We start from the raw sequence: 125,000 nt of genomic DNA, 5'->3' as shown, positions 1-125,000 counted from the left end.
TAGTGTTTAACGGAGATGGAGTTTCAGTTTGGGAAGATGGAAAAAGTTCTGGAGGTGATGTTGGATGGTGGCAATGGGTGACCAACAATAAGAAGGTACTTAATGCCACTGAACTGTACACTTAAAAACGGCAATTGTATGTTATGTATATTTTACCGCAGTAAGAAAAAATAGAAACAAAAAAATAAATTCAGGACCCCAAAGAGTTTTTGTCCATGCAGGTTGCATCTATAGATATTTACCACATTAGAGATAAAAAGTGAGAAACTTAGATTTATTAATTCATATAATAATAAACCATTACATATTAACACAAGGATTTTTATGAAAAGTAACCACATTTTCCAAATCAAAATTTAGGGGGCATTGTTTTTATCATTCTGCGAATCGCTTTAACGTCAGGCTTAACAGAAGGTGACTGGAGTCACACGTACTTCTGAATTCAGGTTTTTGACATCAAATGTCATGGAGCCTTCTAGAAAACTCCACCGTACACTCATGAGAGAAGGAGAGTGAAAAAGACACCTAAGATCTCAGTGTTATTATGAAAATAGTTTTGACCCTGTGGACCCCACCCCCACAGTGAGCTCACCCTGAAAGACCTGTGGGACCATACTAGGTAGGTAGTATTCTTATCCTCATTTTATAGGTGAAAGGACTGAGGACAGAGAGGTTGAGTAACTCGCCTAAAGTCACACAGGAAGTAGGTGGTGGAGACAGACAGCTGGCTGCAGATTCCATCCTCTTACAATACATCATTTTGGGGTAAAGTGGGAGCAAGCACAATTGAAGTTCGTGGTAGGACAGTCATCTGGGAAAGGAGGGGCACCTCATCCTCTGAGAGGGGAGGAGGAGAAAGAAACCGAGGCAGTGCTTCTGAAATCTGGCGGCACCAGGGACTCAAACAGATATCTGTACATCCATGTTCATAATGGCATGATTCACAAAAGCCAAAAGGTAGAAGGGACCCAGTTTTCCATCCACGGGTGAACAGATAGACAAAACGTGGTCTATCCATACAACGGAATACTATTCAGCCTTACGACGGAAGGAACTTCTGTCACATGCTACAACGTGGATGAACCTTGAAGACTAATTATGCTAAGTGAAATAGCCAGACGCGAAAGGTCAAATATTGTATGATTTCACTTACATGAAATACTTAAAGTAGTCAAACTCAGAGACACAGAAAGTAGAATGGTGGGTGCCAGGGGAGGGTGAGGGGGGAATGGGGAGTTACTGTTTAACAGGGCTGGTGTTTCAGTTCGGGAAGAGGAAAAAGTTCTGGAGACAGATAGTGGTGATGGTTGCACAACAGTGTGAATGTCCATTGAACTGTACACATAACAAATGACAAATTTTATGCCTATTTTACCATAGTAAACAATACACAACCAAGAAGGAATGAGCCTCCACTCACTGGTGACACGGTCTCCAAAGGAACGGGCGTCGGGGACGAGGCAGCTGGCTCACCAGGCCAGCCCTGCTGCCGCGCACGCAGCTGTTCTTGGACAGCCCGGACTCTTGACGGCTGGCTCCTCAGTACGGGCAGCTACGAGCCCTCGGCCACACAGTGGGCCTGGCGTCTGATTACAGGGCCCTCTCCTCAGCCTTCTACTGCCACCACATTCCACCACTCATTGTTCTCACCTTCAGAATTCTCAGTTGCTAGGTCCTGATCGCCATGACAGCGACCACTCTTTTGTTGAGCCTGGCACTGTCTTTGGTCTCTTTTCTACATCACGTATCCTTTTTGTCTCTCGGCTTTTCTTTGGGGGGGAGGGGTATGTTTACTAACGGACCTTCAGAGTCCACTTTCAAGATCTGACCGATTCAGATCTGTCTCCTAGTCACTTTCTCTCTTGTCACTCAGAAATGGTGTCTAACCCATTTCACTTCAGGAGGTAACGACATTTTTAAAAAAGCAATGGCAATGTATACATGTAGGTGTTACCAGAAGTGGCACCCAAGTAGGCAAGATCTATTCGTGACAGACCACTGACAACTATCACATTCGGAAAGATACCCTTAATTTGTGGATATGACCCACAAGTAGAAGGACGTCCTTGTAGTTCAGCATTAGATTACAGTCTCGTTGAATGTGGTACACATGAGTAAGATAGTCTGGAACATGGAAGATAATTCATAACTTGCAAGAAATTGGCCTGCTAAGATTGGGGATAGCTTCAAATGGGCCTTCCGTTAAGAAATGAGACTGCCAAAAAGGCACATGTCAGCTAGCCAGCACTTAGGACTAAGTTTTACACAGAAATCAAAACCGCTGGAATCTTTTGCTTACAGTGTTTCTATGAGAAGGAATTTATCTCAAGCAAATGAGTCGAGATATATCAAAGATGTACGTGAAAAACTCTCCCAATGAATTTTATAACTGAGGTTACAATTGGGACAAATAGGAAAAATCCTAAAAATTCCACTTAGAGAGTACGCTGAGTAAACCATTTTATATCCTTATAACGGAATATTACACAGAAATTCAACATTATGTTGAAGAATTAAGGAAAAAGTGCCCAATATTGCTAAAAAGCTGATTTCAAAAATATGTAATTAGTATAATCCCACTTCTTTAAAAAAAAAAGGAAAAAGGGAGAGAGAGAGGGAAGGAAGAAAGAAGGAAAGGAGGGACAGAGGGAAGATGATGTGTGAATATATCGCCTCACACAGTAATGTACCTCTGAAGCCTCAGCATCCTCACCTGTACAGGAAGGACAATGACTATTCCAGGGATGAGAGGGGAAAGTGCATGTTAAGGGCCAAACAGACTTTCATTTCTCCTGAGTAAACCCTAGAGGTGCTGCCAGGGGCAGCTGGCATGCTGCAGGGTGGAGACGGCCATAGGGAAGGCAGGGCCGCAAGGACGGGAGTAACAGATGGGGGTAGAGTGTGGGTGTGCCAGGAGACCTATGATCTAATGCTGGCTCTGTCACGACCGGTAGGCGGCTCTTCATAATGAGTCTAAGATGCAAATATGTGCTTGGCACACAAACGTCGGTTAAATATATAGTTTGCTGAGGATACACACACATATACCTGCACACGTGTGTATTTAAGTGTGTTTTTGCATATTTCCTACTATGCCCAAACTTATTTGGGTAAAAATTTATACAAAATCAAATTTAAAGACCGTGGTCTTATATGGAGAGATAGACACAGGGTCTTCTGTTCCATCTCAGGGGACAGGAGCCCCTTATAGCTGACACTCAGAGTCCTACATTGTCACCAGCAGTTGCCATCCTTGGAACTGTGTCTCTCAAGATACACTGGCATATTTATTTATTTATTTTTGGTGAGGAAGATCAGCCCTGAGCTAACATCCATGCTAATCCTCCTCTTTTTGCTGAGGAAGACCAGCTCTGAGCTAACATCTATTGCCAATCCTCCTCCTTTTTTGTTCCCCCCCAAAGCCCCAGTAGATAGTTGTATGTCATAGTTGCACGTCCTTCTAGTTGCTGTATGTGGGACGCGGCCTCAGCATGGCCAGAGAAGTGGTGCGTCGTGCGCACTCGGGATCCTAACCCGGGCCGCCAGCAGCGGAGCGCACACACTTAACCGCTAAGCCATGGGGCCAGCCCTACACTGGCATTTTGATAGGTAATTTTTTTTTTTTTTTGGTGAGGAAGATTGGCTCTGAGCTAAAATCTGTACCATGCTTCCTCTATTTTGTATGTGGCTCGCCACCACAGCATGGCTGACGAGTGGTGTAGGTCCACACCTGGGTTCAGAACGCCACAAACCCAGGCCACTGAAGCAGGCACACCAGACTTTACCACTATGTCATGAGGCTGACCCCAGCATTAAGTTTTTAAACACAGGGTGGAGGTAATCCAAGCTCAGATCTGTTTGGGCACCCTGAGTGAAAAGTTAACAGGGTTCTTGATTGCAGGCTTCATTGGAAACGGTACTATGCTGGGAGAATCCGGATGAGAGGAACACATAGCAGGGCTTCCAGCTCACTGGATAGCGCGAAAGGAAAAGCGTTGTCCTCCCAGCCTTTCTCTGGAGCAGGCTATTCTGAGTGCCTCCTGGCATTTAGACCCCAGGGGCTGCTCCTGGTTGGTACCTTTGAGAACCAGCACCCTTCATCAGCTCCCGCCCTGGCGTGAGTTCTCCCTCCTCTCTCGTCTCAGGGTCGAGAGTAATGACACTAGGCAGGCTTAAGAAGAAACCTGTATTTCCCCTTAGGGGTTTCCCCCAATGCCCTCTCCCTGTGACACCCCCAACACTCCATCTCCAGACACCGGCACAGCAGAGCCTGAAGGGAGAAGGTGAGCGGGTACAGGTGGAGAAACAAAACCGAGACCGGAACACTGAGGGAGTTAAAGCAATCGCCGTGTTTCTTTCCCACAAGCAGTTAGCCGTGACCCCGAGCCCTCCGTGCGTGATGCCAGCAGCAAGGATTCCACCACGTGGCTGCACCCGCCTGGCACCTGGTGGGTGCTCAATACACGAAGCCTGGGAGGAAAGAAAGGGAAGAGACTCACGCCGCTCAGTGATCTGGACCGCGCCCCGCCGCTTTCTTTATTCACTCGTCTAATCATCCCGCATAAATTAGTCGCCCACTTGTACCAGGTGGTACAAATCAGCACGGCACCCACCCTTGAGGGCTTAAGGTTTAGTGGACAAGGGTCTTATGGAAGCTCAAACTCCATAAAGGTTACAGGCACTGGCGTTCAAAACACTTGCAAGCATGATCCATGTTCTGCAATGCTGGGTCACATTATATCAGATCCTTCTGTTGATGATAAAATATTGGAACTCCACTTTAAAGCTCCTCTCGAGATACCCGACGAAAGCACTAGAGTTGACAACATATGAGAAAAGGGTCTTTGAATGAGACGAAAAGAAAACCTTCTCTAAAACAAACAAACAAAAAAAAATGAACTTGTCATTCTGAAATAATTTCAGACTTAGAAAAAGTTACAAATAGCACAAATATGTCCACATATTCTTCACCAGACTTAGCAGATGGAAACAACTTACATAACCACAGTACAAGGACCAGAATCAACAGATTAACACCGACACGATACTATGATCTTACAGACCTTATTCAAATTTCACCAATCCTCCAACTAATGTCCATTTTCTGCCCCAGGGTTCAATCCAAGCTCACACGTTGCAGTCTGTGGTCAGGTTGCCTTGGTTTCCTCTGACTTTGAACTGCTCCTCTGGTTTATCTTTCATCACTTTCGCATCTTTTAAGAGAACTGTTGTTTTTTTTGGTAAGGAATCTCCCTCACTTTGGGAGGTTGTGTTCTTAGAGCACCCTACGTGTAACATCCATACGTTTCACTCCCGGTGCGGTCAACTGTACAGGGAACACCCCTCGACATGGCCCTTGTTCGGTTGGATAACGCTATTTGGTAGGAGCTCATAAAGCTTAAGCCTCAGGGTCTCTTACGGGACGGGCTTCCAAGGTCCTAGGGGAGGATCCAGCAATGTGCTCCCACAGTCCTATGCTTTAGGGAAATCTGCCAGAGAAAGCTATTTTCACTGCCTTCAGTGACGTCTACCATCCCTTCCTCTCTGCCTCCCTTTCCATCTCACTCCCTGTCTCAGGCGGCACTGGAACGACCCCGGGCATTTAGGAGATTGGCTGAGAGGTAGCAGAGTGGGGATAACACAGCTTGGGTTTAGTGGGCTGTGTTTATGTGGGTCGCTGTGACTCAAGACACAGCAGATACAAGAATAAACACACCGTGCACTGGTTTTCTTTTAATGGGAAACGCAAAAAACGCACACTCAGAATGCCTGTGCTTGTGCGGTACAGATGTGTGGCAGTACAGCAAAGAGGGCTGAAAATGCCGCAAATGTCTGATGGGTCCCCATGTCCTAGACTGTGTCTCAAGTGCACCCAACAGAGCTTGTCCTGAAGAAATCTGATGGGCCCGCACTGAAGCACACACAAAAGTGGCACCAATGCAGTTCATCAGCCTGAGCACTCAAGTGCTTGGGGACAAAACCCTGCACATTGTCATCACTGGGTAACAGAAGGCGGCACAAGGATCGGTGGGTCAGACAATCGCATAGCCCAACATCCCAGCAGCAGCATGCAACCGCACTTGAATTGCCCTTGTGTATTAGTTTCCTGATCATTTCAGAACTCAAATAAGACAAGCTGAAGTAGCCTGGTAGAAGCCAAAAATAAAAATAAAATGTGTGTGGTATTTGTCCACTTTTTAAAATCTGTAACTTGTGTGAATTTTTCCCATTCTAAATATTCTCTAATTTTGAATAATTTTTATTAAAAAGAATCCCTCCCTCTCAACTGTCTAACCTTCAGGTCCCACAAACCATCTGCTCCAGAACAGAAGCATTTCTAATCCTACCAACCAAAAGAAATTACTGTCTCTTGGGTGGTTTCAACAGATTCGTTCTGAGGCAAGGAAGGCATTTCCTCCAGGTCCAGACTAGAATGATGGAGAGAGAACTCATGGCGATCACTCACACAGCACTGTTCTGAACCAGGCGTGAACCACGTTCTAAGCACAGGAACACATATTAGCTCACTTGATCTCACTTCAGCTCTTCTCCCATTACAAAAGAGGAAACTGAGGCTTGGGGAGGCTCAGTTGCTTGCTCACAGCCATATGACTAGCAAATAACACGTGGCTTGGCTTCAGGGTCCAGGACGCCTTAGCACTACTCCGTATTAGTAGACACCGGTTTGGGGGATGGAGTCCATCAACAGCCCCAATTTTTCACACGTCCCCGTGTCCACACCCTGCCACGTGACTTTATGGCTCCTTCTACTGAAGGGGTAGAGCACACCCTACATCCTTTGACTTGGAGTTTGGCCATGGGATTCCCTTTGGCAATGGGAGGTTAGCAGGTATGACACGACCAGAGATGTGAAAAGCACCTTTGTGATTAGGCTTGTTCTCTTGTGCATCTGCCACTGACATGCCCAGGCCAGACTGCTGGTCCAGGAGGAAGATGAGAGGCACATGGAGCACAGCCTGCTGATGGACAAATTCATAAGCCAAAGAAATACTTCTCACGGTACCCTGCTGAGATCTTATAGTGGTTTGTTACACAGCATTACTGTGGTAACAGCTAACTGATACACCCTGTGTCCCCGACTTTTTCCTGACTGCAAACTGATTGGCCTTAACTGGAGTGGCAAAATAGTTACACACATACATCCATATCATCAAGCCCACAATTCATCAATGGTTTAAGAATCTGACATATGGTGATAATACCTGATTTAAAAAAAAAAGATGTCATGTAGGTAAATCAAAGACGTGCTCCATTCACTCAAAGACACTATTTATTTTGTTACAGTCGAGAAGGATGATCTGTTGAGAGGTAAGTGGTCAGCGTTGAGCATGACATCTGTATACATTTCCCATGGTGGACTGCAGGATAAAAGCAACAGGCAATACCCCTGACTGAAATCTCGCTATACAGAGCATTCCACAGCTGAGCAATGACAGAGGGGGAGGAATCAGCCACCACCTGGATGCCAAGGGCAAAACATTAGCACCAGATTGTTTTTATCTGCAATAATATAACTATATACAAAGTTATGTACATCGACTCACTGGAATCTTTGGGTCCTCGCTAACCAGACATTTAAGAGGCAAACAGGGGAATGGACAGGACAGTGGTGATTATATGTGCTTTGCTAAAAGGACACTCGAGCACTACAGATTGCTATGGATAAGAGAAAGTCCTTGAAAGACATCAAAAGGCTGGGTACAGACACACAAATTCTATTATTCACATTTTACGTACATATCATCAAAATGATCACAATACTGTATTTGAGGGGAAAAAAAAATCACAGATAAAAAGCATCGTCTAAATTAAAAACAAAGTACACTGAAATTACTGGGGTTGTCTCCCCAAGGGAGAAAGATGGAGGTCCGTCGACAGCCAGCTCTATCTTTTCTGACGCGACCAGTCCTCAAAGCAGGTGACTAGACCAGGTGGAAAGGAGGCAGACACTTCATTGGCAGAACAGGGATTTTTCAAGTCAGAAATAGCTTAATTTCATAGCAATAAAACCTTTGGAAAAGGCATTTATCTTTTTGGCGTGGGTGGGCTGCCAAAAAGAGCGTGTATTGCCTGCATCACTGAAGCCGGCTGGTCTGGACTCCCTCATGGAGGGCACTGCCATCAACACAGTGGCTCAGGAGTCCAGCTCACTCCTCTGGCTCACACAGTGCGGACACCTGTCCTTTAAGACATTTGTGTGTGCGTGTGTGTTCTGGTAAGGCGGCGGTCACGGCTGACAAAGGGACATCCCCCACCCATTGGAAAACTTCTTATATGGGAATAAGAGGGAATGAAGATTACAACGATCCCTAGATCAAACAAATGTCTGAATATTACCTTGATGTGAAGTGATCGGAGGGGTTCTCGTGCACTAACCATGCATTTAATCAGATGAGCATTTGTGAGGAAAGACACCAGCTCTACAACGATTAGATAAAAATAAGTCAGTTATAACCCAGCAGCTGGCAGTTGAATCTCTTTTCATGTGCTTATTTGCCATGCATATATCCTCTTTGGTGAAGTGTCTATTTAAATCTTTTGCCCTTGTTTTAATTGGGCTGTTCACTTTCTTACTGTTGAGTTTTGAGAGTTCTTTGTACATTCTGGATACAAATCCTTTTCACATATATGATTTGCAATTATTTTCTCCCAGTCTGTGACTTGTCCACTGGAAATTGACAGCATGACAATGTTTTTTTAGTAAATAGACTCTCTTTAGAATCTTGCAATTTCAACCAGTAAAAAGAGCACAGAAATGCTGTGGCACAAAAAGACCAAGTTTAGGAGTTACACAGTCCACAGGACCTCTGAAAAACCAGAACAAGGGTTCTTACAGTAAATGGAACGTGGCCCTCATGGCATGGTAACAGACAAAGAGGCAAAAAGAGAAAAGCAGCCAATTATCATTAATGACCATACACACACAAAACACACGTTATGGGGAAAAAGTAATTTAAGAAATATCTTATTGGTCTCATGAAACAAATATCTAGCAAGCACATTACTACTGGACACACTTTTACCCAAGTAATTTCACTTTGCAGGAAAACATCTGACCTGTAATATCAGGTAAGGAGTACTAAAGCTATCTGTTTGCCTTCTGTGTGAGTGTTTTAAAGCATGCACACTATTTCTTTAAGTGGCAATTTTAGAATGAGTGAACCCAACACGTGGGTTCTTCATTTCACAGTTGGTTTTTAACCATTTGGAAACTATTCACCTTTCCAAAATGTTAATAAATTATCGTCATCATCATCATGATTTTTACTACGTCAGAGAACATCATTATATGATAGAGACAACAAATGCTCAACACTGTTGGATGAACAGGAACAAAACATGGCAGCCCGTGCCTTGGCTGAATCACAAGAGAAGACGTGAGCCAGGGTTTCCCCCTCATGCACCTAAAAGACTCACTTGGTTGCTTCCTGAGTGGTTGGTTCAAGCACGTGAAGACAGGAGGAAGGGCAGACCTACCACTGAAAATGACCACTCGCATGCACTACGGGAGCGGAGTTCACAGTCTATACTGTGGAAACTCGCCATTCACCAGAGCCGCGTGCCACGTGTGGTTACCGGTAAAGGAAAACGGCTAACGGTGAGCCACTCTGCTCGGCATTCAAAAGGGAAACTAAAAAATTAAATAAATCATCCCAAACACATGGAAGTTATTGCTTTTCTACCAGCCATTTCACTATCGAAGGATTCTCTCTATGGGACATAAATACAGGCTGGGGTTTTTGCTTGCATCCTCAGGAACGGAGCTCAAAGGCCCGGTTTCTGTCCTCCGCCAGGGAGGGCCCTCTTATTTGCCTCTTTCGGGCTGAAGGCTGTCAAACAAGCACTTCAGCTGCTCTTCACCCAGGTGTATTTTATCTTCCAGCTCCCGCTGCTCAATGATGAGGGCTGACTTCATCTTCACAAAATGCTCATAGTCTGCGAGGCTCTCCTCGCTGAGATAGCTGGCCAGAATGTCGAACACGATGCGCTCCCGGCGGTCCAGGTTCTCTTTGAGTTCCTTGGCGTCTTCATGCTGTTGGATGAGGACCCGTTGCTTCTCAAGCAACGATTGCTGTGGGGAGAGAGAAACAAGCCTGTTGAACATTGGCCTTAAGTGACACATTAGAGCAGATGGACTTAGTAGATATATACAGGACATTCCATCCAAAGACCACAGAATACACATTCTTTTGAAATGCACATGGAACCTTCTCCAAGATAGATCACATATTAGGCCACAAATCAAGTCTCAATAAATTTAGGAAGACTGAAATAATACCAAGCATCTTTTCTGACCACAATGGTATGAAACTAGAAATCAACTATAGGAAGAAAATCGGAAAAGCCACAAATATGTGGAGATTAAACAAAATGCTATTGAACAATGATTGGGTCAACAAAGAACTCAAAGAAGTCAAAAAAAAAAAAAAAAAAACAGACCTGCAGACGAATGAAAAGGAAAATACAACATGCCAAAATTTATGAGATACAGCAAAAGTGGTTCTAAGTTTATAGCAATACAGGCCTACCTCAACAAACAAGAAAAATCTCAAATAAACAATCTAATAGTACACCAAAAGGAACTGGAAAAAGAAGAACAAACAAAGCCCCAAATCAGTAGAAGGAAGGAAATAATAAAAATCAGAGCAGAAATAAATGAAATAGAGACTAAAAGGAAAACAAAAGAAAAAAATCAATGAAACTAATAGCTGGTTCTTTGAAAAGATAAACAAAATAGACAAACCTTTAGCTAGACTCACCAAGAAAAAAAGAGAGAAGGCTCAAATAATAAAATCAGACATGAAAGAGGAGAAATTATAATGGACACCGCAGAAATACAAAAGATTATAAGGGAACACTATGAAAAGCTATACACCAACAAATTGGATAATCTAGAAGAAATGAATAAATTCTTAGAATCATACAACCTTCCAAAACTGAATCAAGAAGAAATAGAAAATTTGAATAGACCAATCACCAGTAAGGAGATCAAAACAGTAATCAAAAACCTCTCAAAAAATAAGAGTCCAGGACCACATGGCTTCCTTGGTGAATTCTACCAAACATTCAAAGAAGACTTAATACCTATCCTTCTCAAACTCTTCCAAAAAACTGAAGAGGAGGGGAAGCTTCCTAACTCATTCTACAAAGCCAACATTACCCTGATACTAAAACCAGACAAGGACAACACAAAAAAAGAAAATTACAGGCCAATATCACTGATGAACATCAATGCAAAAATCCTCAATAAGATACTAGCAAATCGAATTCAACAATACATTAAAAAGATCATACACCATGATCAAGTGGGATTTATTACAGGGATGCAGGGATGGTTCAACATCCACAAATCAATCAACATGATACACCACATTAACAAAATGAAGAATAAAAATCATTATGATCATCTCAACAAAAGTAGAGAAAGCATTTGACAAGATACAGCATCCATTTATGATAAAAACTCTGAATAAAATGGGTATAGAAGGAAACATAATAAAGGCCATATATGACAAACCCACAGCTAATATCATTCTCAATGGAGAAAAACTGGAAGCTATCCCTCTAACAACAGGAACCAGACCAGGATGCCCATTTTCTCTACTTCTATTTAACATAGTATTGGCCCGAGCCAATAGTATTGCTCTAGCCAGAGCAATCAGGCAAGAAAAAGAAATAAAAGGGATCCAAACTGGAAAGGAAGAAGTGAAACTGTCATTATTTGCAGCTGACATGATTTTATATATAGAAAACCCTAAAGAATCCACCAAAAAACTTTTAGAAATAATAAATGAATACAGTCAACTTGCAGGATACAAAATCAACATACAAAAATCAGTTGCATTTCTATACACTAACAACGAAGTAGCAGAAAGAGAAATTAAGAATACAATCCCATTTACAATTGCCACAAAAAAACAAAATACCTAGGAAAACTATAAAACATTGTTGAAAGAAACTGAAGAAGACACAAAGAAATGGAAAGATATTCCATGCTCTTGGATTGGAAGAATTAACAGCGTTAAAATGTCCATACTTCCTGAAGCAATCTACAGATTCAACGCAATCCCTATCAAAGTTCCAACGACATTCTTCACAGAAATAGAACAAAGAATCCTAAAATTTATAGGGAACAACAAAAGACCCTGAATAGCAAAGCAATCCTGAAAAAAAAGAACAAAGTTGGAGGTATCAAACTCCCTGATTTCAAAATATACTACAAAGCTATAGTAATCAAAACAGCACGGTACTGGCACAAAAGCAGACACACAGATCAAGAGAACAGAATCAAAAGCCCAGAAATAAACCCACACATCTATGGACAGCTAATTTTCGACAAGGGAGCCAAGAACATACAATGAAGAAAGGAAAATCTCTTCAATAAATGGTGCTGGGAAAACTGGACAGCCACATGCAAAGGAATGAAAGTAGACCATTATCTTACACCATAGGCAAAAATTAACTCAAAGTGGATTAAAGACTTGAATGGAAGACCTGAAACCACGAAACTTCTAGAAGAAAACATAGGCAGTACGCTCTTTGACATCAGTCTTAGCAGCATATTTTTAAGTATCATGTTTGACTGGGAGGGGAAACAATAGAAAAAATAAACAAATGGGACTACATCAAACCAAAAAGCTTCTGCACAGCAAAGGAAACCATCAACAAAACGAAAAGACAACCTAACAATTGGGAGAAGATATCTACAAACCATATATTTGATAAGGGATTAATATCCAAAATATATAAAGAACTCATGCATCTCAACAACAAAAATAACTAACAACCCAATAAAAAAACGGGCAAAAGATCTGAACAGACATTTCTCCAAAAAAGATATATAGATGGCCAGCAGACACATGAAAAGATGTTCAACATCACTAATTATCAGGAAAATGCAAATCAAAGCTACAACAAGATATCACCTCACACACATCAGAATGGCTATAATTAACAAGACAGGAAATAACAAGTGTTGGAGAGGATGTGGAGAGAAGGGAACTCTCATACACTGCTGGTGGGAGTGCCAACTGGTGCAGCCACTATGGAAAACAGTATGGAGATTCCTCAAAAAAAATTAAGAATAGAACTACCATAGGATCCAGCTATTCCACTGCTGGATATTTATCCAAAGAACATGAAAATGTGAATGTGTTAAGATATATGCACCCTATGTTCACTGCAGCATTATTCAGAATAGCCAAAACTTGAAAGCAACCTAGGTGTGCCCATCAAGGGACAAATGGATAAAGAAGCTGTGGTATATATACACAATAGAATACTACTCAGCCATAAGAAACGATGAAATCCAGCCATTTGTGATAACATGGATGGACACTGAGGGTATTATGCTAAGCAAAATAAGTCAGAGGGAGAAAGTCAAATACCATATGATCTCACTCATAAATAGAAGATAAAAACAACAACAAATAAACACACAGAGACAGAGATTGGATTGGTGGTTACCAGAGGGGAAGCGGGGAGGAAAGAGGGCGAAAGGGGTGATTAGGCACATGTGTGTGGTAATGGATTATAATTAGTCTTTGGGTGGTGAACATGATCTAGTCTACACAGAAATAGAAATACAATGATGTACACCTGAAATTTATATAATGTTATACACCAATGTTACTGCAATAAAAATAAATAAATTAAAAAAAAGAGAAACAAGCCCATTGAGGACCAGGGCTAAACCAGGGGCTCTGGCCAATGCCTTGAAAACACCGGCCACTCCAGGAGCTGGTGCAATGGAGACCCTGATGCCACCAAAGTTAGGGACCAGAGATCTGATGAGATCCGCGCAGAAATACCTGGGACGTGCGCAGAACGCACCCTGTGGGTGCAGCAGGCTCCAGCCCCAGCCCTCCCGTAAGCACCTCTCCCACCTCCAATCCCTCCCACCAGCCTTGAATGGCTAACAGAAATAGCCAGGATGAGAAGAGTAATCAAGAATAACCAAGGGACTAAACACTACAGAACTCTGAGATGCTCAAAAGGTGCAAAGGACTTAGGGATTCTACGGGTGTTAAAGGCCTTTCTGTGTCAATATTGTGGCAAAGTGGGCAAAAGGAATAGATTCTGAAGAGATTCCAGGGCAGGATTTCTAAAGCGTTCTGGCAGAAGGAGAAGCAGCCTGTGAGTGGACTTGTAGAAGAGGACGAGAGGGAGCGGGGGAGGGAGGAGAGACACAGGGCTGTGGGGTAGGTTCCCTCGCTCCTTACAAGGGTCTTGCTCTGGGGGACACAGACAACCCTATTCCCAAAACGCAGCACTCACAGTCACTCTCTCTGTCTGCAGATCATGCACCTACTTTGCCTACAATCTCCAAGTTTAATGAGAACTAAGGAGGGAAGAGAGGAATGCATTCAATGTCTCCAAATGTCAGCGGGGGAATGCCAGGGGCTCCTTTCCTCGGTGTGTTTCTGATTTCTACAGGAGCGCCTGAAGGGCCACTCAGTTATTCCACCACAGACGCTTAGCAACGGCCACATGTGAGCGTCCACGATGCAGCAGCACTTTGCAAAGGGCCAACACACAGAAACAGCTCAGTCAAGATAAGCTGTTGCTGTGATTAAACACTGGCTGAAAACAGAAACTGTTCCTGGCGTGCGGCTTCCAGGAAGTGCCCCTGACCGCACAACCTTTCCAGGTAACCCGCCCACTTCTGTGGGACACCTTGATCTTTGTGCTTGTGCAACAAAGATAGAGCGTGCTTTCCTGGAAAAAGGGAAGGCCAAGCCAATTCATTCCAACCAAAAGGGAAACAGACATTAACTGATTCTGGAAATGCAGCTCAGGCTAATAAAATCAGCCAGGCTCACTGGTGACTGGAAGCTGCAGAGATTGGTGGGGAGGACTTCACATCTCCATCTGCTCACGTGTTTACTTTCTACCTGGAAAGACGGAGGAAGCCTTCTAAAACGTGACTCCACATCTTTTTAACACGTTAGCACGTCTGTCTGAAAACCTTAGCCTCCCCAGCCTCAGCTGCCTGACACAGAGATGCTCATCCCACGCCAGCTACACTGGAGAGGCCCCCTGCGCTGCAGCTGCCCATGGCAATGAAACACTCCCTTTGAGTCCAGGAAAGTGAAGCCTCATCAACTAGGCACAGCCAAGGGGACTAACAGTCCATCCACGCCTCATCTCCAAAACGGACCTGGGGATGTAGTGAGGGCTACGGAGCCTGGTACCCAGGAGGACCACGTGCATCGTCCCTAGGGTTGTGGTTCCTTCTATCTCCCCAAAATGCTAAATAAGCCTTTGCCATTTCCACGCACAGGGAGGGAAAGATGGATGAAACGTGAGCCAAGTTGCAAAGACAATACTATTTTTTCATTTAAATCAATACCTGAGAATTTAATGTTTCACTTATGTACAAATAAGTCTCTCTTTCCTGTTCATATTATTTTCCTAAGTTCTTTCAGATAAATTTGGCAAAGACAGCAAAAACAGCAAAATGGAATATAAACATAACCCAAGGAGACCAGGGTCCAAAGACGCCGTTACTTTTTAAACCCTTACATAGTATGTTCAATGACAGTTACTAACGACTTGGCTCAGCGCAGAAGAGCAACAGTCTCAAAGCTACACTCTGTAAAATCTTTCTATGTAACCTGAAACCACTCTTACCTGGAGTAAGGGGGAGGGCTGCCTTTTCTGCTCCCCTTTTATACAGGTTACAATGTCTTAATAATAAAGATGATCATTTTGAAGGCCTATTATGTGCAAAGAACCAACCTGGACATTTTACTGATATTTGACTTAATGAAGTAAAGCCAATAAGGTAGATATTATTTTCCATGTGAAAAAACTGAAAAATAGACCCACTAAGAAATGTCCCAAGGTGCACACCTCAGGAAAGGGCGAAAAGCTAGACACGTCCTTTGACTCTCTCTAGACTGCCAGCTGCACTCTTGTTAAAGAAAAGCAGCAATTATAATAAATACCATTATAGTGATGGTGTTCACAGCTTGTCAGGGAGTGGGTGCTCCACGTAAGCACTTACGCATGGTTAAGAAAAGTTAAAAGGACTGTTTTCTAGGAAGAGACAACTATTAGTCATGATCAATGGGAATACATGAAACGATGTGAAAAAGAATCCCCAGTTCTCCCCGAGCATCACGGCTGTCAGCTCGCTGCTTCTTTGCAGGACTTTTTCCTCCATGACAAGGAAAGGGAGGGAGGCAGCCCTCAACATTTCGAAAGCATCTTGCACTGCGAGGCGGACAGGCCGCTGTAGGAACCATGTGAGGCTTCACGGCATTAACTTACGACACCCCAAGGAAAACCACCCCCCACCCCCACCATGTCCAGGTCAGACGAGTTTGTACCTACCCGATCACCAGGAGAAGTGCTGTCGTCCAAATTATTGAGGGCGTTTTCCACCCGGGCCAGGCGGCCTGACAGTGACAGCAGAAGGTTCACCACTTTGTCCAGGTCCCCGATGAACATCCGGAACTTGTCGAACTCGTTGGGTTTGCAGACTTGCTTGGCGATGGCCTCCACCTCGTCCCCAAGCGCGCTGTTGGCCTGGATGTCCTCCAGCAGGCTCTCCCGGGCTTCCCGGAGCACCTGCAGCTTGCGACTGATGCTCTCGATGAGCTCCTGCTGTGGGGGCACAGGGCAACACACAATCACTCATTAGCATCACCCTGAACCTGGCAGCATGAGCTGCAGCAGTGCCGCATGGTCCCAACAGGTGATCTGTGTGGCATTCAGCTGAACTGGGTGAGAGCTTATTTTGTACCATCAAATAATAGAGGACTTACGAGACCAGGGGAAGGATAATGACTCCTGGTTAAATCATTGGCATTTAATTGAGAAATAAAATAAACCTATTCTGATCGCGTCACCTTTCTGTCAGTCAGATAGAACAGGACCGGGCCCTCAGGGCTCTCACACTGAACCTCATTTCCACCTGTGTCTTTGCGAGGATTGTCAGGGCCTAGGTGACAGTCTGCACTTCATACTTTGGAAGTTCCCAATCTAAAGACTTACATGGACAGAAGTTATTGAGTCTTCCGTCCAGTACTGAATTCCATGATTAACAAGTGTCCTCTACAAAGAATTAGCAATTAAAAATTAAGACAAAGGGGCTGGCCCGGGGGCATAGTGTTAAGTTTGTGCGCTACGCTTCAGCGGCCCAGGGTTTGCAAGTTTGGATCCTGGGCATGGATCTATGCACCACTTACCAGGCCATGCTGTGGCAGGCACCCTATATAAAGTAGAGGAAGATGGGCATGGATGTTAGCTCAGTGCCAATCTTCCTCAGCAAAAAAAAAAAGAAGAAGAATAAAAAAAATTTAGACAAATAAAGAGATGTCAAGGAACTTAAAACAGTCTTTTAGAATAACTTCCTGATTTTAACTTGACCAAAATACAAATAAATTACTCATTTCTTTCATGTGGTAAAATATACATAACACAAAATTTACCATTTTACCCATTTTTAAGTGTACTGTTCTGGGGCACTAAGGATATTCATTCACATCATTGTGCAACCATCACCACCATCTCCAGAACTTTTCCATCTTCCCAAGCTGAAACTCTGACCATTAAACACTAACTCTCCATTCTCCTCTCCCGCCAGCTCTTGATTTATTTATTTTTTTTTATTTATTTTTTTTATTTATTTTTTTAAATTTTTTGTTTATTGCAGTAACATTGGTTTATAACATTGTAAAAATTTCAGGTGTACATCATTGTACTTCTATTTCTGCATAGATTACATCATGTTCACCACCAAAATACTAATTACAACCCATCACCACACACATGTACCGAATTATCCCTTTCACCCTCCTCCCTCCCCCCTTCCCCTCTGGTAACCACCAATCCAATCTCTGTAAATAAGTCTTAAAGAGCAAAAATTAAAAACGAAATATATAAGACCTTTAAATCGGCCACCATTCTGAAGTGAGGTGGCACCATATGGTCTGATCTGAGTAGCAGACAAAGCACATCACCCGCTTCCTTTACCATCACATTTGAGAAAAATTATAAGAACGGCTCAAAAGGAGTACCACAGGTGAGCCGTGCCCTGGAAAAACCATCTTATGATCGCGGACCTCTCTCTGCCCTTAAATGCAGCCACAGCAGATTCAATGGGTCGTTTGCCCCCACATGGGGAATGATGAAGAGCCAATGGTTAGGAGAAAAGTCACACACACACACATTGTCCTCTTGAGGACTCTCGCCACCACCAGCCCCACACGAGATCCGCTCGGCTCACCCAGTCTCGCATCCGTCAACACGGCAGTTACCGAGGGCTGTGATGCCACCACGCCACTGGGCTAGCGCACGGGCAGGGGCTGAAACTGAAGAAGTGCTCAGGTGCACAGACCAAAATGAAGATGAAAATAATTTGAATATTCAAGTCCAAGTAGGATTTTTAAAGCTCACTCTGTAATAACAGCACTGTTTTCTGCACAGTGGACCTACGGAAAGCAGCCGTGCCGTCAGCCCTTCTCCACCCCTTCTGGGGGCAGTTTACAAACTCGGACCCCAGAGAGAGTCTGCAGAGCTTGGCGGAGAGAAGGAAAATGCCTGGAAGGAGCAAAGTCGCATTAGGCTCTCCAGGACCCGTCCACAGCTCAATAGGGGAACTGCAGCCCCTACCTCTAGGACTGACACGAAGATGAATTACCTCCCCGTATGGAAAGTGCTTAAAAAAATTAAGACAAATAAAGAAATGTCAAGGAACTTAAAACAGTCTTTTAGAATAACCTCCTGATTTCAACTTGACCAAAATATAAATAAATTACTCATTTTTTTAATGTGGTAAAATATACATAACGCAAAATTTACTCATGCTTGGCACTCAGTAAGCGCCCTGTCCATAGCGGTTAGCAGCAATACCGGAAGTCAGGGATGAGAAGCCGCCCTGATTTCACAAACTACAGTCAGGTAGAAACCACCCCGATCCCAGTGGCTATGCAAGGGGAAAAGTCAAACACTGCAGCAAAGACATGGGGAACCACTGGTGCAGGACCCTCTGTGTCCTATTACCCGGCCACGTGTGATCTCTGTCTCGGGATGATGCTTTTAAAGAGAACCTCCATCTACCATTTATGTGTTGAAAAAAAAAAGTCTACAAATTTGAAAGGCATAAGCTCTAATGGGGGCATTGCCTCCTCTAGGTTCCATCCGCCTCAGGTTTATCAGCAGGTCTGGATATCCGGCAGATTAAAATGGTAAGCAGTCTTAAAGGCCTGCCATCCTCACTGCTGATTAATCAGCACGGTTTTCCTCCTAAGAAAGACCACGAGGAATTTCCAAATTGCTTTTGGCTTTTCCGGGTCAGGTGTTAGTTGCTCAGAATGTCAAGACATTCTCTTCCCTTAGTAATTTGACTGTATGCATCTAGATTTCTTTGCTGTTTTCTCTCAGAGTGTGAGTGTGTATATGTGTGTGTGCATTCACGCATGTGGATCTGTGTGTCTGTTTACCTACCTATCTGGAGAGACTGTCTAAATCAACTTCGAATCCCACAGCTGAGAATGTGGCCATTTTAGATATTCATTACTTGAGGGAAAAGCACAAAAGAGATTACAGAGAAGGAGAACTTTCCAAATTCTCGCCTGTTGCCAATCCTGGCAAGTAATTTAGATGACTGCGGATGGCTGAGGACCCCTAGCCAGTGTGATTGGTAATTTTTCAGTTTCATTCTTCTCCAACAATTATCACAATGAAGATTTCATGCCAATGCACAAAGACGTGCCTTCAAAAACCTACACTATCAGCTGGCCTAACTTGAAACTGGGCGCTCTGGAAGGAATCCAAATTCCTTTATATGTCTTGCATAAATTTGTATTAGAAACACTTTCCCCTTCATCCTGAAAGGGCCACTATACGAAGTGCAGACGTTGGCTTTCAAAGATTTTGAGAAGAGATCTGGCCCAGGGCTGCACACAAATCAGTGGCCATCACCACCAGCCAGGGTGCTGAAGGCTTCACCACATTAGACCAAGCGGCCCACGAGCCCGTCTGCTTCTGTTCTGCAGCACGTGGCCTTCCAGGAGGCCCTGGATAAGAGAATGCGGCGGCAGAGGCCGGCTCCAAGTCTCCCAGCACATGCACAGCTGCATCTCACTTCTCTGTTCGGGTGGGCCCTGGGTCACCACAGACACGCACCTTTTGTCCCATTCTAGAGGGCAAACGAGGTCTTTTCTCTCTGGGCCTTGCACCTTGCTCTGGGTTCCAGGAAAAATCCACAGCCCTCACCGATTCCAGACTTCAACCAATCAGCCATCTTTGGTTCTCCTGAAAAATCCCACACCTCAGCCAGTGCGGCTTCTGACCAGTCTACTTGAGCTGCTCCAGGTACAGAAACGTATTTTGCCTTCCTAGTGTAATGCTTCCTACCGGCCCCCAGAACTCCCTAACCGCATCCCAGCCTGGGGGCTTCTGTTCTCCGTCTTCTCCTAAGACAGGAGGTCACCTGATTCGGCACTCGGCTCTATGACCACCCAGTGATGCTGTCATCATGACAGCCGTGGTCCCTCTGAGAATGTCTGGGGCACGTGGGATTAGGGGTCTTGCTGTTTTACCATTAAGTGGCCAATCAAGTGCACGTGCACAGCGCTCCCTTCCTCCTCCCCCCTGTGCACACTTTGCCTAACTGGGTGACACTGTAAATTTGTGGGTGTTGGAAAGAAGGGAGAAAAGAGAATGCACCAGTTGCCTGTGTGTCAAATCAAGCAGAAAAGCAGGATTACCGAGTCACTAACACCACAGAGAGCTGTGATTTATAGCATTTGCTGCTTAGGGTGAAATTCCCCAACATATGCTTATTGAACTAAAGATGTCAGTGGGGAGCCGGCCCAGTGGCGTAGTGGTTAAGTTCGCATGCTCCGCTTCAGCGGCCCGGGGTTCGCAGGTTCAGATCCTGGGCACGGAATGACGCACCGCTTGTCAAGCCACGCTGTGGTGGCGTCCCATATAAAGGAGAGGAAAATGGGCACGGGTGTTAGCCCAGGGCCAATCTTCCTTAGCAAAAAAAGAAAAAATAAGTCAGTTGGCTTAAGAATTTAATCGAACTGAGGGTGAGTAGGCAGGGTAGGCTGTCAGGAGGCAAGCTCACGGTGACTCCTCTCAATCCCAAAGCAGCCATTTATGGTGAGGTGGCATCCCAGCCTCTTGTGCCTCCCAAAGCAAATGGAGAAAGCGTGGCACAGAAGAAGGCACGCAGCACCAAGGCGCTGCTTCCCAGATTCATCATATCACGAGAAACAAAGGCGGACTGTAAGGAACGGAGTTCTCTACATCTGGGGGGTGGGCTGAATGACAAGTGTCTAAACTGTACATTTTTTTAATTTTATGAGAGTAACTGAAAACATTTTTGATTGTTGATTTTCATTTTTTTGCTGAGGAAGATTCGCCCTGAGCTAACATCTGTTGCCAATCTTCCTCTACTTTGTATGTGGGATGTTGCCACAGCATGGCCGCTGATGAGTGGTTTAGGTCCGTGCCCAGGATCCAAAGCCAGGCCGCCAAAGCGGAGCACACTGAACTCAACCAGTACACCATGGGGCCAGCCCCATTATTATAATTTTTCAAAAAATGGAAAATGCAACCAGAATAAAGCAAATGGTACCCTAAGCCAGATACAGGGCCTCTAAGAGTCCCACGACAAAAACTGATTTTTCATTTCCTTTTTTAATTCCTTGAACCAAAAAGCTATCATTTCCTAAATTGAAAGTCATTTTCCTTTATGCATGGGTCACAATATTTCTTCTGGAACCCATCTGTCTATCATATTTGAAGTCATACAGTAACATTTTAAAATCACTAACGATACAAGCAGACTTTCAACATAATCCTTTGCAAAGGTCTTATCAAGAAAAAAAAAAAAAATCAGTAGTTTTTGTGAAAGCCCTTTCCAAAGTGCTGAGCACATGGAAACATTCATAAAATGCTGGTTCCCTCCTTTTCTTTTCCTGGTACTGACTATTGAGGTAAGCTGAAGGCCCCCAGAATAAACAGCACAGGCTATCCTCTGAAACTCTTTGGCAATTCCTTTATCTCTATGCTAAGTCCTTCCTGTAAAAAAATAGGTAATCACCTAGATGTCACAGCTCTGGCCTGCTGACATGCCATGAAGATTTAAAGCTAATATGGTAGTAATGACATTGGCACAGAAAACAATAATTCTGTCCTTACCATGACTTCATGGAGACCCACTCTTTAGTCCCTGACCTCATTCTGACCTTGTCACCAATCCTCCCTTCCTGTCCACACAGCTCCAGCCAATGATCTCTGCTGCTTCTCCAACATACCAGGAGGCTCCCACCCCAGGACCTTTGTATTGCTGGCCCCCCTCCCTGGCATGCCCCGACTTCCACAGGATTTGCCGCTCACATTGCTCCAGGTCTCTGTTCAATCATCACCTCATCAGAGCCCTCTCTATAATCACACTCCTTTGTCTCTCTCTAATGCTTCACCCTGTTTTAATTTTCTTACCACCTGACGTATTACATTAAGGAGTGACAAACTTTTTCGGCAAAGGGCCAGATGGTAAATATTTTAGACTTTACAGGCCATATGACTACTATTTCAACTACTCAATTCGGCTGCTCTAGTGCAAAAGCCACCAGAGACCATATGTAAATGAATGAATGTGGCTGTGTTTCAATAAAACTTTATTTACAAAAGCAGCTGGTGGGCCAGGTTTGGCCCACAGGTCGTAGTTTGCCGACCTGTCTTGTGTGTTTATTTGTGTATGCATTGGCTGTCCATCTCTCCTGTGAAAACAGAAGCTCCCTCAAGGAAGGAAGGGCTTTAGTCTGCTTTGTCTACTGCCACAGCCTCAAGTGCCCGGGCGAGTTCTTGGAGCTGAACAAATGATTCTCTTTGATTGACAAAGCACTTTCCGATTCACTACTGATTTATGATCATCTGATTAGTCTGCTTTGTCTACTGCCATAGCCTCAAGTGCCCGGGCGAGTTCTTGGAGCTGAACAAATGATTCTCTTTGATTGACAAAGCACTTTCCAATTCACTACTGGATTTACGATCATCTGATTACAAATATTTGAACTTGATATTCAAAGAGGACATGTGACTTGCTGACGGTCATGCACTTAAGTCCCCTGGATTTTAGTTGGGACAGAAGGGACACATCAGTTGACGTTAAAATGAAAGAGATGGTGCCCATTTAACTAGTTTGACACTGGATCTCATTACAAAAGGATGGCACAGAGACCCTGGTGGAAAGGCCCAATTTTAGAATAGAAGACTTAACCACAAAGGGCTGACTACCATTGCCCCAAATGTCACCGTTCTGCATAAAGCTGAAGACGAACGCCCACAGACATGTGGCACAGGGCCCACCCTGGGGGTGGGGACGTGCGCTGCCCTGTCCGCTGACGAGCACGCTCTCATTTGGTATTCGGCTTTCCTACCTTCTTCACCGACAGGTCGTGGTCCAAGTCACTCCCTGAAGACTCTTCGGACTCCTGCTGGTCCTGCAGATCTTTCATCTTAATCAGCAGCTCCGCCTTGGGGGCCGACGTGCTATAGTAGGCGGAATTAGTGGCCAGGGTCACGGCTGCAGGCACGCTGGGCTCCTCCTTCCTGGGTAAAAACGTCAGAACTTCCATTAGCTGTGATCGTACGCACAGACGTGCCCACGGCCCCGCAACCTGGGTTGTGACAAGCAAACGCTGGTGCTAATGGAAGGGCACCAGCCAGGGAGATGAGACAGCAAGAGGGGGAAAAAGAAGGTGACGAGGTTAGGAAAAAACCTTGCCAAGTGGATACTCATCAAGTCTGTGAAACACAGGTTTTTTTGTTTTTGTTTTTTTCTGCTGAGCAAGATTTGCCCTGAGCTAACATCCATTGCCAGTCTTCTTCTTTAGCCCTGAGCTAACATCTGTGCCCATCTTCCTCTATTTTGTACGTGGGAGGCCTCCACAGCATGGCTGATGAGTGGAGTAGGTCCTCGCCTGGGATCCAAATCTGCGGACCGGGGCCACCAACACGGAGGGTGTGGAACTTTAAGTACTCAGCCATGGGGCTGGCCCCTGAAACGTAGTCTTTAAAAAGGAGAAAAACTCAAATAAGCAGGGATGTCTAAAAACGTCGGCCTGGGAGGGAAGAGTGCAGACAGAGGTCCTCATTGGGAGCCTGAGGTCTATGAGGACGCCGGGTGTGCCACTATCTGTAAGAGACCATGCACCTTGCTCCTTTCTACCAAGAGCCATGTTTGCCCCCTCTTGCTTAATCTGTCTCTCCCCATTTCTCCCCCTCTGCTGCACTGCATTGGCACTCCAGCCTACTGTCAATAAATGATGCTTATGGAGATGATGTACATCAACAACAGGAGAGACGTAACCCATACACCTTTGCGGGCAGATGAATGAATGAGAAAGGCTGAAAAGTGCTATTTACAAAACCAACCAAAACCAATTCAGTCACTCAGATATCTATATCTCCTCTTTAATAAACACATATATTCAGTAGTCTGAGCCTTCACTCCTCTTACAATAGGTTTCTCCACCTCAGCACTAGGGACGCTTGGGGCTGGACCATTCTCTGTGGTGGGGCTGTCCTGTGCGTTGTAGCATGTTGAGCAGTATCCCTGGTCTCCACCCACTAGATGCCAGAAGCACCTCTCCCAGTTGTGACAACCAAAACCGTATCCGGATATTGCCAACCGTACCCTGGGTGGAGACAACGCCCGGCTTGGAACTGCTATCTTACGAGAAAGGAGCCTGGCGGGCATCACCATAAACCACACTGGCCTCAAGCCAGGAAAGTGCAAGAGCTACAGTATTTTCCTATCTTTGCCAGAACCTGAAGTTATCATCTCCAGGAACAGGGCCTTTAATGCCTTAGCTTCTCTAACGGGAGGGTCACAAAAAAGCCAAAAAGTGCTAAGCATCAGGCAGTCCTCATGAAAATCTGTCCCCCAAAAGCAATCAAGAAAATAAACAGATATGTCCCCTCGCCCCTTTAAGCAGAACTACACACGGCCAAAGGGCGGAACAGAGGGCAGCATCTACTCACTTCTCCTCTGTGGTTCTAGGAGAGGGGATTTTGGGGAGCAGCTTCCTCCGCTGCTGAGCTTCTTCCAAGAGGTGCTCGTCTTTGGGGAAGATCCCCTCCATCAGGTCCATGGCGGTTTTGATCTTCATACCGGGGTCCAGGATATCAGCCAGGGACTTATCCTTCCCCACGATCTCCCGGGCCAGCTCCTCTGACTTCAGGTCTTCGGCCGTCTTCTCTTTGGCCTTCACGTAGCTGAGCCCAGGAGGGGAGGCCTGGCCATCCTTGGCAGGGGGCGCTGGGGTGCTGGGGGGCTGGGGCTCGGCCGGCCGGCCCCCGCGCTGGGCCTCGGGCTCGGCGCCCTGGCGGCTGTACACGCAGAAGCGTGAGTAGCACTGCTCGGATGTGTTGAGCGTCTTGATCTGGTCTCTCTCCAGCCCGCTGGGCAGCGCGGGCAGCTCGGCGACGTGGGCCAGGCCCTGGCGGCTCTCCTTCTCCGGCTGGCTTTCTGAGTGCACAATCTTGATGGGTACCATCTTCACCGTGGTGTTGTTGTCAATGACGCGCTCGATCCTGCCAAGAGAAGAGCCATCTGCTGAAAACACAAAGTGTGCCCGGCGAAGACTCCTACCCAGGATCAGAAATCGGCTGGTCCCCTCACCACCCCTTATAGACAGGGAACCCTGAGACTCGAGGACCTGTGGCTGCCCCCCTGTAAGGAGCCTCCATGACTGCACGTCCCAGGATGGGGAGAGGATCCTGGTCGAGGAGTTCTCCACCACCCCTAACTTGGTGTCCTGACCCTCGGCATCCAAGAGCCTTTCCATTTTCAAATAGTCACCCACACGCCTGCAGTAGCCGGAGGGCATATCCCTGGGCTTCCTGACAGACAGGAGGATGGTTTAACACCCATTTGTTTTTACGTCAACAACAGTGCAAACCTTAACAAGCCCTGCTCAGTTAAATTTTCTTTTGTGGGGGAAACTTGCAATGGATAGGCGTCTTTCACAGAAACATCATCAGTGCCTTAGGTGAGTGTCTCAAAGCAGGGTCAGCGCACAGGCACGGCTGCCTGCGTGGCTCTGAGGGCCGGGAAGGACTTCTCTACAGAGTGGCTATGCGCACGTGTGTGGAGATGGACTGTAATCAGCCTTTGGGTGGTGAACATGATGTAATCTATGCAGAAATAGAAATACAATGATGTACACCTGAAATTTATATAATGTTATAAACCAATGTTACCACAATAAAAAAACGAAAAAGAAAGTATGGTAGCTATGCACCAAAAAAAAAAAAAAAGAGTGGCTATGTTGTGAGTGGACGCTGAGCACCACCCGTCCCCTGGCCCCAGTCTGATGCTTCCTCAGATGCCTGTGCACACTGGGTGTCACCCTCCACCTGCCTCCACTGCCCAACACTTCACGCCACCCTTCCCACGGCTTTCCATACCAGTGAGATAATAAGGATCCAGCAGTAAGCACACCACACACTGCTTGTGGATTATTTTAAGTGACTCACTAAGGACACACTTCTTTCTTGTTTAAACAAAAAGTTTCTCCGTGGAAGGAGATGGAGAAGCACCTCGAACTCCCACAGGGAAGGGAAAGAAACTGGTAAAAGCAGCCTGGTCAACACGATGGGGCTTCGTCCAGGACAACCAGAAAGCCAGCTGATGCCCTCAGCCTCGCCTCGCTGACCACACCCAGGGCACCCTGCAGATGAGGGCCACGGGGACAAAAACCTGTTTCAAGTATTTTTAAAGGACATATTGGAGAAAGAGAACTGTCAGGTAGTGCCCAGGAGCGAAGGAAAAAACAAGCCAAAATCACACAACCAAAACTCCAGACTTGTTCTTAACTCAGCGAGCCAAACATCACTTCTACCAGGTGACCCTAATGGTCCTAATGCTCTAAATTAAATGTCGTTTCTCATTCTTTAACTGGTGGCTGGGAACGCAGCATGGTTCTTTCCCTGTTCCTAAGGGTGTGGTGTGTGGGCTAAAATGAAATAATTTTGTATTTTCTTCTCTCCTCCAGTAGAAACCATAAGAGCAGATGCATTTTATCTAGGTGTTCATGTACAGTCCCCATAACGCCTTGTTCACGACTAAACAAAAAAAGTCTAACTATGGAAAAATACTGTTTAGATATGCTAAACTTCAGAAGGAAAATTCTGACATCTTATCCAAGCAAGAACAAACAAACAAGAACTCCTCTTCATTCCTTTCATTCCATGCTTAGAAACCCACTGATCACCTTTTACTGACTTTTAAGTCAGCCGGTATGTGTATCTCCCCCATTCACGGAGAAACTTGATGTCCAGTGAAGGAAGATGTATTAGAAAAAAAGAACACAAATCCTCCATAGGTTGACATATACTTTCCAATGAAGCATCTCTTCCCTGGGCATTTCTAAGCACAAATGGTCTCTCCTCTTGAAAACTGTCCAGACTTCTGCATTAAAGACGTCTGATGAACTTTTACTTCAAAATGAGGACAAAACACAGTGCGTTAGACCTTACCGCAACCAGATCTCCCCAATTCCTAATCGAAAGGCAGGACCAGGAGGGCCACAGAAGGAGGGGTATGCCAGGCCCCGGTCCACCTCTCCAGGACAGTGACGAGCTTCTCTCCGAGTGCCAGCTCCCTCCAGGTGAGTCACCCGCTACTCACAGGGGCCCAGCCCCCAACATCAAACAGTCCACCCAGCTCTGCTCACACACCCACTCCCAAGGGAGCCCTTCAGCCTGCACGCCATTCTGGGCCTGAGAAACTACACGACCCACCCAGGAGATTCTCAAACGGGTGCTCAAGTTGACGGTAATAATACGGTCAAAATGACCCCAAAGCAGCCCTTCTGGCTCTCTACTCGCACACACTCCCAAACAGAAATGGGCCTTTTAGGAAAACTCGCTGAGAACACTTCTGAGAGCAATCAAATCTCTAATTTACATTGACAGTGACCAAAGATGCTGCTGCCCATCATCTCCACTTTGTAGTTAAAAAAGAAAAAGAAAAAAAGAAAAAAACCTTGGAGATTTTTAAAAGATTTAAAAGTAAGCTTCCTAGTTTTGGTTTTTGTTTTCTGTTTTTTTTTTTTTTTTTTTGTGAGGAAGATTGGCCCTGGGCTAACATCTGTGCCCATCTTCCTCCACTTTATATGGGACGCCACCACAGCAAGGAAGATTGGCCCTGGGCTAACATCTGTGCCCATCTTCCTCCACTTTATATGGGACGCCACCACAGCAAGGAAGATTGGCCCTGGGCTAACATCTGTGCCCATTTTCCTCCATTTTATAAGGGACGCCACCACAGCAAGGAAGATTGGCCCTGGGCTAACATCTGTGCCCATCTTCCTCCACTTTATATGGGACGCCACCACAGCAAGGAAGATTGGCCCTGGGCTAACATCTGTGCCCATTTTCCTCCACTTTATATGGGACGCCACCACAGCAAGGAAGATTGGCCCTGGGCTAACATCTGTGCCCATTTTCCTCCACTTTATAAGGGACGCCACCACAGCAAGGAAGATTGGCCCTGGGCTAACATCTGTGCCCATTTTCCTCCACTTTATATGGGACGCCACCACAGCAAGGAAGATTGGCCCTGGGCTAACATCTGTGCCCATTTTCCTCCACTTTATATGGGGCACCACCACAGCAAGGAAGATTGGCCCTGGGCTAACATCTGTGCCCATTTTCCTCCACTTTATAAGGGACGCCACCACAGCAAGGAAGATTGGCCCTGGGCTAACATCTGTGCCCATTTTCCTCCACTTTATATGGGACGCCACCACAGCAAGGAAGATTGGCCCTGGGCTAACATCTGTGCCCATTTTCCTCCACTTTATATGGGGCACCACCACAGCAAGGAAGATTGGCCCTGGGCTAACATCTGTGCGAGCTAACATCTGTGCTTATCTTCCTCCACTCTATATGGGACGCCACCACAGCATGGCCTGACAAGCAGTGCCTCAGTGCGTGCCCGGGATCCGAACCCGGGCCGCCAGCAACGGAGCGCATGCACTTAACTGCTACGCCACAGAGCCTGCCCCTAAGCTTCCTAGTTTTAGGACAAGAGTTGATGCATTTTTTTCCCCCTGAGGAAGAGTCACCCTGAGCTAACATCTGTTGCCAATCTTCCTCTTTTTGTATGTGAGCTGCCACCACAGCATGACCACTAACAAGTGGTGTAGGTCCGCACCTGGGGAACTGAACCCGGGCTGCTGAAGAGGAGTGCACCGCACTTAACCACTAGGCCACCAGGGCGGGCCCGATGCATTTTTATTTGGAATGAATGACTATTCTGAAACTCCCTGCAGGGTAGGGATGTTGATTTTCTTTCTCTCTGCATCCCTGCTGTGGGCCCGAAGCCTGGCACACAGGAGCTGCTCGGGCACTGCCTGCTGAAGCTGGGAATGCGACGTACGTGCACACAGGCAGCTGCCCTGCACCCCGGCTAGTTCTCCAGCAGGCGGGGGGGGCGCATGCACGCCCGTAATCAATAGAGGTAACTGGAAGGAGGAAAAGACGAGACATGGAGGGAGATGAGGTGGGCAGCCAATGCTCAAGAAATCAGTCACCAGATGTCAGGCCAAGAGGAGTGTCTCTGAGCTGTGCCCAAATGACAGGTAGCTTAGGAGGCCCTGTCCCGGGCGTGCTTCACTTGCTGACCTGTTTGTGGTTGATCGTGGGTACAGAGCTCCTGCTGAGCACCAGCCTCTCGTTCATCTTGTGTGTCATTGGGATTCCACACTCTCATACCAGGCCTGACCAATAACACACGCCTTGGGGGAAGGTGACATTTAATTCAGCACATTATGAGCAACTTCCTTGGTAGCAACTTTCATGGATAGCTCAGCCACCATCTGCCCTACTGTGCTCCAGAGAAGGACAGACAGGACACGTACCAAGAGGGCTCTGGACACTGACTGGAATTCAGGCCCCCTATGAGGGCTTATACAGCAGGGACATGGTTCAAAGACAATCTTTTTCATCCCAAATGAACACTAAATGGGGATGCCCGAAGACCCCCTCTTAGTATCTTCAATAAGTATTGTCACTGCTTGTTGAAATCCCTCTCAAACTCAGAGAAAAGACGGAGTGAGAAAAATCAACACCCCAGGCAAGAAAAAATGAAAAATACTACCCACCTCCTGGAGCCAACACGGGTCATGAGTGCAACCATGTGGCCTGTTTCTCCACGGAGCCCACCGCGCTCAGACTAGCTCCCAAGAACTGAGGGGGCTTTGCTGGCTAGCTTGCGACAATATCACACATTTGACCCACCACACAGACCACCTTATTGCTTCTCCTCGCTTTCAGAACTTAACAATGTTACCACTTGAAAGGCTATTTAAGTGATCTCTGCATTTTGAATGACACCTAGCACAGTTTTGGCCCACAGATGATGCTGTGGTTGCAATGCCACATTTGGAGATACAGGACAGTATCGTAATGTCTTCTCTCTGCTGAGTTATTTTGAAGCTAAAAGAAAAATAGTCTGAGACTCTAGAGCAGGAATATCCAACAGAACTTTCTGAGATGATGACATTACAGTCATTACCTTTGCTGTCCAGTGTAGTAGCAACCAGCCACGCGTGATGCAACTGAGGAATGGATTTTATTTCATTTTCATTAACTTACATTCATACAGCCACAAGTGACTGTTGGCTATGGTATGAGACAGTATTGACATTCAGGGCTAGATAATTCCTTGCTGCAGGGCCGTCCTGTACACTGTAGGATGTTGAGCAGCATCCCTGGCCTCTACCTACTGGAAGCCAAGAGCAGGGACAACTATTCCCTTTGGCTGTGACACCCACAATGTCTCCAGACAATGCCAAATGTCCCCTGGGGGCCAAAATCGTCCTCCGCCAGGTTGAGAACCACTGCTCTGTGGAATGAGATGAAAATTTTCCACTTCTTCCATTTCTCAGTTCCTCAAAGGCACTCAGAGAGGAGTGTAAGGAAAGCTAAATGGTCAGTGCTCTTGGCTGGTCAGTCCCTGCCTGACGACATTTATCAATGTCTCGATGGGCGCGAAAGACAATTCCACACCTAAAATTGTGAGAATAGCACCATGAGATGTGATCGATTTTCCTTCTGCTTTAATAAACGGTGTATATCAGCTTAGCTTTTTCACATAAAAAGTTCTAGAGAAAAACGGAGTGTGGAAATACCAGATATTATGAAAAACACCAATCTTGCTTGAAGGGCTCATGCTTAGGTTAAACCTGATTCTGATTACAAAGAGCAGGTGCGTAGGGAAAACACAGCCCTAGTGCGCAGATGCCAGTGGGTAAGGCAGATATAAATGTGCTGGGCTTGGCTGAGGGGATGGGGGATAGCCTACCACCTCCTTCACATCCCCCTCCTTCCCTGTGGGACAGGACAGCGCCCCCCAAGTTAAAAATCCACCTGTCCATTGGAGCTGTGGGTTCCCCCCCATGCAGTTAGTCCCCAGGACCAACTTAAAACCCACCTTCTGGAGCGGAAGCAAGGTGCCAGTCATACACCACCCAGGAAAGATGCACCGAAAACCTCGCGCCGTCGGAAGGGGGCTTGCGAAAAGGGAGAAGGCATAAGGCCCACTGTAGCGCCCGGGGACAGTACCTTGTGGAGTTCTCATCCTGGATGAGCAGCGGAGGCTTGTCCGTCAGCTTCTGGGGGGCGAACTGAGGAGAAGGAGAGCGAGAGGTCTCCATTGCGGACGTCTGCACGGGCCGGAACTTGGAAGGGAGCAGGGCTTCCCGCTTCAGACAGGCTGTGTGCTCATCTACATCCTGCCTGTCCTGCTCAGCGCCGTCTGCAGGCTGGGCACCGCTCAGCCTCTCCGCCAAGGCACAGGGGCTCTGGGAGAGGGACAGGCGGGCCACACACACCTCCAGGGCCACGGGGGACGAGAGGGGGAGGGGCCGGCTGGGGTGAGTAGCTGCAGGTGCACCCAGGTGGGCGGCTGCAGGTGCGCCCGCAGGGGCCAGGCCCCTGAGCGGCCTGGGCTCGCGCCTGGGCGGCGGTGGCCTCTGCGGGGCCGGCCTCTTGGCGAGCAGCGCGGCGTTCACGGGCCGCAGCTCCTGGCCCTGAGCGTGCGCGGCCGCAGGGGCGCTCTGCGCTGGCGGGGCTGCGGGCGCGGTGTCCTCTGAGTATCTGTAATCGCGAGGTAGGGTCCCCGCTCGGCTGCGGCCCTCCCGGGGCGCCTCTGCAGCTTCCCAGGCGTGAGATGGCTCAGAGACCTGGGACGGGGTCCCTGGGTCCCGCTGCGCTCCTGGACTGTCTTCCCGACACTGGGCATCTGCTTGTCTACGGGAGGAACAAATGAAAATAAGCAAACGACTCCAATTAACAACTTCTTAAACGGGACCAGACCCAGATCTTGAAAATCTTCTTAAACTGTTTGAAGAAATTAAATCCATATACATTTTCCCATACCTGTCCCCAGCACAACTCCTAATGCAAGGTATCGAATTGGAACACATACCAGACAACATTCGGCTACAGACTTGCAGGTCACACGATAGGACGTGAGGTATTAAAAACATAGGCATGTGTATTAGATGCACACACACACACACAGGTACACACAAGGCGCATTTCGGGGCAAAAAACCAAAATTTACACAAACATTTTAAAAGCAATGTGAAAATTCTCATAGCCAGCTATATTCAGAAATATTTACTTCACATCGCAACAGTATTTTTATATGGCTTATTTCGGGAAATTGACACACACCAACGGACAGAACTTTCTAAGATGGGCCACACATCAATTTATTACTAAAACCTTTGAAATCAGTAGTGTATTAGTAAAAATGAGAAAAAGAGAGACTGCTGCTTTGAGAGGCTGCAATGATTCTGCTCTTTCTCTACTCGTACCCATTTCCATCTCTCCACAATACATACAGATGTGTTTCTGTGCATATGCACACCCACGGACATGACCACAGAACACCCGTGCGTGCTTCACGTGCATGTTTATCTGCGCCGCAGCTGCAGTACATGAGCCCACAACTCTCAAACTTGCAGCAAATCAGCTAGCCATGCCTTTGCTGACACACTGCTTCTTCCGACCTGACAGAGTAATCAAACAAGCCTCTGATGGACTCTTCCATCCAAGAGAAGAGCTGTTTTCTGTTGAGAAGACAACCTCTGAGTTGCTAAAGGAGACTCTAACAAGGACAGCAAATGGAGCATCAGTGGGGAGAGCGCACGTGCGGATAAGAGATGTAACCTAGGAACTAACAAGCCGGATAGAAGACCTTCCCCCAGACACACAGCGCCCCCTTGGGGCCCAAGAGGTGCTCTGCCTGCCTCCTCGGACGTGATACCTGGCCCGGGCGTTACAGATGTTCCAACCCCATCAAGGCCACTGCACTGTGAGTCAAGAGCCCTGTGCATGTCCCGATTGCTATGTCCTCAAGAGAAAGGTCCCTCCATGTTCAATGCATGCTCTAGAGTAGAATCCAGGCCAGCCTACACTACAGAGAGCACAGAGACAGTCAGACCCCACCCCAAAGCCAGAAGCTGGAAAGTCTTAGCATCTGGAAGAGGACAGAGCGCTCAAGTCCCACAGGACCCTGAAAGAGGGCAGGTTTGTTCTCTGCTTCCAGGAGGCCCAAGACACAGCCTAAGCTTAGAAAACAAGCTGTAAGAAAACAGCCAAGCATAGGAGCTTAAGAGTATTAACCTAGCTTAAGAAAGTTAGATTTTTAAAAAATGTGCATTAGGTACACACTAAGAGAAACCACAGGTTATCAAAATAACCTGAACGTAGCAACGGAGGGTTTAGAGAACAACGCACAGTCAAGCAGCTGTTGGGTTACAAAATTCAGAATGGCACTGAAACACTGTCAAATTAACAGCACATTCTGAGCGGTGTAACTCACGGCTCAGCTGTCCTGTCACTCACTAACACACGTGGCCTGCTGTGGAAGAGGGAGCGCCCTCGTGTCTCCCTTCCATTTAAGCCACTGTGCCTCTCAAGACAGTAAAACCTAACTCGTGACAATTCACGAATGGCTCCCCAATATTTCATTTCAAAGAGCTGAGGTACACTTGAATTTTTTTTTTCTCCTGCTAAAACTCTTGAAACCTAGCATCCATAGACTGACACAAAAGCATCTGGTATCTGTTACTTAATAAATATCCACCACCTCAGAACGGGAGGATTAAATTAGCTACAATTTATTGTGAAAATCTAAGTGCCTTTGGCCACCTGGATTCACATTTAATATGTTAATTAAAGGGGCCAGCCAGGTGGCGTAGCGAAGTGCACACGCTCCGCTTCAGTGGCCCAGGGTTCGTGGGTTCGGATCCCGGGCACGCACTGATACACCGCTTGTCAAGCCATGCTGTGGCGGCGTCGCATATAAAGTAGAGGAAGATGGGCACGCATGTTAGCCCGGGGCCAATCTTACTCAGCAAAAAGAGGATTGGCATCCGAGGTTAGCTCAGGGCTAATCTTCCTCACCAAAAAACCCCACAAAATATGTTAATTAAAAAGAAGCTTTGGTCCCAGCGGTGTAGTGGTTAAGTTCGCGTGTTCTGCTTTGGTGGCCCGGGGTTCATGGGTTGGGATCTCAGGTGAGGACATACACACTGGTCATCAAGCCATGCTCTGGTGGCGTCCTACATACAAAAATAGAGGAAGACTGGCACAGGTGTTAGCTCAGGGCCAATCTTCCTCACCAAAAAAACAAAAAAAAAAAGAAGGAGCTTTATCTGCGAAGTGCCTTAGACATGATGTACACTGAGATCTGCCCAGAAATGGAGGAGACTCACCTGTGGGAGAAAAAGCCCCACTGAGAAGTAAAGAAGGACTCAAAGCAGAAGACCTGGCATACAGGGCCGGCTCCTGGCTTCTCCCTCAGGCAGAAGGCACCACGGGCTCCAGCCTGTCTTCCCCATGGGCATCCTTTGCAGGATTTGAGGGCACTCTGTTCTCTAGGGGAGCATGTCCACTGCATGGTCACTTCTCATTCTAGAAGTGCAGTTCCCATGCTCCCTCCCAACATTTAAGTTTAGTTAGATTTACAATAGCACAGCAATTTCCGGACCAAGTCTGTTCCCCACCTCCTATTTTTCCTTGACTCCCCCGCAAACTTGCAAAGTCAAAGCCATAAAACCACTAATTGGTGTTTATTATCTCAGTTGATAAAAATTCAGGAAATCAGAGACACACACACAAAAAAGGCCAAAAACAGGAATTTGGGGTTCTGCTAGGGTCATATTCCAATCTGTGTTTCTAATAGGTTCCAAGTGACTACTTTGGAGAGAAAGCGGATAATGTGCTGATGTGTGTCTGTATCATGTATGTTGCTTGTGTCTGTGTTGCAGATGTATGGAGATGTGTATCTTGTGTGTCTCTGTGTATATATATGTATATCCTTTTGTGTGTTTTTAAGGATAAAGTCAATGCTGATAGCAAGATCCAGAGACAGAAAGCGAAACAAAATAAGATGACTTAAGGAGTCTGCCAGTGAAAGCAACTCAGTGTCTCCCTGCACAGGCTCCCGGGGTATACACTGGAGCAGTGAGGCAAGCCACACAAAGGAAAATTACAAAGGCAGCTGCATTCCAGAATCCCGGCAATTGATATGCAGGTGAGGTTGTTGGTTCTCATGCAGAACATGCTAATGACACATCACGAAGGAGCCAGCTGCTGAGCAGCCCCAACAGGAGGCTTTACGCAGGCAAGGCTCCCGGGGAGCGGCAACCCCCTCGGAGTTGGAGCCCAGCGCCATGCTGTTCTCATTCCACTGGACAGGTCTGCAACAGGACTGCAAAGCAAAACAAAACTCATCTCAAGAGGAATAACCTGGAGGAAAGGTTACATTAAATGTGCTCAGTAGCACAAACACCCTACAATAGGACAGAAACCACGGTTAGGCAAAAAAAATTATAGATAGATAGATAGGTCTATCTCTATATGTCAAATGCTCTTGAAATCCCATCGACATTGCTATTATTCAAATCTACATTTTTGATCTTGGTATGGAGACAGACAGCCCCATGTCTAAATGTGGCTTCCCTATCTGAGAGGTTGCGGTTTTAGTTCCGGACTCCATCTGTTGGTAACGAGTCCAATGACGTCACTGGATGCATTTCTCTGGGTCTCAGTTTTCTGCTCCCTGCCTCCACAACATTTTCACAGTCGGTTCCTTATCACACAGGCCCCCAGCTCCGCCAGCCCTGCTGTCTCCCCACCTCCAGGTCACCCCTAGCATAGGACTTGTCACCCTCTCTAATGACTACTGTTCACCAGTCTCTACTCTCATCACTGGGCTGTAAGCCTCTCTATGAAGGGCAGGGAGCTGGGCTCTCTTCTTCAGGGTCTTGCAGGCAAATATTTATTTACATGCACCGTGTCACGCCTTCTCCTGAACGCCCATTAGACATATAAATGCATTTGTTGTTTTTGGTCACAGTGAAGAATGGTAAGGAGGGAAGCTGCATGTCTCTTTTTGTTTGTTTTTTGGTTTTTTTTGGTGAGGAAGATTAGCCCTGAGCTATCATCTGTTGCCAATCCTCCTGTTTTCGCTGAGGAAGATCGGCCCTGGGCTAACAGCCGTGCCCATCCTCCTCTACTTTATATGGGACGGTGCCACAGCATGGCTTGACAAGTGGTGTGTCAGTGTGGGCCCAGCATCCAAACCTGTGCACCCCGGGCTGCTGGGGAGCCGAAGCGGAGCACGTGAACGTAACGACTATGCCACCGGGCCGGCCCCGGCATGTCTTTTTTTGAGATGCGGGCAGTTAGGTTCTCAGAGAAATAACCCTGCCTCTGAACATTCCCAACATAACTAAACATTTCTGAACTCCTCTGTGATCACTCATTCACTGCTGCTTTGTAAATGGGGTTAGCCATCATCTTCACCGAGGGAGAGTGGAAAACTGCCGACTCTGTTGCATGACTTAAGTAACACACACTACAGGGTCCTCTTTTCCTAACGACTTAAGGGGTCAACTGTTAGAAAGGGACGCACAGCCAGTTCTGACTTGTGTCCACGTTTGTTGCTCAAGGCTGTTACTCCTAACGCACTCTGGTGCCTGAGGCCGTTGTGAAGTCCAGGCCCACATGTGATTTGGGGTTTCATTAGGCACACAGTTCTCATCTCGGCATCACGCACTAGCTCTGTGACGCAGGGCACATGACTGTGCCTCATGCAGCTGCATGTCCTCACCTGTCTGGGCAGACCACAGGCCACACCACGTGGGGTCACTGTGCGAGGCAGAGGCAGATGAAGCCCTTGGTGTGGTATGTCTCTGCGGGGTTTCCGACCAGCTGGGCGCTGTGCTGAGCACCTAACAGGAGAGGGCTGGACTGCAGTGGGGCAGACCCGAATGCAGGTCTCTGTGACACCAACCCCCCACAACACCTCACAGTACACCTGAGGGGGGGCTGGCCCAGGTCTCTGAGTGGGGAAGGGCACCCCAGCAGCAGGCCAACCCAGGGCATTTGTGGGTACAAAGGGCACCCCCAGAACTCTATGCAACAGAACTCTCTTTTTTTTTTTTGGCAATGAAGATTAGCCCTGAGCTAACATCCGTTGCCGATCCTCCTCTTTTTTGCTGACGAAGATTGGCCCTGGGCTAACATCCATGAGCATCTTCCTCTACTTTATATGGGGCACCACCACAGCATGGCTTGACAAGCAGTGCGTCGGTGCATGCCCAGGATCCAAACCTTCGAACTCCACGCTGCCAAAGCGGAGCGTGTGCACTTAAGCGCTACGCCACCGGGTGGGCCCCCAGAACTATCTCATTTTAACAACAAAGAGAGAGGGAGACATAACAAGCTTCCAGTGCATAACAACACGAGGGTATTTCCTCCTTTCATTTAAATATTACGCAAAACACTAACTTAACGCCATATACAAAACCAGTTACTGCCAAGATCAGCAATGGAGAGGGTGGCTGGTGTATCTGAGGTGGTCCCAGAATCACACTTGAGAGCACATGTTGCCAAGCCAGGATCCAGGGCCTCAGTTGTTTGCAGAGAACAAGATTATCTCCTGGAACAATTAGGGCAGGAACCAGAGGTGCTGGCTTCCCAACAGAGCCAGGCTTCTATGAATGACTCTCCAGTTCAACATTCACAGCTTGAGGTCAGTATTTAGAAAGCACACTTCCGTTGCTTGCAGGTGTGAATAACAGCGATTGTGTGAAGTGTAGAATTGTTTATTAGTAATCACAGACAGTCTATCTGCCCTTCGGCTTGGCAGGATGCACTGGACACCACCGGCCAGGTTGTCTGATGCTGGAGAACAGCCCAAGCCTTAGGACAGGGGCCAGGCGACTGGGGAGAACATAGGACACCCACACCACCCCAAGTGCAAGTCTCCTGAACAAGCTTCTGGTGTCTCCACTGATCTTCCCACCCCCTAGGAATTCCCAACAGACACATGTCACCTTGGCGAAGCACAGGCAGAAGGCTCTTCTGTATGCACAGACACCCCACAGAGGCACCCCAAAAGGAATGGTGGGCAAGGCATGGGAGCCCAAGAGAGGCAATCTACCAATCAAACGACCAATTCATTAATGAATGGACAGAAACACATTAGAGACATTTCAAACAGCATGAACGCTCAGGAATAATGGCACCGACCACTCTTCTGCTTGGAAACACCAGTCTGCCATGGGCCTCCCCGGATGGTGAGCCCCTGTAGGATAGAGGTTGTCTGACTGCCCTATCCCTGTTTCCAGGCACGCAAACAATATTTACCAAATGAACAGACAGATACGCTGGTGATGATGGAGAGAGCTGTGCCCACAAGTTCTGCTCCAATTTTCTGTCTTGTAGAACCACTTCCAGGAGGACAGGAGCCCTGAATCACCCTTAACTTAGTCATTTCTTTACTGCAACGTCTCCACTAAAGCTTTTCTCTCTACGCCAGCCCCAAACAGGCTCTCTCTTCCGTGATTCTAATGCCAAGTGGGGAATGCAATTTACTTTAGAAAATCATATGAATGTTATTTCTTCAATGTCTTAATAGATGCATAAAAAGGTTTGCTGCTTCCTTCGGGTTTTATTTTTGCTTGCAGGAACTTGGAGGGTAACAGAAATGAAGTCAAATTAGAGAGACCGATAAGGCATTTGTGGATAAGTGGGGAGAAGAGATTAAAAGAGAGATTCCATTCACAGATGATCCAAAACCAAATGGATAGGCACAGATTTGAGGGGCTAGTGTCCACTAACAGAAAACACCTAGATCTGGAGATTATACTCTGTGAGAGCCCCTCAAGTATCCAACTCTATGTTTTCAGAACATGTGTTTCGAGAACCTATTCCAGGCCTCTCATTTCTGTTGCTGGAGACCCTCATTCTTGGTCCCAAGAGGTGACACTTGGAAGTTTTTTTTGACAAAATCAGGCAGATCTCCTCTGCCAATCAAAGCTCCAGGCCAGTTTCCATTCCAAAACTATTTTTCAGAAGTATAAAATCAGAGGCACAGACAAATGGAATAAAAATGATATTTTCACGTGATCTGTTAGCAAAGTTTTCTTCTGACATTTTCTCTTACTTGCTTTCCTAAAAACATATATTACACACAAAGTTCAAAGTGGGGGCAAGCCTGATACTGATCCGGAATTATTTAGAGCTTGCCAAACCGATCGGATCAAGATTTCAGGGGAAGCGGGGTTGTCCTATGATGTTGCTCGGTGGCTCGTCATAGATGGCAATCCGAGTGCGCCCTGCAAGTTTGACTACGTGACCTGGAAAGGCATGATATGTCTTCTGAAGCCACAGGACAGAAGAGTGTCCTCGGGCACACCACAAGTGACCCCACAGTCCCAGTGGAGGTCTGCCATCTCTTCAGAGGGGCATTCGGATCCCTTGGCTCAGCTGTACCTGGAGCCAGCAAGGCCTGCTCTCCCAGCACAGGTCAACCAGTATCTGACCAGGAAATATCTGAAGCAGGATACAAAGTGCACACCATAGACAAGGGAGAACAGTAAAAAGAAGTTTTCTCTGTCTTCTGACCCCTGACAGTTCCTTCTGCATTGGAAACTACTATTACCAGTTTGAAGGCCATCTAGAGAGGCAAAGGGATACATTTTAAAAGTATCCCAAGCCCGGAGAACAGAGAAAAATGTAACAAGTTATCAGAGGCTTTTCTACCCTCTCAGGCTTGAGGTTACTCTTTCCATATCTATTTCTGATGTTTATAAAAAGAAACATACTATTGCAGATACACAAGTCCTGTTTATACTCTGTCCTTACCTCCTCACCTCCCTCCCGCCCAGAATAACTCCTACCCTGACGAATGAAGACGAGGCAACGTTTTTATTTTTATTTTTTGGTTTTAAAGCTCTTTAAGCAAGACAATTTCTACCGAACGTATGAGAGAGAATATACGGCCAACCCCCAAGCATCCATCACTTAGAGCCAACCATTTGGTATCACGGCCAATCTCATTTCCTCAATGGCACACCTCCACTTCGCCTCAAGGGTATTCTGAAGGAATATCGGGGATGATTTTAAGACACGCAAATCGAAGCTCTCCTCAAACTTACTCCTTCAGAGAACCAGGCCTGGACAGGGGTTGGGACCAGTGAGAAATGCATGCCTGCAAATCGGTATCTTAGAGAAAGCCTTCCAGGCCATCTGGATGTCAAGGCAGCGGTGGGAATCTCTGTTTTATGGGATCTCCCCTCCCAAATTCCTGATCTCCCACTTTTCTACCCACTTGATTTAGATATTGAAAGCTACTCCTGAAGTTTTTTTTTTTTTTAAAGATTTTATTTTATTTATTTTTCCCCCCAAAGCCCCAGTAGATAGTTGTGTGTCATAGTTCCACATCCTTCTAGTTGCTGTATGTGGGACGCGGCCTCAGCATGGCCGGAGAAGCAGCGCGTCGGTGGGAGCCCGGGATCCGAACCCGGGTCGCCAGCAGTGGAGCGCGCACACTCAACCACCAAGCCACGGGGCCGGCCCACTCCTGAAGTTTTAATCCTTGGCTTGGCATGTCCCTCCCAAACTAGATCATCATCGTCTAAAAAAGTGGTGAGATTGAGTAACCACCTGGTACCAGTCCTGGAGGGACGATCCACACTCCTCCACCCAGAAAGGCTTCTCAAACCCTGGGTCCCAGGGATTTGGCCCCTGGGCTGTAGTTTGCTGACCCCTGTACTAGAAGGCAAGACAAATATTAATTAAAAAATGCAAAGATATGTAATTGCTAATTTTCATAAGCACTATGAAGGATATGAAGAGAATTATAATGGATAGAGACAGGAGAGACTTTATTTACATGGGGAAGGGTCTGATGAGTCTTTAAAGCTACGATTTTATAATTCTTCTGGCCCCTTTGTAGCTGCCAGTGGGAGCAAGGGTCTCGTGACCCTCCACGTGTGAACCAGCGTGGAGCTCCACAAACTGTCACCTGAAGTTGTTACAGTTAGAAGGAAAAATCAGATCTGAATCACTGTGATAAGTATTTAATTACGGCAGACATTTCCTTTACTTCAATAACAGTTTGAGGAGTATCTACATTGTGTAATATTTATTAAGTATGATGTATTGTTGATACAACCTTAAAAGCTACACATGTTAGGGCCCAGGTACGAAGCAATCTATGAATTTGGGTTCACCTTAATTCTTGTCCCTACATCCACATGCTCTTCTTCTGAGCCACTTCAGTTCTTAAAAAATGTGTGTCTGGGCCGGCCTGGTGGCTTAGCGGTTAAGTGCGCGTGCTCCACTACTGGCGGCCGGGGTTCGGATCCCGGGTGCGCACCGACGCACTGCTTCTCTGGCCATGCTGAGGCCGCGTCCCACATATAGCAACTAGAAGGATGTGCAACTATGACGTACAACTATCTACTGGGGCTTTGGGGAAGGGAAAAAAAAAAAGGAGGAGGATTGGCAATAGATGTTAGCTCAGAGCCAGTCTTCCTCAGCAAAAAAAAGAGAAGGATTAGCATGGATGTTAGCTCAGGGCTGATCTCCTTCACACACACACACACACAAAAAAAAAGTATGTTTGAATTCCTAGAAGTCTAGCTACAGATCGAGGTTTTCCCGTTACAGAACATTTTCACCTCTACTCTTCCCCATACCCCACCACAATTTTATCAAGTTACAATCTACATACCATAAAATGCACTGATTTGAGGTGTACTGTTGGACGAGTTTGGGTAAATGTACAGAGTTGTGCATTCACCACCACAATCAAGTCTAAAAACGATTCCCCTGCCCCAGAAAGTTCCCTCTTGCTCCATGGCAGTCACTACGGCCCTGCTTGAAACCATTGTAAACTACTCAGTGTTCTCGTCTGCAAGGAGGGCCAGCTTTATGCAGCAGATGTAAAGGATTAAAATTCTTTAAAACTACAAATCAAACCATACTGAAATTATAGTGGTGAAACACCCTACTTCGGCAAATTAGAGGGTGAATCTATTTACAACTCTTGGAAGTTAAAACTTCCTGACAGCAAAGCCATCTTGCAATAACTTTGCCAGAGTGGTAAACACAGTTTTCTGTGTGATGGACGACCCATGATGGGCATTTCCAATCTTCCTCTCTCCTCCACTTACTGAATCGTACAGGCATGCACACATTTTAGTCATAATTAGCATGGAAAGTAAATATGCTTAATCCTTTCCCCCCGAAACTTCCAGCCCCACCTGCCCTCCCACCACCATATCAAGGCCAGACTGCACACTGTGATCTTCCAGGCTCCCTCCCATCGTCCCCATACCCCCTGCAACTCCTTGGTGCCCCTGTTCCTACACCATTCGTTTTGGCTAAAGGCCCTTCCCTGTCGTACACGCCTTGCAGTTCCCCTGTCTCCACACTGAGTCCCACTCTTTAGAATCCACCCCACGAACACCATTCCCATCCTTCAAGACCCAAATGAAGTACAACCTTTTCCATGAAGCGCTTCCCGGACCCGCTGACAAAAATAAGCCTTTCTTCTTCTGAATCCTCTCACAAGGATTTAACGTCTCCCTGTTTGTCCCCAAAATGTGCTCAATTCATCTGTGTTCTTTTCGTTTAACATTGCTCCTCCTGGCTAGGCCGACAGCACCCACTTCTGTCTTGTCTACCCCTGTGTTCCAGGGCCAAACACAGTGCCTGGTGCAAAGCAGGTTTCAGCAAGGGCTCAGTGAGGTAACAGGAAAGAGGAAGGGAGGAGGGATGGCGGGAGGGAGGAGAGAATAGGAAGGCAAGGCCGGCAAGCTGATTCTCTTGGGTCTGCTCACTACTCTGCATCACAGCCATTTACACTTATGTTCTGGACCCCATGTCTGTGTCCCCCCAGAATTCATACATTAAATTCTTACCCCCCAGGGATGGTGTTAGGTGGTGGGACCTTTGGGGCTGACTGGGCATGAGGGTGCAGCCCTCCTGAGTGGGATTAGTACCCTTAGAAGAAGAGACACCAGCGAGCTCCCTCTCTCTCTCTGCTCTCCACCACAGGAGGACACAGCAAGACGACGGCCGTCTGCAAACCCGGAAACGGGTCTCACCAGGAACTGTATCGGCTGGCACCTTGATCCTGGACTACCAGACTTCAGAACTGAGAGAAATAAGTGTCTGTTGTTTAAGCACCTAGTCTATGGTAATTTGTTATATTATTTTCCCTAATAATAGAGTTTAAGTTCCTTCAAGGGAGGTTCTCTCTGTACCCAACTCGACTTCACAGGCTTCATGGCACCTAATTACATGAACACAGATTGTTAACCAGTAAGATATTAGACTGATGTAACCTAAAGACTTGTCCACTGAGAACATAGTTCTTCTGACCTAGTGGTAATTAAAACACAGGGGCGGGGCCGGCCCGGTGGCACAGCGGTTGAGTTCACGCATTCCGCTGCGGCGGCCCAGGGTTTGCCAGTTCAGATCCTGGGTGCGGACCTACTCACCACTCATCAAGCCATGCTGAGGCGGTGTCCCACATAGAAGAACTAGAAGCACCTACAACCAGGATATACAACTATGTACTGGGGCTTTGGGGAGAAGAAAAAAAAGAAAAAAGAAAAACACATAGGGGCAAATAAACAAAAACGCACACCCTTCGAAGTCCAGTGTGCTGGAGTGGAGAGCCCTGGGAGATGACCATACTACCACCTCATCTCAAATGAGAGGTGGACAGCCCATCTCTACTCCTGACTCCCATTGCCAAGATTGCTGCAGAAACAGATCCAACTGGCAGATTCTATTAGGTTTACTTGCCCATTAAGGGCACTTTGAAGTAACAATTTTTCCATAAAATGACGACCACAATAAAAATATTAACTGGTTACCAGGAAGCCCTTTACTCTTGCAAATCTGTTTACAGCTATAGTTACATAGCCTCTATTTATTTTATTTCAACATATTTATATCCGGAATGATCAAATGGTGTGAGGTGGCTTACCAAAGAAAAACACAAAACAGGAGCATTAAAATGAACATACAAACATCCCAACGAGAGAAAATATATACAAAAAGTAGAGGGGCGCCAGAGAGGAAAAGCGCCCAAATGAGCAGACCCCAGAATGTACGCAGTTACGACAGCTGTGCCTCCAACGTGACCCTGGGATTCCTGTCAACCAGAGCAAAGAGGGAGGTACGGTGTGTTGGGGTTATTGGAAATTTGGGCACTGCTCCATTCTTCAGCAGAGACAACTCTATTAGCAACCTCCATTTGCAGAGTGCAAGCACGGCACGCCCACCTTGCCCACGAGGACATTGACGCCCATGAGCCTAAGTGACTTGCCCGCTAACCTGAGTGAGCATTGAGATGTTCATCTTCTGTTTCCTGCTTTCTCTTTGCAACATCACATGAGACGTCCAACTGAATCCCTGGTTTCTTCTCTTCTCTAGCCGTTTTTTCTTTCTTGCATCACACTGGAGAGTATTTCAGACGGCGGTCTACACCTCACAGGGAATTCACGCCCACAAAGCCCCGGGTGGTCATGCTTTCTGCAGCACAAATGCTAAAGAGAGCACACAACTGCCAGGGGCCAGGAGAACACGGAATGGACTAAACAAAGCCACCAGGTGCAAGGGCAATGACGTGACAATTAAACACACTTGTATGTTAAAAAAAATCTAACTGTAAACAACCATAAATGTTTAAAAAACACATAACACACTTCAGGGATCTGTTTGCAACCTAAATAACAATAATCAAGAAAGAAAGGCCCCACAGGAAAATGAACACAAGATGTGAACGGTAACGCACAAGAGAAAAAATACAAAAGGCTAGACAACATACAAAAAAGTTCAACTTTGTTAGTCACTGAGGAAATGCAAGTTAAAAACAAAAACTTTTTTGGGGGGCTGGCCCCATGGCATAGTGGTTAAGTTTGGCACACTCTACCTCAGTGGCCCGGGGTCACGGGTTCGGATCCCGGGCATGGACCTACACCACTCATCAGGCATGCTATGGCGGTGACCCAAATACAAAATAGAGGATGACTGGCACAGATGTTAGCTCAGGGCTAATCTTCCTCAAGCAAAAGAAGAGGAAGATGGGCAACAGATATTAACTTAGGGTGAATCTTCCTCAGCAAAAAAAAAAAAAAAGAAAGAAACTTTTTTTGCTCATCAAATCATAGAGTTTTTTACACTTGTGTAAGTTTAATATTTTCCATGATAAAAACTTGAAAAGCCCTCTGCTTTAGATTCTTTGGCAGGAATAGTCACCTGTGAAATATCACTAAAACCTTTTAATAGGGAACACAGATATATCTCTGTGTCTTAATCTTTACCACTTACAATAAAATACTAGAACATTTTCTTTTAAGATAACTTTTTATGCAAAAAGGAAACTTACACCAAATAAAACCTAACTTATCTTTCTATGCTTTTAATAAAAGAAACTTTTGTTCTCAGAAAAAAAATTTTTTAAAAAATCATAAGAGTTTTTTAAATCTCTAATATGGACAAAGTTTTGGGAGAAGCAGGACTGTCCTAGGCTGTTGGTGGTAGGGTATAAATAGTATACACTTTATGGAGAGCAACGTGGCGGTATTTCCCAAAAGCCTGCCTAGCAATTCCATGTCTAGAATTTTATCCTAAGGAAATTAGCCTGGAAGGGCACAAATATTTCACTACAAGATGTCTGCTGTGGTTTTACTTATAACTGTGAAGGACTGGAAACAACCCTGAAAACCCATAGTATCTTTACTGGGCAGTCATATCTTAGAATGCCATGCAACATACAAGGAAAAAAAATTTAAAAAGCAGTTTACGCACAATATACATAGTGATCACACGTAAAAATTAAGACTTGCACTGAAAAAAGACTTCGAAGTGGGTACACTTCAATGGTCTACAGCGGTGTTTCTAGATGGTGAGGTGGAGCGTGATTTTTAATGTTTTCATTCTGCTTTCCAGAACTTCCATATATTTTTATATAAAAATGTTTTAATCAGTAAAACAGATTTTTAAAAAAAGAAAATGTGATTAAAAACTGCATACCACAGCCCAGGAAGCTGTATCCCCAGATTAGTGTAAATCCTGGCTCTCAAAAACGTATGTCAAGCTTACGAAATAAGGAGCCGTTTTTAACTTGGGGCAACCCTGTGGTAAAAGAAATTAAAATATAGTTAGAATAGAATACCATCTCCATAAATTAAGAGGAAATCATTTGCTTCAGCTCTCTTCCTTTGATCACAATTGCATGTGACCCAAATTCTGAAAATGCCACATCTCGGATTGTCTGATTATCGTTACTCAGCTGGACCATATTTGGAAAAGAATTATTTACATAATAGGCTTCAGATTTTTATTGTACGTGAAAATTTATATACTTTATTACTATACAAAATGTCTATAATATACATATGTATATATATGTGTATGTATATATACATAAACACAAATATATATATATATGCATGCATGTGTGTATAAATGTTAAATATCTTCCTAGAATTTTAGTTATTCCACCTTTAATGGCCTCCAAGTACGTTTAAGGGCCCACTGGCTAGACTTTTTAACAAAGTCATTAAATAACAGATTTCATGCCAGTTCTACCCGAGAGAACGCCATTTGTTAGCAGCTGACTTTCTGAGGCTTTCCCACAGAACACCTAAATCGGTTGAACCGTCAAGGGCACTGCTCAACAGAGCCCTGCAGGCAGAGCACTGAGTCTGCTGACAAGAGCTCATTTTATTTGTAAATGGATCTCAAGGATATTACACATGTGCGTCTCATATATATCCATATGTCTTTACTCATATGAACGTTGATGGCAAATGAGTAAAAGAACACAACCCAAGGGGCTGGACGTGTGATTTTTAAGGGGAATTTAAGTCCCTGGCTTCTCGTCCTGAGAATCAAAAACTATTATAGCTGCAAGGGAGCTTAAAAATCATTTAATCCAAACTCCTTAATTTTATGGACGAAGAAACAGAGGGTCATATCCACGCAGGCCTGGGACCCGTGTCTCCAGTCTCTCAGCCTGGTTAGGCGTTCCTTGTACCACACCCCCCCTGGAAGGTTGCCCTGGAATTCCTTCTTACTGCACTGTGGGTGCACTATATGTGGGATGAGAACGTTAGTAAGAGAACAGGTTTGGCATCTTGTACCAGGTCTACATTCAGGCTGTGCTTCTCTGTAGGAACTTTCAACATCAGAGGTGGTATGAGTTAGCAGGAACTCACCAGATTAAAAACCAGCCATACTGCATGCAAGCGTTCCCCATTAACTAGCTGTGTGAAGCCAGTCACTTAAGCCTCAGTTTGCTTAACTGTAAAATGAACACGGTATCCATGTTACGAGGCCCAAGATAGATATGAGAAAAGGCTTTGTGACCTTTAAGGAATTAACACAAAGGATTGTGCAAATACTTTTTAAAGGTGAAAAACTAAATAACTCTAGGATCTTTTCAGACACCCAAGGGAGTCTACAAGTCTCCCAAGAATGACTTGACTATCTAACCTGCTGTAGGGAAAGCCAGCTAGAAAACACAAGTGTCCAGTGACCAGGGAAAGATGGGTTAATCTGGTGGACACAAAACACCAGTTCTTGTTTAAACTGCTTCCCCACCTTGATCTTCTTCAATGTTCATGCATGTAAGAGGTAAAGAATTAAAGGTAGTCAGAGTAAAGCAAATGCTTTCTAAAGACCACACAAAATATTAGCTTCCAAATCCAAAGGCAGACTCTGGGGGAGTGGCCAGTCCATGCAAAACAAGCAGTAGTTAGTGTACATTTACAAGGGTCAGCTGTCACTCCAGCCAGGCAGGAGAAGCCTTGTGCAACCGGTACAGTCAACACCAACATGTATGGTTATTTCTAGTACTCTTTTCCAAAAATTGTGTGTGTTTTGTTCATGCATCTATGAATGAGGATACCCCTGCAAATATTTTTCCTTGGGGGGGGGAGACGAGAGAGAGAAAGTGTAAAATGTTTTCTCCACTATGCATGACAAAAGCAAGCACAGAGATGTCCCTCTTTCTACCATCCATGGAATATTTTCTGCAACATAATCATAAAAAATATTTATAGAATATGCCCTCAAACATTCTGCTTTGCAAGGAAAAGAAATATGTCAGCCATTCATCAAATATGTACCAAATCGCCGGTCATTTTACATGACATGTTAAAATATTTTTCATTCATTCATTCTATAAGTCTTCAGACAAATGTATAAAGCAGCTGGCTGTTTAATTATAAATGCTGCCAGGTAGATTTCTGAAAACCTTTCTTCAAACTCCTTTTCCTTTTTGCCTTTTACCTAGCATGACCATTAAACATGCATTTCAAAATGATTCCTACCCATATGAGTCGGTAAATGCAGACCCAAACTGCACGTGTGCACTCGCGTGTGTACACATATATATATGCAGCAATTTCCCTGTGAAAACGGCACCCTCCCTCCACACACGCAAAAGCATCCTTCGGTAAAGCAAAGGCATTTAAGTCATTTAGATATAGGCAAAATTAATAATAATCTGTTCATCACAATATAAAAGGCAAAAAAAAAAAAAGAAACCTCACAGCACATATACAGTAAAATCTGTAAAGAAATGGCATGCCTCTAAATTGTCACAATCACATCAGAGAGAGCAAAATCCAAGAACTGGACAATGTTCAGAACCACACTGATTCCATTTTCCCCACTTACATTCTTTCATCGCAATTAGCAGGCTCTGTGTGCATTTACCCACGGAGCATTTTTTCATGACTAAACATGCACACCTGATTTCACGGCTTTTTTTTTTTCATTTTGATGTGGCCGACTCACCATTTCCTTTCAATATCCACATTCAATGCCTCAGTCGTGCAAATGCTTATTTCTTACTGCTGTGAAACAAGGAAAGGCACAGCAAGGAGGACGGGTCTTCATGCAATGCTGGCATCCTTGAGCCAGCCTCCTCGGGCAACCCTTCCGCAGGAAGGCAGGTCTGCAGATCTCCCACGAAGCAACGCTCCACATACCAAAGCCTGCCAGTCACACCAGGGCTGCGGCTTGCAGCCCAGAACACAGGAGTGAGAGGCACTGCCTTCTAGTTCCAATGCGCTTAGAGCCAGCTGCGAGCACCAAAGCTGCCAAAACGGCATGTAGCTACAAGCACACGCGCGGCCACGGCGCGCATGCCCGCACACATAGGTGCATGCATGCAGGGCTCGAGCCCGAGTCTGCACCCCGATTTGCATTATTTGTCATCTTCAGGCAGAACAATAAATAAAGAGAATGTCTGCAGATCTCCCCAGATCTCCCCCACTGCACTGTGAGCTGACAACCTGCTCCTAACAACAGGAGAACAAAAGAGGCATTCGCAACTACAAACCCCAGCAAACAGTAAAGGCGTCGGGAAACCAGTCCCGACCTGGTGAGATGCCCTAAAGAAATGAATGCAAGAGTCTCTTACTGGGCTCTCGGCTTGCTGCCCTCGGCGTGGTAGATGCTGCGACCCCGGCGGCGTGCTTCCTTCAGGGGCCCGCAACCCCGCTCTGCCGCAGCCCGTGTGTCTCACTGCCTACATGCTCACAACAGCTGGTCCGTCTGTGCCTGCTGCCTCGTGATGGACAAGTTCATGCAGGACCAGTCAACTCAAACCTCCGTGACTCAAGGCTCCCTTGTATTCCATGTTACTTCACTGACAACTCCTGACCTCAGGGGGAACCTTCCCCTAAAGGCTTGCCCTTTTAAACCCCAAAAGGCTTGCATGTCTTCCTTTGTATAATTTAAAGGGGGGAAATATAGAAAAGCCTACTGCACAAATTTTACACAGCTTTACCTATGTAACTATGCTAGATAATCATATAACGTGTGTGGTAAATGGTTCAACTCCACAATCATAATAAAATCAGCGGAACAATGAAGTTAAAACAAACAAACAAACCACATTCAAATCCTATTTTACATCTATCTGTATTCTTGGGTTTATTACACACTCATCAGGAATGTAATCCACCAAACAACTCACGAAGTGTTTCCGGAAGTTTTACACTGTACAAGGCAATCAGCGAAGGAGACAAAGGGGTTGCAGGCTGACCCTGACTTACCCAATTGTCACTTCACAATGATCTGTATTTAAAGTCCCTGTGCCCCACCTCCACTCCTAACAGCCCCATGCAGCCCCCAGGAAGTGCCCCTAACAGCTCCTTCCCATAGGGAAAGCCTCGACCCTCCCCAGCCCTGCACTTACCCTTCAGGATGGATTTTCTCTTTCAACCTGCTTCTATGAACCTCTTCTAAACCCACAGCAATTATTTCCTACTCTTGCTCATTTAACCAAACAACACACACTACTTTGCAGTATCTCCCATAGTACTGTTATCTTGGTAAGAGTGACTTTCATTTTTTTTTTTCACACCTACTTGATCTTAAGCACTGTGCTGATGCATTAATGTTACGTCCATAAAGCATTTAAATAAGTCTGCAAGGAAGGTTGGTGGGGATATCCCATCATCCAGGAATGTGAAGTTATTACTAAGCTGAGGTGGCCTGACCTAATCACACTGAGAAGGAGAATGAGGATTGGAACCTGTGTCTTTGACCCCAAAGTCCACATTCTTTCTCCTACTTTTCATCCCCACGTGTTATTTTACCAAGTACACGATCCCATCACTAAGAGAGGGCGCCATCCACCCCAGCCATCTCCATACCCTTGACGCTCAGTGTGCAGTGCAAGGCCATCCACATACTACGTATCCAGTAAGGACCTGGCGGCTGACGAGATATTTCACCACACTTACTGCTCAAAACGTGTGTTCCTAATATTTACAAGTTGAGTAACTCAAAAACGCATTATAAGAATAAAACTTTAAACACTTCATTTTAGAATGGTTTTAGATTTACAGAAAAATTGTGACAATAGGAAAGAGTTCCCATATACCCTACATCCACTTGCCCCTCTGGTGAGCATCTTACATCACTATGGTACATTTGTCCCAATAAATGAACCAATCTTGACACATTAATAGTAACTAAGTCCACACTTTATTCAGATTTCCTTTTCCCTTAACGTCTCTTTTCTGTCCCAGGACCCCACCCAGGGTACCACATTGCATTTATTTGTCACATCTCCTTAGGTTCGTTTCTCCTGCTTAAGTGACAACTTCTCAGACTTTCCTTGTTTTTGATGCCCTTGACAGTTTTGAGGAGTACTGTTCAGGCATTCTGTAGAATGTCCCTCAATTGGGATCTGTCTGATGTTTTTGTCACAATTAGACTGGGATTATGAATTTTGGGGGAGACCACGGAGGTGAAGTACAATTCTCATATGATATCAGGGATCATGTTGTCAACATGACTTATCTCCGTTGATCACCTGGTGGGTTAGTGTACGTCAGTTTCTCCAGCAGCACATCACTCTTTCTCTCCACCTTTTCAACCTGCCCTCTTTGGAAGGAAGTTACCATACACAGTCCATATTTAAGGAACGAGGAGTTCTGCTCCACCCCCTTGAGGGCAGAGGATCCACACAGAATATCTGGAATTTTTCTGCACAGGAGATTTGTCTCTTCTCCCCCACTTATTAATTTACCCAATCATTTATGTATATAAGTACAAGCTTAAGAATATATATTTTATTATGGGTTATAATCCAATAATACTTTATTTTGTTGCTTAAACTGTTGTAGCTTTGGTCATAGGAAGCTCTTTAAGCTGGCCCCTGTGTCCCTTTGACATATCCTCATTGCTGTTTGGCTTGTTTGTCTGTTTTGTTAGTACTTCCTTACTTTTTGGCACTACAAGATGCTCCAGGCTCATTCTGTATATTCCCTGCCCCAGCCCTAGACTCAGCCATTCCTCCAAGGAGCCCTGGTTCCTTTTATTAGAGACAGGCATTGAAAATCAAGATCTGGGTGCTGGTTGTGCTTGACGAATCCATTTTTAAAGGAGACTCTCAATGAATTATTTCTAAAGAGAAAGCACTTTTATAATATTAAGGTTTATAAGTGGGTTTTCATATGTCCATGTTTCCTAGAATGAGGCATAATTATCAGGGTGTATACAACGCTCAAATCTTTTCATAGCTTGTGCTGTGTTAATACTATTAAGACTTTGCATGGTAAATATTTGTAATAAATTGCATACAAATCTGCCTTTAATTGACACAGAACATTTTTGCCCTTGAAAAAGTCCACAAATAAGAAGGAACAGAACAAAATAAGCACCCTAGCACACTTACATTCCAAAAGAACTCTTCTTCCTAGCCTCTCGGGCAGTCTTGGTGAAGCTTTGAACCCTTCCTGAGTCATTTCACCTGTCTTGAGCCTCGTGCCTGGCCCCTGAGGTCCGAGGACGCCTTCCCTACCACCACAAAGGAGCCAGTGCTTATACTATCCTGTGCTCTCCTATATTCTCACGCTGTGAACGAGGTGTGGCCACCCCTACTTGGGTGGACAATGCAAACTCCCAAAGTTAAACAATCAAACAAGAGGCAAGTAATATGAAACGGCAAAAGAAATAGATATCGTGCTGCAGGAGAATCATAAAAAAAAGCCCCTCTGAAAACATGCAGACCACCATTCACATCCCCCATTCCCAGTCCAGGAAGCACACCCTTGAAGACCATCCCTTGACCAAATCCAAGGGCTGGCAAAGCTCTCCTGTGAGGTTTCACTGGAGCACAGCCACACCACACCTTTATCTTCTGTCTACGGCTGCTTCCACGCTACAAGAGAGTCGAGTCATCACAACAGGAACAATGTGCCCCAAAGCCAAAAATATTTACCATCTGATGCTTTACAAAGTTTGTTGACCTCTGAGCTGGAGCCACATACCTCAGGCTTGAGTAATGCAGAGACTCATTTCAAATTAAAAAAACAAAACAAAACAAACCGTTTTTTTCTTATGGATTCCCAGTGTTGACTGAGATTTTTTAAAACTGAGATAAAGTTAACATATCATAAAATTCACCCTTTAAAAATGTACAATTCGGTAGTTTTTAGCATATTCATAGAGTTGTGTAACCATCACTAATATCTAATTCCAGACAGAACATTTCCATCACCCCAAAAAAGAAACTCCATATCCATTAGCGGTCATTCCCATTCTCTCCATCCCTTAATTCCCAGCAACCATTAATCTACCTCTCCTCTCTATGGATTTGCCTATTCTGAGGTCACATACATATGGAATCATGTGTGGCTTAGGTTATTTCTTATTATACTGTTAAATATATCTAAATATAAAATATTTTATTTTCCTCATTTTTATAGCTTTTAGGCTATAAAGTACAAAACAAATTTGCAAGGTATATGAGAGCAAAACTATAAAGCCGATGTTAGTTTAATGCGATGGATGACGTGGCTTTGCTGAGAATGAACTGTTACTCTCGTGGTTCCAGGCACCTCAATGCCACTTCTTCTGGGGTCAGCTACCAGTTTCCTAGATGCCGTGACATGACTCATCACATGTCTTTTGACTGATGGGACACAGAGCTCTGTCGGCACAGCACCCTAATGTCTTGTCCCTCGTCTATAGAGGGAGAGCTTGGTTTCCATGTGAACCTGGACTTATTCTTTCCTCCCAACCAGGGACAATTACCTAATTAACACTGACAATGAGACACTGCCACACACACAAGGTGTGGTCATGCACATCACCCATAATATCCTGATATAAATTTTAACATCAGCATGGAAATGAACACACAAAAAATTAAACTCGCAAGGACAATATGTGTTCCCAAGGATTTGCTCCAAGTGCTATGTTTGAAAAAACCTAAAGTAGATCTCCTTTTCAGCTACCACTCTCTGTCACTATCCAGGCTTCTGTCTTCCTCCTTCACAGGTCTTTCCTCTGAATTCTGGTGGTGGTGAGTTCTGTGGCGGGTGTGGGAGGCAAGAGGGCTACTTGGGGGGGTCTTGGGGGATACAGACACAAAACATGCTCCTGGGTCTGACGCACTCCTCCAGGATTCCCGGGGTGTGTGTAGGTTTAACATGCACGTGGAAATATTTTAACGCATTTTAGACTGCTTAAGAGAAAGAGGACTTGTAGACTGTTCTCCTTTTTTATTTCAAATGTACGGACCTTCAGAAAAATTATGAGTTAAATTTATTTCTGAGACTAGCTGCAGGAATCTAACAGCCACTTAACACATTGAGTCTGTGGGAAATGAATTTTGACAGCTAAGTATCCATCTCACCTCTAACTGATGGCAACAGTGTATCAGGAAGACAGTCTAAGTGTGTATAGAGTATCATTTCTTGTCTAAGCGTATAGAGTGTATCAAGTTAAACATTAAAAATAAACCCATTTCAGGAGTGACTGCTTAATTGGGTACAAGGTTTCCTTTTGGGGTGATGAAAACTTTCTGGAACTAGATAGTGGTGATGGCTGCATAACATTGTGAATGAACTACAAATCCCTGAATTTACACGTTTGAATGGTAAATTTTACATCATGTGGATCTTCCCACAATTTAAAAATAAATAAATAAAATCTTTGCAACCCCATCTCAAAAAAACGCAAGTAATTTAAAGTAATTTAAAAATTAAAGCAGGTAATTTACAGTAACCTCAGAGAAAAATAACAGCCAATGTGGCCCTATGTACAGGCCCCTACAAAGCCTGAGTCCCAAGGGAAGGAGGTACACCTGAGAACCAGACAAAATGTCCAGTCCTCGCAGTCATCTTGTGAGGGAGCTTACCCTCAGTGGGCCTGAGATTCCCCAATGGTCTTCTTCAGACAAAATGACTTCAGAATTCTAACATAAAAATGCCAACATAGATAGAAAGGAACAAAGGAAAATTTGGTGCAATTAAGCTGCCTTGCCCATGCCCAAAACAAAGAGACAGCCTGCAGTTGACACCTGCTTTCCAAAGTTCCTGAAAACAAATGATGCTGAAGAAGGCTTGGGGGTAGGCAGGTGTAGGCAAGAATGCGTCGACTCAGCCAGGACCCTCACGGGTCATCAGCAATGACCTTGCTCTGTGAAGCAAGTTTTCATTCTATCACGGTTTTATAACATCCACTTTTGCCATGACGCTTAGTCACGTTACCACCTGCAAGAACACTACGGTGCCCTCTCACACACTGTACCTTCTGCAGGGAGGGAAATTGAATGCAGATGTTCACAGTTCATGGACCAGATGTGCTTATATTTCTAACACAGGTTGATCACACAAGTTTGATAAAGACATCTGACTTCACCCATTAGTAGTAGGAAAGCCAAGTAAATAGGGATTAAGGAGCGTGATGCAGTAGGTCCCATTAGAAGAAACAGGAGTCGGAGACCTGATGCTTGACAATTCGGTTCTTGAGTCAAGATGAAAACACCATAGCTGGACAGTGAACCAGAAGAGCCGACAAGAATGAAAAGGCAGCAAAGATTATCTCCAAAGTAGTCAGAGAAGGCTTTGTCCATGCCTTTGCCAATTTGAATAGCATTAATCTAAGGAGTATTTAAATCTGTATGGCTGTACGAGTGGGTACTGCCCAGGCCATCTCAGCCCTAAAACATGGTAAATTGACCTAAAACATGGCACAGAGGAAGGTAGCACGGCTGGAAGAACCGAGACGAGATAAAGGGTGTCGATGTGTTCAGATGGATTTCGGAGAAAGGCAAAAACACTGAAAAGCACCTTTACGTGCAAATCAAACCAAGGTCAACCGATAAGGGCAGGAGCTTTGAAGAGAGCAGTCAACTGAGAAGAAAAGAGACAGCAGGATAAAAGAGCAGAGGGTCACTATATCAGGACAAGCTGCGGAAGTCCCTCCACCCACGCAGAGAGCGCCGGGGTCTCCTGGCTTGTTGCCTGGCTAACAAGGGAGCCCTTGTGCAGTCACTGGGGGCGGGTGCTGGGGATGAAGGGGCAGTTTCTGCACGGCTGTGGATTCTTCTGGGAAAGCACCGGAAGTCACATGACTGCAGCAACTCCGTCTACACCTGTCAGAATCCAATCAGAAGGTAGAAGCTGCCTCCAGACATGCTGTGTATAGAAGACTCTACTTCCCTACCCGGTCCAGAACTCAGATGTCTGGGTGCAATCTTCGTCCATGTTTCCTCCCTCTTCCCTTCAGCATGTCATGTAGTTGATACCTCCCGCCCTTCTTCAGCTCGTTTTCTCCCTCCACGTCCGTGCTGTGCAGACCTGCCTCCCTGGTCTCGCTTTCTCCTCTCTTCCCCCAAACCCTGCAACTCTCAAACTATTGCCTTAAAATGCATCCTTCCAAATAATGTGAAGTCACAAGACCAAACCAGCAAGTAAACAAATCTGCAGTCGACTGTCCTGACTCTGCCTTTCCTAAGTCCACATGGGTATAAATACGAGGAGAAAATATATGTAGTTACAAGCAAAGACGTAAAAACAAACCACCAGACGCTGGACACAAGTGTTTTTCCTACGGCTGCTGCTTCTCATTTCTGGGATGGCAGAAGTACGTTTGCAAGCACTCCATGCACAAAGCTGACTGCTCTGTCCAGGGCACTGCCCTGGAAACCTTCCAAGCTGGAGTTTCATCTTGTTATCCCAGCTAGGGCTTCATAATTACCCAGTGGAGCAGTTTAGAATGGAAAGCTTCGATTGCCCCTTAGCTAATTGAAGGCCAGGAAAAGTAAACATCTTCCCTAAAGCAACAAATGAGGGGCATAGCTCAGATGGCAAATCTCTCTTACTCACTCTGAAATCTACTCGTAAGCAGCTTGTGTAGTACATGAAAAACAGTCTTTGCATTAACCTCTGTACACCAAGCCACCTCTCAGGGAAAACACACAGGAAGGTGACCGTCAGGTGGATTTAGTTTGTTTATGAATTCAACATTAAAGCATATTTTCTCTCAAGAGCTTGATTTCATACGGATTCCATTTTGTGGCTGTTATTGGGATTTAGGATACATTCTCATTCTCCCTCTCCTCTCTCATCTGTCCCAACAAAAGACAAGCTTGCAGGTCAGTGCCAGCCCGTTGGCAGCAGCTCCTAGAGGGGCGGGCGGAAATGCCTGAAAGAAAGTGGAGAACAGGGAACCTGCCAGTGCCCACAGCCATCCAGCTCCGCCCCAGGTCCCCTTTCAGCTTCAGTCTCCGGAGCCTCCCAGAACACAATCCTCATTGAAGACGCTCAGATTCAAGGAGCAATAGTCAAACGTGGTAAAACTTAGCTTTCTTACAAGGTTTAAAATACGATACCGGAAAACAAGTCCATGCTACCAAATTTATTTTGAGATGTTTATGTCTTGATTCTAAATGCTATGCCAGCACAGAAAGACAAGTAAAGCCCATTTTACTTAGTGTCGTGCACACTAAAATCTTACATAAAATTTCAGCATACAGAATGTGCCAACATGGAAATATTACCATGATCAAGAAGGACTGACTCAAGGAATGTTAGGCTGGTACCCACCCATTCATCTACCGATCTACCCTTCCATCCACCCATTCATCCACACACTCATGCATCCATCCACATAACCATCTATTTATCCACCCACCAACCCACCCATCCACCCATCTCTCCATTCATCCACCTGATGACTGGTGCATCCATCAGCCACTATGCTTACACAAGGTCCCCTTCCTAAGCTGAGCAGGACCACTCAGCTGCCATTTGCTAGGCAGGTGGCCCGAGGAAGGCTGGTGGCATCCCAAGGATGGCCTTAAAAGCATCAAGGCCCTGAGGGAGAAATGAGCTTGGCTTGTTCAAAGGACAGAAAGGCGGCAACGAGTCCTGAGCCTGGGGATGGAAAGAGAAAGTGACAAAGGCCACCTTGGAGAAAAGAGGGCATACAGGGCCTTGCAGGCCACAGTAAGGAGTTGGCATTTTATTCCAAGTGCAAATAGAAGCCACTGAGTGCTTAGGGGAAGGGGACAACTGTAATCTGATTTACATTCCAAGACCAGCTCATTAGCTGCTAGGAGAAGAAAGGACTGTGGGGGTCAGCCACAGAAGCACAGAGAGCAGTGAGGAGGCACCGCCATGGTCCAGGCTGGAGATGATAAAGCTTGGGTGGAGATGGGGAGAAGAACAGTGAGCTGGGAGGGTCTGGAAGCACAGCTTATCAGATACAGGTGGGCTGCACAGCAGGGTGGGCATGGGAGGGGCTTACGCTTCTGCAGCAAAGTGAACAAACGGAGGGGCTGTGGCTCAGATCAGAGCCCAGACAGAACAGTGCTGCAGGAGCACAGGAGTTCTATCTCCACTCTCTTTAGTCAGAGGCGCTATCCACCAGCCATCCAGGACAGCTCCATGAGAACCGGTGATGGGCGGCAAACACATCTGCCACGAGAGCACCAGAATCACCCCCATCCCCGCACCATCCCAGTCTGCAGAGAATGTCTCTGTTCACAGTGCGGGCGTCTGCTCAGGTCAACTCTTCAAAGTGGTATTATTACCGAGCCAGAAGGGGTGCCAACTGTAAGGTTTCAGTTACACGCCACCAGAGACCCCTCCAAAGAGGTTTCGCCAAATTCCCCACTTCACCAGCTGCACACTAGAATGACAGCTGCCTTCTTCCTATTCTATTCTATTCTATTCTATTCTATTCTAATTTTATTTTATTTTTGTGAGGAAGATCAGCCCTGAGCTAACATCCATGCTAATCCTCCTCTTTTTGCTGAGGAAGACCGGCCCTGAGCTAATATCTATTGCCAATCCTCCTCCTTTTTTTTCCATCAAAGCCCCAGTAGATAGTTGTATGTCATAGTTGCACATCCTTCTAGTTGCTATATGTGGGACGCGGCCTCAGCATGGCCAGAGAAGCGGTGCATCGGTGCATGCCCGGGATCCGAACCCGGGCCGCCAGTAGCGGAGCACGTGCACTTAATTGCTAAGCCACGGGGCCGGCCCCTTCCTTTTATTTTAAATGCTTGCTCATCAGCTCGACAATGGAATGGCTCTTCCCAAAGACAGCTGACGTAGCAGACAAAATTGGCTAGTAAAAGGTATAAGAGAGAAGCAGAGACATTTCTCCCAGGGTTATGGACTAATTGTACCCTCTCCCCCAATCCATATGTTGAAGTTCTAATCTCCAGGACCTCAGAATGTGACTGTATTTGGAGACAGTCTTTAAAGAGGTGATTAAGGTAAAATGAGGTCATCAGGGGGAACCCTAATCCAATCTGACTGGTGCTCTTATAAAGAAGGAGATGAGAACACAGACACACACAGAGGGAAGACCACGTAAGGACACAGGGAGAAATTGGCCATCTGAAGTCACAGAGAGAGGCCTTGGGAGAAACCAATCCTGCTGACACCCTGATCTTGGACTTCTGGCCTCCAGAACTATGAGAAAATAACTTTCTGTTGTTGATGCCACCTAGTTTCTGGTATTTTGTTATGGCGGCCCAAGCAAACTGCCACACCCAGCTTTCAGGGTACCCCAAGTCAGTGAGGGAGAATGTTTGCAGGAAGCGGACTCCTGTTGGTCATAATGACTGAGCTTGGAGATTTGGTGCAAAACCTCTGAAAACAGTGGGAGCTGGTGGGTTAAGACAGTCAGAATGGGTAAGGTGGGCTGCTCACAATGGGAAAAGCTGGAGGTAACCACATACTTCTGGATTTCTTCCCTTGGGTTTGGGTTTATTTTAGCTCAAATACCACCTGTCTTCCCCATAGCCCAGCCAGAAGTCACCTCGCCCTCTTTCTGTCAACATTCTGAAGCACCACGTAACGTTTTACAAAAATTACAATTACGTGTCATCAGTTCATTGGTCAGTATGGGTGTCTCCCCTTCCCTCCTACACTGTAAGGACCTTTGGGGGTAGAACCTTTGTCCTACTGTCTTCATATAGAACACGGCATCTTGAACCTCACAAAAATGTTCTCAATTTGATTCGCATGAATAATAATTCTTATCCTGACGCTCTTCTGTCATCCCAACAAATTACAACAAAAAACATTTTTCATTATGCAGCGGTTTATATTTAAAATAATTCTTCATATTATACTTACATCAATTTACATTCTTTACACAGACAAGTTTACAATACTTTAAACTTATGCAAAATATTGTGTGTCTTTAAATCTTTGCATTACAGATTTTGTTTTCAGTGAGCATACGACAGTCCTTTGCCTGAATTTTCCTTTCTTTTATTCTCAAATTTAATGTTTCAAGTGCACCATGACTTACCAATACTTCAGAAAATAAACATTCTCTGTAAGAAGTTGAGAACGGCTTTTCAACAGTCCTATTCTAGAGTTTCATTTGAGCCTCACCACTCTTTAAAAACGCACACAACAATTCTGAAAATTGCTGGGTTTGTAGCCCAAAAGTAGAAAGCTTCTGGAACTAATTTCTTCAGAGCGGTTCCGCAGTCTGCGGGAAGACATGGCCATGATAAACGAGGCATGGGGCCCTCCCCTCCTCCTCTCGACCCTTTCACTATTGAGAGTGCCATCTACAACACAACACACAATCTGTACATTATAGCTATTCAATCTGACTCTGTTAACAGCAGAGGAGCAAAACTCCAACCACCACCTGACCCCTCTGCAGCTTAAATTAAACGCTTAGGGCTCAGGTGCAGGAGCCACGCCAGAGCCCGAGTGTGTGTGCAGGACGCATGGAGCGCCCCTGTCCGCACTGCAGTGCGGCGCGCCCTCTCAACCGCAGCAGGGCCCGGAAGCGGGCTTTGAACAAAGCTTACAGCTGGTGCTCGGCACGTGACTTGCTCGGAATCTGTAGTAATAAAGCTATAACTGTGCTTCTCAGACACTGCGAACTTTTGTAGGTGTACTATTCACCCATCTTTCTGTCTCACCCAGGGGTTCTCACTCTTAGCCATGCAGACTGTTAAGTAATTGCAGCGACTTCCTACACAAGCATACACAAACTACCACTCCTGTTCCTGAGAGCCAGCTAAATATGTGATCCTCGCCTATAAGGCGAAAAGCACTCAGTTTAAAGCCAAATGAAATAAAACCCCATTACACAAGGCTCTCAAAAGCAAACATTTAAATTGGTTATTTCTGCAACAGAACCTTGAATTTTGAGGTTAGCGTTTAATTTGAATATCGCACCAATTACCGGAGATTCTCAGGGCAACAGAAAAATTTGCACTTCATGACCCTATTGCGCACGTATTTATTTCCATCCCTCCACCAGCCCTTTTAAAATAGTTCTGCCACAGCTCCTACATGATCTTTACTCTCTTCTTCCATCCTCCTCATGTGGCAAGGGCGAGACGACACGATCTATTTAATCTAAATTCCACTCTCGTTTAACAGCTACACTCGCCACGTTTTAGGATTATGGCACACAACACTGTAATACACTGCGGCCCCCCCACAGTTCTTTCAGATGCTCTGATCCTCTCTTGGGGAGCCAACCGACTCGATTTCTATTTTAAAGCTCAAAATTAACTCATTAAATAAGTCCAATTCAGAAAGGCTTGCCCTATTCCTTTTGACTGACAATCCTTCCAGGCAACTCCGACTTGGAGACCATGGCCCAGCACCCCAGCTGCAAGCTGGGTGGTTAAAGCATCTCTTCAGTCAGGCTTTCTGGAAAAAGCATTCCATTCAAGCACGTGAGCCTGGAGTTCTCATCCCGTCAATATAAAGAACCTCACTGTATGGAAAACATAGCAGCCATTTTAAGAACCAAAAATGCCACGATGGCATTAGAAGGCGTCACCGCCCTTGGGCTGCTTCTCCCGGCAGCGGTGCGGGGCCAGGGGCATGGTCATCTGCAGACAAGGATGCCGGAAATCACGCCCGGTTAGCAGCCACTTTGGTTTTGGCCAAAACCAAATGCCTGACCATGTTAACCAAGCATTAACCCACCATAAAGAAGCTCACGCCCAGGACATCTTCTTAGTAACCCCAAATCCAAAATTCACCCACCTTGAGGTGGGACGTCCCTCCTCAGCCCAGACCGTGGAGGAAACTTCTCTGTGCTCACCAGGGTCCTCTGCTTGTCGTCGTGGTTCGACCGAAGCTTCCTGCCAAGGGCAGCACAATGAGACACCAAGTCATCAAGCTGCCTTCTTCAAGACATCTATTATTATGAACCCCCTCATTGTGGGTTCGCCTTGCGAGCCTGTACCACAAAGGCAATGACGCAGCCTGCTGTCTCCTACCAACACTCAGCCACGGGACTGGCGAGCTCAGCTCCCCAAAGTGTTTCACCGAAAAGACTCGACTAGACCGTGCGTCCACTTCAGCTCTGGGCAGGAAGCAGAACTCCCACGTCAGGTCTGAAAAACCGTGTGACACGATTGGCCAAAAAAACCAAATCAAATACAGCTGGTTACAACTCACTGTGGCAAAGCCTCGAGCCCCAGGACTTGACAGAGTCTGGGATTCTTCTCTCCTGACTGAGCGAGCATGGAATTCTCCGAGGTCATGCCACACAGTCCGAGGGCCAGGGCAGGGCCATGGCAGAAACAAACGCTCGCAGTGTCTGCACGGCCGTTCAGCAGCAGCACGCCACGGAGAAAAGGGCAGCTCTCTTTACACGCACATATTGAACAGCGTGTATTAAACCTACTACTGGTTCTTTTTAAAAGAAACTGCATCTGTTATTGCAAGAATTTTTTTCTTTAAAGTATACAAATGCAGATTTAAAAGGCAGAAAAAGCAGGGAGAGGGAGAGCGAGACCGGCTGTTGACTTTGAAGTTTGGATATAAATATGTAGTTTTCTAGAAAGCTTGAAGTCAACTTTTACCACCAAAACTCTTGCCTTAAAAAAAAGTGCAACAGGGCCGGCCCTGTGGCTTGGTGGTTAAGTGCGCCCGCTACGATGCTGGCGGCCCGGGTTCGGATCCCGGGTGCGCATCGAGGCACCACTTCTCTGTCCATCCTGAGGCCGAGTCCCACATACAGCAACTAGAAGGGTGTGCAGCTATGGCATACAACTATCTACTGGGGCTTTGGGGGCAAAAAATAAAATAAATAAAATCTTTAAAAAAACAAAAACAAACAAAAAAAAAAGTGCAACAGTTTAATTCATTGCATTTTTAAACTACATTTGCCCCAGAGCAATCTTGAAAAAATTTGCAAAAAAAAGGACTACTAAAAAGACTACTAAAAATATTAAATGATATTGATATTTGAAAAGTGGCTATCATATGTTGTCTTGAGCCTTTACATAAAGCATACCTTTTCATTTCAGAGGAGAACATAACATCTTCTATAGTTTCCCCTAAGTTCTTTGCTTGGTATTAATGTAGGGACAAGCCAATCAAGGGGAAAGACAGATGAAGCAAGAGATGACGATGAGGAGGCTGGGAACTCAAGGCGCGGGTGAACATATGGCACTTAAGTTACCGTGATGTATCAGTGCTGTCCCCGGGTAACTTTCACAAATGTGACATTAGAAGAGCTGGTGCATTTAAATGCTCAAACAACTGGACACAACTCACACGGACACTGAGCCATTATATTTGGGGGTGTCTAATACGTGCCTTAAGACAGTGGTCAGGGGGTGGGCTTCTTCTTGCCCGCGACGCACTGCTCACCTGTTTGTAGAGGTCTGTGGACGGCGACGACCGGGACCTTTCGTGAATGTACTGCGGCCTCTCGTGCTGGTCCAGACCTGCATCCAGGATGTCATCCGCTGAGTGATACCTCCCCGAACTCCTGGCTTCCAGGGCTTTCCTCTGTTCCCTCCAAGAGGCTTGATACTCTGCAAAGGTTCCGAGCCTCTGAGAAGGTTCTGATTTCCCCACCTTCCCCGCTTTTCTGTGACTGCTGAGGTTTTCTCCAAAGGAGGTCATGTGGGCCCTCTTCTGGAAGCAAGGCTCTGTGCCCTCGCACCCGTGGCCTGCCATCTGTGGCCTCTCCAGCTTCTCTTTTGGGAATCCACAAAGCGCTTGCCTCTGCCTAGGCCCCTGCTGAAGGGGTCTGCTCGTCTCCTCAAAAAACTTCCACCTGTCGGCAAACGTGCCCACGGTCTCCTGGGAGGTACCGGGGTGCTGGGGCGGGCGGTGATCCCCGGAGAGCCCCACCTCGTGCATCTTCTCCGGTTCCGAGTACGATTTCAGTTTCTGCTCCACCGTGAACCGTCTCCGGCCCCCGACGCGGGGACCATGTGGCATGCCACCTCCGGACGATGGCAGCTTGGCCAGGCCCGCCTCCCAGAAGCAGGGGACAGGGTTGGGTTCCGTGCCGTCGTCTGGTGACCCTGCATAATGGTCAGCCGGGCTGGGGTCCAAGTCACGGCGCTTAAACGACGTGGCCCTCAGGACCCGGGCTTGAGCCTCCTTCACGTGGTCTTTATAGGTGCCCGGGAAAGAACCTTCCGGGGTGGCGCCGGCGGCCCGGCCCAGCTCCGCCCTCGATCCGCAGGCGTCTTCCTCCCCCTCGCTGGTGCCAGTCAGGGTCACCGTGCTTTTGCTTTTCTGCAGCGTGGCTCGTCGCATCTGGATCTCGTTCCTCAGAGTGGTGGCGAACCGGTCACTTCTCCGTGTGGGTTTGCCCACCTGGGCATCGAAGGCTGGCAGCCTCTCCGTGCCGCCCTCTCGGCCCTCCTGGGGCCGCTGGGTCCCCTCCTGGGCCAGCGAATGCAGCAGGGGCGTCTGGTGAGGGGAGATCTTGCTGCTTTCTCCCTCAGCCCACTTGACGCCATCTGTGACTTTTTTCGGGCCGGCTTTCGCCACGTGGCCACCTCTTTGTAGCTCCTTGACTCCCGTGCAGCGGCCCTCTGCCCCTCTGTCCACGGGGTCCCCCCTTTCCCTCTCAGGGGCGCCCCAGGGCCCCTCGTGTGGAGGCAGGCAGCCCCGGGGCTTTGGGCCCAGTGGCTGTGTGGCAGGATACTGGGGAGCACCTGGAGCTGGGTCAGAATGCCAATATTCCCCTCGCAGCTGCATGGCCTGGGCACCCCCCGGAAGGCACTGTCTCGTGGGCACACATGAGTAGCAGCTCTGCCCGCCACCGTCCCCCTTCTGGTCGGCAGCACTGGGCCACCTGACATGAGTGGGGCTGTCGTCCTGGAAGCAGTCAGCAGAGGGCTCCTGGCGGCCCCCAGTGAGAGCTACACGGGGCTGCTCCCTCAGCGACACAGCGGCCCTGGGGCCCTCGTGCAAGAAGGGACTCTCGTCACTGTATTGGCGTGGGTGCTGGCACCCGTAGGAAGGCTGTGGGAAACGCACGTCCGTGCTGGACAGAGAGGCCTGAAGCCGGCTGGGGGCCCCGTAGTCAGAGGACGGCCACCCGCAGTCCAGGTGGACATCCAGGGCACAGCCCGAGCTCCCGGGTCTCCTTCCGTCGGAGGGGCGCGTCAGCCTTCGCTGCTGATCGGCAGGGTCTGGTCTCCAGTCGCTGCAGGGCTGAGCCCAGGTCAGGCCTGGAAAGTGCTGCATGTCAGCCACCTCTGAGAACGGGGGGCCCTGGGCCTTCTCGTGGCTCTTGGTGGCAGCAAAGCTGTCACTGCGGAGAGGGGGAGGCGGTGGGGGAGGGGAGGAAGGTGCTTTTTTCTTCTCGGGAACATACCAGACTGGCCCCAAACTGGACCTCCCAGAAGTGGCCAGCTTGGGCTCAGGACTGTCATCTGGCCTGGGGCTTTTGCTGCTGTCACAGGGGACCCTGGAAGGGAAATACCCAAACCTTTCCTCTGGGCCCTGAGGGTCGCCGGCAGCCTGGCCCTGCCGGCTGCTGCCCGGCTTGGAGGCCTCCCAGAGGCCCACTTTGTAGAGGAGGTTCTCCGTGGAGGAGGCATCGGCCTTGGGCAAGGTGTGGTCAGGTGTGCTGGAGCTGGTGGAGAATGAGCCGTACGCCGAGTCGCGCTGGTTTGGGCCGCCCAGGCGGTCGATGCTGCTGTTGGACTTGGCGGCGGAGAGGCGTCCGGAGGGGTAGGGCTGGGAAGGGTGGTCTAGGCTGTCGACGCTGCCCAGGGAGCTGAAATGGTCAGAGGTGCGCTGCAGGTTGGTCTGCTCCCACGCGCCCGACAGGTCATGGGAGGAAGAACTAGGAAACGAGAAGAACCACAGGGAACAGCTTGCTTTAGAACGGAGTTATAGCAAAGGGAAAGACACAACAAAACTGCAGCTGGCCCCATGCAGAAACATCACGATGCTGGCTGTAATAACTCTTCCCGGAACGGGATCCCTGGACCTGAAGGGTGACCTCAGCGCACCTAAATTTCAGCATTTCAAAGAGCAACTTTCTGAGGACAGGCTGAAAGGACCAAGTCTGACTCATGTGATGCCTTTTCGCAAACAGAGACCTTCAAATGCTCAGTACCTTTCTCACCCCAGCGCCCACAGGCTGGTCAAAGCCCACAGCGGTCACCAGACAGCATGCCCGTGTGAACGCTTATCGTCAACCACTAGTTAAGTGTGGCCGTTGCCAAACTGCAGCCCATGAGCTAAGAACAGTTTTTAGATTTTTTAATGGTGGGGGTGGTGTCAAAAGAATACTATTTCATGACCCATGAAAATGATATGAAATTCAAATTTCAGTGTTCATAAATAAAGTTTGATCAGAACACAGTCACGGCCCTTTGTTTACACACACTTTGTGGCTGCTTTCGAGCTCCAACGGCAGAGTTGAGTTGCTGCAACAGACACTGGCCCGCAGAGCCTGAAATATTTACTGTCCAGCCCTTCACAGAACAAGTTCACAGACCCCTGATTCAGTGTATGAAATGATTCTTATTGTGGATTATTAACACAAAAGAGGCAATCAAATGAGAGCGATTTTCAAATTAAAAGGAAAACTTCAGAGCCAGCCCTGATGGCCTAGTGGTTAAATTTCAGCGCACTCTGCTTTGGCGGCCCAGGTTTGGTTCCCGGTCGTGAAACCACACCACTCGTCCATCAGTTGCCATGCTATGGCGGCAGCTCACATAGAAGAACTATAATGACTTACAACTAGGATATACAACCATGCACTGAGGTTTGGGGGAGGGGGGAAAAAAAAAAGAAGATTTGCAACAGATGTTAGCTCAGGGCGAATCTTTCCCTCCAGAAAAGAAAAAAAAGGAAAAATTCAGGGATAACATTACTTTTCCAAATGCAAATACGAAAGTATTGCTAGCTCCTCGCTCAACTCCCAGTCAATGGCGTGTGTGACACATAACCCAAGAGACAGGCTTTATCAGCAAGATGAATGCTGCTGTGTTCAGGCGACTTATTAAACCTTCAGAGTTCACTGGAGCTGGACACAGACACCGAAAATACAGGTTCATAACTAGGATGGTGTCTAAGAGGAGGAAATAAAAAATCAGGTTTATTACAACAAGCCAGGTGATACACTGTTAATTAAGGCACATGTGAGCCTGAGAGCTCTCAACGGTGAAACTATTTATCCAGTCATGTTAAATGCTTTCATGAAAGCTCAATAAAGCTGGAATATTCATGCTTCAAGGAAAAAAACAAATTGTGGCTACTTTATGTTTGGGGAGAATCAAGACGAGAAAGAAAAATGTGAGACCAGGGCAAGGACACAGGACAGTGAACTGGCTAACTCATCTGAGGGAGGAAGATGACCGTTTGGGTTTTACACCATTTCCTTTGAGGACAGAGCAGGTACCCTTCTCAGAAACGGAGGACATTCCTCTCATCTTCCCACCAATATTTCTGTGGTGCTTCTCCCATGAGATCCTAATTCCAAGCAGATATAAATAATGCTAAGCACTCTTTCCACACAGATGTGGGCAGCATGTGTGTTTCTTTAATCAAGAAACTGCCAAATGGCCTTAATGGAGATCCTATTACATTAAGTCACTTCAGTAATGAAATAAAAGGCCCACTTTTCACTTAAGTTTTACCACTCAGTTGAGAATCTGTGGTTTTTCAAAAATACCCTGGGCTCCAAATACCATTATCTCTTGTCACTTTAAATAGGTAATACTGGAGACGTATTTCCTTCCCAGCACATAAATCCTTTACTTGGCAATTATGCAGCAGACTAGTATTTACTAACAGCCAAAAATTGTTTTTGAGATGGTTATGTTAGCTCCACACACACATATACAAGCACAAACATGCTTACATAGATACACATGCAGACACACATTCAAGCACGCACAAACACACATGCATACACTCACATAGATACATGTGCACACTCATACACACACACACCACAAATGCGCAGATACACATGCATGCACTCACACAGATACACATACACACGCACACATGCACTTGCACACACACACACCAAAACCACATTATGTGTTGTTACCATCACCCTTCTAACAGGAGACTAGTGAAGACACTGGCCACTAATCTGAAGAGACCAGTCAGCACCCTGTGACTAGCAGGAGCCTCACTAAGCCAACACCCCCATGGTGCTGTCACATGCTCAGCTGGTAGTAGCCCTTCTGCCCTGAAACATGGGCTCCAGGTAGGCCAGGTCGACCAGCACTCCCCCTTCCACCGACCCACAACTCCCACCTCCTCCATCTCATGCTGGGTGGGAAACCACTACAGGGCCCCCAAAGCTGGTCACAACCCCAGCATGTGGGCTGCGAAGCCCCCTGGTTTCCTCTATGCCTCCATGGCAGCCCCCTGGGGGTTGGGGAGAGGGTGCTGATGCTTCACAGAATTGCCTGGCGAGCTGTTGCAAAATACACCTGCCAGACCCATAAATAGCTCCTTCCTTCCAATCTGCACATAAAAATCTCAAAAGAAGGGTGGTGGCTGTGGGCATGTGAGTGGCATGGATAGCCGTCCCACTCGGCTCAGAACCACCAACTCAGCCAGCCCAAAGGGACTCAGCCAAAAAAAGTAAGTTCCCAGGCTCCTGACTTATCAATTAAACAACCTAAAAAAGGAAGCACCACTTCTTCATCCTTTCTCTTATGTTTTATGTTTTGTTTCTAAGTATTGTACACCTGCCTACTCAGTGAAAAAAAATTTGAGTCCTTCAAGTTATGCTGTGTCAATGGCCTTTTCTCATCCGAAAACCAAAATCATTCTAAAGTCAAGAAAGGTGCTATCATGACAGGACTGGGAAGTTACGAATGTTTGCAGAATGTCAAATGAACTTCCCGTCCCAGCGGGAAACAAGCGCCTACCTCGTGTGGTGTCGGCCGTGCCAAGAAGGGCAGACACCGGCGGATGAGAACTGAGATGCTGATGTCTCGGGGTGGCTCTCGGAGAATTTGGTGGCGTGCCAGGAGTGAGGCCTCCAGCTCAGCTCATTCCTCCTGAAAAAGAATGCAGACGACTCAGGGACCGCACACAAAGGAAAACTCGGTGCCAAAACAGGAGCAAGAGACAGAAATAAGTCATGGCTACTGCTGCATGATTTATAGCATCGCTTTCAGATGGTTTCCACTGCATCTGGGCACAAGCACTCTTGACGTTTTTGTTAATGGAGAACTTACCCTGGTGCAGAATGAGAATCACAGGCTCCAAAACGTGAACCATAGCCTTCAAAATTTATTCTAAATAAGTAAATCAATCTTGCCCTCCTCACCAATAAGACAACAGAATCTTCTATCCTTCCTGTCTCGGCATAGCTTTGCACAGGGCCCTCAGCCTCCTCAAGGAGAAGGCACTGTGCTGGAGAAAAGCTCCATGAGTCCCCACCTCAGCTGAGTCACAGAGTTTAGACAGCTTCTTTCTGTTGATCCACTCGCTTAACCAAGTAAATATGGCTATTGGGTAATTAACTAAGACTAGTAGCCGGATATGCCTCTGAGCCTCTCAGAGTGTATGTGAAGTCAACTAAGGGTCCCCATCATATGAAGCACAACATCCTAGACCAACAGGCTCCAGCCTGTTGGTGCCAGGGCTTCTCAACGTGGTACAAGCCTTCCCAGCTCCCTCTCCACAGACCCTGCCATCTCGCGGGTGGCTTATTAGTCTTTTTGCCCCACCTGCCCAGGTGTGATAATGCTAAGTCCAGTTGGAAATCCCTACAGCTGCTGTGTAAATCTAACAGAGCCTCCAGGAGAATGCAGCCATGTGAGGAGACTCACCCGCACTCGCCTCTCCTATTGTCACTTCTTCATTTTAGGACAGAACTAGCCTCAGTGTGGACAGCTGACAGCCCAATCCAGAATGGAGAAGAGCTCAATTGAGCCTCTTCACATACTTGATGGAGATGAAACATTCTTCCAGGCAGGCAAAAATATTAAAGATTATGATGCAATAAAGACTACTAAAGAAAAACCGAAAAATATTTACATCATAAAACTTCTGACAACTCAGATAATTAACAACGAAAAATCCATGGGTGGCAAAATGTGGAATGTGTTGACTTTATGATAGTTTTCCAGGAACTAAAGTATAAACAGGTGAATTCATCACACGCCAGAGGTAAAGGGATTGTAAAACCAAGACTGTACCTCATAGAGTTTCTCAAAATCCTCGTAAGGAAGGTTCTGGCCACGTAAATTTCATTTGCAGATGGCTTTTTCTGTGCTATAATATCCACAGCTTCTTTCATCTTCCTTTAGAGTTAATTAATGAAGGGAATAAACTAGACTGATTGAAACTGGAAGCAAAGGAAAAAAAGAAGACTTGGAAAAGAAAATGCCAGGGAATGACGTCAGTGACATGGCAGAGTGAGCTGTTCCCCTTATCTCTCCCCCTTTGAACTACAACAAAATGGACATTTACTGACGAATGGAGGATACCTACACAGCACAACAGGACACCTGAGAGACGAACGCAGCTAAACATCTGAAGGTGGATGGACTGGGTCCAGGGGAAGTAGTGGAGATAGGTTAGCACTCCCCTACCCTTCCCCAGCAGGCCTGTGAGTGCACGCAAACACTTTCTCAGCTGGTGGGAACGCACACAGTGCTGCTGTGGTCCCACAACGGGGAATGCATCTTGGTACAAATGAAAGAAGAGGTGGCAGCAGCCCTGAGCCAATGCACAAATGCTTTCCCAGCCAGCGAGAGAGCCCACCATACCACGGCAGTCCCAACGAATGGCCCAGGCTCGGACCCCGCCAAGAAGCCCCGCCCATCAAGCACAGTGGCCAGCACGACTGTAAGAAGAGGCAGCAGCCTCTTCTACGTGTGTGCGAGAATGCTTTCCTGGCCGGTGGGTGTGCCCATAGTACCACTGTGGCCCCACAAGTGGGAACACACCTCAGCATGACTGTAAGAAGAGGCGGCGCAGCCCTGAGCCCACACGCAAATGCTTTCCTGGCCAGCGGGAGTGCCCACCGTACCCCCACAACTTCCACCAGACGGGGTGGGATCAGAACTACAACTCCTGCTTCCCCCCAGCAGCAGCAGGTAGAATCTGCGACCTGATACTACCACAAATGTGCCAGCAAAGGATTAGTTCATCAAATACCATGAGAAACTAGAGCAACAAGGAAAGTGACAACAACTCAGAGCACAAGGAAAGTGACAAGTCTCCAGAAACCAACTCTGAAGTCACAGAAATTTACAATCTAAATGACAGAGAATTCAAAACAGCTGTTATAAAGAAATTCAACGAGGTACAAGAAAACTCAGACATTTCAATGAGCTCAGAAATAAAATTAATGAGCAGAAGGAATACTTCACCAAAGAGATTGAAACTATAACAAAGAAAAACAAGCAGAGATTCTGGATATGAAGAACACAATCAATGACATAAAAAGTAATCTAGAATCCTTAAAAAATAAAGCTGACATTATGGAGGAAAGAATTAGTGAATTAGAGGACAGAAATATAGAAATGCTTCAGGTGGAGGAGGAGAGAGAACTAAGATTTTTTAAAAAATAAAGGAATTCTTTGAGAAATATCAGACTCAACTAGGAAAAGCAACATAAGGATTATAGGTATTCCAGAGGGAGAAGAGAGGGATAAAGGAGAAGACAGCTTGTTCAAAGAAATAATAGCTGAAAACTTGCCAAACCTGGGGAAGGAACTGGACTTACAAATACATGACCCAATAGAACTCCTAATTACATCAATGCTAAAAGACCTTTGCCAAGGAATGTAATAGTAAAACTGGCAAAAGTCAACAACAAATAAAAACTATTAAGGGCAGCAAGGCAGAAGAAAATAACCTACAAAGGAACCCCTATTAGGCTGTCAGTGGATTTCTTGGCAGAAACCTCACAAGCTAGGAGAGAATGGAATGATATCTTCAAAATACTGAAAGACAGAAACTTTCAGCCAAGAATACTCTATCCAGCAAAATTATCCTTCAGATGCAAGGGAGAAATAAAAGCTTTCCCAAATAAACAAAAGATGAGGGAGTTCATAGCCACTAGACCTCCCCTACAAGAAATTGTCAAGGATGCCGTCACACCTGAAAGAAAAAGGCAAAGGTTTACAAAGATTTGAGCAAGGAGATAAATAGACAGACAAAATCAGAAAACTGAAGCTCTCTTTCAGAACAGGTTAGCAAACACTTAATTATAACTTAAAAGATAAAGGGAAGGAAAGCATCAAAAGTAAACATAAACACTTCAACTTAGTCACAAACTCACAACACAAAACAGAATAATTTGTGACAACAATAACTCAGAAGGGGAAGAGGAAAGAGATGAACCTGCTTTGGCTAATGGAGATAAGAAGCTATCAGAAAATGGACTATCTCATCTATGAGATCTTTTATACAAACCTCACAGCAACCACTAAACAAAAAAATAAGAGCAGGACCACAATTCATAAAAAAAGACAAAACTGAGAAAACCACCAAACTAAAAGGGCAGTCAGAAATACAAAGGAAGAGAAACAATGGAAATATAGAACTGGAAAACAAGAGATAAAATGGTACTATTAAGCCCTCATATATTAATAATCACTCCAAACGTAAATGGATTAATTCTCCAATCAAAAGACACAGAGTGGGTGGATGGATTAAAAAACAAAACCCAACAATATGTTGCCTCCAGGAAACACATCTCAGCTCTAAAGACAAACACAGGCTCAGAGTGAAGGGATGGAAGACGATACTCCAAGCAAATGGCAAACAAAAGAAAGCAGGTGTTGCCATACTTATATCAGAGAAAGCAGACTTCAAGATAAAAAAGACAATGAGAGGGGGTGGCCTGGCGGCATAGTGGTTAAGTTCACGTGCTCCACTTTGGTGGCCTGGGGTTCGCAGGTTTGGATCCCCGGCGTGGACCTGGGCACTGCTTGTGGCAGGCATCCCACACATAAAGGAGAGGAAGATAGGCACGGATGTTAGCCCAGGGCCAATCTTCCTCAGCAAAAAGAGGAGGATTGGCAACAGATGTTAGCTCAGGGCTAATCTTCCTCACCAAAAAAAAGGACAATGAGAGACAAAGAGGGGCAGTATATAATGATAAAAGGGATTTTCCACCAAGAGGAGATAACACCTATGAATATATAGGCACCTAACACAGGAGCATCAAAGTATATAAAGCAACTATTAAGAGACCTAAAGGGAGAAATTAACAGCAACACAATAATAGTAGCGGACCTCAACACCCCACTTACATCAATGGATAGACCATCCAGACAAAAAGTCAATAAGGAAATAGTGGATTTAAATGAAACACTTGATTAGATGGACTTAACAGATGCATATAGAGTATTCAATCCAAAATCAGCAGAATACACATTCTTCTCAAGTGCACAGGGAACAATCTCAAAGATAGACCATGTGTTGGGAGACAAGGCAATCCTCAATAAATTTAAGAAGAGTGAAATCACATGCAGCATCTTTTCTGACCAAAATGCTCCGAAACTAGAAATCAACTACAAGAAAAAAGCTGGGAAAGTCACAAACATACGGAGACTAAACAGCATGCCACTGAACAACCACTGGATCAACGAAGAAATCAAAGGAGAAATTAAAAAATACCTGGAGACAAATAAAAATGAAAATACATAATATCAACTCTGATGGGATGCAGCAAAAGCGGTTATAAGAGGGAAATTCATAGCATTACAGGGTCACCTTAACAAACCGGAAAATCACAAATAAGTAATCTTAAACTATATCTAACAGAACTACAAAAAGAACAAACAAAGCCCAAAATCAGCAGAAAGAGGGAAATAATAAAAATTAGAGCAGAAATAAATGAAATAGAAAATTAAAAAACAGTAGAGAGGATTTGAAACTAAGAGCTGGTTCTTTGAGAAGATAAACAAAATTGACAAACACTTAGCCAGACTCACTAAGAAAAAAAGAGAAGCCTCAAATAAATAAAATTAGAAATGAAAGAGGAGAAATTGTAACAGATACCACAGAAATACAAAGGATTACAAGAAAATACTATGAAAAATTATATGGCTACAAATTAGATAACCTAGAAGAAATGGATAAATTCTCAGACTCACACAACTTCCCCAAACTGAACCAAGAAGAAAAAGAGAATCTGAATAGACCAATCACAAGAAAAGAGATTGGAACAGTAATCAAAAACCTCCCACAAAACAAAAGACCAGGACCAGATGGTTTCTCTGGAGACTTCTACCAAACCTTCAAAGAAGATTTAATACCTATCCTTCTCAAACTATTCCAAAAATTGTAGAAGACAGAATGCTTCCTAACTCATTCTATGAAGCTAACATTGCCCTGATCCCAAAAACAGACACGGACAAATCAAAGAATGAAAATTACAGGCCGGGGCTGGCCCCATGGCTTAGCGGTTAAGTGCGCGCGCTCCGCTGCTGGCGGCCCGGGTTCGGATCCTGGGTGCGCAGCGACACACCGCTTCTGCGGCCACGCTGAGGTCGTGTCCCACATACAGCAACTAGAAGGATGTGCAGCTATGACATACAACTATCTATTGGGGCTTTGGGGAGAAAAATAAATAAATAAAATCTTTAAAAAAAAAAAAAAGAAAATTACGGGCCAATATCCCTGATGAACATAGATGCAAAAATCCTCAACAATATATTGGCAAACCAAATACAGCAATACATTAAAATACACGATCAAGTGGGATTTACACCAGGAATGCAGGGATGGTTCAACATCTGCAAATCAATCAATGTGATACAGCACGTTAACAAAATGAGGAATAAAAACCACATGATCATCTCAATAGACGCAGAGAAAGCATCTGACAAGATCTAACATCCATTTATGATAAAAACGCTCAGTAAAATGAGTATAGAAGGAAAGCACCTCACCATAATAAAGGCCATATCTGAAAAACCCACAGCCAACATCATACTCAATGGGGAAAAACTGAAAGCCACCCTTCTGAGAACAGGAACAAGACAAGGGTGCCTACTCTCACCACTTTTAGTCAACATAGTACTGGAGGTTTTGGCCAGAGCAATTAGGCAAGAAAAAGAAATAAAAGGAATCCAGACAGGCAATGAGGAAGTGAAACTCTTGCTGTTTCCAAATGACATGATTTTATATAGAGAAAACCCTAAAGAATCCATGACAAAACTATTAGAAATAATCAACAACTACAGCAAAGTTGCAGAGTACAAAATCAACTTACAAAAGTCAGTTGCATTTCTATACTCTAATAACAAACTAACAGAAAGAGAACTTAAGAATACAATCTCATTTATAATTGCAACAAAAAGAATAAAATATCTAGGAATAAATTTAACCAAGGAGATGAAAGACCTATACAATGAAAACTAAAGGACATTATTGAAAGAAATTGAAGACAATATAAAGAAATGGAAAGCTATCCCATGCTCATGGATTGGAAGAATAAACATAGTTAAAATGTCCACATTACCTAAAGCAATCTACAGATTCAATGCAATCCCAATCAGAATCCCAATCACCTTCTTCACAGAAACAGAACAAAGAATCCCGAAATTTATAGGGAACAACAAAAGACCCCGAATGGCCAAGGCAATACTGAGAAAAAAGAACAAAGCTGGAGGCATCACAATCCCTGACTTCAAAATATACTACAAAGCCATAGTAACCAAAACAGCACAGTACTGGTACAAAAACAGACATACAGATGAATGGAACAAAATTGTAAGCCCAGAAATAAAACCACACATCTTCAGATAGCTAATCTTCAACAAAGGAGCCAAGAACATACAATGGAGAAAGGAAAGTCTCTTCAATAAATGGTGTTGGGAAAACTGGATAGCCACATGCAAAAAAATGAAAGTAGACCATTATCTTACACCATACACAAAAATAAACTCAAAATAGATTAAAGACTTGAAGGTAAGACCTGAAACCATAAAACTTCTAGAAGAAAATTTAGCCAGTACACTGTTTGACATTGGTCCTAGCAGCATCTTTCTGAATACCATGTCTATTCAGGAAGGGAAACAAAAGAAAAACAAATGGGACTACATCAGACTAAAAAGCTTCTGCAAGGCAAAGGAAATTATGAATGAAATGAAAAGACAACCCAACAACTGGGAGAAAATACTTGCAAATCATATATCTGACAAGGGGTTAATTTCCAAAATATATAAAGAACTCATACAACTCAACAACAAAAAAACAAACAACCTAATCAAAAAATGGGCAGAGGATATGAATATACATTTTTCCAAAGATATACAGTTGGCAAACAGGCACATGAAAAAATGTTCAACATCACTAATTATTAGGGAAATGCAAATCAAAACTACAACAAGATATCACCTCACACCCATCAGAATGGCTATAATTACCAAGGCAAAAAACAACAGATGTTGGAGAGGATGTGGAGAAAAGGGAACCCTCACACATTGCTGGTGAAAATGTGAACTGGTGCAGCCACTATGGAAAACAGGACGGAGATTTCTCAAAAAATTAAAAATAGAAACACCATACAATTCAGCTATCCCACTACTGGATATTTATCCAAAGAACTTGAAGTCAACAATCCAGAGAGATTTATGCACCCCTATGTTCACTGCAGCATTTTTCACAATAGCTAAGACATGGAGGCAACCCAAGTGCCCGTCTACGGATGAATGGATAAAGAAGATGTGGTGTGTGTATATCTATACACACACACACACACACACACACACACTAGAATACTAATCAGCCATAAAAAAAAGACAAAATCGTCCCATTTGCACCAACATGGATGGACCTTGAGGGTATGATCTTAAGTGAAATAAGCCAGACAGAGAAAGACAAACACTGTATGATTTCACTCATATGTGGAAGATCAACAAACACACGGACAAAGAGAACAGATTAGTGGTTACCAGAGGGGAAGGGGGCCGGGAGGTGGGCAAAAGGGATAAAGGGGCACATACGTATGGTGATGGATAAAAATTAGACTATTGGTGGTGAGCACGACCCAGTCTATACAGAAACTGACAAATAATAACGTACACCTGAAATTACACAATGTTATAAACCATTATGATCTCAATAAAATAATTTGAAAAAAAAAAAGAGAATGCCTTACACTCTGTGGCAACACATTTCAACCCCATAAGTGGAATGACCGGGGTTTGAGCTAGTTTACTGGGCGGTAGTGCTCGGTGATGGGGGGCATGCACAGGGTGTGTGGGCCTTCAGGCAACACTGGCCTTGAGGACGACTTCTCGGGAAAATAAATCAACAGTGTTGTTCAGGGGCATCTTAGAGGGAAGCAAGAGTCAGGAGACAGAAGTGGCAAAGTCCTTCAGGGACTTTAAAGGGCAGGCTGGGAAGTTTCCTCCTTTTTAAAAAGATAATAACAGATACATGGTACTAAATAGGGATTTTTTTTTTAAAGAATAAACAAATGAAAATACAGTGAAAAAGGGTTATACCTACAAGCTATAACAGGATATCATGGCTACTGGAGACAATGAAATGTTCCTAAAATATATGTACTTTTGTCGGGTCCTCTGACTTTCCTCGTGCATAATGAATACATTTGGGAATCAAGGAAGGTTCAGGCTGGTTTCTGTTAGTCAGCCCCTCTAATGGCCTGAAATGGCCAGATTTGTGTGGACGAGAGAGGACATTCACCACCTTCATGCTGGTGGCTCCACCAGGAAGCCTCCAGGGACAGAGAACTCTGGTGCCACCTAGAGGTCTCACACACTCATTGTCCCTTTGGCTCAGTTTCAACCACTCCCAGATGGAAAAAAAAACAAGCACAGATTTAAGATTCTCATGTCAACAAGACTATCCTTCCTACATAAGATAGGTACTCAGGTAGCTTTGAACAATCTAGTCCCTGGAAATGTGGGGCCATGAGGAGAACACAGACAGGCCACGAGATGTGCCAGGACAGGAAAGCAAAACACCCCAAGTGAGGGTGTCAGAAAACACCGACCACACTGTCCTCAGTTCGTGGTTGTACCACCCTCACCACCTAACAGAGCCGGGAGTATCAGAAGTGAATGACCACACAACCGCATGCAGCAAACCGCACCTGAACCATTCCTTCACAACGGCACGTCTGCTACGGTCAGACCAGGTCAGGCCAGGTCCTACCACCACTGGGAGCCACAGCCCGGTGGTAAATATCAAACAGGAACGAATGGGAAAGCTGTGAAAGGAACACTCCCTCCGAGGGCCACAATCAGATGCAAGCCGGCTCGGGAGACCAGTAAGGAAGCCCCTAGCAGGAAGGAGGAATAGAGAGGGCAATTTCTGGCCCTAGAAACAGCCAGACGGGGCTGATGGGAGAGCAGCTCCAGAGGCTGAGTGGGAAGGAGGGGGAGCCGGGGCTCACTACAGGCCCGAAGGACTGCACAGCTCCACCCAGAGACGTCCACAGTTGGGCTTCTGCACAGGGCAGTGTGGGCAGAGATGCCAGGGAAGAAACAGCAGAGACCCACAATGTGGGGGGCAGGCTGACTCGTCCTGTGCACAGAGCTCCACAATCCGGGGAGCTCCAGAAATGCAATGGGACTTAGTCCACAGTCACGCCCATTCGAGACCGACAGTTGGTACCACGGTCAGCCCAGCGCACAGGGAAGAAATCCTTTTTATTCAATGGCTACTGATGTTTGTAAATCTTAAAATATATGCTTACTGTAAAAAATATGGACCATTTAAAACTAAAACGTGAATAAGAAGACAAAGGAAAATAACCTATGACCTAAAGATAACCACAGTGACATGTCTGTGCATTTCCTTCCACATGTTTTTAGACAACTGAGAACCTCCTGCAGACTTGGTGGGGCCCTTACCTTCTGCAGCCCGCCTGGTGTGAGCATTCTCCCATGCCATCGTCACTCTTCCAAAACGTGCTCTTCAATGTCTGAGTAATATTCCTTTCACACAAATACTAAAAAGCCATGGTACTGACTATTAACATTGGTTTTTCTGTTCTTCTAGATGAAATTATTCAGCCTAATTTCATCTAATGAGGGTTCCTAATGAGGGTTGCCCTGAAACCTTTCCCACAAATTGCACACCAAAATTCATCTAAATTTATTTCAGTTTTTAAAAATAAGTTTTTTTTCTTTGCTTGGAAAGATTTTCCCTGAGCTAGCATCTGTTGCCAATCTTCTTTTTTTTTCCCCCTATCCAAAGCCCCAGTGCATGGTTGTATACCCTAGTTGTAAGTCCTTCTAGTTCTTCTGTGTGAGCTGCCGCCACAGCATGGCTACTGACAGGTGGTGTGGTTCTGCACCGGGTAATGAACCCAAGCCACTGAAGCAGGGAGAGCGGCGAACTTGAACCACTCGGCCATCAGAGCTGGCTCTAAAAATAATTTTAAATGCTAGACAGTCTTTTATTTTTTGGGTGTTTTTGAAAGAATGAGGTTTAGATCACAAATACAAAAAATGCCAGGATACCATTGCAAATTAAGAACAACAGATCTAGATATCAAAAACTCTTTTTTTTTCTTTTGGTGAGAACGATTCGCCCTGAGCTAACATCCATTGCCAATCTTCCTCTTTTTGCTTAAGGAAGATTAGCCCCAAGCTAACCTCTGTGCCAATCTTCCTCTATTTTGTATGTGGGTCGCTGCCACAGCATGGCTGGTGAGTGGTGTAGGTCCACGCCCGGGATCCAAACCCGTGAACCCAGGATGCCGAAGCAGAGCACACCAGACCCAACCACTATGCCACAGGGCCGGCCCTGAAAAACTCATTTTTAAGAAGGAATTATTAAAATAAGTGCTTTAATGAAATGTTTATCATTCACATAAAGAAGAGCAGAATCCCCTCCTTCCTCTCAAAAAAAAACCAAAAAACAAAAAACACACTAGTACTGGGTCATTTTCCTAACCTTTTCCAATGAAGCCAAAAGGCACCGCCTCACAAAACAAACAGTCTGTGTTTGGTCCCCACGAGCTCAGACAGTCTGACAGTACCAGACCTGCTGGCTGGAAGCACACAGAGGTCAAGGGGGAGAGAAAGGACCTCGGCTCCAAGAGGGCCCTGGGTGGACTCCGTGATGGGGGGCATGACCAGGGTGTGTGGCCTTCAGGCAACACTGGTGTTGGGGAAGACATCTCTGGAAAATAGATCAACAGTGTTGCTCAGGGGCATCTCACAGAGAAGCAAGAGTCAGGAGACAGCAATGGGAAAGTCCTTCAGATAAAGGGCGGGCTGGGAAGCACCGCCAACGCTCCTCGGTGAGTCCTTGGGGTGACTGGGGCAAGCTCCGTGCAGGGAGACCCCAGAGCTTGGGGCGTGGGGGGTGAGGGTGCAGAGGTCCTGAGGGACAAGTCTCACAGAGGGCACAGGCCAGCCGATGCCGAGGGGGCGCCTGGGCTGGACGACAGATGCAACTACAAACACCCTTTCTAGTCTTCAAAAATGAAACAAATATGGGGCTGGCCCCGTGGCTTGGTGGTTAAGTGCGCGCGCTCCGATGCTGGTGGCCCGGGTTCGGATCCCGGGCGTGCACCGAGGCACCACTTCTCTGTCCATCCTGAGGCCGAGTCCCACATACAGCAACTAGAAGGATGTGCAGCTATGACATACAACTATCTACTGGGGCTTTGGGGGGAAAAAATAAATAAACAAAATCTTTAAAAAAAAAAAAAAGGAAACAAATACGTAGAAAGCGCCACCCTACAGACACAAAAGGAACCCTCACTCTGACCCGGCCGCTTCCTCCCTGTTCCGGTCAAGCCTCTGGAAGACTATGTCCTGAGCAGTCTCTCCCTCTCCCAGTCTGTCTCTACCTCCTTCCAGACCAATCTCCCTGCGACTCAGCTCTGGTCAGCTCTTGCCCTCACTCCAGAACCTTCAGCTGCTCCCAGGTGCCACAGAAGAAAGCCCATGCTGCCAGGTTCCCCAGCCCCCAGCCCGCTGGTGCTCCAAGTGTGCTCGCTGGGCCAGCAGCATTGGCCTGACCTGGGCACAGGCTTGGGTGGGCCAGGTATGTTTGCACAAGCCCTCCTGGCAATTCAGGGTCTAGCTCGGGTCTCAGAAGCACTGCTCCAGCCCCACGCTTTCCACCTCTCTTCTGACACTCCTTTTTGTTGCCTCCCCTGTGCAATCCTCTTTAGGAGGCCCTGGTATAAGTGACATAGGTCCATATTTCCATCTCACACTTGGCTCGGCCTTCAAAGTACAGCTCAACTGCCTGTCCCCAAGAAAGGCTCTGCTGAGGTCTGCTTCCATCTCTCCTTCCATCTGTTGGAGCCACCACTTGTTAGAGCCTTTCCAGTCCATGCCCATCAGCACACTCGGCTGCCAGCTCCCAGGGAACAGGCAGGACCTGATGGTACGCTCTTAACCCCCTGGCCGGAGTGCTTCTAACACATGTTACCTGAATGTATAAAAACACAGGTCAGAGCTCTCTATAAATGGCAGACGGTTCTTTTCCCTGGCAGTGCTCAGACAATGCAATGCTTGGATGGTGACATCACACTTGATAAAATCTACAGTCCTACGGGACAAGAGTCAAGCAGTTCTTCCGCTCACACGTGAGGAGAATTAAGTAAAGATAAAAATTCCCAAATGACCTAAATAGCTGAAACTGATACAAAACATCAAATCTGCATTTTAAACAAATGCCAGGGCCGAGAGGCAGCACTCCACCAGGATGGTAGCACCAGGGTTCGTCTCCACGCAGCAGGGGCACCCCCTATCTCTCCCATAGCAAGGGCAAGTGCCCGCTTCCTGTATCAGCCTCCCATGGTCCTCCGGGGTGCTTTCGTGGAGAAGACTGCGTAGAAATGCCACATCATGAACAGAGCGGAGTTGGAACACACCCAGATGGCTTGTTTTTCTCTGTTAACTTTTATAATGTCCATATCAATAAACCTATTCATGTTAGGAAAAAAGGGGGGGGGGGAGACTATCTCATCAGTACTATCAGTAGTCAAAAAGGCTTTGTCCAAACCACCTGTGTTCACAGCCATATGCCACCCCCCCGCCATTTGTCTAATGCTTGATTTAGTTCAACTCGATGCTTTAAAAGGGCACCAACACAACTTTCTGGCCACATTTCAACAGAACGGACTTTTTGGCAAAGAAACTCGGAACACTCAAATGTGCAACCATTAATATATAACTAATTATAAATAGCCCTAAGGATTAGCAACAGGCCTGATGAGTCACATATAATAAAGGAACAAAAATAAGTGAAACATTCTCTGCATGTCTTAATATATTAGAAACAACCAAAGCTTTCAAACTAAATTTCATAAACATCACTTGCATGCCTTGCAATGGAAAACAAAAATCTTAACTTTTTACCATTCCCTACTTGACTTAGAATATGAAACGTCTCACATAACAGATTCATCTGATTAAATAGCTTAAGCCATACTCTAAGTCTAAATCTGAACAGAAGCACTGTTTTCCAAAATAAAACAGTTCTGATCTACATGGTTTCCTTTTTCTCTTAATTTTAATCAAGCAAATAATGTTCTCATCACAAGAAAAAAAATTTGTAATGATGTTAACTGGACTTACTGTGGTGATCATTTTGCAATACATACAAATATCAAATCATTACGTTGTACACCTGAAACTAATATAATGTTATATATCAATTACATCTCAATTCAAAAAAAAGAAAAAAAAAAAGAACGATGGAAAACAGCCCAAACAAGTCAGGGTGTCTGTCCAGTATAAACTTCTAGGTCTACTCTGTTTTAACAAGAGAAAAGCACAGTAGCAAACAGCCATAATCCCCAAAATAGAAACTTTTCCCTTGAAACTTGAACAAATGATCTCAGACCACCCTCCAAAAGAACCGGTTTTTGCCAACACCCACCAGCATCCCTACTAAGGCACACACCCTCCATGGGAACACACATACAGTTTCTGCTCCAGGAAGAGCTCTCTGGAGGGGAGGGAATGGGGGAAGAGACACAACCTGACGATGTCCTAGCCATCCCGGTATTCTTGCCACACCATTGCACGTAGCTGCTTCCCGGAACATCTGTGCTAATCAATGCTGGGGCCGCTCTCAGAGCCACCTGCTCCAGGACCGCTCCAACGGGCCAGCGGCGGGGGGAGCAGAGTACAATATTGGCTTGGTGCAGAATTCACTGCAGCCTAGTGACATCCAGAAACCAGTGCATGTGGCACGAAACTTTCTCCTAGCAAGCATGGGCACTGTCACTAGATTTGAAACCTCCTTTCTTCCACTATGTAACCACGCCACACAGTCTCGCTAACCCTCACGGCCTCCTGCAAAGAACCTCCTCCGCTTGGGTGTTAATCTGCTCCTGAATGCAAGCTTAGTGGATGTAATTAGAGTCACAAAAGGGCTTAAGGCTGCCAGCAAAGAGGCAGGAAATAACACGAATCAACTCTATCGATGACCTGACCCTGGCAAAACTGTCTGCAACACCGGATGGCTCAAAGTAAGACCGATGATGAGGTGGCAGGGATGCTTCGTTGTAAACAAAACTAATATCACCATATAAATTCTCAAGACTGAAAGAGTAATTACAAGCTTTAGAAAATAATTTATGGCATGATATTTAAAAGAAATTTTCCCTAGGGTGTTTGAAATTATACATACTTTTTAGGGCCTGAACTTACGGCAACTTGCCTCTGAAGTGAGAAAAATGTCTCCCTGTGTCCCAGCACTCTCCATGCAGAGCTATTAGTGCACATTTTACAGCATCGGACAGCGACAGCCTTAACCCCAGCACTCCGACACGCCGAGCGCATCTGGCAGGCTAGCCCTGTCGCAGATCTCCAACAGCGAGGGGCTTACCCACTCAGCTGCTTTAATCAGGAAAATGCCATAAGTGACCCAGTTTCTGCTCTTAACCTTTCCCAAGCACATTTGCTTAAGCCAGTGGTATAACCACTGTGGCTGCCCAGCAAAACACCCTGTGGCCCTCTGTGAAAATACCAGTGCCCGGCTCCATTCCAGACCTGCCCCTCAGGTCTCCACGGCGGGGCCTGGACACCTAGGAAAAAAGTGCAGATCACAACTGTATAGAGAGACAAAGGAAAGGTTACCACATCCGCCCTGAACTTTCCTGCGAGTACTACTTCCTTGGCCAAGCAAAGCAAAGATGGATCAATGAAGCGCCTGGGAGGAAGGGCAAGGCAAGAACTTTCCACCAGCCTCTCCTCCTGGTCCGACAGTTGATCTGACGCCCGGGCGGACGCCCCTTGCCCCTCGACGTCTCACTAGCAGCGGATACCGCCTGGGCATCGCGAAGGAGAACAGATGTGCACTTGCTGGGGATTCTGGTTACAGGTCTTTGTTTCCAGCTGACACCGCTCTGGGAGAAAGGAAGTGCGTGCTCTCACTTGTCTGGGAAAGAAACTGTGCTGGGGAGAGATAGTGATCCGTGCATCTCCTAACGCATCCCTCTCCCAGCCCCGGTTTCTAAACAATGACAAGATACACGTCGCCTATGCCCCATGAAACAAGATACTGCCGCTTTGTAAAACCAGCCCACCGCAATCCTATCCTGGCTGCTCGGTTCCCTGCCCACCACACACCAAAATAAAACAAGCCTTCGGGATAAAAGACACAGCAGCTGTCGCTAGCGGGAGGGAGTTAGTATGTGAACACTATTCCCATTTTGTTTACAAAACCAGGGGTACGTATCACACATTGAGGTGCATACACCCCCTTTCCCCATAACCTCCCAGAACAACCAAACCTGCACTGGTCACTCTCACCACCAGGACCCTAACTTGATTTGATTCTTTATCAGAAAGTCCACCCTTGGAGCCAGCCCCGTGGCTTAGCGATTAAGTATGTGCACTCCGCAATTGGCGGCCCGGGTTCGGATCCCGGGTGCGCACCGACGCACCGCTTCTCTGGCCATGCTGAGGCCGCGCCCCACATACAGCAACTAGAAGGATGTGCAACTATGACATACAACTATCTACTGGGGCTTTGGGGAGAAAAAGGGAAAAAAAGGAGGAGGATTGGCAACAGATGTTAGCTCAGGGCCAGTCTTCCTCAGCAAAAGGAGGAGGATTGGCACGGATGTTAGCTCAGGGCTGATCTTCCTCACAAAAAAAAAAAAAAGAAAGTCCACCCTTTCTTAGGACGCCTGAGGTAGACAGGTGGTAGCTGAATCAGGTTGAACAAGGGTTGAGCAAGACAATTTATCATTTGGCCACACTCTCAAGTAGGATATTTGCGTGTTTGTGGCTCGGTCTATGAATTATTTACAGAGCGACTTTTTCTAAACGAGCCACTATTTTTCAAGAGTATATGACCCATTGTGCAGCTCTACGGAAAACGCTAACTAATCTATGAGACAGAGGTCAGATTAGTGGTTGCCTAGGGATGCACAAAGAGGAGAATGTTGAGATGTAAGCAGAGACTTAAATTTAGACAGAGAAGAACACATGTTACTGACCTAAGAGAAATTTTAAAAGCATTCACTGGTTGGTGGCTTTGTAATGAGGAAAATGATAAAAAAGTTAGTTTGGACTTTTAGAGATCCTTAAGGATCATATGCATCTTCAGGATTATAGCAACAGATCCTAATTTTTTTTTTTAATTTTATTTATTTATTTTTTTCCCCCAAAGCCCCAGTAGATAGTTGTACGTCATAGCTGCACATCCTTCTAGTTGCTGTATGTGGGACGCGGCCTCAGCATGGCCGGAGAAGCGGTGCGTCGGTTCGCGCCCGGGATCCGAACCCGGGCCGCCAGCATGGGAGTGCGAGCACTTAACTGCTGAGCCACGGGGCCAGCCCCAGATCCTAATATTAACCAACCAGCTTGGAAAATTTCATTCACATTTCTAAACACGGCACCATTTCAGACTTTTTCAAATAGGCAAAAATAATACCTACATATTATATTCAAAATTAATAGAAAATTATTTAAAAAAATTTTTAAACACCTAAGTGTTGATAGTGTTTTCGGAAAAAAAGCATCTGAACAAACTGCTTGGTTTGCGTTTATATCTTGTTATCCATATTACTTAAAATATTCAATTCCATCTCAACCAGACAGTCGTTCTGTGTACCCCTCATTTAAAGGAAACTGGGTATGCAGAATGCAAAACCAGGATTCTACACAGTGGCTCCCACTGATCCTTCAGGGCAAAAGTCTGATCCCTCTTCCCAAGAGTCTTTTAGATCCCCAATCAGCTAGCAGGCCCCCACGGCCTTCTCTTTCCTTCTACTGACCAGTCCTCATGTGGCATAGATACTTTGCTTTGAACAGAATTCAGACCATCTAAATACATTCCTCTAGCTCAAAAGAAAGCTTTGAAACACGGGGAATGATGCCCAGTTTCACTCATGATGACAGAAATGCCCATTTAAGCAAGAAAGCCATTTTCTACCTTTCACATTCACAAAGAGAACAAAAACAAACTGAAAACACCCTCTGCTAGAGATGACGTGAAAAAACAAGTGGTCTGAGAAATTTGGAGGTGTCTATCAACGTTCACAACACACACAATTTCTGACTCAAAAACTCCCGTGCTAGGCATTTATCCTCATGATCTATATGCACAAATATGCAGACTTGGGTACAAAGATGTCACACTGCAGCACTGTCTGTTACAGAAACTCACTGGAAGCACCATAAATGTCCATCCACAGAGGATCCGTTAAACAGTGGAATATCCAGACTACGGAGCACCATGAGGTCGTTAAGAGAAATCATGAGTCAGACCTCAGTGCATTCAACCTGCAACAATCTCCATAGACATATACGCAAATACACAACCATGAATACACTTCTAAATGGAAACCCCAGAGATTAGTAGTGACAAAGCTGCTCTCAGATGAGACAAAATGGGGGTAAGAGGGGAGGTTTACCTATCCCACCCAATTCTCTTTTGAACATGGATGTTTTACCACGCCCATGTATTACTTTAAGAACAAAATAAATACAGAATAAAAAGTGAGCCTCAGAGTAAATTACAGCCAGCATTTCAACACCGCCCCCTTAGGGTCATTCTTTTTGTCTCCATCACAGTGCAATAAACAACTCTCCTTTGGGGCACTGCCCAGAACAGAACGTGATGCCACAGCTGACCGCTTCCTGCGGGCCAAGCTTCCTGCTGACTCCTATGAACGCGGGTATAGCGAACCCCAAAGACTTCTCCTCTTTAAAAATACAATGAGCTCAATATTATTTTATTATAAAAGTAATACACTACTGAACCATACACTTAAAAATGGTTAAGACAGTAAATTTTCTGTTACGTGTATTTTACCACAGTTAAAAACGAAAACAAAATTTTTTAAAAAATGGGAGACACACAATTCTATAACTGCTTTCATGTGTTCCAGTCAACTGGACTTTGTGGGGCATCTTTCCACGTCAGTAAAGGCTGGTATCATCTGTAATGGCAGCACTCTACAGTATGCAAGGTCGCTAATCCATTTCAATAATTTATTTCCCTTTGCTGAGCATCTAGGATCCCAGAAAACGAAACCTGGTCCAAGGTATGTCCTTGTGAAACACGTTGCCAAACTGCTCACCAGGAAAACCAATTTGTAGTCTAACCTGCATTATACCAAATAATACTTATCTCCCCGCAGTCTCACCAGCTATGGGCACTGCTCTCCTCTCAGATCTCTGCCAACTTGATAGTCAAAACCTAGTGTCTCGCTTTTAAATAAACTTGCAGGTCCTAGTTAAACATCTTTTTATATGCTTCTTTCCTATTTGCACTTCTTATTTTATGAACTGCCTATTTGAGCCTTTCATCCAACTTTCTACTGGGGTACAAATTCCCTTCTTTACATGTGTTACCGCTAAACCAGCTCTGTTACTATACACCTGCTTTTTGGAACCTAGACTAAGACCTGACTTGAACAAACATTTCACTTTATCTTGTTAGGTGCAGCCAGTGAACATGTTGTTGCATCCTGACTCTGGCCCCCAACACATGTCAACGGCTCTGTCTGTTTCATCTGCTGCTGCCTCCATAGGGCTGTGTGGGGATTTTATGAATGAGCGCCTCAGTGTCGGCATCCTCATCAGATCTTCCAACGATGCCCATCCAGGTGCAGTTCAAGTCAGTTTGATTCAATAAACCCAAATCCCTCATTTGCCGTTGTGCACCAGACACTACAGTAAGCAGCCTGGTTAAGACAGAGTTCGCCTACAGTGTTGACTAAGTGGTGCTTACCCCACAGAAGAGACGGGCGGTAAGCCAACGAGCCAGCTCATTGTTTCGGGGGCTCTGGTAGCTGTACCACAGAGACAATACGGGTAACAGAAGAGGAGGGAACCCCGATCAGCCTGGGGGCTGGGTGATGATTCCCAGAGACAGTCTGTAACTCCCTTCTTACCTCTGCGGATCAAGCTTCCCTTACCATCACCAACACTGGGCTAAGTCTAACTGAATCCTGTGACAACACACATCCCAGACCCCTCAGGAGGGTTGATAAGGTGACCACAAGGGAATAATCATACAATATGACAGCACGTCTCACGCCCCATCCTCCCCAAAGGGCTCTGAGACTGCCATTCTGAGATTTTGTTTTTCTGATTTATAAGCTAGCCTATACCACTTAGAAATGAGTGGCAATTAATGTGGCAAAGAATACAAGTTTTTCCTTCCTCATTTCTGAACCTCCTCCTTGGATACTGTTTTGGTCAAAAAAATAAATAAATAAAGTTTTTTTGGGCCATGTCTTCAAGTCTGTACTAAAAATTGAAGCAAGTGCTTGAGTCAAGTTATTTTTAAAAATTTACAGCCAACCTTGGAAAGATTGCACTAATTCTGCTAAAAAGGGCATATCAACATTTTACTGTGAATTAACCAACAACAAAACGCGAGGCAGAGAATTATTTCTACGTGAAAACAACAAATCACAAACATCTTTGTGGTATCCAGGAGGACTGTCCTAGCTCCTGTGTCTAAAAGCATCACGTGCCTAGTTTTGCTCTCTAACCTCTTCAAATCACCCCAACCTCTATCGGCAATCTCATTTCTAGGAATAGGCAGCTCACTCTCCTCAGACCTCAGCACAGCCCCAGAAGCCCCGATTGCTGACTTTTGTGTCTACTTGCTGACTTTTGTGTCTACGTGCAGTCACACTATTTTAGCATAAAAACCAAAAACGCACTAGCCTGCCACCTGGTGTAAACAAGAAGCAATGACATTTTCACTGCATTTGGAACATGAGCACAGTTTTCTCTCTGCCAAGAGAATAATGTCCGTAGTGCCAAAGGAAAGATGAGTATTCAAAGTTCACTTAATAAATCAAAATAAACAATCAGTAGTAATAAAAGAAGGAATCTTTTAAATTTTTGATGCCGTATTCATCCTTGGCCAAGAGATATAATTCTACATGACCGATGCACACCATGTACAGAGACACACTGGACTTAAGTCCAAATCAGGACTGCAGAAATGATACAGACAAGCCAACCAGACGTCACATTTTGCTGTTCTACTCACTTCTGTGTGTCCTGGTAAACACAGCACGGTGCACAGGTCTTACCTTTTTACCACCAGCTTCAGGGTCTTATGGGACCCCTTCACCAGGCAAATCGCTTCCTGTCTAAACCCCGAGAGACCAATGTCGTTGATGCCGACGATCTCGTCTCCGGCCAGTAACTTGTCCACCGCCGCGGCTTTACTTCCTTCTTCAATCTGCAACAAAGAAGCGTGTCCCATGAGCCTCCCGGATCAAATCCCCCCAGAACTCAGCCAGGAATACAGCATGCCCTTGACACATGCCACCCACAGTGGCATTCTATGACTGGGTTCCAGAATACCCAAGAGTAAAAGGACCCATCTGGGCCCCAGAGGCTGGCCTGATTCCCAAGCCGGGGACAGGGGTGCATCCCTCACCCTGGTCTGCCTCTGCAAGGACTGGGCTCCCATCCTCCAAGGGAATGGGAAAGTGCATGGAATGCTCAGGAACACGCACAACCAAAAACAGTGCATCTCAAGACACTGATTCATTTTCTAGATTTCCTTTATCCAAACAATAATTATGGATCATTTTTATTTCACTAATTATTTCTCATACCTTAATCCCATAGCTGGTTAGACTATTTTCGTAAGAGCTTCATTGAGATATAATTCAAATACCACAAAATTCACCCATATAAATATTCAAGTGAACGGCTCTTCAGTGTCTTCACAGAGTTGTGCAACCATCACCACCATCAGTTTTAGAACATTTTCCTAACCTCAGAAGAAACCTTGTGCCCACGAGCAGTCACTTCCCCATCCTCTCAGGTCCTGGCAACTACAACCCTACTTTGTCTCTATGATTTGCCTATTCTTGACATTTCATTTAAGTAGAATCATAGACTTTGTGGCCTTTTGTGTCTGGCTTCTGTCACTTAGCATAATGTTTTCAAGGTTCATCCATGTTGTAGCATGTGTCAGTTTTTCTTTCCTTTTTATGGCTGAATAATATGGCCCTGTGTGTAACAGCACATTTTATTTATTCACTCATCAGTTGATGGATACTTGAGTTGTTTTTACTTTTTGGCTATGACGCTGCTATGAACACTGATGTACAAGTTTTTGTGTGAGCCTGTGTCTTCACTGCTTTGGGGCATATACCTAGGAGTGGAATTGCTGGGTCAAACGGTAACTACAGTGAACATTCTGGGGAACTATCAGACTGTTTTCTCAAGAACCTGCACCATTTTACATTCCACCATTGGTGCATGAGGGTTCCGATTTCTCTACATTCTTGCTAACACTTATGATTATCTGATTTCTTTGATTACAGTCCTAGTTAAATTGTTATACCATGCTGTGTATAGTAAGATATTTACTACTTGTTGCTAAACACATATGTATGAATGTGTATTAACTGACTCCTTAAAAGCTTGAATATTATCCATTTTATAACTTTTACCCTGAAAAATCTTGATCTTTAAATCCTTACCCTAGTTTATCCTATACAGTAATAACCCAACTTGGCATCAATGAACCCAGCCTGTTTTCTGTACTAATGCTTGGCAAACCATGGCCCATGAGCAAAACCCAGCCAGCTGGTTTTTTTTCAGTAAATAAAATTTTACTGGAATACAGCCACACCCACTTGTTCACATAATGCTACAGGAGAGAATTGAGTAATTTGGCCCAGAAAACCAAAAACATTTAATACTTGGCTTGCTACAAAAAAAAAGTTTTGCCAACCCCTGTTTTACACCAAAAAGACATTACCTTTACAATCTGCTAGGAAAACTGGTGGAAAAAAACGAATGGTTACGAGCATATCAGCGTACAGTTTGAAATTTCACTGCTCCTCGACTGTATACCACGGCTAACCTAAGAATTACTTCCCAAGTCGGCAGAAAGCAGTAAACGCTTTTCCTCGGTTAGTTAAAAAGCTGAGTCCTAAGCAACTCACAGCACCTCAGTTCCGAAACCGCTTGATATTTTCCTAAAATCTCCGCCTAGATCCAAGGACAGCTGAACCCGTAGGTTAATAAAGCAATTATTCATTGCAAGTCAAAACCATAAACAAAATTAAATGACCACTCCTAACAAAAACATGAAGCAATTGGTTCAGTTAACAACTGGTTTCAAAAGTCTAGACAATTATATTCCAACGTAATAATAGATTGTAAATAAGTTTCCCTGCCGAAGATTCACACTCAGCCATGTACAGCCAAGGTGTAGGTGACACATGGCGGAGAGCTTAGGTTTTTTGTGTGTGTGTGAGAGGGAGATCAGCCCTGAGCTAACATCCATGCTAATCCTCTTTTTGCTGAGGAAGATCGGCTCTGAGCTAACATCTATTGCCAATCCTCCTCCTTTCCCCCCCCAAAGCCCCAGTAGATAGTTGTATGTCATAGTTGCACATCCTTCTAGTTGCTGTATGTGGGACGCAGCCTCAGCATGGCCGGAGAAGCGGTGCGTCGGTGCACGCCTGGGATCCAAACCCAGGCTGCCAGTAGCAGAGCGCGCGCACTTAACCGCTAAGCCACGGGGCCGGCCCAGAGCTTAGGTTTTGACATGTCCTGTGTGAGAGGCCAAGGGGCCATCCAAGTGGAGGGTCCAGTGGGCAGCTGGCTGTGGGAGGAGGGTGCCCAGGGAAAGGTGGTCTGCACGTGCAGTGACCAGCAGCAGAGAGTATTTAAAGACTGGAGGAGGTAAGGAGACTGAAGGAGGCCACCTAGACAGAAAAAAGACCCATGGACAGATGTCCACGGAGGACAGAACCCCAGGCCCTCAACATTTAGAGTCCTGGTGAGGAGGGGTTGGCAGCAAGCAAAGGAAATAGAGTAGAAAGAGTGAAGGAGTGTCACACAAGCCGATACAACCAAAAGTGCACAGTTGATGAGGAGGGGGGCCGACCTGGTGGTGTGAGGAAAGCCCCCAGGCGAGGCCCACCAATGCTCTAGCTGGGGTCACTTGGGGTCACTACTGGAGCCAACAGCTGTCCCCCAAACGAGGACTGCAGACTCCCAAGGCGGGTGGCAGTCATTCAAGGAGGGTCTGGACTGTTTTCTTCTCCTCCCACCCCACCAAAGCACTGGGTACATAATTTTTAAAGGTAAAATCTAGAATATAGAAAGTCAGACTGCACAGATAGCAACCATCTGATTATCGCTACAACTCAGGTCTGTACCTAGGAACTACTGCCTAAATACCATTAGTTAAATGCATTGGTGGGGTGAGTGCAAAGAAGCCGCCATATGCATGAGTTGAGGGCTTACATTTACTCTTTCAGTAAATATCTGCTGAGCAAGTACTGTGCACAAAACACTGTGCTAGATACTTTGGGCAGAGGGTAGGTCTTGAAAGATGTCATTCCCACCTTGAAGACATTTACATGTTTGTAGACCAGCACTTCTCAAGCTGGAAGGTGCAGACAAATCACTCACGGTTTTGTTAACAGGCAGAGTCTGATTCAGCAGCCCCAGGGTGGGGCCTGAGGTTCTGCGTTTCTAAGACATTTGTAACGAGCCCCCAGGAGATGGGACCACACTTTGAGTGGCGATGTAGACGATATGAGGGACACATAAATAAGGCAACAAAGTACTAGAGGACTTGGAACTGTTTGCTCTCCTTCAGGCGTGGATGCTCAAGGAAGCTTTTCCTGGAGCCCAGGGCACTTAATGTGGCCTTGAAAGAGGGTAGATTTTGGAGACAGTGACAGAAAGGTGAGGGAAGCTGACAGCACATGTAAAGGCATCAAAATGGACAGGTGCAGGATACCTGACATGGAGTGTCCTCCGGGCAAAGGGAGCCCTGGCCTGTTTCTGCACAGAGGAAGCTTCTTGTTCCAGGCAGCACCTTGGGAGGACCGAGAGGAGGGGAGGGAAGGAAAGTATTGCATCGACAGGTCCCTGCTAACTGTTGCAGCTGGAACTATCCATGCACATCTGTACACCTAACCAGTGACGTGGCAGATTCTGCTCATTTCTGTTCCTCCACTGAACCAAGAAGGACATTGAGGCAGTGTGGGAAAGCCTTAGAGTCCTGAGAGAGTGAAAATGGGATAAGGAGGCAAGCGACAGACAGACTTTTCACAACTCCAGGGGCCCAGGGATTCCAAGGCCGTTCCGACATCCTGACATCCTGGGGCAGATCTTTTCTTCTGAGACTTGCTGTCTTTAGTAACTTTTCTTGACTGTCAGGAATGCCACCAGGTTCAGAGCCCACAGAAGACTTTTGTATCTATGTGTATTCCATGGCTACAAACTCCAGGCTCTAAGAATTTTGATCTCTTTCTCCTCGTTTCCTTCTAACAATGGATGACAGCTTACCCGTAATGCAAACACTACTGATTACAGACAGTAATGCTTTTTTTTTTTTTTTGTGAGGAAGATGAGCCCTGAGCTGACATCCGTTGCCAATCCTCCTCTTTTTTTTACTTAGGAGGATTGGCCCTGGGCTAACATCCGTGCCCATCCTCCTCTACTTTATATGGGACGCTGCCACAGCATGGCTTGGTAAGTGGTGCGTCCGTCCGCACCTGGGATCGGAACCCGCGAACCCAGGGCCTCTGAAGCAGAGCGCGCGCACTTAACCGCCAGGCCACCAGGATTATGCATTTTTTCTTAAGTCTAACATGACAGACTTTCAATTCAAAGCTTAGCTTATGCATAACAAATCAGTTCCTAAATTTTTAGCAGAAATTGTCTACAACCGGCCTTATTCAGAGTAAAGAAGAAGAAGAGATACTCTCATGATTGAAAATAAATATACATTTACAATAAATCGTTGAAAAGACGGGCCTCTGCAACTACATTTTGATGGTAGATGTTTCTCCTTTACACCTATACTTCATGTTATCATTTTGGAAAATCTGCTCCAGAATAAAGCAGCAAAAGATTCATATATATGTCTATACATTCATCTCATGGCACAAACACGGACCTCTACGAATAGAGATGATTCTTCCCAATTCCAACTCTGCTGCCAATGGAAACACGGTGTCAAATGAGACTCCAATTTACACATTGAGTTAGAAACAAGGCCTAGAAAAGAACTCACGGGGAGAACCCAACATTTATTTCAAGGACAACATGAAAATACTGACATCATTACATGCTCATAAGGAATCCACCTAGACAAATAATTTGGCATGTATTTTGAACAGTGCTCAAAAATGCACATTTATGAAACGATTCCATCATCACAAAATTCCAAGGACAGAAACTTATTTTGGTTTTTGCCTTGAAACAGTTATGCATTCCAGGTGGAAACAACTCAAATATCCATCAACAGGTGAATGGATACATAAAATGTGGTATAAACACACAACAGAATATTACTCAGCCTTAAAAAGGAAGGACATCCTGACACATGCTAGATGGATGAAACTTGAGGACACTCTGCTGAGTGATGTAACCCAGTCAAAACAAGACAAATACTGTATGAGGGCCTAGAATAGGCAATTCATAGAGACAGGAAGTAAAATAAAGGTTAGCAGGGGTTGGGGGAGGGGGAATGGGGAGTTAGCGTTTAAAGGGAACAGAGTTTCAGTTTGGGAAGATGAAAAAGTTCTGAAAACAGATGGTGGTGATGGTTGCACAACACTGTGAATGTACTTAATACCACTTAATCATAAAAGTGGTGAAAATGGTAAATTTTATGTTATGCATATTTTAACATAATGAAAGTTATGCAGGGCCAGCCCCATGGCATAGTGGTTAAGTCCGGTGTGCTCTGCTTCGGTGGCCCAGGGTTCACACCTTGGGCGTGAACCTACACCACTCAGCAAGCCATGCTATGGCAGCAACCCACATAAAAAATAGAGGAAGACTGGCATAGATGTTAGCTCAGGGCTAATCTTCCTCAAAAAGAAGAGGAAGATTGGCAACTGACGTTAGCTCAGCGCGAATCTTTCTCACCAAAAAAAAGAAAAGAAAGTTATGCATCCTTCAGTATCTAAAAAACAAGAAAATGATTCTGATCCAGGATAAGAGTGAGCACATGTGTCCCTCTCCCTACACTGACACCTCTGAAATCAAGTATGACAAGAAAATCCTCAGGCAAAACCACTATGACTAATGATCTGCAGGGTCTTAGGACAGTGTTTGCCACCTCCTAGAGGTGACACATCATCTGTGTCTCACTCAGCCGTGACCTGGTGGGGTTTTCAGTCTCATTCCCACAAACGCTTGTATGAACAAGTTCTACAAGCGCTGTCATCTACTCTCCGACTTCACCAGGAAGGCCGTGTTACTCCTTCTCATCTGTAAAGACTCCAAAGGCTCCTCCTCTATAAACGAAGACCACATTCCAAAGCATCCACAGCCTCGCCCTAAACCACACTCCACCTACATTTCCCAGCAAAAATGGTTCTGGGTTTGGGAAATAAAGGAGCTGGGTTTTTTTTTCCCCTTGACTTCCTCGCCAAGAGAAAGTATCTCTTTGATATTTATTGTGCTCATGAGAAAAGTGGTCATAAAAGAAAAAGAAGCTCTGAAAACCTCACTTCTATACTCTTTACCCCAAATTTCTCACATTAGGTAGAATTAATTAGGCTTGAACTTGGTGAAGAACAAACCTAAAGTTGGCACTAGCTTCCTAGGATAATACCTCTGCCTGCCAGCATTTTACAGTGTCTCACGCATTACAGACACTGACGCTTATTTTGTCATAGTCCCTTGCACTACAAAATAAAGACAGCCCTTGGCATTGTAACTACTAGAGGCAATTGCCTAAGAATTCCTGCAGAATGCGGGAGCCATCAGCAGGGCAGTTCTGTCCTACAGCAGTCAGGGAAAATTCTCGGGCTCACTTGCTCTAACTCAGGAAAGTCCCTCGGCAGAAAGGCAGGCGATCATTCCACACCCATGATGCTGGTCCCGCATGCCACGCTCCGTGCACTCACAGGACAAAAGCCCCAGGTTCACGTGCCAGGCGAAATATTCCAGTGGAAGTTAATAATTGGCATTCTGTATGGAAAACTCACTCTTAGGGCCCCAATTAGATGTCCCACAAGGTGCAGAATACCTTATTGTTCTTATGGAAATGTTTCTCTGAAAATAGGAAAAAAAAAAAAACAGTTAATGAAAGTCTTTTTGGAAGAGTTTTCATACTTCTTTGAACGGATGCTACAGATGATCAAGAATGAAGACCCACAAAGGCAAAAGAATCTTTATTCTAGTAGGGCACCAGACTCATACTGAAAGGAATGACTCACACCCCCAGTGCAGTGGGAGTGTGAGGGGCGACGTTCACCTCCGTCTGGAGGTGGAGATGAAAAGCTTTCACAAATAGAAAGGGCCGCAAACAGCAACGTGAAACATCCAGCGTGGATGGGGGAGGACATTCCAGAGGGGGGTCTTGACGTGAAGACAGGCACAGAGGCAGGAAGCCCGGGGCGTGCCTGAGGAATGTCAGCCTGGCAGGGTGTACAGGCTCTCACAGGGGAGTGTTTGAAGATAAGGGCAGAAAGGGGAAGATGAGGAACTTGACCTTGAATCAGAATCTGGACCATATCCTGTACGCAGTAGGGGCCCAGAGAAGGCAGGCAGGGAAGTAGGGGAGTGACCTTATTATTCAAGCAAATACTTCTGGAAGATTAATCTTGTAGATACACACAAAATGAATTTCTTCTGCGTAAGAACAAAATGGCAAGGCAGAGGATGCTGCCAGGTATCTAGTCCGTCTTTGTACTGGACAGAAACAGGGCTCAAACCAACAGAAGGCAGAGAAAACTAACGTAACCAAGGACTGGAGGTTGTGAAGGAACAACTAAGGCCTTACTCACGACGGACATGAAGGGCAAAAGGAAAGAGCTCTGCGGTGGGGCTGAGACATTGAGCTTGAGTGATGTGGAAAGTCACAAGGCCCAGAGAGATCAAAATGAAAGGAGGAAGAACAACTTTAAGTTCAACATCATATTTCAAAGGCCATGGATCACAGCCGCATTTTATCAGCTACGACTACCTCAAGAATACTTCACTTTCCAGACAGTAACTGCACGACAGAGCAACGCCTTTTTGTCAGATAGGACAATCACTGACCTTACCTCCTTAGTCTGCTTAACTGTTTTACTCATTCTCCTGGAGCTCGGATGCTTCAGAAAGGAAACCTGACTCAGGCAGGAAAGGTATCAAATCGTGAAATAATCTGAGAGTGCATCTCGGGTAACAGAAGCCTATCGAAAACTGAAAACCTCCACCCAAATGTGTTGAGGCTTTTAACAAATACAGTCATCCCTCGGTATCTGAGGGGGATTGGTTCCAGAACCCCCAGGGATACCAAAATACACAGGTGGGTGCTCAAGTCCTCATATGAAATGCCCTAGTGTTTGCATATAACCTTCGCATATCCTCCTGTATACTTTATTTATTTAAAAAAAAATTTTTTTTTATTTTTTATTTTTCCCCCAAAGCCCCAGTAGATGGTTGTCTGTCATAGCTGCACATCCTTCTAGTTGCTGTATGTGGGATGCGGCCTCATTATGGCCGGACAAACGGTGCGTCGGTGCGCGCCTGGGATCCGAACCCAGGCCGCCAGCAGCGGAGCGCACGCACTTAACCTCTAAGCCACTGGGCCGGCCCGTCCTGTATACTTTAATTTATCTCTAGGTTACTTATAATACCTAATACTGTGTAAATAGTTGTTATACTGTATTGTTTAGGGAACAACGAAAGAAAAAAGTCTGTACGTGTTCAGCACAGCTGCAACCATCGTAGGCCTTTCGATCCATGGTTGCTTTAATCCGCGGATTTAGAACGCAGGGACAGAGAGGGCGGACGGTGATAATTACTGGCCCCCATGGGGGGAGGAGCGAGGGTAGCCATGCAGCCCAGCTTTGGGAAGGCTCTCACGCACATGTGCACCTTGGAGGTGGGGAGATCCCCAGAGGAGATCACCGAGTTGTCAGCTAAACCTGCTCCTGCAAAACTGGAAATGAAACAAAAAGGCAGCAGGAATGGATAAATCTTCAGACAAAAAAGTGCAAACCAAAGGGAAAACAGGCCGAAGGGGCAAACCAACAAACAAAAGGTCTACCTGCAGAAAAGGGAGAAACTAAAACCGAGGAGAGTCCAGCCTCCAATGCAGCAGCAGAGAAGGAAGCTAAGTCTGATTAATATCAGGCACCATGTCTTATCAGTGGCCCCCGTCTCCCTTCTGGGACAATCAGAGGAATATTTCATCAACTACTTTGGAAATACAGGTTTTGGACTAGCTCTAGAAACGTTTGAGGGAATCCCACCTCATCCCATTTTTGAAGTGTAAACGCAAGGTGAAATCGTTTGCCGGTTGTTTATTTTTTGGTACCGACAGAAAAAGAGTGGGATACTGAACTCCAGGAGGCTCTGGCTGTCTTGAGTGTCAGCTTAACATTCCGTGGGGGGTGGTTTTTATACCTGACAATACAAAGCATGCTAAACGGCACTTGGGATTCCACAGTCCCACATTTAATATGTCTTAAACATTTAAAATTACCTCTATTCCCATGCTGTTTTTCAGGGGCATTGTTTCCTAAAGAAAACCACTCCTTGATCTTGGCCCTCCCTGTCCCTAGTCACGACAGTCCAGTTTCCCTAATAATTTTGTTAAGGTGCCAGGAAAAAGTGAAAATCTGAGCAGGTAGTGTTTATGATATTTAATTGTGAATTAGTGGCACCTGTAACGTGTAACAGCTTGTCAACATCTGAAGATACTGGTACTTGATATCCTATTAAGGAAAGTTTGCCTCCACATTTTACGCTGCAACAACTGTTTAGAAAAGAATCACGACTACGTGGTTTTTTAGATCTTCGGTATACGTCAAAAATGGTGCACAAATTGAAATGCCTATGTATTGATCCTCAAAACAACTCGTAACATCTCAATTAGGAAAAATTCCTTTCCTCATGGTTGACCAAAAACAAAAAAATCTTGCAATAAACCAAAAACCCCCCTCACATGCTTTGGACCCAGATGAGCAAGTCAGTACTTAGTCCAATGCTTAGGAACGTAAGGGTCTGCTCTGACGATTCTAAACATTCCTTTCGGCCCTCCCTAAAATGAGAGCCGGATCTCATGAGGCCCTAAGACAAACAAAGGCAGATGTGGCCTGGACAAGGGGACAGCGCCAGGCCCGTGGACAGAACCAGGCCAATGACATGTGAGAAAGGGAGATGATGGCTGGGAGATGAGCTTTTGTGCAAAGGGGTTATGTGGCCACCAAAGACGCTGAGGGAAGAGTCCATCAGAAGATGAGGACAAGATTTGGAGGCTGTGGAGACTGCAATCAGCAACCAGAAGTCAAAACAGAAAAGGGGCTGACGGCTCAAGGAGACACTGTGAGTAACGGGAAGAGAAGAGAATTTGCATCAGGCAGTGGGGAGTGGCAGCTCAGAATCCAGACCAGCTGGACAGGGAACCAAAGGAGGAATACTCATTCTGAGCCAAGGGCCCAACGCCTCCCTGGGGGCAAGATAAAGCCGAGATATGTCTCTCCTTCTCCACACAGGGCGGAGGTCTGAGGCCTCAGGCTTTGCAGAGTCCTGATCATCAGGTCGGGCTGGAGAACACACACCGATTCGATTCGTGTAAGGGACAGTTTCTGGAGAGCAACACTCAGGGAGTATTTTCTGAACACCACTGCATGTCGGGGGAAGTTACAATCCAGGAGGAGAAAGAAGCCTTGCAAACAACCTATTCCAACACTACACCAGTTAACAGTGTATTGCCTCTCAACTCCAAACCCACCCTTCATTGCCCTAGTTTGCGATATTGGAACAGGACCCTAGGAACATTTCTCCTTCACCAACTGGCACCATGGTAAGCGTTGTCAGGAGGGCACTGGAGGGACATTGGAAGAGGAAAGTCTTCCCATCTGAATTCCAGCCTGCCTTCCTCTCTGCCTGCTCCTATGAACATGGAAGAATGCCCAGCGGCACTAACCGCACAGGCGGCTTCCTGGCAAGTTCCACTGGCACTCTAGTGGGCAGCTTCCGGGTGTGTTTTACTCATCTCGGGTGGCTTCCCAGGAGGTTCCACTGGCATACCAGCCAGCTTCCCAGCGAGTTCCACCAGCATCCCAGCCTGCTGCCCAGTGAGCTTCCTGCTTCCCAGGGGGCAGCTTCCTGCTCGCCAGCTGGCCTGTGGCACCCAGTGAGTTTCTCCACTGTCCAGTGGGCCACAGTCACACCCACTCCATCGAGATCGGAATCTCGGCCTGGGGGGTGATAGAGGGGGTAGTTCCAAATGTCACCCTTCCTTAGGTAACCTGCCTCAGTCCTGGAGGTAGTGGCTGCTCCCTATAGCTGCTATTCCTACATTCTTTAGAGTTCTCTTTACCCTGTACTAGTAGTTACTAGTTAATAATTACTCAGTAATAATCTGTTAATAGTTAATAGCTCTTTACATTGGGGGCCAGCAAACTTTCCCATAAAGAGCCACACAGTAAATATCTCAGGCTTTGCAGGGGCCATATGGTCTCCATGGCAACTGCTCAACCTTGCCCGACAGACAAGACACAAGCAAACGAATGTGTTTGTATTCGGCCAGTTTGCTGAATGCTACTTTATATGAAGCAGTCCCTGTTCAGATTTACTATGTGGCTTCCAGCTCCTAACTGGACCCTGACGGATAGAAATTCCACGTGACAAGTGCAGTAACAGACATGCACGGGGCCCCGGCAGCACAGGGGAGGGAAGAATCAAATGTTAGGGTGCAGGACGGGGGTGGAGGAGGGGCCGAGTATCAAGAAGGTTTTGAACAGATAAGGGACAATCTGGTACTCAAGACTTGCCTCTGCCTCTTACTTTACTACACAATTTGGAGAAAGTCACTTAATTTTTATCTTGGTTTTGTCACCTGAAAACATGGTGATTAAGAGTTGCTTGTCTTACATTCCAGGACACTCAGGTGAATAAAAGTGAGATAACTATGAAAATATTTTGTAAACTCTAAGGTATTGTACAAGTATATTTACAAGTCATTTCATTTATGTTACAATTTGTTATTGTCCACATTGGTAGTACGACCCAGGCTGAGTTTTGCAACTCTCAAGGTTAGTGACAAGTCATCCCACTCTTGATTTTAACACGAGGAAACTAGAAGCTGAAGTGGTGAAGGATGACTGTTTCATTTACAATACTCTAAGTTATTTAGGACGAGTGGTGTCCAAAGTTCTTTTATATAAGGTCATTTGGGGGAAAAAAAAAAATCCCAAAGCTCAGTTATCCTAGACGTTCTTACTGTTTACTTTTGACCTAATCTGAAGTTTCCTTTTTCCCTTGTTTAGTTACTACAGCATTACAGAAAACTTCTAAGTAAGAAAGTTGCAATTTATAAATGGGGTGTTTTAAAATAAAACTTTAGCCTAAGTGGATTATGTAGAAACCAGGCCACATTTCCCCCATTAAAAAAACATGATTTAAGCGGTAAATTCTCAGGCTAAGACACAAATGCCTCTTTAAAACATGTCATGGTTTAAATACCGCAGATTTGCATTCCAGCAAAGGAAAAAAAAAGAAACGCGCACGTTTCCCCAGATGGCCCTTTGAAGGTACCTACACAGTATGCACAGGTCAGAGGTTCCTCACTGAGGCACAGTACCCGGTCCTGTTGGTTAAAATGAGAACTAAGTTTTCCAGAATCTCCATCCTTGCACGGTTCTTCGTTAGGTTGGTGCAAAAGAAGAATCTGCCCAAGGATGGAAAGCAAAAGTGATGTAGCTGCCACTGCTCTCTAGAGGTGACATCACAGTCCCACACGGCGAGGGGCGGATGCAGAGGTCGCCTGGGGGTGCCGGCTCGACTTCACTCCATCTCTCCACCTGCTTCTTCCCCCTACTGGGGCCCTGTGACCAACGGCGGCCTCACCAGGGGACACCTGCTCAGGCCTACAGAGCAGTGGCTCTACAGAGGTGACTGTCAGGCTCCCCAAGCTGGCTGGGAGAGCATCTCAGAGGCACTCCTTCTGTCCTGGATCCCCCTGCAGACCTTCTCCCACAATTACAGAAGCCCCACTTCCTTTAACATCTCCTTACCCTCAGACCCCCTCCCGTTGACAGCACCCCTGCTCCCCGGCTGAGCGCACCCTGGCGGGAAGAGGCGGAGTCTGTCCCAGCGTGCAGAGCGCTCAGAGCAGCCCGCCAGCCCACGAGATGGGAAGGAGCGCAGTACCACCACGCCAACACAGAGAGCCTGGAAGGAAAAGACGTGGGCAAGGACTGCAGCACCTCCAACTCTTGTTTTTTTGTAAGTTGTGGCCAAAAAATACACACAACATAAAAGTTACCCTCTTAATCATTTGTAAGTGCACAGTTCAGCAGTGTTAACTATATTTACATCGTGCGTAACACATCTCTAGAATTTCTTTATCTTGCAAAACTCACACTATACCCATCGAGCAAGTCCCCATGCCCCCTCCTCCCAGCCCCTGGCAACCACCATTTCACTTTCTGTTTCTGTGAGTTTGGCTACTCTAGATGCCTTGTGTAAGTGGAATCATCCTGTCTTGTCCTTTGGTGTTGGTTATACCACAGGGTTAGAGCTCAGGTTCATCTAGGCTGTAGCCTGTGATGTGTGGCAGCCTTCCGTTTTAAGGCTGAATAATATTCCATTGTGTGTGTCTATGCCGCATTTTCTTTATCCATTCACCTGTCAATGGATACGGGCTGCTTCCAACACCAGCAATTCTCGCATACTGGGCACATGAATAAACCGATAGGAAAACAGAATGAATAACCTACAATTCAGCGATGTATCTGCATGTTACCAAAAGACCCGTACTCAAGAATGTCCACACCAGTACATCTGTAATAGCTAAAAACCAGAAATAATCCAGATGTCCAATAAATAAAATACAGGATAGCCAAACAACGGAGTACTCCACCATGTTTCTCTACCTCAGCACCATCGGCATTTGGGGTTGGATCATTCTTTGTGGTAGAGGCTGTGCTGTGCACTATAGGATGCTTACTAGCAGCATCCCTGGCCTCCACCCACTACATGCCAATAGCATCCCTCACCCCCAGTTGTAGCAACCAAAAATGTCTCCAGATATTATTCAATACCTCCTGGGGGACAAAATTGCCCCAGTTGAGAAGCACTGCTCCAGGGAAAGGATGAAGTATCTGAGACAGCTGTTACAGCTCTTGTGGAGCACAAAACGAAAACCAGACACCTCTAAAATCCCATCTTGACCTCCTGCCCTATAAAACCCATGTACCATGGCAGGAAGCAGGCAGCCACCTGCCTCACACAAACCGTCTTCTCTCTGGTCTCCAGCAGCAATCCAAAAGGCCAGCCGACCAGGCCAGGCGGGGCCACTGCGTCCCATAAAGTCCCACTGTTACCATGCAAAACAGGCCTTGTGCTTCTGGACACCACTGGCCCTGCCCAAACATCACACACGGCAACAAAGAAGCCTTTGTCCTTTCTCCCCAGAGAAAATGGTCTTTCTTGCCTCCAGGCTGTGTTGACTGGGTCCCCTCTATTCACACCCCCACCCCCATTTACCAACCTGCACACACTCCGCCTGGCTCCCCCTTGCTCATCCTTTGGGATGCCACACCAGGTCCCCACCGCCTCCACTATGGGACTCGACGCCCTCCTCCTGGTCTCTCTAATATCTCGGGCGCATCTCCAGTCATTGTTCTGAACCCTGTTTATGGTTCCCTGCCGGATTCTAGCCCTGCAGCAACACTAGCATCTCTTGGAGGACAAAATCCAAATCATATCTTTGCTTCTTCCCTTCGTATACGGATGCCTGTCGCAAGGCACTAGGCAATGTTTCTGGAAAGGGTAACAGAGAGGAAAGGAATCAGCTAAGATAGCGAAGTTCCTGACTACAGCCTGCTTCCATCCTATGAGCCTGGGAGGAAAAAACCCGCCCCAGTCCTGCTCTTTCAAGTTGGTCTTAGAAGTACCAAGCTCTGTTGGGGCAAAGGCACCCTGAGAAGGCTCCCCACTCGTCTGGGAACCCAGATCTGCCCTGATCCTAACCCTCTTCTCACAGAGCTTTTGAGAATAAGGAGTGGCAACACTTAAGAGCCAGTTAAACAGAGATGACTGGAATTACTTAATTTTTCAGTTTTCAAAGTGAAAAAGCAATCTGAAAGAGCTGATAGGCAATCAAGAAACAGGAAAAGGAACTGCTGGACACGAGAACAAAGTGTCCCGCTTTCAGACCACTTGGCTGTTTATTTTTAATGGACGTTCCCAGCCTACTGCTATTTCAAAGACACAGCGCTTGTTCCTCTAGATAAGGCTGCCGCGGCAGCACAATGCTGGAGGGGCGCGGGGCCAGGGGAACTCAGCCGAGGTTATTTCACCTTTCCTGTGGGCGGTTCAGAGCTCCCCACAAACCCTCATCCTTTTATTGCGTAAAAGACGGGTGATCTCACCCATCACAAGGGCTCTCTCTCTTTTTGAAAAAATATTTTCGGTGATGTTGCCATAGACTGAATGTTCATATCCCCCCCAAATTCACGTTGAAACCTAATCCCCAATGGGACAGTATTAGGAGGTGGGGCCTTTGGGAGGTGATCAGGTCATGAAGGTGGGACTGGTGCCCGTATAATAGAGACCCCACAGAGCTCCCTCACTCCTTCCACCATGTGAAGATATGAGCCAGGAAGCGAGTTCTCACCAGACACTGAATCTGCCAGCACTTGAATCTTAGACGTCCAGCCTCCAGAACTATAATAAATGTTTCTTGTTTATAAGATACCCAGTCTGTGGTCTCTTTGTTACAGCAGCCCCAACAGACGAAGACAGACATCCAAGGCCCAGCCCGCAGAGCCTAACTAAGCAGTGTGGGAGCACACAAAGGTCTGGGTTGCACACACAGGTGTTCATAGGGTCGGGGGTGGGGGGACTGGTGTACGAAAGATGCAGCCCTCGAGAGGGGCCCCCGGGGAAGCGGCAGTGAGTTCCCCTCTGAAGATACAACTACTGCCCACCCAGGGCTGGCCACTGGGAGCCCTGGGGAAATTAGCACCCAGTGTGGGCAGATCTTCCAATTTTTTTAAAGAAGCTGAAACTCTGGATTTTTACAGATACTCTCCCCCTGTCGTCAAATGTTGGCACTCCTTTGCTTTTAAAACTAGGTGAGACCAAAAAAAAAAAGGAAAGTCACATAGGTATAACCCGCAGTGGGCAGCCTCGGGGTTGGGTAATTCCCGTCCTTCTCTGTTGTGCACACCTTCTCTTCTGTGTAGAATCCGCGGTGCCACACTGGAACCCGACACGCACCAAGGCATCTCAACATTCCCTTGCTGTTTTCCTCTGGGACTCTGCTCACACTGACCTTCAAATCCTCTTTCTGCCTCTCCAAACTCGACATCTCTTTCAGGGGGCTTTGTTCAAGTCCCCAGTTCTCCAGGATCCCGTATCGCACCTTTCAGAAGGGTTGGCCTCCCACCATTATGAAAATCAGACAATCTCTGGTGGCCGATAGCCCTGCTCTCCCCAGAGTCAGAATCCACCACAGAGACGGAAGAGTCACGTTCCCCCTCGAGGGGAGGGGTGGCTGTGACAGTCCGGACAGAGGAGATGGAGATGTCAGCTGGAGGCTTCTGAGGACGGCCTTTGTCTCCATCATCAAAGGGGCAGAATTGTCTGGTTCCCTTTTTCTTCCAGCCTTGAACACAGACACATGCCTGCACCTGCAGCAGCTGCTGTGCAACCAGGACGGAGAGACCTGAAGAGTCACAGAGCCCGGGAAGCCCAGAGCCACCAGCCGGAGGCAGACGAGCCTGGAGCCGGGCAATCGCAACAGCAGCACACTCAGGGGTCTGCGCTGCCAGTTTTCCTTTGAAGGGCCTAGGGTACTTAGAAACCCGGAACGATTCATCCAGAAGACATCCACAGTTTAGAACGATCATAATTCTTTATAAATCCAGATCATTTTCCTTTAATGCTTGTAATTTTAAAAAAATCAACACCAAAGGAGTAGTTCTAAGCAGCAAAACTTTGTTAGTTTTGTAACTTAAAACATCCAACTGATCTATTATCACAGCTGAAAAACAGGCTAAGAAAAGCTATAATGTCCTGCAGTACCTACGTTTTTATTTAAAGAGTAAGGCGTAGGGTATCTGCCCTAAAAATCTACCCACTACAATGAGCCATTACGTTTCTCCTCATCTGAGTCCTGCACTCCTTGCTGACATGAGCGTAATGGTATAACGCACTTTTACAAATAATATCCAGAAGAGGGGAGTGAGGGTCGGATACTTATAAAATCTAAATAGCTTAAACGCAATGGGACCGTGAGAGGAGGTTTTTTATTACATTTAAACACATTCCTCATCTCATCAGTCATATTATTTCTCCACCATGAATTGAAGTTAGAATCAAACCAAAACAGCCAAATTATCTAACTTGTAACCCTTCTCTGTCATCTAAAAAACAGTAAGACACTTGGGGCCAGCCCAGTGGCGAAGCAGTTAAGTACGAGCGTGAAGCCTCAGCGGCCTGGGGTTCACCGGTTCAGATCCTAGGCGCAGACCTACTCACTGCTCATCAAGCCATGCTGAGGCGGCGTCCCACAGAGAAGAAGGAGAAAGACCTACCACTAGGATATACAACTATGTACTGGGGCTTTGGGGAGAAAAAAGAAAAAGAGGAAGATTGGCAACAGATGTTACCTCAGGGCCAATCTTCCTCAAAAAAAAAAAAACAGGAAAACACTTAAAGATTTATGCTACTCCAGTCATGACGAGGCTACACAAAATCCAGAACTCATGAGCTGACTTTTTCCAGCCGCTACCTTCCACAGGCAAAAATCTTCATTCCTTCATGTTATGTTCATTTCTCCTGAGTTCATTCATAGCTCAGGTAACAAGTGGAAACAGTCTTAAGTCTTAAAAAAAAGAAAAGACTCAGATTAAAATGACTTAATTCTTCTGACACAGTGATGCTGCAGCCATGGCAGAGCAAATTTGGACGCTTTTTGGTGGTACTTGGTGGGAAGAGTGGGGGACCACACGGACGGATGGAGCACATTTTACCAGGATGTCAGAATTTGCTTGGTAGCCCACTCTACTTTTTCCCAGGTTAAAGACTGAATTATTCACCAGTCAACCAAAACCAGTGAGCTAGTTTTGTGCCCAGTTTATGATGGGCCAAGTGTGCAGAGCCCACTTTTTTTTTCTTGAGAAGTAAAGTGAAATCGTTCAATAGGATGTTTTCCTAAATGAAACCAAACATACCAAATACAACCACAACTCCAAAATCTTACATGAACTTCTTCCTAACCCCCATCATCGGGTATTTTACTACAGCATACTGGCCCAAAGTGAAAACAATGTGTAAGATTTAACCCTCAAAGCACAAACCAGCCTAAAAAGCCTAAGAAAATGCCTTGCAACAGAGGTTTTCCTTAAAAGGTGTGGAGTGTTTTTTTGTGTGTGTGTGGTTTTTGTTTTAAGACTCTCTCTTCTATTCCTTCTTCTGGGTGGAGATTACAAGTGTGGTTGGCTACACGTGATGAATTGTGAAAACTCATCAATGTCTACACTTACAATTTTAGCACTTCTCTGCATTAGATTCCAGATTATATCTCAAGAAAAAACATTACTGGCCTCTGTTATGGGCTTAATTGTGTGTGTCCCCTCCCTGGCCCCCGCAAAAGGATACGTTGAAGTCCTAACTCCCAGAACCTGTGAATGCGAACTTATTTGGAAATAAGGTCTTTGCAGACGTAACCAAGTTAAGAGAGGGTCATACGGGATTAGGGTGGGCCCCAATCCCACGGCTGGTGTCCTTATAAGGAGAGGGAAATATGGACACAGACACAGGGGAGAAGACCATGTGAAGATGGAGGCAGAGAGGGAGTGATGCTTCTATAAGCCAGGGAATGCCACGGAACACCCAGAGACACCAGAAGCTGGAAAAGGCGAGGAAAGATCCTTCCCTAGAGCCTTCAGAGGGAGCACAGCCCTGCTGACACCTTGATTTCTGCTATCCAGCCTCCAGAACCGTGGGACAATAAACTTCTATTGTCTCAAGCAACCTGGTTTGTGATAACTCTGTTATGACAGCCCTAGAAAACTAACACGCCCTCCTTTTGCCACAACAAAAAGGCTACCAAGAGCAGCACAAAGCACTGCTGGCATGCCCACCTAAAGGTTCCAGGATGGGGCCAGGCTGTCCCAAGCCCGGGCTTCCCTAAGAATCCACAGCAGGCCCTCCACTGGAGGTCCATGCACACCCCTCCCATTGGCTGCCTGCCTTCCAGAGGCCTGGTAGGTGGATGGGTGCACCCTGCCCCTACAGATCTGCCCCCAGCAGGCAAGACCGGGGCTTCCTTATAAGCTGGTGATGCCAGGTCTGTGAACACCCAAGAAACACATCCACATAAAGACAGGCTTTCCTCTTAAAAAGGAAACAATCTACAAATCGTACCAGGAGGTACACTCTCAAAGCTTTAAGGATGCTTACCCTTCTGGATTGTTTTCAACTGCATGATGAAGGCAGTGGTACAGGCTAAGGCGGATACTAGGCCTACACCATCCATTGTCAAAAACTCACAGGCTGGGTGCCAGCGACTTAAGAAGGCGCATAAATTTCCAGTTTCCCCCAGAGATACAAGCACACATTAAGGGCAAACCACTGACCCCTTCTGGGCCTCAGTTTCCTCATCCATAAAATCATCAGTTCAATCCTGACTGTTCTTAAGATCTCTTTGGCTTCAAGATTTTGCAACTCCAACTCTACAATTACCATTCTTATTGAGGGTCTAATTGAATGGTCTTTAAAATTGCAATTCACGCAGATTTATGGACTCACAGGGTGTGATGTGTGTCCCGGGGCGGTGGGGGGGGGGAGACTAGGCAGAACAGAAAGCCTTCAGCAGACCCAGCTCAGATGGAAATTCGAGGTGGTGGCAATAAGAAGGAAGCCTCAGACACTATGAAAAACCAGCAAGGAGCTATCAGAGCTCAGCAGGGCACCTCCTACAGGTGGTTTGAGCATCAGAAGGTAGGGCATTTGGTACCCACTGAACTGTCAAGACAGAGAGGAGGGTGCAGGATCCTTCCTAAAAGCAGAGCATGGAAAATAAATCTAGTTGACCGGATGTTCCAACTGATCGAAGCTTTAACTGAATGTGTTGCAGGAAGGTAGCGTCAGATCTTTGCCAACTACCACATAGCCTTTCCATGGGCACTAACCTCCTCCAAAGAATCTGCACGGCTCAGCCAGCTCGTTAGTCACACCCCACATTCCAACACATCGCTATCAACTTCACAGGAGAGAGAGACTACCATTACGGAGCAGGCCTTTCCTACCGGACCATAACTCTTTAAAGGAACAGAATGAGGCAGTGGAGGCCTCTCTCCTACTACAGAGAACGACTGTTAATTCAAAACTAGAAGTTGACCCTAAAATAGACTCTAGTCACCTGGGGAAGATCCTCGGCTGTTAAATTCAATCCCAGGCTAAACGGTCAATAATTGATTAACAGCGTTTTGCTACAGAATAAGGTTTTGAACTTTTTATCTTTATAAAAGCGGGATAGAGGCGGCATCCTAAAGCAGAAGCTTAAAGAATACAGTGTAACAAGAAAGGAGAGGCAGCAGTATTTTGACAGAGTCGAGTGCATAGAATTCTGCACCTTTCCCCATTTCTATGGGTGCGCCTGGAATGACAGCGTTGTCTCCACACACACAGACCAACATAGGAAAATACTGTAGGACCGGAGAGGAACTCGAACACTGTTCTGTCTCTGAGCTCCAGCCTCTTGGATGGAGGTGGCGCAGATTTGACCTAGTAATCTCCGGGCTCTGGATCATTTAGGGCTCTGACTGAGAGGCTCCGGGTCTCAAAAGCCAAGTGGGATTTCTTACAGGGAGATGGGGAATCCTGGAAACCACAGGACTGGGGGAACTGCCCTAGGAGGTTCCAGGGAGTGAAGAGGAGAGCAGACACTTGCAATGGCCTCAGGGCAGAAGCCAGTAGGTCTGGAGGGATGCAGGATGTGCTCCATCCCTCCTCTTTCCCAGCTTCTCCAGGCCAAGACTGAAGTCCTAGGAGTCTGACAGACAAAAGACTGGCCCAAGGTCCTTCGACAGGTGAACAGTATGGAATACTGCTCAGCAATAAAATGAACCATGGATACACACGACCAGGAGAAATCTCCACAAAATTATGCTGGGTGAAGACGGCCAAAAGGGCACACATTCCACAATTCCATTTATGTGATATTCTTAAATGATATAATTATAGAGACTGGCTGGGGCTTAAGGTGGGGGTGGGGCAGGAGGGAAGTGGGTATGGCTATAAAGGGGCCACAGGAGGGATCCTTGCAGAGATGGAAACGATCTGTATCTTAACTGTACCCATGTCAACAGCCTGTGATATTGTTACTAGAGTTGTGCAAGGTATTACCATTGGGGGAACTGGGTAAAGGGTACACCCCATGTCTCCATATTCTTACGATGGCAAGTGAATCTCCAATTCTCAAAATAAGTTTAATTTAAAAAAAGAAACTGGCAAAAGAGGGGGATCATGAGGCCACGAGGGCTCTACTAGGTACAGGAAGGAAAGAGATGTGGCTGACCCTTAGAAGGCCACAATGGGGGCTGGCCCGGTGGCATAGTGGTTAAGTCTGCGCACTCCACTTAGGAGGTCCGGGGTTTGCAGGTTCGGATCCCCGGTGCGGGCCTATGCACCACTTATCAAGCCATGCTGTGGCAGTGTCCCATATAAAGTAGAGGAAGATGGGCAGGGATGTTAGCCCAGGGTCAATCTTCCTCAGCAAAAAGAGGAGGATGGGCAACAGATGTTAGCTCAGGGCTAATCTTCCTCACCAAAAAAAAAAAAAAAAAGGCCATGGTGACTGGGAGGGTGACAAGACTTAACAATAGGGAACAGATCATTTTCATAAGGTAATTGGGGTGCTACAAAAGAAGGGGAATGTGAGCCAAGAAGCCAACACCAACCAATGTCCACTATATGCTTTTGAGGAGATGATGAACTCACATAGCAGCCAGCCAGCAAGCCACTAACTTACTTTATAACCTGAAGCCACTCTTAGAAATATTAGAAAAATGACTCTACCAAAGTTCCATCAATGTAGCCTGTATTTATTGCCACAGACACTCAGGAGACTGTTAGCAACACAGCTCATGAAAAAAATGAACAGAAAGTTACAGTGATCAAAAGAAACCTAGAGATCTAAAGCACACTGAAGGCAGCCCCCGTCTCTCTACTGCCATTTGAAGCAAACACAGAATTTGGTTCCACATCAAGACCATTACAGGCACTCAGTTTTTAAAGTAAGCAAGTACTGTGTATCTTCCATCTCAATTGCCAACTAGACACTGATATCAATAATGCGTCACTAATATGAGTTTATCTAATTCAGTTAAACACAAAACCCTGGGAATTAGATGTGATCTCTCCCTGTATTTAATGGAATTATAAGACGTCTTTTTCAGTAAGAGATTTTAACCATGTGCTCATTTGAATACATAACTTAATGGGCAATTTTTAAATAAACAATCCTTTGAGGTTGACAAAGTTCATCCTGCCTTGGGTTGACTACTAAAAAAACTTACAGTGAATACACAACTGTAAACTCTGAAAAAACAGTATATTGCTGAGTTCAGGACACAAATTATGAAGTGAATTTGCCCTGTGATATATCCAAATCAGAACCAACACCTCTTCGTGGAAGTCTTCCCAAACTGCCTAGGACAGAGCCTGGCTTATGGTAAGCACTCAAATATTTTCCAAATAAACAAATGCATGAACAAATAAACCAAAACTCGTATAACTGAGCAGTACCTCATCATTTGACTCCCACTATACTCGAAATCAAGGAGCAATGCAAGTGAGAAGCATTTGGACAAACATTTTGAAAATCCTTTTAAATTCCAGAACTGTAACAAACACATTTAAACAGCGTAGAAGAGAAAGACAGATCCCTCAAAGCTATTCTGGATTTAGCATTCACAGCTTTGACAAACACAAAGAACCCCAAAGCCCAAGAGATTTAGTCATCCACAGTCCTTCCCAAATAGAGTTTGAATTATGTAAAATTATGAGGATGAAGGGAATTACTTAAGAAGTAAGTCTAGTGGACAGCCAGTATCTGACTTCATAGTTCTCTACCCTCAGCTAGTAAGTAAGTAGTAAAGCGTAAAGTAACCAAAACAAAAAAAAAAACTGTGTTTCTTCACGAAGACACCCTCACAGCACCAGTGGCAGACACAAAAGGAAAATGGAGGCTGGGTGGGGGGCTAAGAAAGTGATGGCTCTTAGCCGAAACCCAAGTGCGGGGGAGGAGGTGAGAGGGAACCCAACTGCGGTAAGGGCTGTGTTCTATACTATGAACAGCCCCCCAACCGCTGCAGACAGGAAGGAGCCAACAAGAGCTGGCAAGCTACTCTGTGCTGGGGGCAGCCCAGCCTGGACCCAAGATGCCCACCTAGTGCAAAAGGGACAATGAACACGTGGGGGTCTTGGCTGCCCGCCTCACATGCGTCAGAGTTGCTTGTCAAGCTCCGCCCAGCTGTGAGGGGAGAAGTCACTGTCCAATACTCTCTCACCAAAACAGACGCAGTGTACACAGAGCACCTGCTTTGTGTCAACCTGTTTTGAGAAACTATAAAATGATACAGTAACAGGCACTCTTTTCTATAGGACGTAATGTATCCACACCTTGTTAAACTGCATACAGTAGTCTCCATTCCTTTCAACCTCAAGAAAGAGTATCCTATTCTGTCTGCTGGTATTACCTTCACCATGCCCAAATGCTAGCAGACAGGTCGGCCAAGCTGACTGAAATGAACTGGAGGTCCTCGTGTGACGCCAGGAGGCTTCCTTTGTCTTCCCATTAGCTCCTCCACCCCAGACCGAGATGTCTGAGGGGGCTGGGGTGGAGAGGGAGAGAGGGGACTCAGCCATATACCAACTGCAGAAGGCTCTTGAAAGAGGGGCTAATAAAGTCGTGTTCCAGGTGACGTGTAAAACTGACGACGACGATTCCCACAGGACCCCGTGAGCCCTTAGCAGAGGTGAAACCTCATTTATCCCCCAAACTCCAAGCTATGCCGTCCCCGCTTAGGAAGAGCTGCAAGGCCACCAACACCCCTCCAGGGGAGCCGCAGCTCTGGTGCCACAGCTGAGGCAGGCTCTGAAATCAACCACATGGAACGGCGTGCTTGAGTCACAGGGAGCTCGGAAAGCAGAGCGTGTGGCAGAGGGAACAAGATTAACAAAAGTGAAGTGGAGATAGCCAGTGCATAGATGCTTCCATCTGGATGACTCCTGCCGGCGGGCCCCTGTGGTCTCTCTTTTGGCATGCGTGGTTAAGTACAGAGGACCATGCTCCCCACTCCCTGAACCCCTGGACAGACACACCAGGCTTGCAGCACTCCTGCACCAGCCGCCAAAGGAACCCACCGGGATGTTTCAGAGCTGCAGTTGGGCCACATTTAGGGAGGCAGGAAGAGAGGGCTGCACATGATCTGTATTTAATCTGCATGCATGGGTGGTCCGGCTGCACTGGCAGCTCCTGGCAGATGGAAACAATTTTGGGTGGGAGTGTTTACCTGAGTGGATGTTCATTTGCTCTCGCCCTTTAGGTGATCAAGGTGGATGAATGGGACAGAATCTGTGTGTCCCAGAAATAACAACAAAACACCCTTCCCTGTTTCACTCATGCTGTGGACTCAGCATGCATTATTATTTAAACCTTCCCACCACCCTAGGTGATGTACCTCAACACCCCCATCGTGGAGTTAAAGAGATTCAGGAGGCTAAAAAGTTGGCCAAAGGGCAGAGAGTTTATTTGGCTCAGAGATATGAAGTAACTTGCTCAAGGTCACATAGCTAATTAGTGGTAGAACATAAAACAGTGCATGACAAAGCCTCCCTCTATTTCTTCTCCTGATATCCCTGCAGCAAAGAATTTTCTCTCCTAGAACTTGCCTCTCAATAGACACCTGACTTAACTTCAGTAACATATCAACATCCACGAAGAACACACAAATTCCGGCTCCCTTGCGACCTAGCCATGCACTGGTGAATTCATAAATGTGGGTCTGTCAATCTATACACATTCTCCTTTGAATCCTCACAACATTTGCTCCGAGGCATGAGTGGTATTAACCCCCTTATAATGTTAGCTTTTCAAATCCATAAATTATTCCTCCTTCCAACACTTCCCTGCATTATGGGTGAGAAGAAAAGCAGGTAGGGCGCAAAAGATTAAAGTGAAAAACTATTTTTAAAACGATCGTTTATTTGGGACATGAGTAAGTCAAATGGAAGAAATCCTTTGAAAGAACTAGCCAACGCGAAATGCCTAGAGACTGGAGAATGTTGCATACAGTAGCATACACACAAGCATTTAGGCATGATACCGGGATGCAGGCTCCAAAATCGCTAGAGAGGACAAGCACACTAAAGAAAATAAATCCAGATATCATTCATAATTCAGGACTGGGCAAGGCTTGACCCACGGACTTCCTAAGAACAGCACAGTTTACACAACTGGACGTTGATCAGTTATCCTCCCGATAAAAACTTTTACCTAATTATTCCTCAAGCCCCTCCCTTCTCCCTTTATTGGATTTCAACTTATCTGGATGCCCCCATAACATTGCGTGTCTTATGTTCACCTGTGAATACCTCAGAAGAATGTTGGTATTTTCCAGGCCATATCTGGATCCCCACAGCTATTGTGACGAATGAGGGAAAAAAAAACCCCTACCTTCCTCTGGTGCATGCTGCATTCCAGCACACCGTGGTCACTCACCGCAAAAGACCGTTTGTGAAACAGCATTCTCGTCCAGCAGACCAGGCCATGTGACCTGAAAGTCCCTGTAGCGAATGTCACTCCCCAGGCACCATCTCATTATAAAAAACAAAGCCCCAACTAACAAAGGGCGAATAGATTCATGGACAACAATTTCGAGGTCTGATTCCTTGTCATTGGGTTTGAATGCTCTCAGCCTGGTTTGCTCACTCTGCAAGACTTATCTCGTTTCGTGGATATTGAGCTGACGCCAAGACAAGCACACAACAGTAAAAATGGTGAACAGCCTTAAGAAACCAAAACAAGAAAACCCAACAGATCAAAGGTGATATTGCGACAGTTAGATTACCCTTTGAAAGGTGTGAAGCTGGCGTGTCTTGGAGTCCAGATTCCATCTGTAAGACACCACCCCCACCACTACCACACCTTCACAACCTTCGAGGGTGCCAAACACAAAATGAAAACCAGAAGCAGCTAGCATGAATCTAAACCCTCTACTGAAATAGTTACAAAGTGACTGTGGGAAAACAATGCATTTTCTGGAAGGCAGACGCCAACCACAGAGCAGCAGGGCATGGGCTCGGAGGCAACACAGATGCCAAATCTGTGTTCAAGATGGCTACTCTCTGGGCAAGGATGAAAAGGGACCACAAAGAGGTAAAAACCATTAAGAATTTTCAAAAGTACCCTTTAAAAAAATACCTGACATTTAGCAAAGAAAGTGAATGAATGACTACTGCTACCGGCAATCATAGGAATCTCACAAACATAAGATTGAGTGAAAAAAGCTACTAAATAAGTTTATTTATTCCATTTATAGAAAGTCAAAAAGAAGCTACACTAATCTGTGGTGTGACAATTCAAGATAGCAATGTCTTTAGGGGAGAGGCTCAAGGGCACCTCTGGGGGGCTTGAACATTCCTAGAACATATAACAGGAATGCTGTATTTCTTGATCTGGATAGTGGTTACATAGCTGTGTTCATTCCATGAAAATTCATCCAGCTGTTCCAGTCCTTTTTTTCATCATTTTTCTGAACGCAAGTTATACTTCATTACCAAAAATACATACATTAAAAAGTAGAGGGTGCCTACCACTGCAAAGAAATAAAAGAGCAACAAAATTCAGAATACTTGTAGCAGCACATCCCCAAAGGGTCTGTCCCAGGACGGAAGCAGCCCCTTCTCGGGGCGTGCAGAGTTATGTCATTCTTACATTAATCCCATCATAACACAGCAAATACCATCACAACACTGGCGCTGGGGAGCTACAGTCCAAGAACAGTATCCAGCTGTATCATTCCCTGGTAAGGGAGCTAGGACCCCCGGGCTCAAGGTTAGGTTGATTGATCTAACGCGTCTCAGCAGAGGCATCAGGAAACCAAGACACCAAACCCTTTCCCCTACTCCAAAGTTAAGTTCTAGCAGTTGTGGGACCTGTGGCTCAATGCCCAGGGGAGCTGTTGGGGTAACACTACTAGACAGAATTTTCAGAGAGGGCTTCGGGGAAGCAGGAACACGACAGAAAGTAGCCAGACAAGCACCCCTGTTGCACTGCCTTCCAGAGGCCTGGAGAAACAGGCAAAGCTGAACACGGCAGGGCTCCTGGTTTAAACACGACAACTTCCCACTCATGGAATCATTAATGTGAGTTGAATTCATGCCTTGCCTTTTTTCCCTGAGAGGAACTTGAAAACTTATCATCAGCGGGCCTTTAAGAAAGGTACATGCATATCATCCTCTACTTTTTAACATGCAAGTCACTAAATAAAATGTATTAGGAAAAGTCCTGTACAGTTAAACCACAGAAGAGCTTCAAGGATTCTTCAACAATAAGCCTGATTCCTATAAGGTTTTCAGATCTCCTGGATGAACCCACTGGATTACAAGCCCCTGCCAGGCGGCTGGCATCCCTGCCACCTGATGGGCAGGACAACGTCAGAAAAGGACACAGCAGCAGCACTGGGGACAAATTCCAGCTTTCTTTCCCTAAGACAGATCCCACCCCACGCCCAAGAAAGGCAGTAGGGAGGGAAAAGGTGAGAGAAGGATGAAGGGGCAGACAGACACAGAGACTGATAACACCAACAGACCCCAGGGCTCCTGGTCTCACCACCAGCATAGAATGCAAGACAGCATTCCTGTAGGCACAGTGGCTGGGTTAGCTTTCTTGTGGAAACCAAATGACCAGACTGAAACCTGCCGGCCTCCCTCTAGCTTTTCACTTGGTGGGAGAGGAAGTAGGGGGAGACCCCTTTGAGAGTCTTGAACCATAAGCATCTGCGCCATCAGATTAGGTGCTGGCTTCAGACTCCAGGAGACAGGGCGGGGAAAGGACCTCAACTCACTCTTAAAAGCCCACTACCATTACAATTTAGGGTTAAAAGCCATCCAGCCACCGCACGCCTGGCAGTGTGAATTCTCTCCCGAGGACCCCAGGACAGGTGAGGACCCCAGAACAGGCATATGTCTGCCATGGTTCAAAGGAAAACCACGAGACTATTTCAGAGAACTCGCTCAGAATCCCACAAAGGCCTTCAGGAATTTCTTTAAATAAAAATGTATCAATCGTCAAGTAGGACAATAGGTTAAGAGATGAATGATCCAGACTCCCTAAATTTATGTTGCTTTAACAAGAATTGAAAGAAAGGAATCTCAGGAAGTCATAAATAAGAGAAATTTACAACACAGAAATTTACAACACAGCTTATTAAAGAAGCTGTTGAATTACTATATCATGCACATCCACACCACCCAGCACCAAGATTCTGTTTTCTGGTACTGAAAACTCTGTGACTGTTTTTGCACATAACTCATTCTGAATAACTGCTAAAGAGTGCCCAGCAATGCCAGAAAGACTCACACATGCAGAGTGTGAGTCAACTGTCACCGCCACTTGCTAAGCTGTGTGACCTTGGGCAAGGAAAAGGGAATACTAACCATAGGTCCTCAGGGTGAGGGACCATGCAGTAAGCATTCTGCATCTGGCACCCTGCAAGCAGACCAAAGAAAGAAAACTATTGTTAATTTCACCATCTCCCCCACTATCTTTTCCTCTCCACCTTCCTAGGAATACAAGATGGCCCGAAGCGGAAACTCCACTTTTCATCATTTATTACATAGGCCAAAGAGAGAAGACATCAAACACATCAAAAGGCATGTACACTAATTTATACTATGTAATATTTTATGCATTAGAAAAATCTTTGCATACATATTATTTTACCATATTCACTGCAATAGAGGGTACGGGGAATTTTTAAAAGAGAGAATTAATCTTTAGTCATTCAAGTAATCCTAGCTGGAAAAGCCAAGTTTTGCAAAGCAAGTTGTGTATAACATTCTTAGCTTTCCTAAAAATAAGTATTCATTAAAGTTTTAAATTATATAAAATATAAAGAAGTGGGGGGAAAAAAACTCGCCCATATTCCACAACCCAAAGACATCTGGCATTTTGATGTACTCTCGATTCTTTTTCCTCCTTCTATATTGCATATGCAATTTTATATTAAACTATAAGCATTTGCCCCCCTATAAACTCCTCATAAACAGCAGCTTGAATTGCTGCAGAATATTCCATGGTCTGAATCATTTCATAGAATTCTGAACCTGTTTTCACTTAGCAACTGTGAAAATAGCAGCAGCAGATTTTAATCCAGAGGTTAAAATTTTTGTTTAACATCTATTCACAAGAATTTAAGATAGGAATCACCTATATGCAGGAGTTCAATTTACAGTATTTTCTGTACAAAAGCTTGCCTCCAAGTACATGTGCATTCTCCTAATTTTTAAAAGATAAAGTATAGCAAGAGGGCTTAGAAATGGTGCACTGAAATAAAGATGTGCAAGGCTTCGTGGAGTCCTGCATTCTCTTTCCAAATCAACACTGCACCCCTTAATCACTTGAAAACCTTCCATTGTCCTCCTGCTGGTAATAAAACTGAAGGTCTCCAATGACCTCAAATACGGTAGAAAATAGGTCTTATCTAAACTGGGAAAATGAAGTCAAGGTTGCAGTTAGAGCTCCATGGCCTTTGAAATAAACTCATGAATCAGTAAAGATACAAGCACCCTTCCCTCCATCAGTCTGGAGAGGTATCCTTCACAGGCTAGTCTTCACAGACAAGGGAAATTGTTTTTGTTCTTCCTGTTGGTTCTCCTTTCCGCCACTTTCCAAAAATCAGCCTCTACCGTTAAAAAAAAAAAAAAACAGCCTATAACTCACAACCTGCCAATGAAATACTACTCAGCAAAAAAACAAATGAACCATTGATACATTCGACGACATGGGTGAATCTCACAATAATTATTCTGAGTGAAAGCAGCCAGACAGAAATGTGTACCTGCTGTAGGATTTATACAGAATTCCAGACCATGCAGTGACCCACAGCGAGGGAAAGCAGATCCACGTGGGGTGGGGAGCAGAGGCTGGAAGAAGAGATTACAAAAGGGCATGGACACTTTTGAGGTGATTCCTGTTGTTCACCCTTTGACTATGGTGACAATTTCACAGGTCTATACCTATGTCAAAACTTCCACTGCCCTGTTCAACTGAATTCCATTCCTTAAAGCCGTTTTTTGTGTGTGAGGAAGATCAGCCCTGAGCTAACATCTGATGCCAATCCTCCTCTTTTTTTTTTTTCCCCACTGAGGAAGATTGACCCTGAGCTAATATCCGTGCCCATCTGCCTCTATTTTATATATGGGAAGCCGCCACAGCATGGCTTGACAAGCAGTGCGTCAGTGCGCGCCCAGGATCCCATCATGTGAACTCCAGTGCTGCAGAAGCAGAGCACAGGCACTTAACTGCTGCGTCACCGGGCCGGCCCCTAAAGCCTTTTTTAAAAATTCCTCTCAAAGGACTTTTACAAGGCCTCATGGCCGGGTTCTAAGCAGGTAAGAAGCACAGAAGGTGGGCTGGAGTTTCAGTTGTGGCTTTCAAAGACTCACTCTCAGTCGCTTTTTTTTTTGAGGGTCAGAGAGGGTGGGAAAGCTCTAGAACCTTAGGACCCGTCGGATTAACAAACAAGGTTTCCTTCCTCCCCAGATTCCAGACTGGGTAGGAGATGTAGGTGAGAAGAGAAGTGGCCAATCACTTGAATATTCTACACCCAAACCCAGAAGGTGACCAGCGGAAACACTCACCCTCCCCTATGCCACCTTGTTGCTATGGAAACCCAACACCTGTTGGCCCACATGACACACACAAGGGCTGGGGGAGTGAGCACACCAATTAGAAGGTGAAGAAATAATTAATATTCGGTGTAACCTGATCCCGCTCAGTGATATCTATCTCAACACCAAGAGCCAGCTGGTGAAATTTCAGTCAAGAAAATGACGCCCCTGTTTTAATGCATCCAGGCCTCTTGTTTGGTTTCCAGTTCCTTCCCTGGAAGACTAATCGTTGCATCTTTGCGGATGATTGCTCTCGCACGTAGGTGACATAGCTGAGGCTGGTTCTGGAGGAAGTGTCCGCTCTCTTTGACCATCGTATGCAAATATTTTCCAAATTAAAACTGAGGCATGAAGGGGAGGCTGTCTTAAAATTCTCTTAAGGTTTTTTGTTTCCTTTTGGCTTGTTTGTTTTCACTCAGGTCTCTGGAGGGCTTAGGTTGGCACTTGATGTGCTGTAAAAGTTTGTGAGAAACAAAGGATCTACTGTGATGAGTTGCTTGCTATTCTAGATTCTTTCATGCAAATTACTCTAATTCCTTCTTCCTCAGTAGTCAAGACTTGATCTACGTTGTAGGCTTCCTAAATCCCCAGACTCCCTGCGAGTCACACAGACCATAATAAAGTCCACTAGTAGCAGGCATTTTATAAGCAGTTTCAGCTGTCACGGGGGTCAGAAAGAAGCCAATTCCAGCCGACTCCCGTACTTAAATTCCGACCTTACTCAGGGCTCCTACTCCCTAAAAAAGTGTCCAGGCCACCCAATTCTGGCTCTTCTGCTGACAAACTGTGACCCCCATAACCCAGTGGCCTGATCCATAGCATGGGGACAAGCATCACTCACCATCCTAGGCTGGGAGGACTCACTGCAGAGCCCTATGGAAGGCACCCCACCGGGCCTCAGAGGACCTGGGGGTCCTGCTGCACTTGACCTCATGAAGGAGGAGCTGGAGCACAAGGGACACAGGGTGGCATGTGTTTGACCACCTTGTGTCCTCTGCACGAAGAAAACAGGGCAACACAAGACAAGGAATTCTGTCTCAGGGCGTAGCCCACTATCAGACACCCTGAAACTCGCCTCGACCGAAACAGCGCTTTTTATCTAAGTTTGTTACACATTCCACACTGTCAGGAAGGCAAGATGGGACATGTGCACGCCACACATTTTATCTTACGAAAAACTCCGTGCAGAATACACCTCCCAAAGCCTCTCTCCATTTAGTTGTCAGTTTAATGAAGCTAGGGATTTTTCTCCACATTACAAGAATTTAGAGCTACTTCCTGAGGTCAGAGAGAGACGACATGAAACACATTTTTCAAATATTTGGTTTATTAGATTTTCTAACAATCCTATGACATATCAAAAAAAAAAAAATCCCTGCTTACAAGTGATGGACTTGATATTCCAAGGACTTAAGTGACCTACCTCCCCCTCGGCCACAGAGCCTGGACACCTCCCCCGAGTGCCCAGAGGAGGTGGGGAACCACCCACATGGATAGTTCAACATGGCATGGGAAACCACCGAAATGCCCATCAGCTGACGAGTGAATAAACAAATGTAGCCTGTCCACACAATGAAACAGTATTCAGCAAGAAAAAGGAATGAAGTCCTGATACATATTACAACATGGGTGAACCTTGAAAACGTTACGCTGAGTGAAAGAAGCCAGACACAAAAGGCCATATAGTGTATGATTCTGTTTCTATGAAATGTCAAGTCCATAGACAGAAATAGGCAAGTCCATAGACAGAAAGGAGATTTGTGGTTGCCCGGGGTTGCGATGGGAACAAGCGATGACAACTTAATGGGTACAAAGGATCTTTTTGGGGTGATGGATGCACATTAAATTCTGGATTTACTAAAAATCATTGAATCATACACTTAAAATGGGTGAATCGTATAGGATGAAAATTATATAGCTGCATAAAGCTGTAAGAGAAAGGACAGGGAGGCAGAGACACAGAAACAGGTAAGCAAGGGAGTAGACTGAGGCTGCCAAAGGCAAGGGCACAGAGAAAAAAGCAAGGGCAGACAGACACTCCACAGATGCACAAACCAGGGTCAGAGATGTTCTTAGTAATTTCTAGCTCCAAACCGGTAAGCAAGAGTGTACAATCAGGCCCTAGAGATTCTGGAAACAATGCTGCCCAGTAGGGTTTTCCACCCCTCTTTTACAGACAAGAAAACTGAGGCTGACAGTGGTTATACATTTTACCTGAGCTCACCTGTCAAGAAGCAAGAGTGGGACAAAGAAACTGGAACCTGTCCCACTTGATGGAGCAGGCTGCCCTGGGCTGGGCTGGGGTTTCCGGAGTCCGCTCCTCCTCCTTCACCCCGCCCTTCCTGCCCTCCAGGTCACAGAGAAGCTGCGGGGGGGGGGGGGTACAAGGAGAGGTGCCCCAGGTGAGCTGCCTGAGGCTCACAGGAAGGTGCCCAGGGGAGCCACTTCCGGCTCAGCTCCTCAGCAGGGTTCTCCTCACTCTTGATCACAAGGTTCGGGAGACTCCAGCTTTAAGTCTCATGAACTCATGAGTTTATTCTCCCAATGAAAACCCAGGGCGATCCAGCTGTCATCAGTGAGGAAGCGCAGGTGCCATGCTGGGTGTCTCCATCTGGTCCCCTAGGGCAGGGCTGCTCTGCACACCCACATGAGACAAACCAATGGGGCTTGTACTCTTTCAAAGCCTCTGGAAAGGTGTTCCCTAAAATCGAAATTCTTCTAGCGTATGCTTTGCTAAAAGCCAGTGAAGCCAGCCTTTCTTTTGGGTAAGTAAACCAAATATATACGAACTCTGCCTTTCTTCTTCATTTTGCCCTTCGCCACCCTGGTAATGATGGCAGAAGGATTACAGTCATATTTTCCTGAAGTCTAATATGGCTACATCGTTTTTCTAAATTATAGCTTGCACTTCTAATGCACTCCCAAGAGGATGAACCTGCTGGTCTTGTTCCCTTAGAATAGCAAGGCTCAAAATTAAAATTGAGAGAGAGAAACAAGACCAACTGGCTGATTCCCAGAGCTTATTTGCCACACACACATTCATATGTGCATATACACAACTTGCCCCTTCTTCCTATGCTCTTCTGCTCCTCCAAGCAATCACAAAGCACAGGTCCTTTGGCATCAAATTTCCTGACTCCCAGTTTTGAAATGAAAATATTAGGTCATCATATTTACAGTAAATATTGGTATTGTGTTTTTTCCATCGGTGAGCTGTTTTCAGGGTTAACACGATAAAACCTACTTTCCATGATGATAAAAAGTTCTCTGTAGGATTTTGGGTGTTGGAATCAATCACGATGAACAGAGATGACCTTGACTGGCTGAGGAGGACATGTCAGCGCACACCTTCGAATGCCACTCCTAGTTCTTCATGTTGCAGGTGCTGAGTGAAGTTTCAGAACAAATCCAGTGTAAAGCTGCCCCCGAGCTCCACACCAGTCACCACCAGGCACAGACAGTGCCCCTTGCAAACACCTCCTTCCTCCCCCACCTCGCCAGGCCATGCAACAAGGGACAGGCTCTGCCGTCCCTTCACTGTGTTCCCCTGGCGGGATATGTGCACGGGGGGCATTTGTTCTGCGTGAATCTCAGAAAGCCCAGGCTGGAATGAGTGTTGTTATTTTTATCAATATCCACTGCCATTGTTTTTATGACTCTTTAGAAGTACAGTAATTATGTAATTTTGTACCATTCGTATTAATTTATTTTTTTTAAGAAACAGCCCCAAACAGACCTTTTAGGTACTCTATGTTCAGTTAGACATTATCCTGCTGTAAACTAGGTGTATGACCTTGGGGACAGTCCTTTACCTTCCTGGATGTCAGTATTTTCTCCATCCGACAAGGGTGTGTAACTAGAAGCTCCTTCTTGCCCTAAGACATCATCAGGGTCTGCAGATGACATGTGAAGAAACGGAAGGGATGTGACGTTAAAAAACGAGACCTACCAGGTAGGGAAAAAGAAAGGGTGCTAAAATAGACAGAGGAAGTGACAAGATCTGTACAAACAAAAGCAAAGAGGAGAAAGGGGACTGGGGAAGAATGCCCAAGGGCACTGATGAGCAAAATCAGATGACTTTATGAAGAGTGCGTCAATTACCCTTGCTTGATCTTCTCTAGTTTAAGTTCCAAGAAGTTACAACACCCGACCACAGCAATCAATGCTGAGCTATCCATCCATGCTTCAAGAACTCTGCATGCTTTGATGGCTCACATCCATTTTAGCAAGCACATGGGGCATCTACTGTGTAAACACTACGCCAGAGAACCGACAGGAGTGATGGGGACTGAGACCTGGTATC

The 125,000-nt window shown here is 45.8% G+C and overlaps 1 protein-coding gene across 4 annotated transcripts; it reads right to left on the bottom strand.

The window, feature by feature from the left end:
* Positions 1 to 7,269: 7,269 nt before the first annotated feature.
* Positions 7,270 to 90,062, bottom strand: SHROOM2 (shroom family member 2). Of its 4 annotated transcripts, XM_087428493.1 has the most exons (10): positions 79,241 to 79,746; positions 70,592 to 70,740; positions 69,314 to 69,445; positions 63,810 to 66,255; positions 62,193 to 62,290; positions 31,624 to 32,310; positions 25,033 to 25,584; positions 23,427 to 23,598; positions 16,360 to 16,632; positions 7,270 to 10,093 (listed from the first exon to the last, which is right to left on the bottom strand). In XM_087428493.1, exons 2-10 carry the CDS (start codon positions 70,690 to 70,692, stop codon positions 9,827 to 9,829), a joined length of 4,728 nt encoding a protein of 1,575 aa, XP_087284619.1. In that variant the 5' UTR covers positions 70,693 to 70,740; positions 79,241 to 79,746; the 3' UTR covers positions 7,270 to 9,826. The 4 variants fall into 4 exon arrangements, with proteins under 4 accessions (XP_087284619.1, XP_087284617.1, XP_087284618.1 ...); XM_087428491.1 differs by lacking the exons at positions 70,592 to 70,740; positions 79,241 to 79,746 and adding an exon at positions 89,872 to 90,062; XM_087428492.1 differs by lacking the exons at positions 70,592 to 70,740; positions 79,241 to 79,746 and adding an exon at positions 89,872 to 90,062 and having other exon boundaries at positions 16,360 to 16,629.
* Positions 90,063 to 125,000: the final 34,938 nt, after the last annotated feature.

The sequence above is a fragment of the Ceratotherium simum genome, unplaced genomic scaffold, assembly GCF_057802395.1.
Source record: "Ceratotherium simum simum isolate JZ-2026a unplaced genomic scaffold, ASM5780239v1 HiC_scaffold_57, whole genome shotgun sequence".
NCBI classification, from domain to species: domain Eukaryota; kingdom Metazoa; phylum Chordata; class Mammalia; order Perissodactyla; family Rhinocerotidae; genus Ceratotherium; species Ceratotherium simum.
The sequence above is the reverse complement of the archived record's forward strand: the minus strand, read 5'-3'. Positions and strand labels throughout refer to the sequence as shown.

Excerpts from the sequence above, each read along its gene's own strand:
- SHROOM2 (XM_087428491.1), bottom strand. The coding sequence starts at position 90,047 with ATGGGACACGCTTCTTTGTTGCAGATTGAAGAAGGAAGTAAAGCCGCG. Across the intron at positions 66,256-69,313 it reads CACGGCCGACACCACACGAG|TTCTTCCTCCCATGACCTGT; the intron begins GTAGGCGCTTGT and ends CTCGTTTCCTAG. Across the intron at positions 16,633-23,426 it reads ACGACCTGTCGGTGAAGAAG|CAGGAGCTCATCGAGAGCAT; the intron begins GTAGGAAAGCCG and ends GTGCCCCCACAG.